This window comes from Gambusia affinis, linkage group LG14 (assembly GCF_019740435.1).
Source record: "Gambusia affinis linkage group LG14, SWU_Gaff_1.0, whole genome shotgun sequence".
In the NCBI taxonomy this organism is placed as follows: Eukaryota; Metazoa; Chordata; class Actinopteri; order Cyprinodontiformes; family Poeciliidae; genus Gambusia; species Gambusia affinis.
The window spans coordinates 24,968,852-25,095,880 of NC_057881.1; the positions used below are offsets into that span (position 1 = coordinate 24,968,852).

At 38.9% G+C, this 127,029-nt stretch overlaps 6 protein-coding genes and 1 long non-coding RNA gene across 12 annotated transcripts; 4 read left to right on the plus strand and 3 right to left on the minus strand.

Annotated features, from left to right (window-relative positions):
- The first annotated feature begins 10,648 nt into the window (after positions 1-10,648).
- On the plus strand, positions 10,649-21,850 carry LOC122843535. Its single transcript, XR_006372722.1, has 3 exons — positions 10,649-10,723; positions 20,918-21,012; positions 21,129-21,850. It is a non-coding gene; the product is annotated as an uncharacterized LOC122843535 (long non-coding RNA).
- sdhaf3 (succinate dehydrogenase complex assembly factor 3) lies at positions 17,932-34,136 on the minus strand. The gene is made up of 2 exons (XM_044138344.1): positions 33,830-34,136; positions 17,932-18,326 (listed from the first exon to the last, which is right to left on the minus strand). The coding sequence occupies exons 1-2, from the start codon at positions 34,004-34,006 to the stop codon at positions 18,132-18,134; spliced, it is 372 nt and encodes a 123-aa protein (XP_043994279.1). The 5' UTR covers positions 34,007-34,136; the 3' UTR covers positions 17,932-18,131.
- A 2,292-nt stretch (positions 34,137-36,428) lies between these two features.
- Positions 36,429-50,190, plus strand: si:dkey-202e17.1 (uncharacterized protein LOC555344 homolog). The gene is made up of 3 exons (XM_044138826.1): positions 36,429-36,746; positions 45,760-46,430; positions 48,177-50,190. Exons 1-3 carry the CDS (start codon positions 36,620-36,622, stop codon positions 48,333-48,335), a joined length of 957 nt encoding a protein of 318 aa, XP_043994761.1. The 5' UTR covers positions 36,429-36,619; the 3' UTR covers positions 48,336-50,190.
- Positions 50,191-50,306: 116 nt separating this feature from the next.
- col28a1a (collagen, type XXVIII, alpha 1a) lies at positions 50,307-90,983 on the minus strand. Its single transcript, XM_044139290.1, has 35 exons — positions 90,935-90,983; positions 81,828-81,962; positions 77,476-78,041; positions 77,266-77,286; positions 77,090-77,149; positions 75,027-75,080; positions 74,886-74,930; positions 74,005-74,031; positions 73,702-73,746; positions 73,562-73,606; positions 69,671-69,724; positions 69,507-69,575; positions 69,327-69,395; positions 67,439-67,507; positions 67,280-67,348; positions 67,121-67,189; positions 66,965-67,033; positions 66,133-66,201; positions 65,982-66,053; positions 64,551-64,619; positions 63,913-63,984; positions 62,321-62,389; positions 60,755-60,823; positions 59,490-59,558; positions 59,330-59,398; positions 59,125-59,193; positions 58,950-59,018; positions 58,677-58,745; positions 58,492-58,572; positions 58,238-58,273; positions 58,122-58,158; positions 57,333-57,887; positions 56,014-56,162; positions 54,575-54,824; positions 50,307-52,959 (listed from the first exon to the last, which is right to left on the minus strand). The coding sequence occupies exons 1-35, from the start codon at positions 90,981-90,983 to the stop codon at positions 52,787-52,789; spliced, it is 3,561 nt and encodes a 1,186-aa protein (XP_043995225.1). The 3' UTR covers positions 50,307-52,786.
- Positions 90,984-91,314: 331 nt separating this feature from the next.
- rpa3 (replication protein A3) lies at positions 91,315-92,998 on the minus strand. Its single transcript, XM_044139044.1, has 4 exons — positions 92,762-92,998; positions 92,577-92,651; positions 91,585-91,696; positions 91,315-91,498 (listed from the first exon to the last, which is right to left on the minus strand). Exons 1-4 carry the CDS (start codon positions 92,858-92,860, stop codon positions 91,416-91,418), a joined length of 369 nt encoding a protein of 122 aa, XP_043994979.1. The 5' UTR covers positions 92,861-92,998; the 3' UTR covers positions 91,315-91,415.
- Positions 92,999-93,034: 36 nt separating this feature from the next.
- Positions 93,035-99,029, plus strand: umad1 (UBAP1-MVB12-associated (UMA) domain containing 1). The gene is made up of 4 exons (XM_044139042.1): positions 93,035-93,376; positions 93,513-93,600; positions 95,198-95,283; positions 96,989-99,029. The coding sequence occupies exons 2-4, from the start codon at positions 93,519-93,521 to the stop codon at positions 97,262-97,264; spliced, it is 444 nt and encodes a 147-aa protein (XP_043994977.1). The 5' UTR covers positions 93,035-93,376; positions 93,513-93,518; the 3' UTR covers positions 97,265-99,029.
- A 1,031-nt stretch (positions 99,030-100,060) lies between these two features.
- glcci1a (glucocorticoid induced 1a) lies at positions 100,061-115,529 on the plus strand. Of its 6 annotated transcripts, none has more exons than XM_044139045.1 (7): positions 100,061-100,236; positions 104,446-104,585; positions 110,829-110,929; positions 111,126-111,278; positions 111,377-111,587; positions 112,410-112,530; positions 112,608-115,529. In XM_044139045.1, exons 4-7 carry the CDS (start codon positions 111,135-111,137, stop codon positions 112,894-112,896), a joined length of 765 nt encoding a protein of 254 aa, XP_043994980.1. In that variant the 5' UTR covers positions 100,061-100,236; positions 104,446-104,585; positions 110,829-110,929; positions 111,126-111,134; the 3' UTR covers positions 112,897-115,529. The 6 variants fall into 6 exon arrangements, with proteins under 6 accessions (XP_043994980.1, XP_043994981.1, XP_043994982.1 ...); XM_044139046.1 differs by having other exon boundaries at positions 111,129-111,278; XM_044139047.1 differs by having other exon boundaries at positions 110,832-110,929.
- Positions 115,530-127,029: the final 11,500 nt, after the last annotated feature.

Genomic DNA, 127,029 nt, shown 5'->3' on the forward strand with positions numbered 1-127,029 from the left:
CCTAACTTGTGCACTATGTGTTCAGTAGGTTCAACATTTGTATTAATTATATACTCACAAAAACAACAAGAAAACATTGTAAAGAAGAATATCTGGGGACTTGGCATTAAGTAACCCAACAATTCACATCAGAGGGAGTTAGAATGGCATATTTAAAACATGTTGGATAGCTGCTGCAGATGATAAAGAGTTTTAGCCTTTTGCTCTGCTGAGATCTCAATGAGTCTTGCATGAAGTTATTGCTTCCTGAGAGTGAGGAGAAGTTGCAGAGTTTTCCCTGATGAAGTTATGAGTCAACGGTGGCAGAGGCGATGTGATGGAAGAAAAGAGAAAAGACAGAGGTAGAATAAATGTGACCTGGAGCATCTCCAGGGAATCACACTCCACTGAAAACACAAAATGGTCTATATCAGTCAAGGCCTGGCTGGTTTTATCAACTTGTTGATCCCTCATCTAGGAAACCTAAAATCTTTCTTCTTCTTCAAGAAAGAGATAAAACTGATACATATTTGTGCTGCAAAAAGCCTCTGCTGTTAGCTGCTCTGTTTTTATCAGTCTTGGCCTGATGGCAGGAACATAAAGAAGATGAGCTCCATGACTTTGTGGAGACTGGCTCTTTTTGACCCCTTGGGGTTATGGAACATGGATAAGAGATGCTGCAGTCAGAACCTCTGTGACCCATCAGGATTCAGTACAGGATCCAACTCCACCAGGAGCTGTTATCAGGAGGCTGCTTTCCATCATCAATTTTTAAAGTTCCTACAAATTCTCCACTTTAAAGTTCCACACTTTTTAAAGACAGTTGAAAAGATTTACCAGTGCTTTATGAGGCTTTAGACATCTGAGTGTCATTTTCACCTAGATGGGTTTTATTATCTGGTCTTTTCCCCTCAAATTCATGAAGCCACACAGGACAGAAGCATCCTTCTGATTTGACAATGTCTGATTTCACAACCTTTTCTTTAGTGGTTTAGATAATGTATTCAATCCAGGTTAAATACTGTTTCTTCACTGTCAGCAACAGAACATGAACAGCTCACATTTTTACAAGTAATTCTAAGAGACAAGTTTCTAGTATTAATTAGTGTTGTTTAGGATACCCATGTTACAAGCGAATCTGGTGTAGGACTATTTAACTGCTCATTAATAAATTTGTCTCAATATGGATTTGAATGCAATTTGATGAAATTTTTGTTCCAGGGAATATGAACTGACTTCTAATAGTTTAATTTCAGTCATCTTTTCTCACTTTTACATAAACCTGAGCTCCATTGGAAAACACATCCCATCACAGGAGACCAGTTGGAAATTCAATCATTTAAATGCAGCTTCGATGAATAGGTGCACTGACAGACATTTGATCTGTTTTGTAAAGGACCAGAGCTGAAAATCTGTTTCAGGATGTTCAGGTGCAAGGTGAGAATTATTTTCCCATGAATGGTTCCAATTTCCCATGAAAATATGACAGCTTTTCAAAGCATCCTCTGACTTCTGGGCTCCTTTTCTAAGCTCTGTTTTGGGATGATTTGACTTTTAAAATACAAGATTTCATCTCCACTAAAATACCGCAAGGCTTCAGAGTACACCTCAACCCCAACCTAAAACCTACCAAAACAATCTGAAATAACAGCAAAATCTGCATTATAAAGGATGTTTCTGTTGTAGCTGTTCAGAAGATTGGGAATTAAATGTTCCAGAGTTCCTCTGAATGAGTTTTCTGTGGAGGCACAAATTCTCAAGGACACACGCTGTGAATAAGCCTGGTATTTCTCATCACAAGGTAATTAAGGTTCGCCTCAAAGAGAAGGAATTTCTTATATCACACCTAAATGTTTTTGTCACAGAAAGTGACATGTCTGAAATTGGTTTTCAACGTTTACTCTTAGAAATAAATGAAAAGTGACAAAAATATTTACAAATCTGATGGTAAGGACGAATCTTGATTCAGCTGCGTACGTCAGCGAAGGTTTACCCTTCGTGACAGTAAAACTCTGAGGTAACACATTCACTTTTTCTTTACAAGGACTTAAAATCTTCATTGGGTTTCTGAAAATACATTTAAATAATTAAATACAACCTTTTGTTTTTATGCAGGAGCAGATGCAAATGAAACACAAATGTAACAATATGTTTAATTTGGTGTAATAAATTATTAGAAGTAATCTTATGTAACTGTTTATATTTGTTGCTGCCATGATTAATGACTCATTGTATGAAGAATCTTATTCACATGTGATTTTTATTTCATTTTTTATTTAGTAAAAACACAACAATTACAAAGTTGAGTTTTTAAACCATTAGCAGAAAATAGACCAAGATTGGCGCACATTTGTAACGGAAACGCAGCTGTAGTAACATGAACAGGCACATGGATCAGTACATGGCAAAGACACAAAGGGAGCCAAGAACCAGCAGCTGGTGGACAGAGGAGCCACCAGACACTTCACAGCCAGAAACACTGTGAACTAACTGGGATGCTTCAGCTGGTCAACCATAACTATACATGAGGACCTTTCATATAAACAAAAAATGGCAGCTACAATTCTAAACCAAGGTGATGACTGGCTTCTTGGTGAGTTCATAAAAACTCATGTGTGGAATTCTAACTACTAGATCTGATGAACTATTAATTCAGCCACAAAGGGGCTCATTTTGTATCTTTTGTGCCGGTTGCAAGCCAAAATAAAAGCAGAGGGTTGCGTCAGGAAGGGAATTTTGGCTTAAAATATTTGCCAAATCTGACATACGAGTCAAGAATATGATCTCCAGTATACTGGAGGGGTCGAGGCCCGGGTTAACAACAACCGCCATTGGTGATGCTGAGGATGGACCTGCCAGGAAAAAGACCTAGAGGTCAAAGAGGAGATTTATGAATGGAGTGAAAGAGAACATGAAGGTAATTGGTGTGAGAGAAGAAGATGAGGAAGTTAGGGTTACATGGAGACAGATGAGTCGCTGTGGCGAAAAAAATCCAAAAAGAAAAGAAGGAGAAGGTCTGATGAACTATCCCTCTATGACCTGCAGGGGACACTGGCTGTCCTCTCACTGCCTGGCTCCTACCCCTTAACTCTAACCTCCTTTCTAAACCCCCACAGTGCACATGAAGCACATTTTAATAATAATTACACATGAGCACCCTTAACTGTGGCGTGTGCCCCTGGCCTCCTAAAATGCCAGTGGCAGTGTTTGGCCGTATGATCAGGGCAAACACTGCATGTGATGTGCTGTTCAATCTGGCACTGAGGCCTGGCATCCATCTCCCTTCAGATCTCTGTCTTTCTCAGAACGATGATGCCCATCAGTTTAATGGCTGGTGTGCTTTGCTTATTATCAGTTAGTTAATGATTCTTCTGCCCCTCCCTGGCAAACAGAGTTATGCCATCATGCATGGCTCATGGGGATGTCATGGTCTTCTCAGTGCTCACTGAACTCACTGCAGAAACGGCGGTTTTTCCTTTTGCTTGTCAGGTTCCTTCTGTGGCAGCCAAACAGGATGTTCACCATTTTCAACCTCACTCACCAACACAACTATTTGTGCCTCACTGAAATTGTCCCCCCCCCCTCTTTTCCGTTTGGTTCTCAATGTTAATCATAAAATGACAATGATTTAAATACACATTTACATTCAACAGTGTCAGGATCATGGGCTGTTGTTTTTTTCTGGGTTTGTAGTTTTGTACAATTTTTCTTTATTCCTTCATGTCTTATTTTTTTGATAAAATCAGCCTTGCTTTTGTTCAGTCTAGTCTTTGTTATTGTAGTTTATGTTATTTATTTCCTGTGTTTAGTTTGTTTTTGTCTGGTTAGACTTATTGTCCCAGTTCCTCTGTATTTACTCCGTGCTCCTCTCTCTCACACCTACAACCTGTTAGCTAATCAACCTGGTCTATTGTTCCTGTATTAACTCTGGTATTTACACAGCTCTCCTCTTCTCACCACCTGCTGGATTCTCCTGTTTTTTTTCCCCATGTTTACTTCATGGCTCCCTTGTGTTCCTGCTCTTTGTATCTCCCTTGCAATTTTTGTAAGTTAATTTTTCATTATCTTTTCTTTTTATTAAATCATTCACCATTTATTGCCTCAGTCCGCTCCCAGCCAAACAACACACTGTAACAATGAGGTGCTTTGACCATTTATGCCTGAATGTGAGTGTGTAGAAGGCAGAAGATGAGCTGACATGTGCATCGTGCATGCATAAGTTCTTAATTTTTTGTTTATATATATATATATATATATATATATATATATATATATATATATATACATATAACTAAAATAAAATTGCTCTTCATAACAAAAAAAGTAAAATAGAATTTAATGTGATGATGATGTCACGTTTTGAATTTTTGGGCACATGTACAGCGCTGAGAGATGTCTCATTGTTGTTTAAACAGTAAACGTGTAGGTAAGACGTTTCTTTTTAAAAGTTGAGAGAACTTATTAGCTTTCCAAACTAGGTTGAGTGAAATCTAACATCCCAAAACAACAGCTTAAATTAGCTTCTGACATTTTGATCCATGTCAGCCAGCCTGCTTCAACCCAGAGGAGTGGAGGTGGCTCTCTTAACTTTCCTGCATGTCTGAACTCCTCAAACTCTTCACAATTTAATGAAGAGTCCAAAAAGTCTCGTGAGGGTTTCGGCTAGAACAAACATCACTAAGCAGGTTAGCTGCAGGGTCAGTTGGTCAGCCATCTTTGATCAAAAACCTTGACTGAATTAATTTTGAAGAAATTGTTTCTATTTGAAAAGAAAAAATCATTTAAAGGGGTTGGTGGAGGGGCGACCTGGACAAGTTGCCAAACACTTAGCTAACAATGAACTGAAAAAACAGTTACCATAATGTGATATTTTATTTGTGCTTTATTTGTACAAGCCCACACCTGCACTGGGAGAATGTGGACATTTCTCAGAGAAAGGTCTGGCCTGTATTTGAACCCACAAATGTCTATCCTAGCTAAGGTAGCTTATAGTAATATCAAAATCATTAAAATTGGTGCAAAAATATTTCCTTTCTGTAACCTTTCCAGTTAAATACCTCTTTGAGTTTCTTCCTTTAAAAAGTAATACATAAAAAATTATTTTATGCATATCAAAAATATACAATAAGAACTAAAATCTCTTGTCAGCAAGATATGAAGTAATATCAGTCTCATCTGTTGATGGCCAGGCAGCAAATTGGAATTTTGGGATGGCAGAGTTGATGTTTTATAGAAAGGATGGATGAAAGTTATATTCAAAAGAGGCTGAGAAATGTTTTTTTTTTTTTTATTATTCCACCTGCTCCTGTTCTGAATGTCTTTTTGATTTTAACTCATGTTCATAACAAATAAATCATCTGAGCTTGGTAAGCTAAGGAACGGGAAATATCTTAACCATGCAAAAGTCTCCAAATAAAACCTAATGAGTCCTTTAAGGTGAGAATTTGATGTGAAACTCATGCTAACTGTTTTTCAGTGATGTGAGACAGAAACACGTGACAGCACAATCTCAGAGCCATCATTTTGCTCAGAGAAGAAAACAGCTAAACTAACATGTTATGTCACACTGGTGGGGCACCAAACCTGGAAAATGTGGAGATGTCCTGTGTGACTCAGCTCAGCGGTGGTGAGCATGTCGCTGGCAGGCGCTCTGCTGCAGCACGTCCCTGTGGTAAACTGGTGGAAATATGCCCAGATGAAATGTCATGCCTTCTCATGAACGTGTCACTCAGAGCACAGACTCTATTCTCTGCGCTGCCTCTTCTGATTAGGCTCCTGATTACTGTTACACAGGCTAAACCGTCCTGCTACGCTAGCCAATACCAACACATTCAAGCAACACAAAGCAGAACAATACGACACTTCCAGTAGTATCAGAATTATAAAAATAATAATTTTACATAAACTCTGATGCAGAGACTAAGTGAGTTTAATGTGCACTTGTTTGAAACAATCAACAGTTTTTTTCAGTCTCTGAGATTACTGTTGAGTTTTTTTTATTTTTAGAAATTCTATTCCCATTTATCTGCAGATTCCTCAGAGAATTTAGGATAAAAAAATATCAGAGCGCTAGAATTATCAAGAATATGAAAATGTTTCTAATTGCTGTGTATGACAACAAATACAATTAAATTGAATTATAGATTATTACCATACTTCCAACCTTTGTTTGTTCCTTAGACGTAAATTTAAGGAACAAAATAGAAAGTTTTCCATTTTGCGGTTGCTCCATCCATGTTCAGAGGTTTGTGTCTCTGCAATATGGAACTGCTGAAACTTTCATTCTTCAGTGTTTTTAGTCTTGCCACTCATGCATCTATGCCAGGTTTAAAGTATAATTAGTAGTGCATCATTTCTCACATGAGCTGTGGATTTCTGCAGCTCCCCCAGAGTTACTCTGCGTCTCCTTGCTGTTTTTCCTGTTAAAGCTGGTTCCATCCTCTGTTCTTGTTCAGAACCTAACCCTGCGTTAGATGTCCTGACCTGTCTGCTGGGGCTCTTGGTCTTCATGATGCTGGTTGTTCTCTAATGTTGTCTAACAAACTTCTGAGGCCAGAAACAGAACAGCTGAGATTAGCTTACCAACCAGTGGGTCTGAAGGGAATCTGTGTTACTGGGTTTCATTTAGGGGACTAGATACAAATTTATCACATATTTTCAGAATTCTATTATTGAGTTTGAAAAACCACTTAACATTTTCCATTTCTATCTTACCTGAAATAACACAGTCCTTACAGAAACTGTTTGTTTGTTTGCTCATATTTTGTCGGTACTTAAAGGTGGGATTGATCAGCCTGTCTTGGATCATCTGGCCAGTTCTCACTGGAACCTCAACCTAAACCTCCTCATCACTTCCTTCCTGCTGTCATCCTGTTCTGCTGCCTAAGTCTTTGGTTTTTGGACCAAACACCCTTCTAACATTATTTTGACACTCATCCATGTGCTGACTCACTGATTTTACTCATCCACACCTCCCATGATATTTTGTTTGTTCTGTTTTGTAATTGTGTAAATGAGTTAGTTGTGTTTGGACTCTGTGTAGCACTTCTATCAGAACTAGATGCATGCGGTACATTGCCAATAGTGATGGGTAATTATCCTTTTCACACACACAAACTTTAATTACAAGCCATCTTTATTACAAATGTTGTAAAATGTTAATATGGAGTCAGGGTGGGGGCAAGGCAGACACCATTAAAAGGTTTCTACTGTGTCCCACCAGAATAATGGTGAGTGAGAGTGATGCCAGGACACTTAAAAAGCTGACAGAGAATCTGCAAAAAATGTAGAGTTGTGCTATTAATTGTCAACAGTGAAACAACCAGATAACAATGTCCAAGAGCATCACATTGCCCAGGTCTGTAAAAAGATTTAATATTAAAAAACTGGCAGGAAAGAGGGAAGCAGGTCAGTTATGCTAGCTTGACTTTGTGCTGTGTAATTTGGTATGTTAGTTAACAAAAAAAATAAAAATCATTCAATATACACACCCACTCTGACAGTCAATCAGTAGAGCAGGTGTTTAAATGAGCTCATCAACCAGCCGTTCAGACTGACACTGGCTCCTGTTTGTTTTTTTCTCTGTCATCTCCTCGACACACGGGGCTTGAACTTTACAAGGTTTGTCAAATGATCATAGCATATTGCACTCATTTCACTATTATGTTTTCTAAATTTCAGTAGAAATATGATGAAGGTATTATAACGGCTGCTGGGAGAAGAAACAGCTAAAATCTGAGTTTGTTTTAGAACGAAGAACGAAGACAAATGTCCCAGCTGTAGTTGTAACATTTTGCCTGAGTTGCAAGGATTTAAGTTTTAGTTTCACAACTTTTTGACCATGGCTTAAAGAAATCCTTGGGTTTGAATAAGGACAGCTGGATTCTCTGTTGCACACAAGTAAAAAAGTATCTTATTCGGCCTTCCTTCAGTGACCGTTGTTCCTTCGAAGAACAAAGATGTGCTGGTGGCGACATGAGGAAACATTTTCAGATATGTCAGAATAATAAAACATGCCACTTTGAAAATATTCTAATTTTTGCCAAGGAACAGATGCCATCTGTGATAAAAATGGTCCCAGTCCTGGAGGCGTCAGATAGGAAAGCAGAGATAGGCGTTGGGAGAGTTCTACTAGCCCACTTGTCTTGCCAGATGCTCTCAGAAGCTTGTTGTAAACAGCAGGAATTACATTTAATCTAGATGAATAAGAAGGCTCTAAGTGCTGCTTAGTGTAGCATAGATCCATTTAGTATTTAAGTATGTCACTTTGATTTATGGGCAATGGGAAATCAAGGGCAACTTGTAAGACTAACAAAGACTACAAGTCTTAACATTAAGTCAAGAACTGATACTCAGTGCAGGATTGTGTCATAGACATCCAGATATTAAAGTCCGACATAAAACTCTCTGAAAAGATAAAACCAAGTGCATTGTAAAGAGAAAAACTGAACCGCACAGTAATTAACTTTAAAATATTTATTCTCTTCACTGTTTCTTATTCATTTTTATGAAGGCTGGGGGGAATTTTTAGGAGAAGCAAAGGGAAGGATTCTTTCATGTTATTTTTGACTGAAGAGGGAGAATGTTGAAGGATAATAATCATTCACACAATATCATTTATCTTTGTACAGGCAGACAGCAGTTCAGCAAAGGTAAAAGAGAAAAGATATCCAGCTTAAGTCACATTGACTGAAAGTAGTAAGTGATGCCATCCATTAGAGACTCTAATGTCAGTGATCCGCATGTGATGGAAAGAAATTACTTTCACTTAGTAAGCTGAAAAGGCAAAGGATTAGAAAGAAATACTTCCTCTGATCAAACCCAGCTTAATAACATGAGTTGCCTAAACAAAGGATAAGGACAGTCCAGATGTTAAATTGAGGCAGAGTGTCGGATTCGTGTGCAGAAGGTCTTGGAAAGCTCCTTTATGAAAGGGGTTGGATTCTTTTTGTGACAAAACTTTTTTCCTGCTAGTTGCTTGCAGGAGCCTTCCTAAACACAATGTGGAAAAACACACAATGAACAAATACACTGTGAAGAAATAATACATGATAAAATGTCCTCCAGGTCCTGTAAAGGAAACTGTGGGACAACCTGCTTCAGCGCCATATTTTACTTACCTAGAGCATTGATTTTCACTTTTACTTGCCAACAGCATTCAATTTGAGTTTTTAATAAATCCATCGCCTCTGGAAGTGGCAATTTTTTTGTTTTCTTTTTCCTCGTTCATATGGTTGGGTTTAGATTTAATTTTTCAGTTAAAAATAAGTTTAAGTTTAGTTTTTATTCAAAATCCCACTCTGGGTTCGCCTGACCAGCTCATCGTGCCACACTACGAGGATGAGATTGACCAACATCCTTTCCACCAAGAATGGATGTTGGTGACACACAGGCTGCGCGCCAGAGCGTTCAACCACTTCCTTCATCATTCATCAAACTTATCATTTGGTGTTTCTCTCGATTTTTATGACAGAAAGCAGCCAAGACCTCAGCAAACAGAGCTTATAGTGTCCATGCTGCCAAGGTAATATTCATAATGTCCTCTGTCACAGATTCCCAGGTATCCTCTGTATACTCTGACCTGGTCATTCCACTGGTCAGAAGCAGTTAACGGTTTCTTCTCTGGGTTATTTTGTTAATTGTTTTAATATAAAAACATCTTCTCTTGGGCAGAGTGGGCCGTTTTGGACGCTTCTGCAACATTTCATTAACTGCCTCATTCATTTCCTTTCTTTCTTCTCTTTCATTGATCTGTTCTTCCATACTTTCCATTTTGAGAGTAAATGATGTTACTGCACTGTTGCTGCAGCTCGATGCTACATGCTGCTGCCTTGCTGTTACTTGAGATAGCAGGCAGCTCTCTCTCACTTTACCTTGAGGTAAGCTCTTACTGTAACAATAAGCCTTAGTTTCATGATAAGAGCTGAATATGTATACACAGAATAAACACAGTATAAGCGCATTTAACTGCATTGTTGCTGAAAATATGCTATATAAATAAAATGATCTTATCTTACCAAAAACCATCGTTAACAACTGCACCTTAAAAATAATATTTACAACCAAAAATTATAGTTCTTGCATATAACTAAATAAATGTACCGTTTCATCACACAATATTTAAAATTTACTCATTAAAATCATACAGACAACTTGTTCCTGTATCAAGGGGTAAGAAGATAAATTTTATAAGCTCAGTTCCAACTTATTTTCTGTCTTGTTTTTGTCATTAAGCTGCTTCTGCTGTTTTCAAACTAGAAGTTGTCCCTTTAAAATAAAAACTTCCAACTTCAAACGGGAAGTTGAAATTAAATAAAGGTGTTAAATGCCAAAAAAGGATACAACCTATTAAAGCAATTAATTTATTTACACACATTATAAAGTGTGTCACCAGTCTTTAAGCCACACAGAAAAGTTATATCAATTAATATGCTAAATAATTCAGTTAGATTTTTAAGTTTGTAAAAATAAAACCTCTGACAAAGTAAAATATTTTATAACCCCAACAAAAGAGAAGTGATATTTAAACAGGAGCTCCTAACAGCACAGAGGGGGTTGCTGGGAGAAGGCGAACTGATTACAAACCACAAACAGCCCCATCATTAGGCAGTGTAAACAAAGCACACACTGCCAGCAGCACACTCAGGTGCTAATCAAGCCCTACATGAAGGGCTGAAAGCAAAGCCAATGCAGAAGTGCCAAAAGCTGCAGTTGATTTAATGGCCACTTGAGACCAACTCCAAAAGTAAGTCCATCCACACAAACCCTAATATAATACACAGCTTTGCAGGAAATGTATTCATGTTTACACCTCGGTACCAAAGAAAAAGGTTGTTGAGCTCTAATTTTAATCTTCTCTCAAATGGAAACTGTTAAACAAGTGATTTTGTTGCATATCCAACTTGATTACATTCAAATAAGGGCTTCCTCTAGTCAAGTCTTCAAGTTTTTCATTTTGTTGATCTCATGGTGCTGAAGGGCGAGAACAGCAAATAACCTATTAAACCATAGGATATCAGAAAGTACCAGGGCTTTATGAATTCAACATGAGGAACGTTCAACAGGTGAGGAAGTGTGCAGATCAAGGACCAGAGGGAAGATAAACCAAAACAGATCAAAACTTCAAAAAGCATTAAATGCATTAAAAAACAATCACAAGAAATAACTAAGAAACAAAAGATTGAACTGGTACTGAGAGACCCAACAATACTGAACTATAATATATACAAATATAGCCAAGTGTTTCTAACAAAAGTCAAAACAAGTTTATTTGCACAGCAAATTTCAGAAACAAGAAAGTTCAAAATGCATTAAAACCATAACACAATGAACAAATAAATCTAGGAAATGTTACAGTAACAAAATAGAGAAGTAATAAAAAGTTGCACTCCAGACTATAATTAATCAGCATTCCAGTTCTAATCAGGTGGGGTTTTAGATTTGACTTAAAGAAACTCAAAGTTTCAGCATTTTTGCAACTTTCTGGACTTTTGCTCCAGATTAGATGATCATAAAAACTGAATGCTGTTTCTTCTTGTTTGGTTCTAGGGATAAAGAATAGACTAAAACCAGACAACTTAAAAAGGTCAGCAGAGCTCCTGTAGCTGCAGCAGTGCAATAATGAGCCTCAGTCATCACAAGCTAAAGCTGTCGGGTTACGAAGCAGTTTCACAGACGCCATCAGTCCAGGGCCGGGGTCAGGGATCTGTCTGTCTACTGAGATGATGTTCCAAATCCCTTAACTCTTCATTCTGCTGCTGTACAAGTTAAAGTGAGAAATGGTTAATCAGCTAAAGGCTCAAAATGATTGGTGCAGCGTCTGCCGTTAAGCGGGCGCTGTACCGGTCCGTCGTGGTGAAGAGAGAGCTGAGCCAAAAAGCAAAGCTCTCGATTTACCGGTCGATCTACGTTCCCACCCTCATCTATGGTCATGAGCTTTGGGTCATGACCGAAAGAACGAGATCGTGGATACAAGCGGCCGAAATGGGTTTTCTCCGTAGGGTGGCTGGGCTCTCCCTTAGAGATAGGGTGAGAAGCTCAGTCATCCGGGAGGGACTCAGAGTAGAGCCGCTGCTCCTTCACGTCGAGAGGGGCCAGTTGAGGTGGCTCGGGCATCTGGCCAGGATGCCTCCTGGACGCCTCCCTGGTGAGGTGTTCCGGGCACGTCCCACCGGGAGGAGGCCCCGGGGAAGACCCAGGACACGCTGGAGGGACTATGTCTCTCGGCTGGCCTGGGAACGCCTTGGGATCCCTCCGGAGGAGCTGGTGGAAGTGGCTGGGGAGAGGGAAGTCTGGGCCTCCCTTCTGAAGCTGCTACCCCCGCGACCCGACCCCGGATAAGCGGAAGAAGATGGATGGATGGATGGATGGATGGATGGATGGATGGGCTCAAAATGAGAAGAAAGACAAATTATGAGGGGAACGTAGACATGCTGCTGAATACATGTGCATGGACCAGGTCAAAGTTTAAACCAGGGGTGCTCAACTCCAGAGCTACCATCCTGCAACTTTCAGATGCATGAAAATGAGACTGTATAGTAAGGGCAAATTTACAACATAAGATATCAATACTGGGGTGTGCTGTGGTGGCGGAGGAGGTAGCACAACCCACATTTGGAGGCCTTGAGTTCTCGACATGGTCGTCATGGATTTGATTCCCGGACCCGTCGGCATTTATCACATGTCTTCCCGCCTTTCCTTACTCCTTTCCTCTCAGTCTACTTTCAAATAAGAGACACTAGAGCCCACAAAAGACCCCCTGGAGGGGTAAAAAAAAAAAAACAGTACTGTACAAATAACATAATTAGAAGTTAAAATTTAGACTGCTGTCTTGTCAAATGTTTTACCAAACAAGGAGGTGACATTTTTATATTTCTCTAAATAAGGCCTAAATTCTCCTTTACTTATTGGTTTTTTCCTACTTAAGGAGATTAAAATATTGCTATACTAATCATATGCTTTGCTCTTAACAACACAGATCCCTGAGCATTTCAAAAAATGTTGTTGAGGTCTCAATCATTATGCAGGTGCATAACAGAGCCTGAAACTGGCATCCATATTTCCTCACATGAAGGCTGCAAACTATAAAACATAAACTTGACAGAATATGCAGTCCCTCAAGCAAACCAAAACTGTGAGTATACCATTTTTTTCAAGCACGACTCAGACTACATTTTGTGTACTCGTACTTGAGAATTGGAAAATAATTTGAATCCAGAGCAAACTTGGATGAAAATCGCCTGTAGTGATAAATTAATATTTTAAGCAGGACACCGTGTGAAATGTAGCTTTCTTTTTCTTAGACATTGTAAAAACACAGCTTCTGTCTCTTCATAAAGGCTTTTCCCCTCCAAGAAACTCAGACATTTGTTTTTTGTAGCAGTATCACGTGACCGAGAATCGTCTTGGCATGCATTGAGTGATCATAGCTGTATGTAACGAGGAGAATCCAGTTATTTTTCAAACTAATCTTCATTCAGACATAAAAAAGAAAAAAAAAACACATAAATCATAAGTTAATTATTATTTCTGCGTGGCACAGTATCGAGCAAAACAAGGACTGGTAATGACCGGTCTGTGACCCAGAAGATGAGATGCATTACATAAATCTATTTAAAAGAACCTTAAAGATGCACTTTAACGATCACTTCATACCAACTAACAGATACCTTGAGTGTCAGATTCACATTCTCCTATGTCATAAATATTTGCCCATTTAAATTTTAACAGGAATATAGCATTAAAAGTGTTCTTTTCAAGAGTTATTATAGGCCTGCTTAGATTTAGAACGACTGTGTTACTATTGTGACTATTTGTAGTGTTTACCTAGATCTCTACCTTAGCCTGATATGCTGTTCACTTCAATTCCTTTCTTTGTCTAAACATTTTTAAAGGTTTGAGCAGTCATGTAGGGATTTACATGTTTAAAAAAAACAAAAAACATTAAGTTGAAACTGTTTATAGTAGTTGCCTTTTACTAGCCTGTGGTGTGAAACATCACCAGTTGGACAGTGTTTCAAATACAGTAGCAGTGGGAATTGTGTTAAAGATGCAGAGTTTCAGTTTGAACAGAAAGTGAAGGCAAAAACTACCTACATTATTGCAGAATACAAACATGCTCTACACTTACATGGTAGATGACCATGTAAGTGCATCAACTCCATAGCACTTCACACTACTTCCAGTCATTCACATGCTGATGGTGGTTACCTGCTGGACAGTAGCCACAGTTGACACAATGATGGAGACAGTGATTGTGGGATGAATTATTGCTGCCATTGTAAAGTAGAGATATAGGGGACAAAACTCGAATCCTACAAGTCATATGAGCGACTTAGAGACGTGTTCCCTGCAGCGTTCCCACACTCTGATACTGCCCACTCGTTTGCATGTGGTTCAGACAACACGGTCTACATCAGCAACTTTGGATTAGCCCGTACATATCAGAGCAACTTGTTTTCTGTGAAGTTATAATTACGTGAAGTTTTCCATCAGTCTGGGATTTCACAGCCAGCTCTAAGTGCCATAATGGCTGCCATCCTGGACCAGGAGATGCATCCGATTTCCCTACACTGTGGGAGAACAGGCTGACACTAATAGAAATCTACATACCATTTTCTGTCTTTTTCTTCAGTAGTTAATTTGTATGTACAGGAAGAGGTTATTTATATGATTATTTTTATTAATAAATTCTCAGAGTTGATTGGAGACTTGTGTATGTGATCATTCCTTGTGAGTTTTCTGCTGTCGGGTAGCCTCTATTTCGTTCCTTGATGATAGTCGGCCATATTTGAATTCCCATTGCAACTCAAGAAACTAACTCTGATTTCATTAATAATACATTATTAATCATAATTGCCAATAATTACACAAGCCAAGTATTGTTGTGTTCTAACAACACTTAACCAGGCAGACATTCCTAAAATAATAACTGACAGAGACCGAGAGTTGTTGGTTATCAGATGGTGTCCTGACTTGGTCATTTTGATTAAAATGATCACCTTTAGCACCAATTAATAGTTATTCATAGCCAACTCAAACCTATTGTCGTCCAGCCTTAACTTTACTTAATAACTCAGAGCAGTAGTCAGTGGTAGTCTTCACCAGGCTCATTCTGAACCAGCTCCTCTCGGTTTTATGCTCATCTGCTGACAGAGAGAATCAGCTGAGGCTTCAAACAACACATGGACATCAATTAACTTGTCAATTTGAACAAAAGAACATAAAGCAAACATAAAATATTTCAATTTAATTAAAAAAAAGAAATTTACTGTTAGAGAAGCACAGGGACAACATCAGTGATTGCTGTTACTCATAATTCCCTCCTTTCCCATTATTCCTTCACATGATTGATGCTCCTCAGAAGTGTTTGTTCTCCAACACCCTAATTTCACACTAATACCATGCTGTGTTTGGCAATATTAACCAATTTATTTGGAGTTTCCAGGAGTGGATCTGGTCTTCACAAGATAACCCCTCCTTATTCCTGCAAAACAGAGTCTGTGCATGAAAGAGCTTTGGATTGTTTTTCCTTTTAAATGCTCATCTGCAAGACTAAACAATTAAAACATTTACACAATAAATAAATAAAAAAATCATAGCTGAACATGTGTGTACTCAAAAATACAAATGTTTCTGTAAATAGTTTTCATATATAGAACACCTAAATATGTGTTTTAAATGCAGATGTTTAGGTGTAAACATGCTATGAACTCAATGATGAAATGAAACAGTTACTGTAGAGTTATGGACGTTTTGTACTTCAGTTGTGTTGTGTCACTGACTTTAAGCAATCCATCATATTGAGAATGCATGAACCAACATTGGAGAAGAAAAGCTTCCCTTTAACAGGAAAAAACATCCAGCAGAAGCAGAATCAGGCTCAGTATAAGCAGCTATCACAAGAAGAAGCAGATGAAGTGATGTGATATTATTTTTGATGTTCATGAAGTAAAAGGAGAGGCAGAAAACTGGGTAAAATGTGAAGTTTTAACAGAGTCCACACCTCAGCAACCAATGGTTTCTCATTATCAGAGAGCCAAGACCTTCTGACTCACTCAGACGAGGAGTCAGTTTTTACCAGGCCAACCCCAACATGAACAGAAGATGTTCATCTTCCGTTCATCTTCCTCAACATGAACAGATGGGCCAGATCGTACAACTGGCTGATCTGTTCGTCCTGGAACTGTCCAAGAGTCTCTTCAGGCAGATCAGCCCCAAACGTTGCAGCGCCACGCTGCCTCCCTGCTGCCTCCCTGCTGACTCCAGAACCTGGGTCTGCAGGGAGTTCTTGCAGTTCTGCAAGGAACATTGAGCTCTGTGCTGAAAATGCAGAGTCCAGGCATAGGAAGCAAAACAAGTTTAATTAGATCTCCCTGTTGTGATAAGAACATCTTCTGCCACAATTATGCTCCAACCTTGTTGATGGTTACAGAAATCTTGCCAACCTTCTCCAGCTTCCTAACGACATTTATCCAACTGCAGTTTATCCAAAGACTGTTCACAATGTTTTGACTCGGTGGGTCAAATATTAATGGATGTCTCAATTTACATATTTTTATTTATAAAAGAAAAAAGGAAAACCATGTAAACTTTCCCTTTCATGTCACAATTGTTACTTTGTGTTGGTCTATCACATAATATCCACATGAATTCATGTGAAACGTGACATCACGTTTGTGATTGTAATGTGACAGAATGTAAAATAACTCAGTGGTTATGAATACTTTTGTATACACATTACCTGGTCACTATTACTGCTGACTTAACATTCTGTTACCATTTTTTGTAAAAAATATTTTATCCTCTACATGTTTTAAAAAAAAAAATCTTTTTAAAACAACATGTAGAGGATGGAGAGTTTAGTATGGGATCTCAAAGGGGAATTGACAGATATAATGGCCATAAATATGCAGATAATGTCAAGGAGAAGTCAGATTTTGTTCAGTTTTTCCTCATAAAAGGACGTAGCAAACAAAGAAAACTTTTAAATTCAATATGAATCTGGAAGTAAGTTTAGAATTCGTCCCACTCTGTTTTCAGAAACATGAAGATGTGTTGCAGAGCAGGACTGCATGCTGGGACACTTCACACATCTGATGCACATTTCACCCTAACCATCCAGATAATGTACCACGATGCACAGATGGTTTTATCTATCTAAATGGCACATGAAAAGTACAGGGAACAGCACTATTCCTATTTGCAAACAAGCCTGAAATGTACAATTTTAGTTTAACAGCAATCTGCTATTTTTCTCTTGCTACTGAAAATTTTGGAAGAATCACAGAAATTAATAGTTCTTACTACTATAGGCACCAGGCCACTCCCACCGCCTCTTGTTAACCATCAGAAAAACCCAGAATCTCTTAAAAAGTACTCAGCTGATTTGAGAGGCTGCAGTGAAAGCTCTGATGTTTGCTGATGTTTCTCTCCACTGCTGGCTCAAGATGAGTGCTGCATTGAAGATCTAATGGAATCTGCTGTCTTAGGGTAGAAAACTATGTAGGCATGTGATGAATTATGACGGGAACTTTTTCTAATTGTATTTGAATCCAACTGTAGTCCTGTTGGATTGAACTGTTTTGGAAAAAGTGCACTAAATGGAAATGTTGGGATCATGCTTGATGCCAGTTGGACCTGTAGAACTAAAACTCTCCTTCAGGTGACCTTTACTGCAGCAAGCTGAGATGTAACTGTTAATAAAGAAATGTCCTGATGGAGACTGAACAGAAACCTAAATCTGGTAATGACTTTATATCTTTTGGGGAGCTTTTTGTAATAAATACGTGTAGAACTCTTAAAAGTGCCAGGTTTCAAGAAATGATTGAAGTAGGCCCTCTTGGTGAAACTGCTGAAGTGGCACATTTAGTCGTCTTTTTACCACCAACCTCAACATATCAGAAGGAGAAAAGTTGACAAAAGAAACCAATGAATGAGATCTTAATGCACCGGTGGAGGAGCATGAGGGACCTTTTTATTTTGACAGTAAATGGGCTCAGCAAAGAAACAGAACCATTACACAACACTTGAGCACCATTAAGAGCCTCTCTTTGGGCCCAGAGTCCAGTCTGCATGTCAGAATTATTACACTAACACCATGAGTTAGTCAGATCGAGCATCTCCTGTTCATCCATTCTCTGTGCTCCTCTTCTTCACCGGCTGTCCTCATGAATGTCGAACTGTTTGTTGGGTTTGGTGGACTCCAGCATGAGTTCGTACAGCTGGCCGATCTGTTCTTCCTGGAACTGACCGAGAGTCTCTTCGGGCAGGTCAGCCCCAAACGTCACGGCGCCACGCTGCCTCCCTGCTGACTCCAGAACCTGGGCCTGCAGGGTGTTCTTGTAGTTCTGCAAGGAAGCACACAAAGATTACTTTTTACAACGCAAAGATTAGCTGAACACCTGCTCTTCTGCCTCATCGGCTCTGCAAGTCATTAAACACTGCATACGTCAGCCACCAAGAGTACAGGCGTTCTTAAAGAAAAAGCCTGAAAATGTTCTCCTGTCGGATATAAAATGTGTCCTAGCAGTATTTGTTTCTGTAAGGTTTAGAAATTCACCTCAGGGGGACAAAATAAGTCCAGGTCTAAAGAGCTCAAAGAAATCTACTGCCTCCTTAAAGATTTTCTCTTTGGCTTTTTTGTCACACTGAAATGTTTCAGATCATAAACGAATTTAATTATCTGACAAAGATAACCAGAGGAAACAGAAAAATGTAGTTTTCAACAATGATTTGATCTCATTAGAGAAAAAAAAAAGCTTTCGTAACCAACCAGGACTTTAGTGAAAAAAGTAACAGGTTCCCAAACCTAAAAACTGGTTGTGCCATCAAATATGTGCTATGCCTGACTATATGTGTCTTTTATTTCTGTGCAAGAATTTTGGCCCACTCCTCTCCTTAGAATTGTTTCTTTCAGAAACTTTGGAGGGTTTTGTAGCTATTACAACTTGTTAGAAACTCTTTATGAGTCTTGCAACTGGTTATACAGATAATTTTTTCTTGTTTTTTCATATTTATTTTTATGAGAACCCATTTTAATGAGAGTTTTAATTGTTTAAGAAGCATCCTTTTGAAGGAAACACCAGCAGGTTGGATTAAGACACTGACCTGCAACATTCACTCCTGGACCAAAATAGAGCAATAATTGACAGTCACTTGCATTGTGTTGCTGACTAAGCAGCAGTCCCTCATACTGGGCATGTATTTAGCAGAAAGGAAACCTCCCCATCAACAAGAAGAAATCTCTGGCAGAAACAGAACCAGGTTCTGTGTGAGTGGCCATCGACTTTGACCAGCTGGGGTTTTGAGAAGACAGACAAACAGACACACACAGAAGTGATCTAGGAGTACTTTCTAATCTATGTTGAAAAGTTAACAGCAGAAGTAGCTTCATCATAGGATATTAGCTCTGTGTCCATTCTAAAGTCTACAGGATGACTAGAAACACACAGGTATCATTTCTTAAAAAAACTCAAAACACACACACTCAACAAATAGTCACAGGTAGTAAATAACTTAGGAAAGGACATGCTGTAAATAAAGCTTTAGGTTAGGTTCCCTGTAGAATACCCATAGTCATACTAACTGTTCTTGTAGGATAAACAACCTTTCTAGTCACTTGATTACATACATGATGAGTCGAAGCTGAAAAGTGCCGCATATGACTCATCCAACGAGCAACGGTGGCCCACTCCTATGTGTTCCTTTTCCTGTTTTGAAAAGCCATCCATCATCCAGGTCTATGCCTGCCGTTTGCCCATTCACAAAGCATCTTGGGTTTGGAGTGCTCTCACTGTGAGCAATAACAAGCCATTTATCTGAAAGGCTTCTTCCTGCACATAATGTAATTATATTGAATACTTGCCAAAGGGGAGAGTGGGAGGGTCACAGCCTAAAGGAATACTCCAAGATTTTACCAAGACTTTTTAAAGTCACACTGCTTGAGTGCTGACGTAAACTCTCTGTCATGCCAGTTTTGGTCTGTTTGGTGTGCACTGTTTGATGAAAACCTGACAATCATCAAATAAGCCACATAGCTCAGGCCAGGCACACCAATCAGGTTTTACCACCAAGATACGATTTTTCTCTATAGTTGCTGACGGATGAAAAAGGTCCAGTCAGTGGAACTGCTGCTAAACAAGGTGGATATTTGTTAGTCATCTATTGTTAAAAACCTAAGTGCACTAGGATTAGAATATATATAGCATGCCAACATTAATGTGTCTTAACTGAGCAATTACAAGAAATGTTAAAGCACACATTGCTGCTCTCGGGGCTCCAGAGTGCAAACAATTTGGCCACAGATGCAACCAGATATATAAATAGTGAATATGGAGAAAATCTCAGGGCGCATTGCTTCACCAAGCCAATGGGGATTAATAAACAAAAACTGATTGTATGTCTCCCCGAGACACACATCAGTCCCTCCAGCCACATGTCCATGTAGGTGTCTACATGTGGGCACATCTGGACCCTACAGTGAGAGGGGAGCAGGCTAGGCTAGTCAGGTAAACAGAGCGGCAGCAAGAGTCAAGCTCTGAACCATCCAATGTTTGACACGAAGACGTCAACCAACAAAGCTAATAACAGAGAAGAGAACTTCAAATGACTGAACATTGTACAAATCAGCATGTTGCATCTGTAATTAGGCGTCAGTGTTTAGTTCATAAAGAACAACTTAGTATTTTCAAGAAAAAAAAGGTAAAATTGCTATTCATCTGATTTTAATTAACCTTACTTTAAGACCTGTTGAAGACTAGATGATTATTTAACACACTGCACCTCCCAGTTTAGAATATTTCTATCCTGTATAAAGCAAAGTGTTTTCCTGCATGTACTAATGGCCAACTATTCACTGTGTATTCCAACACAAATCCATCAGTGGCTAACATTGTCCTTTCTCCAGTCTTTCTCATATTTTTGTGTTTATTTCTTTCAGGAGAACCAGTTTGGACCCACTGGAGGTGATTTATCCGTCGCACTCCCATGGGTACCTCTGAAATAAATGGATTAACCACTGAACACTCAAGCCATGTAATCCTATTTTGGGTCTCGCTCTTCATCTGTTTCTACTCCTCTGTGCCTCACTGAGGAAGTGGAAGATAAAGTGGAAATGTTTCCTTATAGTTCTTTTGTTTCATTTTTCATAGGAGAAGAAAATGGAGTTTTGCAGGTTGCAGCCTGTTCTGGTTACCAGGGTTGACACTGATTGGCTGAACCACCGAGAGCAGTTTTCTAGCTTAGATTGTTTCCACTTAATGCATATTGAGGTATATTTGGTGTTTGAACTATTAGAATAGGCAGTTACGTGTATTTAGATGGGGTATCAAGTATTGGTAGATTTCAGCTATGTGTGGGTGGACGTGACCCTAACATCTTATCCCCTGGATAGATGGACTACTGGATGAGGCAGATAGGTGGGTTGCCATGTTGGAACCTACTGCTTTGTATAATAATGTGTATAAAAAACAAACTAACTCTTTTGCTGTTGAGTCGAGTGTGTTCTCCTCTGTTTTACATTATACTTTGTGACAAAAAGATAACTAATATTGTATTACAGAGTCATAACAGTTTGGTGAACTGACTTTTCTTTCTCCAATAGTTCCATGTTTTTATTTACAGCTTGTTAGGATATTATGCTGCAAATGTCAGACATTCACGGTGGATATTAATAATATACCTGACCAACTGGAAAGGGAATGACATCATGGAGAGTGATGGGATGTGATGTAATGATAAGGAAAGTGTCACTATGGGTTGACCATATTTCATATCATCATCTGGATTCTCAACAGAAGTATAGTAATTATTATTGGGGCCTGCCACAGCAGAGCATAGGAGAGCATTGAAATGCCTTTGTTACCTTTCTGCACAATTCTTGCTAAGTATATGTTAGCAATATTATTATTGTTTTATAAATAATAATATTATCTTATTAATTTGGTGTTAAGAGATTAGTGTTTTTTTCTGGTAATGAATTATCACAGTATAAATCAGATTTTTACATTTTTGTTGAATGTCTGTTTTATAATATATTCACCCAGAATGACAAAAAACCCCCCAAAGAACATTTTCACTTTTCTAAAAAATTCACCAACTGCAGAATTCTTGTTAAGTAGTAAGTAATGAAAGATAAATAGTATTCCAAAAGAGCAGGGGAAATCTTGCTTTTTCAACAATAATACTTGTTGTTAATGTGTTGCTAAGAGATGAGAGTTTTTTATCTAGTAACAAACTGTCACGAAGTGTAAATCAGATTTTTACTTTTGCATTGAATGTTTGTTTTGTGATATACCGTATTTACCACCAATGACACAAAAAACAAAAAACATTTTCACCATCATTTGAACAATAACAATACCTGTTGTTAATCTTTTGCTAAGAGATTAATGCATTTTCTGGTAACCAAGTGCCATAAAGTAAACATCTGATTTTTACTTTTGCAAAATTTACCAACTGTAAATTTCTTTACAGTTCTAAGCAGATAAGCAGTATTTCAAAAGAGCTCATATTTTATAAATAATAATATTGCTTCTTATTGATTTGGTATTAAGAAATTACTGTTTTTTTCTGGTAATGAATTGTCACAGTGTAAATCAGATTTTTACATTTGCATTGAATGTCTGTTTTATAATTCACCAAGAATGACAAAAAAAAAATTTCACTTTTCTGAAAAATTCACCAACTGCAAAATTTTAAGGAGTATAAGTAGTACTTCAAAAGAGGAGAGAAAATCTTGTTTTTTGAACAATCTGTTGCTAAGAGATGTTTTCTGTTAACCAAGTGCCATTAAATAAACATCTGATTTTTAGTTTTGCTAAAGTAAAAATCAGAAGGTAGTGCATTAACATTAGCACAAACATTAGCAGTAGCCTTTTCCCTAAAATAATAATTTGAGCTATTTTGTTTATTTATTGTGACTGCCCACATGCTATTGAGTATATTGTAGCTAACTTTAACATTATGCAGATTTTTAGCATCAGAACGCTGGGTTCCAACCGACAGGAACACTTTGCCAGGCCCGTTTAAATTTCTTCAGAAATTTTCTAGTTTTACTTGTACTATGCAGCTGTAGTTTAAACCGATCTGTTATTAAAAATGGGAAGTTTGTGCCTGGTGCCAATGATAATACCAGCAGCTGCTCTCAGCTACAGGCTGGCTGCTGATAGTTTCACTCATATTCTGGCATTGTGCTGCCATGCCAACAAACACACCTGCTTGGTTAACACGCAGGCCAGTGGCTGATATTTAAAATGCGGTAAATATTGGCATAATTTATCATGAGGATAATATGTTCAAATTAACCTTATTTACAAACACAAGCTTAACAGCACTGGTCTCCTTACAAGAGAAGCCCCAAAGGAAGAATAGAACAAGAACATAAAATCTTCAAAACCCACAAAAAAAATCTATGAAAACAGAACAGCAAATATGAAGTAAACATAAATAAAATGAAATAAAAATAAATTATTTAAATACCAAAATAATAAATGCAATTAAAAGAGAGAAAGAAATCAGGGATTAAATTGTACTTTTACATGTAGTGGAGATCTGTAAAGCAGGTTATGTTTTATGATTTTATTTTAAATCGTTATGCACAGTGGTGGAGGACATACATTCAGACCCAAGTTTCTTCTGGTCATTTTGCTTTTTATTCAACTTAAAGCTATTGTAAATGATTATTTTAAAAATCATGTCACTGAGTATAATTTGATAAAAAAAATAGCTACTTAATTACAAAAAAAAAACATATGAAAGAGAAAATACTAAGAAAAAAACAATTCAGTTCCTGTTTTCGATAATAAAACGTTTTAATCTCAAGTTTGAAGAACTACAAAAAAAAAAAAGTGCCAAAACAGATGAAGGAAAAAAAAACATTTCACATTAATAATAATAAAAAAAGCTAATTTAAATTGGTGGCCATCATAAACACTGATTTTTATGTTGCACCACACTTTCAGTCTCAAATTGGAAATATGAAAATACCTGTTATAAAATAGATATTCCTAATTTATCTTTTCTACATCATTACTGTTGTTGATCAGTAACATGTAAAGTCAGCCAAAATACTTGACAGAACAGAGAGAGGCTGCTCCCCGCCTCGCCTTCATCATCTGCCCCTCTGCTCGTCGGAGACGCTAGACCACAATCCTCGGTTCTGAAGGTACGTTTAGCTATGCAGAAGCTGGATTTTGATCAAACTCAATCCAATTTGAAATACAGCCAAAGCAGTGAGCAAATATGAGGAGAAGCTCGTCATCCACTGCCTGGAACCAGATCAAATGGACTCTGGGTTTGAAATCAATGCAAATAGTGTGGCGGGCGTGATGAAAGTGAACGCCTCTTCCCCAATGACTGTGACCTCTCAGGATTCCAGCTGCAATCATCATCTGCTTGATTAGATAAATTACCTGCAGATGGGTAATTTAGTCATTCCCAGTTGTCTGTGATTATCATGGAGAACAATAGCTGTCCCCAACAACATGGATGTGAGAGGAAGACCTAGAATATTCTCTGTTTAGTGTTTGTTTTGGGCAAGACTTTAATGATCGAGCTTAAACACTGAGGAAGGTATATAACAATTAATTAAAGCAACCAATTCCTAAAAACAACAAGCACTTCTCCACAAAATGGACATTCTCTCAGTCGCTTCATTGCAGGCAGTTAGTTAGCTCATTGTAAGAAGTCAGTAATTCCTAGTTCAACTTTAAAATTTTATTAATCAAATAAAAGTGCAAATAAGGCTCTGTTTCTTCCAGACATTAAGAGACACTGACATGGGCTTAAACAGAGGCTCTCCCACTGCATTTCCAATTCACATTAACATCTTTAAAACTCTCAGCCTGACTGTGTTTTCTTACAATATTTATCAGAGCTGTTATTATTAAGGAACTTTTCCATTTAGGTCTGATTGTTCATAGAAGGTTTCATGGGGTTGTGCTGCCATCATGTGGTCACAGACTAATAAAGCATGGCATCAGCTCTCTAAGACAACAGGGCTGACCTGATGATGAAACATAACGAATGTTGGAGGGGGCAGAAGTTACACCAACACACACACCCTGACTGTACTCCAGCAGGGACCAGTGACAAGGTGGCACCGTGAAGTCGTTTCCCCAGTGATCAACAACAGAAGGTGATCTAGTTTTACAGTGGGTACAGGAAGTATTCAAACCCCTTCACATTTTTCACCCTTTGTTTCATTGCAGTCATCTGCTAAAATTTAAAAAGTTCATATTATTTCTCATGAATGTACACTCTGCATCCCATCTTGGTAGAAAAAAACAGAAATGTAGAAATACTGAATACTTTCTGTTCACACTGTACATCACAATATATGAAATTGACTTAAAGGCAAAAATAAAACAACATATGGTTGGATGATGTGTTTAAGTGACTCTTTGATGACCTGTTTCTCCAGGATTTCTTGATTGTTTTTGTGATTTATTACTATGAAAATCATTGACTTGACAACAATGACAGTATATCCACCACTTATGTAGTTTGTCCCAAAATTTCTATTAATGGACTGATCACTTCAAGTTCATCCATCCATCCATCCATCCATCCATCTTCTTGGGTATATATATATTGATATAGATACAGTATATATAGATATAGATATTTTATATTTATAAAGATGTGTATTTATTGATTTATAAATATATCTACAAATTCATATAAATCTATATATATATTAATTTAGATATTAGATATATATATATATATATATATATATATATATATATATATATATATATATATCCAAAAATATATATATATATATATATCTATATATATACTCCCTGAGCAAAATCCGGTAACCATCACTGTGGCAGATGTCCAAGAAAGAGTCTCAGGTATGAAAAGCTGGACAGCACCAGGGCCAGACATGATCCATGCCTACTGGCTAAAGAAACTGACTGCCCTACATGAGCGACTGGCAGACCAAATGAACCAGCTGCTACAGAACGGGACCCACCCTGAATGGTTAACTGAAGGGCGCACAATCCTGATCCAGAAGGATCCAACAAAGGGCCCGGTCCCATCTAACTACCGACCAAAAACCTGTCTCTCCACAACCTGGAAGCTCATGTCAGGCATCATAGCGGCTAAGATAAGCAAACACATGGATCAATACATGAGCACGACACAGAAGGGCATCGGGGTAAATAGCAGAGGAGCCAAACACCAACTCCTTGTAGACCACACAGTTGCCAGAGACTGCAAAACCCGACACACCAACCTGTGCACGGCTTGGATTGATTACAAGAAAGCCTATGACTCAATGCCACACACTTGGATCATCGAATGCTTAGAGATGTACAACATCAACAGGACCTTGAGAGCCTTCATTGCAAACTCAATGGGGCTGTGGAAGACCACCCTTGAAGCCAACTGCAAGCCACTTGCACAAGTATCCATCAAATGTGGCATATACCAAGGACAGATGCGCCGTCCCCGCTACTGTTCTGCATAGGCCTGAACCCCCTCAGCCAAATCATCAACAAGACTGGCTACGGATACCGACTCAAGAATGGAGCCAACATCAGCCACCTCCTCTACATGGATGACATCAAGCTGTACGCCAAGAGCGAGCGAGACATAGACTCACTGATCCACACCACCAGGATATACAGCACGGACATTGGGATGTCATTCGGACTAGAGAAGTGTAGTCGGATGGTTACAAAGAGAGGGAAGGTCATCCGCACAGAAGGGATCTCACTCCCAGAAGGAACAATAGCAGACATAGAGGAAGGTTACAAATACCTGGGAATATCACAAGCAAATGGCAACCTTGATGAGATCACAAGAAAAAGAGCCACAACCAAATACCTCCAACGAATAAGACAAGTCCTGAGAAGCCAGCTCAATGGCAAGAACAAGATCCGTGCAATAAACAGCTATGCCCTACCAGTTATCAGATACCCTGCAGGAATAATTAGCTGGCCAAAGGAGGAGATACAGGCCACAGATGTTAAGACCCGGAAACTACTAACAATGCATGGAGGGTTCCACCCCAAATCCAGCACCCTGAGACTCTACACGAACCGCAAAGAAGGAGGCAGAGGACTAGTGAGTGTGAGAACCACTATCCAAGACGAGACATCCAAGATCCATAGATACATCAGGGACAAAGCCTCAACAGACAATGTGCTCAGTGAATGTCTCAAACAATGGGGAACAGAAGCTGAGGTGCCGGAGGAACCATCATGGGAGGACAAGCCCCTGCATGGGATGTACCACCGGCAAATAACCGAAGTGGCTGACATCAGAAAGTCCTACCAATGGCTGGAAAAAGCTGGACTGAAGGACAGCACAGAGGCCCTCATCATGGCCGCCCAGGAACAGGCCCTAAACACCAGAGCAATTGAGGCCCAGATCTACCACACCAGACAAGACCCAAGGTGTAGGTTGTGCAAGGAGGCCCCTGAGACAGTCCAACACATAACAGCAGGGTGCAAGGTACTGGCAGGGAAAGAATACATGGAACGACACAACCAAGTGGCAGGCATAGTGTACAGAAACATCTGTGCAGAATATGGACTGGAACCCCCAAGATCAAAGTGGGAAACACCCCCGAAGGTAGTGGAGAATGACCGAGCTAAGATCCTGTGGGACTTCCAGATCCAGACAGACAAAATGGTGAGGGCGAACCAACCAGACATAGTCGTGGTGGATAAACAACAGAGGAAAGCCGTTGTGGTGGATGTGGCAATACCAAGTGACTGCAACATCAGGAAAAAGGAGCATGAGAAACTAGAGAAATACCAGGGCCTAAGGGAGGAACTGGAGAGGGCCTGGAAGGTGAAGACCACAGTGGTGCCTGTGGTCATCGGGACCCTCGGGGCAGTCACCCCCAAACTGGAACAGTGGCTACAACAGATCCCAGGAACAACATCAGACATCTCAGTCCAGAAATGTGCAGTCCTAGGCACAGCCAAGATACTGCACAGAACCCTCAAGCTCCCAGGCCTCTGGTAGAGGACCCGAGCTAAGAGGAAGAAGAATCACCACCCGCGGTGGGTGAGAAGGGAAATTTATATATATATATAGAGGCGGGGTTCATCCTGGACAGGTCACCAGTCTGTCGCAGGGCAAAACAGAAAACATACAGGACACACAACCACTCACACACACCTAGGGAGAATTTAGAGACCAATTAACCTGACAGTCACGTTTTTGGACTGTGGGAGGAAACCAGAGAACCCACTATTCACAGGTAGAACATGCAAACTCCATGCAGAAAGACCCCGGGCCGGGAATCGAACCCAGGACCTTCTTGCTGGAAGGCAACAGCTCTACCAAATGCACCACTGTGCAGCCCCTGATAGATAGATATATATGAATATCTGAAGGAACCATATGAATTTATAATATCTAAATTCATATTATATTTATAAAGCTATAGATATGTATATCTATCTATATATATCTATATAAATATAATATATAAATTTATCTATATATAGATATAGATATTTTATATCTATATCTATAAATTCATACATATATATATATATTTATATATTGCCCAGAAAGATAACTAGTTTTCAATTTGTTTTCCAATTTGTATAAGTTTAGACTTCTAAAAGTCTCTTTTTCTTCCATGTTTTTTGCATTTTCTTTTTCCAAATCTCCCATTAATTATTAAAAGTGGTTTTCTTATTTTCTGTTTAGAATTAGAAATAAAACTCTTCCAATGGATGAACATGAGTACTGATGTTGTTGAACGTGGGGGAAGCCGGAGCACCCGGAGTGAACCCACATCTACACAGGGAGACGTTTCCCACCGTCTCCCTGGCTTTTTAATATTGAAATGTCCAATTAACAACAACTGTAGCTCTTTTTCCAAATCCCACCAATCACCCAACCCACACCTGGCCCCTCCAGTCTTTTAAATCTGATAATCTGGAGACATAAAGTGCTGTCTACGCTGGATGGCCTTTACTTCTGTCTTTAAACTGGCGCAGACAGGATGGAGTCAAAGCCTTTTTGAATCGCCTCCACAGTGAAATCTTTGTCTTGGGGCTCTCTTCTTCTTCAGAGACTTTGTTCTGTTCATCTGACTCTTCAGCTGGTTGAGTCTCTGATTGCTGAGGTCTCTGGATTCGATCTTCATTTACAGTAACCTTTGTCTGTGGAGGCGATGTTCTCAGTTTTTCTGTAAGACCTACAGGATCCTTACCTGTTACATCTTTTGAAACTATGACTGGTTTTATCTCTATTTGCTGTAAAGCTGTCTGTGGGATCTCTGGTGCTGTTTCTACATCAGGTTTTGGTGTCTCCGTGTTTTGGACCAAGTTTTGATCAGTCACTATTGGCTTTGAATTGTTTTCTATTTCAGCTTTCACTGCTGTCTTTCTCTTTTTCTTACATTTTGATTTGGTCAATGGTCTTTTCTCAACCTGCTGATCCCCAATTGGTTGTTTTTCAGGGACCATTTCATCTTCAGTCGCCTGCTGCAGTTTATCAATCACTGTTTTATTTTTATGAACCTCAATAATGATGGTGGCTCTCTGATCCTTGACTATTTCCAGCATTGAAACTTCTTCTTGTTCCTTGTTTTTTACAGAAACTTTCTCTTTGTTGACTGTTTCCAATTCACAGGCAGCTTTCATCGCTGCCTTTCTCTGGTTCTTGCATTTAGATTTTTTGGTTGCTTTTCTCTCGTCTCGTTGGTCCTCACCCTGCTGGGTTGTGCAAATCGTTTCTTCTTCTGTCGCCTGATGAAGTTTACCGATGATCGTTTCATTTGAGTATATCTCATTTTTAGCTCTCTGATCACCAACTGGTTCTGGTACTGGAATGCCTTGATGTTCTCTGTTCGCCTCTGAAACCGTTTCATTACTCAGAGTCTCCAATTCAGAGGCAGCTTTCTTTGCTGACTCTCTCCTCTTCTTACCTGCTGATCTCTTCAATAACTTGGTCTGCCCATCCTGATGCCCATCCCGTTGTGTTTCAGACGATTGTTCTTGGAGCAGTAAAGGGAGCTCAGTTTGTGTCGAGATTGTTTGATAAACTGGTTTTAACAGGCAACTGGATTCCAACACATCTACCTCAGTTTGAGTTGAAACCGTTCCACAGACTGGTTTCCAGTGACTTCTGGTTTCCAGCTCATCCATCTCTGTTTGAGTTGAAACGGTTTGAAGGACTGGTTTCAACTGGGAGCTGGTTTCTGGTTCCTCCATCTCCGTTTGCGTTGAAATCGTTTTAAAGACTGGTTTTAACTGGGAGCTGGTTTCTGGTTCCTCCATCTCTGTTTGAGTTGAAGCCGATTGATAACTGACTGGTTTCTGTTTTAGGTTTTCCTGTGAATCAGTCTGAGTTTGTACAGAAACTGTTGGTTTCCTGCTTTGTTGTCTCTCTGAGAGGACTTTCGTCAGCAGATCTTTCTGCTGTTTTAGTTTCGCACTCAGTTTTTTATTTGTATCAAACATTTCATCAAGCTGATTCATTAAATATTTCCTAAATTTGATGTATTCCAGTTCAGTCTCCATAAATTTAGCAGCACATGTACACTTTGGTTGAGTTGCTGTCAAGGAAGCTTTCTCATTACTTTTTTGTGCCACGATTGAAACATTTTCCGTTTCAATATTCTCAGCAATAAAAGTTATATCTACATGAGGTTCTGACTTGGGCAGCGTTTTCCAAAACATCTTATTTTCCCTGCTGGGCGAAGCTGCCTGAAGACTTTTGTTTTCCAGCAGAGGTCCATTATTAATGTCAGTGTTCTCAGTAAAAAATGATAGATCTATGGTGGCATCAGGCTCGGGAAAAGATTTCCACAACAGCGGCATCTTCTCGATGCACTTAGCCTTTGATTGTTTTTCCCCTTTCGGATCAAGCTTCCTCTGTGATTTGGAGATGTCGTCCTTTTCGGTCACCAGTTGTTTTACAGAAATCACAGGTTCCTCTGTGCAAATATCCCTCTTTAAAGAATCGTCCTGATCTCCTTCTTCAGGCAGAGAAGTCTCCAGCTTTTCAACATTTTCAGTGTCAGACTTAAGGGGCTGTTCCTTCTCTGTTGTCTCCTGAGGTACGGAGATCAATTCTTGTTTGGTATCCAGTGAAGTTTCTTCCGTTCCAGTAATCTCAGAGGAAATCCTTTGATCAACAGGGGCGTGTGTCTCCAACCAGGCACTGAATGGTATTTTCTTCTTCTTATTGCGCCTGGTCCTTGGTGGATGTTCCTCAGACATGGAGGGCTGTTCCTTCTTTACTATTTCTATTTTCTCCTGCCCTCCAACAGTGGACTCTTCTCCGCTGACCAGGGATTCGTTCTGCTTCTCAATGTTTCCAGCAGAAATCTCTTGGTCAGCTGGGGCGTGTTCCTCTGTCCAGGTTTTAGTCGGTACCAGGTTCTCCTCAATGGGCTCACTGTCATGTGTCGGTCTGTCCCCTTTTTGATCGACTACCTCCAGAGGTTGGGCGATCGATCCATTTTCTATCACAGATGAAACCTCCTGCTGTTCAATATTTTCAGCAGAAGTTTTCATCTCTTGCTGCTCCAACCAGACAGCAAAAGGCACCTTCTTCCTCTTGCGTTTGGGTCGGTTGGGTAGCTGCAATTCTCTTTCAATGATGTCGAATTCAGTCTCCTTGACCTTAGGCTGGTTGGTCTCCATCATAAGCTTTGCTTCTTTAAGGTTCTAAGTTAAAATCAAATCTCTAGAATCTCAGTTAAGATTTCACTGTAAGTTTGATGTAAATCACCAAAGGAAATTTGCACCAAACAAAGTTGTAAATCTGTAAACTGCTAAAGATATTCTGTATGTATCAACAAGGCTTCTAAAGGCTGTGATGAAAGTTGATGATGTGAGAAGTTTATAAAATGGCTGGTGATGTCAGAATTCTGCCTTTGGAGTCACGTTGTGACGTCAGTGTGACGTCACAGTGTCGTTTGATATTCAGTCTGATGGATTTTTTTTTATTAACGGGACGGACTTCAGAAAGAGTCAGTGGGCTTTTAAACTGTCACTGGTTGCCATAGTTACCAGTGATGTGCGGTCAGGGGACGCAAGTGAGCCAGTACTGTGGAGTAATTATTTTTATTTAGCTTAACCAATTATGATTAATTTTTTCTTCAAAACTGCAGAGGTTTCATTTTCCCATTCAAATGCTCGGAAGCGAAGTGAGGCAGCAGCAGCTGAGCCTCACCTGGGATTAATCAACCTCTCGCTACCTGCCATTCTATGAGAGCAAGGTCCTCCTGTCTGTACGTCGCCAATAAAATGGTTAAAAAACATTTCATATCTGAACTGATTTTCCATAATTTAGCTTAAGTATATAATGTACAGTGTTTTTTTTGTCGCCAGCTGTCTGTGTAACGTGTTTCTTGTGCTGAGAAGCGATCAGAAACGGCAGAGAACAGATTCGAGGTTAGGCAGGCAGTTCTCTTGCCTCATGGCAGGGGGCGCTCATCATCCCAGGTATTGTGACTCCACAACTGCAGAGTAAGAGACAGTAACAGCGAGCTAGCCATGGAGCTAGCCATACAGTAAAGTGCAGCGATATGTTTATAGTTTTCTCCTCTTACCACAGCAATAGCTTATTAATAATCGCAAAATAAACATTAAGCCTAAAAACATACCACTGTAACAAACTGAATGTTGTGTAACCCCCATATATGCGCGTAATATTATTGTTAGTAGTATTTTATATTTTATTTGTATTGGATTTTGTTTTGTAATTTAATACACCAGCAAATCAAATTTTAATTTAGGGTTTTCTTTTCCTACCAGAAACCGAAAGTAGGTGGCTTGTGAGCTTACAAGTATTTCAGAAAACTTGTAAATATAAATATAGAATAATAATAAAAATAAACACGAGAAAACAAATTGGACTCGCATTTTTCTTTTTTAAAGAACTTCAATTGCTCAAATTCTGTTATCAATCACAAACAATAACTTAACTTCAAGTAAGACTGAGGCAGAACTGTAGATGTAAGCAGTACTGCCACCTGCAGATGTGAGTTACGTAAACAGTGTTTGTGACCATTTTTGTGGAAAATATGCAATAATCTCAAAATTATGCATTAGGATGACAAAATGCTGAACTCTGTTATTTTTGTGTGAATATCTGTATTCAGAGTCCCTTAAGGCTCTGGTTGTTTGTAGGGTTGTGTTGCTTGACATGACTGGAATATTGTGTGGACATTGGGAACAATTCACCTGGACCAGCAGACCGGGATGGGGGACCGCAGAGTGTGCTCCATCTACAGACGGGTCACACTCTTAAGCCTCCCTGGTAAGGTCTGTTCAGGGGTTCGGGGGGGAGAATCAAAGAGCTGATCCTCAGATTCAGGAAAGTGGCCTAAAGGTCTGGGGAAAGTGAAGTCTGGGCTTCACTGCTTAGGTTGAGTTATGGTTATGGTATCTAAAATTTAGCTCCCAAAGTCCTGACCAGCACCAGGAAATGGATCAGATCCCATCTGTCCAGTAGTCTCTGCACTGGTTATGACAGTAATGCAAGTATTAGTTTTTCCTCTTCATTAAAACAGAAACACTGCAACACTTGCCAGAGGTTGTAGAGGGGGAAACCAGCTCAGCCGTTAACGGGCTTTCTGCTATAAATATAGCAAGGAGGATCCAGAGACAGCTAGGAGAATATTAATACTGTTATCTGGACACTATATGCAGGTTCTATGTCTTACAGTTCTGGAACAAAACTCCCGAATACCTGAGATGTTCAGAAACTATTTGTCTGAAAGCAGCATTTCCATAAGGGGCTCGTTCTCAACTGTTTTATTGCTCTGCATGTGTTTTTACTGTTTTTCTCTTTAATTATTTATTAGCAGCTTGAATCATGATCATTTCCCTCTCTGCTCTGTGGAGCCGTTACTTACCTCCCACTCCGTCATGAAGCTCTTCACCTCCTCTGGAGCTGCGCTCTTGTGTCTCCTGAACTCTTCCTTCACGTACTGGTCTCCCAGGGCCCTCAGGTGGATGGGCAGGAAACGGTGCAGGACCAGGATCCTCTTATACAGGGAGCGGATGGTAGAGACGTGAGCAGACGCCGCCATTGAACCGAACCGAACCGAACCGACCCCAGTGTTTCTAAGCGCTTGAAGCTGTCATACCAACCACACACAGATGCCTTTACAAGGACACTCACCCAAGTTATTGTTTATCCCGGAAGTTCTTCTTCTTCTTTGTGTTTAATAGTTGACTAAAATACTCTGAGAACATACTGCCACCTACTGTACAGGAGGAGGAAAGTCGGGATCAAATCTAATCTATCAGATATATTAATCTTAATTTTCTTATATAAACCACTGTATGAAAACTGTAATATCTGTTATAAATACTGTATGACGCAGTATGTCAATGTTATTCATTCTGCAACTCTGACCTGTCAAACATCTGTCCTCCTTCATCAAGGAATCACAGCCAAACAGAACACCAGACCAGACCAGGTAGTGTCTGTAGAGAAAAAAATAACTGGGAGAAAACAAGTTATTAATAATCTATGCAAATCAGCTGCTCCAGCAGTACCAACCAGTATGTCCACAGATATGAAGTATAAAGCAAAAAACAGGAAAAACAGGATTATTATTTATGGACTTGTACAATCTGCTCATAGGCTTCTTAAATCTGACTGGGAAATGTTTTGCTGAAGCTGGACTGTGTGTCACCAGTAAAAGAGGAATAAAGCAGTGGGTGGATTAGAAATAAATCCTATAGTTTTTATTGTTTAAGAATAGCATGGAATAACATTATTTGTTAACTTCATACTTTAATTTTAATGAATGCTTCCTTCATGTACCATAACTCAAGACATTTTTTGTTGTGATGCTGAGCCAGTCAAAACACACACACTACTCTTAGTTAACTCCAAACACCCGTAAAGTTTCCCGGATGCAAATGTCTCAAGTCACTCCTGAACCAGAGTCACCTGGGCTAAGGAGAAAAGAATCTGGACTGCTGCTCAGTCTTCCAGATTAAAATAAATTCTGAATTTCATTTGGAAATCAACCTTCCTGTGTTTGGAGGTAGAGTGTAGAAGCACAGATTTCACATTGATTCATGTCCATTGAAGTCTCCACTGTTAGTGCTGGTTCTGGTCCACTGGGGCTTTCTGAAGTTCACAGTCAATGCAGCATCTACTAGGAAGCTCTAGAGCTCTTCAAGCTTCCCTCTGTCAACAAGCTGGATGGACCTGCTGATCTGATTTTCCACACTGTCAAAGGTACCAACAGCTGTTTCAGTGACCATGGAGTTCCTGTTTCTGATTGGCCAGCAGACTCCCCTGACCTTTAACCCTTAGAAAATCTCTAGGCTGTTGCCAAGAAGAAGATGAGAGACATCAGACCCACCAAGGCAGATGACCTGAAGGCAGCTGTCAGAGGAATCTGAGCTTCCAGAACCTCATCAGAACCACAAGCTGCTGTCCTCCATGCCACGCTGCATCGATGCAGTAATACCAGAGGAGACCTGCCTAGTATTGAGTCTGTAGAGATGTACAAAGTTTTCAGAATTCTGACATTTTTGCTTAAAACATGTTTTTAATTTTTCTAATATAATTTTCCAATTTGCTGAGTCGCTGAATTTGTGGTTTCTTTACCTGTAAGATGTAATTATTAAAACTGCAACAAAAAAACTTGAAATATTTTACTCTATATGTAATTAATATCTATTAAATAACTGTTTCACTTTCTGACATCACTAGCAAGAAATATTGAACTTTCATGCAATGTTATAATTATTTTTAGATGTACTCGTAGATAAGCAGCTGCTTCTCTAACCAACAACACCATAAAAAATGAGTGTGACTAAACAATGTGAATGAGGGAGCTGGAAATATTCCAGCTGAATTCCTATCTGCCACTCCAGTCGGTGCTGCACTGCCATCTGCTGTTCACATGTCAGTACAGCAGTCTGTCAGTGCATAATAAAAGGCAGGATTAAAGAGAACATATCACTCAGACAAGTTAAACACGCAGTCATACATGTTGCATGACACATATTTATTGTTTTTGGTTGACATAAATGTTTTTTCATTGAGTATTTTTATACACAGAATGTATAGCAATAAACACATTTGTATGATTCTGAATGTTCATTATGTATTGGATGTGCCCTTGATATCTGAACTTTTAGTAAGTTATTTCACGATAATGTCAGCTTGAAAGAGAGAGAAAGGTAAGTAAGGAAAGTGATCATTTCTTGTGAGCCTGCTAACACTCTTCCCTGATATGAAGCCAAGTCTCACATTTAAGATTTATTTGATGAATGAGTGTTTATGCCACAGCAGCAGCTCAACCTTCTTCGTTCAGATCTCTGATGCAGCATAACCTGCTCAAGAGGGCTGACAAACTTCCAAACTCCCTCCTCTCTCTCTCTTTTTGTTCCCTCTGATTACATAAATGCAGTTACACAAGGTCAATGCTCCGCCTTTTTAACAAAAGTAGGTTCAGCACCTGCTGCTGCTCAGCCACTCTGAACACTGTCAGCTCATCACTGTTCGAACTAGATTTCATCCGTTCATTTATTTATTCATGTATTTATTTGTCTTCAGATGTAGTTATTATTGTTTTTTAGTTTGATTTATAGTCAGATAATTGAAAACTTAATATTTTAGGTGGCTCTTTTTCGCAGGTCTTTATTTATTTAATTTTTTTAAGTATTTTTGAAGAATGAGGCCTAAAGGTGTGACGTTCACCACTGGATTGATTTTTGGATATTTGTCTCTTCGCTTGCTGCTGACCTCCATGTTTTCAATAGAAACAGAAAATCGACTTCATTCTTACAATATACACACAGGTACGTTCTTATTAGGTAACTTTAGGTGATAAAATGTGTGCTTAAAGTGACAAGACTAATTATCAGAATGTATGCATTGGCTTTAATGGTTTGTGTTTTTACTGTGAAAGTAGAAACAAATAGTCTTTTAGGGATTTCATATGGTTGTCATATGGTTTATTCTTGGGACTTTGATTAGGGAACATTTAGATGGTAGAGTATATATTTATTCAAACAAACCAATGTAAATGTTCTCTCTAGTAGAGGTGCATTTCAACAATAAGGTTTTAAATCCATATCAGGATGTCCATATCAGTTCTTTGCTAGCAACATTCTCTATGTTACGTTAATCCACCCTCAGTGAGCTTCTCATGCAGAAATATTGAGAGGAGAGAATTATAATGTTTTGAATGTAATTTCTTCAAATGTATTTAATTTCATGTTTTTAATTTTTCTTCTTTGCAAATCCCTTAAAAATGTTCCAATCCATGTTACATTGGATAATTCAGTGTGGAGAACATAATGTAGAAGAGCTGAGCACTTCTATATGCAAATATATCATATTTCTTCAAAAATAATCCCAATAAAATGATAAAAACATCAAACGTGATCAAATAATGTATTAACGATTGATTATAAAATATCTCATTTTAATCTTTTAATCTCACATTGCACCTCTTACAGTTCTTGTTGACTTTCTACTTGTGCTTCCTGGTCCTGAACAAATTTGTCATTTTGTCATGCGAATCCTTAGGCATTTCTCACGAACTTGCTTCAGCAAGTGTGAACTAGATGAACATATTATTTATAAAACAGGTTACTGTTAAGTAATACACATTAAAAAAGTCTAAATCTACCTGTTCCTGGTCCCTGTGGCTGTTTGATGAGGGAAAACATATGAGCTTGTTCCCTCACACTGTGGTGAGCTGACATGTCGCAATTTTCAGTACAAATATAATTTTACCCAATGATACTGTGGTTAACACAGTGTCATTTTTGCATTCATCCAGTAACATGTATTCATATTAACATATTGAAAACAATATATTAATATGTTGTACAGTGTACAGGGATTCCTGAGGTTTTGCTGAAGCTCCTTCTGATTCATTTTCAGTATTCAGCCCTCTTAAGTTCACATCCAGCTTCACTTCTATTGACTCTGATGAATGTAAAATAAAGTTCAACTGTCCTAGTTTGATATTTTAGAGTTTTCCACTTTATCAACTTTTTGGTTCAGTCGCAGTTTGATGACAGGTTAAGAAGAATCAGACTGAGCTCATCATACAAAGAGGTACAAAAGATTCAGAAGAATTATGTATATACTGTACAATGAAGTGAAATAACAGTAATTTGACTCATGCTGGATATTTATTTTAGCTTATTGACTAGATGAGACTGAAACTGAGGAGGAAACATACATGCAGAGAGAAAACACTCCAGGATGTGTAATATTCAGTGTTGTCTCTGCTGTATTGTGTTGTTGGGGATTTATGTGGGTGTGTATGTGTAGGGGCTTTCCCTTTAAGAGGTGCAGCCTAGCTGCATGTCATGTGACTTGGGCCAGGAAGCCAAGCAGAGGTAGATTTCATGTCACCCATGTGTTTAGTCAATCCAGTTCAATCTGCATTCATCTTTGCCCGGACGAAGCATTGTGGTTTCACACTTCCCTGAAGTAAATAAACCTGTGGACAGAAGGTCAACTTTCCTCAGAGTCTTTGTGTCAGGGAAGAGTTTAGCTGTACTGTCTAGTTGCATTTCATATGGCGAAGGCAGTATAGTGAAACCACAGCTTCTCAACGTGCTAGACATCGCAGTTTAAGCTGGAAGACTCGAATACGCATCGACATACCCAGCCAGTGAATTATTATAACATTCACCTCTCTGAATCACAAGAAGAAAACAAGTAATTATGACAGAGGAAGCTGCAACGTGGGAGACACGATCTCAAGCTTCATGTTCTTCTGCACAGTCAAGAGCATCTACTACAGAGTCTGCTGCTGCTAAAGCAAGAGCAAAAGCAGAAGCAGCTAAAGCACGCCTCGCCTTTGCCGAAGAGGAGGCTAACTTAAAGCTACAAAAGGCTAAATTGGAAGCATCAATGGACATTCTGACCATAAAAAAGGAAACCGCTGCAGCTGTCGCTGAAGCTGAAGCACTTGAAGCAGCTGCCGATTTGAAAAAAAATCCATCCAATAATCAGCTTAACTGGGAAATATCTTCCTTAGAAGCCACCAAACGAACGAAAGAGTACGTTCTAATCCAACTGTTTATCAACAGTTGGATGTGGATAAACAGCTCACGCTCCCTTCGAAGCCACAGCCAGATGCTGATGTTTCACCTATGCATCTTATGCCAGACGTTAAGCCCATCATTCCAAAGAGAGATAATTCTAGAACCCAGTTATTTTGCCAGGCTCCACAGCAGCAGCTCACTCATGAGAAAAACACAGTTCGACACGAGGATGATCATTTTACTCCAATACGACCCTCCACGCCACAAGTGAACGTCGGTGATCATCCCCCACATTCGTCATTTTCAAATCCTAAATTTGACGATTTGAACGTGAATGACTTCGTTCGCTATCTGGCTCGACGGGAACTGGTGTCTACGGGTTTACTCAAGTTTAACGATAAACCTCAGAACTATAGGGCTTGGAAACGATCATTTCAGTCTGCCATCCGTGGTTTACATTTGACATCCAGTGAGGAGATGGATCTTCTGCTGAAGTGGCTAGGCAAAGATTCAGCTAAACATGTGGAGCAAATTAGAGCAATCCACATAAACCGCCCAGACGCAGGACTTACTATGATTTGGAACAGACTTGACCAAACATATGGTTCTGCAGAAATTATAGAAGATGCCCTCTTCAAACGAATTGAGACGTTTCCCAAAATAACGAACCAAGACTTTTCCAAGTTAATCAAGTTGAGTGATTTATTAAGTGAACTCTTGGCAGCTAAGGATGAAGGAGACTTACCTGGACTTACCTTCCTTGATACGGCAAGAGGCATCAATCCCATCCTGAGAAAGCTGCCTTTTAACCTACAGGAAAAATGGGCATCAGTAGGTTCATTGTACAAGCAAAGATATCAGTAGGTTCATTGTACAAGCAAAGATATCAGGTCCCATATCCACCATTTGGTTACTTCGTGGATTTCATCAGTCAAGAAGCAAGCGTTAGGAACGACCCAAGTTTCAATCTCAACACTCAAGAGGAGATTGCTCCAAAGGCTGAGCAGACAGCTTGGAAGTCGAACAGACACAGAGAAGTTTCTACGCACAAAACTGAAGTTAACTCAAACACAAACGGGCTTTTCTCAAAATCTGACGATTGCAACAAAATGTGTCCTCTGCATAAAAAGCCACATCCTCTGCGTAAAAGTCGAGCATTTAGGGAGAAGTCCATTGAAGATCGTAAGAACTTCTTGAAGGACAATCATATTTGTTTTAAAAGTTGCTCTTCCACACTGCATGTCGCAAAAAACTGCACAGCTAAAATCTTGTGCATAGAATGCAACAGCGAAAGGCATCCCACAGTACTTCACCCTGGGTCAGCACCTTGGGGAGAAGAAGTAGATCCTCCATCCAGGCACGGCGGGGAGGGTGAAGCCCCTGTTCAATCACAAGTCAGTGCTCAGTGTACTCAAGTTTGTGGTGGAGATCTTGCTGAGAAATCATGTTCTAAAATAAGCCTCGTAAAGGTTTATCCATCTGGGTCTAGGGACAAGGCTTCAGATATTGGACGTCCAACACTTTTCCAACCATGTCCAAATGTGTTTCATGTTAAGGAAACATACAATGGATTTCCAGTCAACAAACGCATTCCAGGATGTTCAGAGGAGTTATCTGTTTGTGAAGCTGACCACCTAGGATGCTCGGTGTTTCAGAGAACCAAAGATGACAATCAAGTAGCACCTTCGATTCAGGACAGGTACTTCATGAAGATAATGCAGGAAGGACTTTGCAAAGACTCAAACAATAGTTGGATAGCGCCATTGCCTTTTAAACATCCACGCCCAGGGCTTCCCAATAATAGGTCTCATGCGCTGAAGCGTCTCACATCTCTCAGATGCAACCTTGAGAAGAGGCCTGAAATGAAAAAGCACTTTTTGAGCTTCATGGACAAAATGTTCAAGAATAACCATGCTGAGTTGGCTCCTCCACTCTGTGAAAACGAAGAAAGGTGGTACTTGCCCATATTCGGCGTTTACCACCCAAGAAAGCCAAAACAAATTCGGGTTGTCTTCGATTCGAGTTCCCAGTTCAATGGTATATCCCTCAATGATGTGCTGTTAACTGGACCTGACTTGAACAATACACTCCTCGGAGTTCTGATTCGCTTCAGAGAAGAAGCAATTGCTTTCACAGCAGACATCGAGCAGATGTTCTACTGCTTTCTAGTTAAAGACGAGGACAGAAACTTTTTACGTTTCCTTTGGTTTGAAGATAATGACCTCTCCAAAAACATTGTCGAGTATTGTTTGAGAGTCCATGTCTTTGGCAATAGACCGTCTCCTGCAGTGGCTATCAATGGTCTGCACCAGTCTGTTCAAGGTGGTGAGTTCCATGTCCACAGTAATGTTTAGCATTTCGTTATGAATGACTTCTATGTGGATGACGGGCTGAAGTCTCTACCCACAACTGAGTCTACCATCAGCTTGCGAACAAGGGATGTTCTCTCCAAGTCAAACCTGAGACTGCACAAGATCGCTGCTAACAGTAAGGAAGTCATGGAGGCTTTTCCACCATCTGATCGGGCAAGTGATTTGAAAGAGCTAGACCTTGATGTCGATCATCTTCCAATGCAATGTAGTCTTGGACTTTGCTGGAACCTCCAGACAGACTGTTTTCACTTCAGTGTCTCAAAGGAGATAAAGCCATACACTCGACGTGGTGTCTTATCTACAATCAACAGTCTGTACGACCCTCTTGGTTTCGCAGCACCAGTCACTATCCAAGGCAAGGCAATCTTAAGAGAGCTCACAACAGGTAGTGGAGATTGGGACGCCCCTCTACCAAAGGAAGGAGAGGAAGCCTGGATTGCATGGAGAGCTACTTTGAATGAACTTTCTCAACTTCCAATTCCCAGATTGTACGCCAAAATGTCACCTTCAGCCGCTGACAAGAAAGAGTTGTGTGTATTCTGTGATGCGTCAACTAAAGCTATTGCTGCAGTGGCGTATTTGAAAGTTACAGATGGTGAAGGTAACAAATAGATTGGGTTTGTCATGGGAAAAGCCAAACTAGCCCCACGTCCAGAGCCTACAATTCCCAGATTAGAGCTCTGTGCAGCGGTGCTGGCTGTTGAGCTAGCTGACCTAGTGTCTACAGAACTAAACTTTCAGCTCAACGATGTATCTTACTATACAGATAGTAAGGTCGTTTTGGGCTATGTCCACAACGAAATCAGGCGGTTCTATGTATTTGTCAGTAATCGTATACTGCGGATCAGAAGATCATCTAACCCAAATCAATGGCACTTTGTGCCCACAGATCAGAACCCAGCAGATCATGCAACCCGGTTTGTTGTTGCTGGTCGACTCATACATACCAACTGGTTGGCTGGGCCTAAGTTTCTCTACTCACCTGAGGTAGAGGTCTCCAAGAGAAGCTACGATCTGGTTGAGCCAGATACAGATCCCGATGTCCGACCTTTGGCCTCTACTTTGAGCACAACAACATCCCCTGATCATCTGGGTTCTCAACGATTTGCTAGATTTTCTTCCTGGAAGTCACTCACTTGTGCAGTGGCCCGTCTTGTGCACATAGCACATCTTTTTCATGTCAAGGCAGCACGAAGCAACTCCTGCAGAGGCTGGCATTATTGCAAGTCACATGTCAGTGTTGAGGAGAGAAATCAAGCTTCAGCCATCATTATCAAAGCAGTACAAGAGGAGACATATTCCCAGGAGATTAAGTGCATTCAGGAGCAGAAATGGATGCCACAAGGCAGCCCTTTAAAGAACTTGGATCCTTTCATTGCCATGGACGGTCTGCTAAAGGTTGGTGGTCGCCTTCAACATTCCAACCTTGGTCAAAGTGAGAAAACCCCAGTGATCATACCAGCAAAGCATCATATTGCGACTTTGATCATTCCACACCACCATGAGCAGGTACATCACCAGGGCCGTCTCTTTACTGAAGGTGCTATTCGGTATGCCGGCTTCTGGATTATTGGTGGGAAGAGGAAGACAAGCAGCGTTATCCATCACTGTGTGGTCTGTCGACAACTTACAGCTCCAGTTAGTGTTCAGAAAATGGCTGACCTCCCAGCAGCTCGGCTGTCTACAGATCCTCCTTTTACACATATTGGGCTTGATGTCTTTGGTCCTTGGATTATCTGCTCACGCCGGACAAGAGGTGGTCTTTCACATAGTAAGCGCTGGGCTGTAATATTCACTTGTATGAGTGTGAGAGCCATTCACATTGAAGTCATTGAGTCCCTTGAATCATCTAGCTTTATCAATGCCTTCAGGCGATTCATTGCAGTTCATGGACCAGTCAAACACATCTACTTGGATCGTGGCACAAACTTCATAGGTGCTTGTAAAGAGATGAAAATACCTTCCAACATGGACGATACCACAGTGCGAACCTACCTGTCAGATCAAGGTTGTGTGTGGACATTCAATCCTCCACACGCCTCTCATTTTGGCGGGACTTGGGAGAAGATGATAGGACTTGCAAGAAGGATTCTTGACTCTATGTTCCTTCAGATGAAAGACAAACTTTCTCATGAAGTCCTGACAACTTTCATGGCAGAGGTCACAGCAATCATTAATGCTAGACCTCTAGTTCCTGTGACCACTGACCCTAATGATTCATTCATCCTAACGCCTGCTGCTTTACTCACTCAGAAAATAAACATTGTTTCAGCACCTGCAGGAGAGTTTGGAGCTTCAGACCTATACAAGCGGCAGTGGCGTCAGGTCCAACATTTGTCTAACACCTTCTGGGACCGATGGCGGAAACAGTTTCTCCCAATCTTACAGCCACGGAGAAAGTGGCTGGTAACTCAACCAAACATTACACCAGGAAGTGTCGTACTCCTCAAGACCATTCAGTTGGCAAGGAACGAATGGCCTCTTGGACTTGTGACACAGACTTTCCCAAGCAAAGATGGCAAAGTTAGGAAGGTGGAGGTCAAGGTCTGCAAAGCAGAAGGTTCTTCACTCTTCCTCAGGCCTGTCACAGAGATGGTGCTTCTCTTCTCTCCAAGCAACTAAGTACTGTTGTAGTCTACTGTGTGACATGGGAGCATGCCAGGCGGGGAGTGTGTTGTTGGGGATTTATGTGGGTGTGTATGTGTAGGGGCTTTCCCTTTAAGAGGTGCAGCCTAGCTGCATGTCATGTGACTTGGGCCAGGAAGCCAAGCAGAAGGAGATTTCATGTCACCCATGTGTTTAGTCAATCCAGTTCAATCTGCATTCATCTTTGCCCGGACGAAGCATTGTGGTTTCACACTTCCTTGAAGTAAATAAACCTGTGGACAGAAGGTCAACTTTCCTCAGAGTCTTTGTGTCAGGGAAGAGTTTAGCTGTACTGTCTAGTTGCATTTCATATGCCGAAGGCAGTATATGTATGCATTCCTCTCTCTGGAGGTGAGGCATGCTGGTGAATGGGAATGAACCGGTTTTTCAGAGAAACGTTTTTCTAGAATCAAGACTCCTCCCCAAACCAGATGAGTAGCTCAGGGGTGTTAACAAAGGCTGGTCATGTACTGTACTTTGCATTAAACCCACTCATCTGCACTGACTGCCAACAGACATGACACAGAAAATGTGCAGACAAAGGAGAGCTTATGACTGGTTTATCTGGTCAGTTTATATGTATTTTTAAAAGTTTTCAGATTTTGTTCCATCTTTCAATAAACCCATGAGCTTCTGTTTGGTGAAGCTCAAGTCTTTGAGTTGTCTGTGAACATGGAACTTTAGTGAAATTAAGCGATGCTGAAACACCCTGAGGGAGGCTGGTCTTGAAACGCCTTTGGATTCCCCAAAGCTGGTTTTACACTTTCATAAAGTGAAAATACCTTCTTATATTGTATTTATTTGCTAATTAAATAAATATAATTTTATCTATAATAAAAAATAATAATAGCTATGACGTGTGAGAAGAGCATTACAAGCAAGCAAAGTTGTAAAGAATGACTGACTGAAACTTTAGTCCATCATTCAGCGCAAACCCATCCATTAATGTCTCATCTCTATCCTGCAACATAAACCCGAATAAGTGGAAGATAGAAATAAGTACAATAAATTATGTTTTCTTTCACCTTGAAGAAAGCCCAACATGATTTGTTATTTTATTTTGGCTGCTGCAGCTACTAGATGCAGTTAGTCAGTGCAGGACCCACCACTGCTCAGGTCCTGTCAGTGCAGCCTCAGGCCGGTCAGATGTGGGCTGCGGTCACACTTTCAATTACACATTCAAGCCAGCTGACGTTAGCTTTTCTTAAAGATAGCGTCATACATGGTGCATTATGGTAGCAGAGCAGTAGGAGGGCCGTTCCAGGTGAAAAAACAGTGATAGTGTCAGGATCTCATGATGTTTTGTAGTTTGATTTGATTCTAGTTTCATTATTATTCTGTTAGTTTCTTATTTTTGAAAGATCAGTTTTGTTCCTATTTTTCTTTATTTCAGTCCCTTCGTAGTGATAGCAGTTTATATTAATTTCATGTGTCTAGTCATTTTCAGTTACTCTAGTTTAATTATGTTTAGTCTGTTATTTTCATTTGCTAACAGGCTAAACAACTTCAGCCACTACTTCATCAAATAAGATTGTTTTAATAAAACTTCCTCTTCAAGGTCCTCATGAAGACAAGTGGCTTTGATGTGAACCCTCAAGTTGAGCAAAAAAAGCTGTAAACATAATACAAAAGTTTGAACTTTTGACTGAAATCTCAGTTCATTTCTTTTGCTTAAATAAACCTTTGAAAAATGTGATGTTTGTTGATCAATGGCTTTATGGATGTGACTCAGCACTATTCCCCTTCATCTTATACAAAACATTTCTATTATTTTGAATTTTTAGAGGCAAGTCAGAAGAACAGCTCTGCAGAGAGTCCCCCTAACTCTACACAGATCTTGTGTTGGATTATGACAGGACCCAAGAACCTGGAATTACGGACCAAACATGTCAAGCAAACATGGGGCAAGCATTGCCACCACATTCTGTACATGAGTTCAGTGAAGACGGACTTCCCAACTGTGGAGCTGAACGTGAGTGAAGGAAGGGAAAACCTGTACTGGAAGACCATCAGAGCACTCCAGTACATCCACCAGCACTATCAGGACAAAGCCAACTGGTTCCTGAAAGCAGATGATGATACATTTGTGGTCATAGAGAACCTGCAGTACATCTTATCCAAGCTTGACCCAGACAAACCTTTGTACCTTGGTCGAAGGTTTAAGCGTTTCATCAGCCAAGGCTACATGAGTGGAGGAGCGGGTTATGTCCTGAGCAAAGAAGCACTGAGGAGATTCGTCAAAGGGTTTCAAACAGGACGGTGTACTCACTTCTCCACAATAGAAGACATGGCTCTGGGGAAATGTATGGAGACGATGAAGGTGGAGCCAGTGGACACCAGGGACTTGAAGGGCAGGCAAACATTCCACGCTTTTCCTCTAGACCATTACATCATACGACAACTACAAAGACCTCGGCCGTGGTATTTGATCTACGACTATTATGTTCCAAATGAGGTAAGCAATGCAAAACACTGGTTCATAGAAAAGTCTAGATGTTTTGTGACAGTATCATAGAAATCATAAACTGGTTTCAACAGGGGGAAGTAACACGCTAAATATATTTCTAATGGTAAATCTGACATAACAACCCAGGTAATCCACACATACAAACTAATCAACAAAAAATTGGTCCATATGTGAATATATGTGCAATAAAGTGCAATAGTACAGTGATAAGTATTGAACACAATTGCATTACAAAAAGTGATCAAATACTTTATAGAAAATCCCAGTTGGTTCCGTCTGCTGAGAAACCAACATGATGGTTTCATGGCTCAGCTGGGATTTCAGCAAATTCGTCACACAAACCAGCTTCTGAAGCAACTTCTATGCTTCCAGCTCCAAACCTGTTTCATTTCAGTCTCTGACCAGACATTTTCTTATCAAACTAAACCTGCAATGCAATATAAAAACAATGGCAAAGAAAACTAAATAGGTCTTCATTTGATGTGTTGATGAAGTCCTGTCTCAGAAATCATATGAGGAAGCCTGGCTGTGGCTGCTTTTTGATGAAATTATAAATATTTCCATATTATCCATCTAATGGCACTGACTGGAAGATTCAGATGTTTAGAAATGCATCTGTTACTGTTTCTGTTGGTGTGTTGTAAATCTGTAAGACTCTTTCCTTTTATCAACAGAACCAATCTGTGCAAAAGTTATTGCCTATCACTTTGTACCTGATCAGTTGATATTAAAGTAACAGATATTGGTCTCCAAGTAGCAGATGGAAAGATTTCTAAATTCTGACACATTTCAGTTGTTTTCCTGGTTTCCTCTATCTTTTTTGCACATCTATTTCTTTATGTTTTGGATACTTATTCTCTGTGTAACATAATTTACATTTGAACTCTTTGCGTAATTTCATGACTTGGGTTATTGCCATCATTTGGTGTAAAAATTCATGTCAATGAAAATATGAAAAAAAGAATATCAATATGTCCAATCCCCATTTTGCAAACTGAGGACTGATGAAACATGTTGCTTTGGCCTTTCAAATCCAGATCTCTGATTAAAGGAGGGATGTTTTACTTTTATGAATAAACATCAATGACATGACAGAGTGTATGTTGGAGGCTTTGGCCCTTTCTGCAACAACATTGTCTCATAATGAGATTCTTCTTCATACTGAGAAACACTTTAGTTAGGACTAAACCAGCTCACAAGATGCACTGAAGAAAGGACGATTGTTCCCAAAGACAAATGATTTCAGTTGTTATATTTACATTTAAAGCTTTTTGGGAGTGCCTTTTCTTCAAAATGTCAGTTCTTATGTCTGTGGTGTTTCCATGTATTACATAAAACTTCATTCATAGGCTCACCTCCTCTCTATGTGCAGATTACAAGGGTTGTTAAAAACGTGTGAACTTCGTGTTCATACTACGGCTGGATGAAATGAAAAGAAATTATATAAACAATATTAAGTCATTTCTCCCACTGGATGTAGAACTCTCTAAAGTAATGAACATATCGTATTAAAGTTTTCATAAGCTGAACCTTAACTAAATAAAAAAATAATAATCCAAAACAAGCTACCAGAGGTCATTCGTTCTCTGCATGATGTTTTCTGACTGCTTTCTAAACCCCAAACCTCTCACTGCATGTTTTGAGTCAAAACGACATAAAACATTATGAAACCCATGTTTTTCAGGAAGCTACTAAATGTTTTCTTTTTCTTTTTCTGTTTCCATATCTCTATAGGGTCCAAACTGCTGCTCAGATTTCATTGTATCTTTTCACTACATTCATGCTGTTCAGCAGTATGTGCTGGAGTATTTTACCTACCATCTGCGACCCTATGGATACTCATATAGATTCAAGCCTGATAAAATGATGGAAGCAAACCTCAAAACTCATTAAGGAGGATGAGAAGATGAGTGGAATGGGAAAGGATCAAGAAGAGAGGTGAAGTGTCTGAGTGGGGAGGACAGGGTTTGTGATGGGGGATGTGGATTATTATGAACGTTTTCATATACTGAACCAGAAGCCACGTTAATGAGTGTGAAGAGGGATGACTAGAAGCACTGGAATGACACAGAAGAAGAGTTGGGGAGGACAGAGAAGACAGTAAGGGAGAGATATGAAGAAAAACGGTGGGAACGAGAGCAGACATGTTTCTGTCATAGACAGGTGTGGCTACAGTCTAGACATTCTTCTGAGCCTGAGATAAAACCTTGATGTCATTTAGTCAAAGATTAATGGAGGAATAATTAGATTCCCAACCCACCCTTCTGTAAACTACAGCAAGGTTTCATAATTTCCAGGAAAGGTGGGGAAGCAGATTAAGTCAGCTCAGTTTTGAGCTGCTGTTGAGAAAAAATGATTATTTTTAGTGCTTAATACAGTTAATCGTACGGCATGTGTAAAAGGTATATTGAACATTCTTATTGGAATAAATTTTTTAATTTTGAACAGGGTTGTGGTAAGTATTCAAAATACAGGAACCAAATGCAGATCAAAGGGGATCTCTCAGTGAGGCTCCTGCTGTGTTATTAGGACACAAGAGGCCATAAAATCTCCTGGAAGGCAGTATCACTTGAGCCTGGAGGAGAGAAGCCTGTTTGGTTCACAGAAGATCAAAAGTTTTCCAGAACCAACATCTGGGATGGTGTAAAACTAAATACAACATAGAATGTTAAAACCACTAACATTTAATTTCTAAAACATTTTTCTAAGTACTAATAGCAGATTTTTAACTAAAAGGGTATTATCTAATTTTAGAATTACTAGTCTAGTAAATGATGAATGTATTTGAAAATTGTACTATCTGGGACAATATCTGAATCAAATGGAAATTGTTTGAATGAAACTGTATTGTTTAGTATTAGAAAATTGCTCAGGATTTAAGCTAAATGGGGTTTTGGAAAATGATTGTGTTAACAATGCTTAGGATTGAATGTTATGTTTCATAGGTTAGAAAAAAGGAATTATACCTCATTTTGTTCTGTTGATTTTATGTGTTATTTTTTGGTTTAAGGCAAAGATTTGAATCTTTTGAGATGTTGAGTGCAGATGAGCAAAACTGGGTTTGTGAAGGTAACCTTTCCTTGAACCAAATTACTCGATTTAGCTTTGTTCTGAGAATGTATGTAAGGAGAAGATAACGGGAGACACTCTGAATTTCACAGGTATCTGTGAAGTCTTGTTTTATGCTTTTATTTGCCCAAATGGCCCTAGAACCCAGAAAACCAGGATGCAGCTGCTTGCTCCATTGTTCTACCAAGGAGCAAATGGCCTTTGATCTTTGGCGTAAATTAGGGGGAGTTCTAAGTTTTTCTGAGTGTTTAGGGTAGCTTCTGGTTGGTCAACCAGAGGTACGCCTTAATTGAATATTAAAAAGGAAAGACACACCTTCACTATAAAAGTTTGTGCACAGGAATAATAAGGCAGACAGCTGTTCCTATTTTGCCTTTTTGCATCAGCTCTCTCCAAAGACGCGTCTTTGCCTTTTCTTTCTCTATCTTTTTGTCTTTTGGGTCTCTGTTGTTCTGCAGTTTAGTTGTTAATTCATACGTTGTTTTGTATTTGGATTAAACTCTGTAATTCTGTGACGTCAACACGCATTGTTGTTTTCCTTGTGACCACACGTCGCCCGCTGAGAGGACCTGGGATTCAGAGGAAGAGAGAGAGCCAAACTTTTTCCAAATTTAACTAATTTTAAAATATTCTTCCTTATCACTGCCTTCCAACTATTTTTAAAAATGTTTAAACTTTATAACGGGTCAATTTGTCCCACAATGTAACAGGAGGGTTAAGAGAGCATACTGTAGGTTTTTAAAACTAAAAGTTGCACTTGTTGGAATGAGAAAGTGCAAGGTCTAGAAAATATCATCAGTATATAAAAAAGGTTTATTGTATTCATGTGTAAGCTATTCCTTCAGACACATGCACAAGGATAAACAATAAAAAAACATTTTACAATGAAGAGTTTTTCATACATCATTCACCATAAACCTGCTGTCGACAGAAGACAAACTGAAGTACAAATACAAGAATGGATAAAACATGATGTAAACATTTTGTAAAAATACTAGTACTCATACATAATCACTTTTACAATAAACCAGCTACAGACCAAAAATATTTCCCACACTGTAATTCCCTAAATATAAAATATTTTATATGCATGAAAAAGTTGTATACATTGAAACTCATGTTCAAAGAGCAAGTAAAGAATCTCGATTCTATTTTGCAGTTTTTAATTAGTTTAATAAATGACATAAATTTGCCATAGATTTAGTAATTTTATTTTATGGAGATGAAGATCTCGTCATCTGTCTATTGCCTAGCAACTATAAAGAATTCAGTAACGATAGAGACTTGCAAAAATATTCACACCATTTGAAAGTTTTATTAAACTATAACCACAATTATTTTCCAGGGATTTCAGGTAAATGACTGACACATAGCAGTGCATAATTATAATTATGTGCATGGTGGAGGAAACTTCCACAACCAAATGTAATGTTTCAATTATTGATTTTTTATGCCTTGCTGCTCAAATTTGCTGTACAAATATAGTTTGATTAATTGCTTTGAACATCTACAGACTGAAAATATTACCCTCCTTTTTTTTAAAAAAAGAAGAAGCTTATTGTGAATCAGATTGGCTTGAGAGAATGAATAAATGTCAAATTTCTAGAGAAAATTAATCTAAGATTGCCAGAATCTCAGATTAAGATCTAGACTTTGACTAGGCCATTCTAAAATTTTTCTTCTTTGAAGCATCCCATTGTATCTGGTGAACCTCCAGCTTCTCTTTTGACAGGTAGTAACTGAAGTCACAGAGCACAATGGGAAATGGCAGGCTGAACGACTTGTTGCATATGCAACATATTGAATAGACATATCAGTCTTTAGTTAATATGCTTATTATTAGAGTTGATATTGAAAAGAAAAGAAAAGAGAGGAAAAGTAAAGAAAGGGAAAGAAGAGAAAAGGAAAAAAGAAAAGAGTAGCAGAAAGAAGTTCATCCAACGTCTTTCCCAGTAGCTGTCACACTTACCCAGACAAGCTCTGACTAGTCTTCATATTGGTAGTGAGTTGTCTTTGTTGCTGAATCAGTGAGCCTGTCACACTAACAATCAAAGACCAGAGATATAATCTGCAGCCAAGGAGGGGTTTTTTTGCCAGTATGATGATTGTTTTGGGCTAAGGCAGTCCATAATCACACAGTTTCCCACCACATGTAGCATTTTGGTCCCATAGAACAAATTTTGCTGCGTCGCCTTTACGACTTGTGGCAAACTGCAATCAAGACTTCTAAGTAACACGCTACTTTGTAATAGACCAATTTCTGTAATTGGTCTATTACATGAAATGCTGATCAAACACAACAAGGTTTGTGTCTGTAACTGACAGAATGTTAAAGACTTCAGCTTTCCGGGAAGCATGTTTGTGTCCAAGCTGCTATTGTCAGCATGGCCTTATTTAAAATCTTTTTGTCTCTTAGTTACACAAAAATGGCCATTGACTCATTTTATTTGTACTTTATGAAATTCCTTTAGATCGGATCTAATATGTTGGTTTTCTTTGTTCTACACATTTTTGCAAGCTGGAAAAAAACATTTTCTACTTGAACTAGACCAAAGACAGATAAAGATGAAAGTAATTCATTTTACACAAAGTAAAATGAATTACTTTGTGTTTAACTTGACAAGAATTCAACAGATTTTCTTTCTGTGTAATATTCCTGAGATGTCTAGTCCTGAATTTGTGCTTTATAAATATAATTGGAATTCAGTGAAATGTCTTGTAACTTACTGACCTGGCTTAACTCAGCACCATTAGTGGTAAACTAGAACCTGAACAAAGTTTTATGTTAGCCTGAATAGCAGGTAGAAGTTGAGAGCAAAACAGGATGAATCTACAGGGTGTATGAAGGCCAGTCCCATGACTGATGAAAACAAATACAAACTTGTGCTTAAACACAAGTGTTATGAGAGTTAAGGTTCACTTAAATCTCATAATTAACAGATAAGTCATAAGTATGAGATAGCTACTTGTATCTTATAATTATATAATTATGAAATACATTTTTTTTCCTATTACAGTTGTGAAAATGGGCTTCCATTGGGGCGTGTTACGAGTCTGTAGAAGAACCAGATTTTCAAATCAAGAGTCAGTATACAGCCATGACAGAAAGAAACAAAGAAAGTTCAGTGTAAACAAATTTCAGATAGTAGCAACATGTTGCCCTCAGCAGACAGATCATGACTGGTATTGCTTCAGCCACTGCTCTTTCATGTTGCTGTTATTGAAACTGATGGAATCTGCTTGGCATTAAGCCCAACCTTCCACCACACAGTCTGTTACAGGTAGACGCAGGTATTCCTACAGTTAGTTTCATTCTCAAAGTTGTTTGTGTTGCCCTGACAACCGCCATACCAGAACTGTGCACAGGCGTTGGCTTCCGGGTCGTAGTACCACCTGATCTTGTACTGCCGACACGGACCGGGTTCAAGAGGCTGGCTGCACCCCCCACCTGGAGGATGAAGAAGATGATAACTGTTTTGGTGGATCATCACATCACAATGTGGCAGGTTAATACGCACATAAGCTAGTTTGCAAATTAACTGGTAATATCTACATTGGTCTAAATAAACCTATAATCAACTTCATCGCTGCTCATAAAACTTATTGTTAATTTCCCATTTCAAGCAACGTACGTGTTTACACACCTAAAACTGTGTGTGACTGGTTGGAGTAAATTATCGGCTCAGTTGGCAGCAGATGCTAATAGTGCTGGACAATAAATCAATAAATATGTATATCATGACAGACACATGAGCAATATCAATCCATAATGCATCTGATAGTATAGTCCAGATTCAAAGTATAGAGCTTTCACTGAACTCTAATCCAGAACCACACAGCATTCTGGGAGATGTAGGCAGAGGAAAGACTTTAAAGGAAAATTCATCCATTATGATTTCAGGGAGGACTTTGAGTATGACAAAAATAATATACTTGCAACATTTTTGTCAAAAGTATTACACTGTGACAAAAAAAAATCATTTTTCATGATTCATGATTTTTAAAAATAAAAATCACAAAGCTAAATAATGAAAATATGATTTCTAAACCTGAAAAAAAAAAAAAAAACTAAAAATGAATCATTAACGCAGACAGTTCAATTCTCTATTGCAGTTCCTTTGAGCAAACCACAAGCACTAGTCCAGGCAAGTTTATTTGTATGGAACATTTCAGCAACATGGCAGTTAAAGTGCAATCAATTATGAAGAAAGCAATAAAGATTAGATTTTGTCAAATGCCATCATCAGATCCACAGGTTCTGGTTCTGGGGATGCAAAGTAGATCTGAGAGGTCTGGAAGAAAAAAGTGATTTTGGTCTAAATGGTGCCGTTGCATCTCCATCACAAATCTCATTCAGCATATTATTCTCCAGGATTATGTCAGTAACAACACATCTATAATGTATTTTGGTGCTAAGAGTGTCAGTGGTGACCAGCTGTACCAGCCAGCCAACGAGGGAGGAGCGCAGTGTTTACTCAGATCCAAAGCTGGCTGCTGGTATCAAACACGGCCCCACATCTGGAGACTGCAGAGGACGTGTCCCAGACTCTGTTTTCAGTTAAGTTTTATTGACGTTTATTAAACTGGGTCCAAGGGTTGAAGTGAATTATCACTCATGGAAACCCAATGTAGCATCTGTTCTTTGGGCTTCAGAGTTTATTTATTTTTAATTTAATTTTATTTTTTTCCCCCACCAGGGGGTCTTTTTGTGGGCTCCAGTGTCCCTTATTCAACAGTAGGCTGACAGGAAGGGGGTAAGGAGAAGGGGGAAGACATGCGGCAAATGTCGTCGGGTCCGGGAATCGAACCCGCGACGGCCGCGTCGAGGACTGAGGGCCTCCAAACGTGGGGCGCGCTACCCTCTACGCCACTGGAGCACGCCTCGGCTTCAGAGTTGTTTGCTCCTCTTTGTATAAAGAATATAAAGCTTTGTGGCCATATGTATGTCAAAGCTCAATCTGTTCAAACGTACATAAAATCTCTTCAGCTTTTCTGCTTCTTTTCAGGCATACAAATTTAACCAGGGGTTTGACATGCTAGTGTGTTGTGATTCTGCTATTCACCTGATACAGGTGTCTCAGTCGGAGTTGGTGGTGGAGGGCCAAAGGTTGTATGAAAGCTCTCCACCTCACCTGGCCACTCAGTCGGACTCTGCCACTGCACCACAGAGTTCTGCCCTGGGCCCAGCTCTCCCTTCTCACCATGAGGGATAAATGGTAGATCTGGCTGCTTGTTGGGCGGCTCCACCGTCACCTCAGTGTCAAACTGGTTCTCATGAGGCCACAGTGACTCAGTGGGCTGTGGAGCAGGTGGCTAGAGGAAAACGGATGAGCAAAAGAAAAAAACAGTCAGGTTCTGATTCACCATGTCAATCAGAGCCTGTGTGTGTGGTTTAACTGTCAGACCACACACACCATGTTCCAGTGCTATCATCACAGCATCCATGTAATTCATCCATGCATAAAATAGCAACAGTCACAAACAGGCCCTTCAGGTTCACTGACTGCGCCCTATTATTCTTGTTTTTGCTTGCCATCTGCTCTCTATCTGTGCCACACAGGTAGGACAAGAACAGAGAAAAGTTTCTTGGTAAAACTTTACTTTGATAAACCTGATGGATGATTTAATCTAACAAATTTCCATATTTGTGGTGCTCCGTTTACAGTTTGTTAGGCAGTTTTCCTGGTGTAACTTGATCTGTTGACCGCACCCACCATCTAACAAAAGCGCCATTGCAGGATGTATTTTTTGTGGTCACCTAATCCCAGTTCAGTATTTGCAGAATTCCTTATTTGTGGATTTTTCAGTGGAATTGAACTCCAAAGTAAGCTCAGGAAATTTGGTTATTTGCAGATTTTTGTATGCATGAAAAATATTGTAAAGGAAATGCAGCTTGGGAAGCTGAAATATCTAAGCACAATGTTACTTGCAGAGCAACCAATCAAAGAGCCACAGTCCTTTTGCTTGGCTGTACCCCTAGTAGAGGAGATAAGGACGTTAGATTCTGTGGTGGTGCAGAGATCATTTCCACTGGGCGTATTAATCTACATCAGAAGATATTTGATGTCTAATTATTAAAATACTGGATGCATAAAACTCACGAACAGCTGAGGGTCCAAACCCTCTGAATAAAGCAAAGTGTTGTGACTGGTTTTCTGTTCAGTATGAGGGAAGGTTTGTCAGCTAGATAGCAAATAATGATTTCTATTAAATCAGGGGTCTCAAACTCCAGTCCTCGAGTGCCGCAGTGCTGCAACATTTAGATGTGCCTCTGCTGCACCACACCTGAATAGAATAATTAAGGCTCTGGAGAACTGATCTGCACAAGATGGAGGTATTTAAGTCATTTCATTCCAGTGTTTTGTACCTGTGGCACATCTAAAAACTGCAGGACTGCGGCCCTCGAAGCCTGGAGTTTGACACCCCTGTATTAAATTATAGTTTAATCATACAACACATGATCATAAATGGTGATAATACATAATATGACTAGTAATGTTACCCATGTGTTTTTTGCTTCCGGGATCTTTTTAGACTCGCTGTCTTCTGGTCTGTTCGGATGGGTTTCCACAGATGAAAACAATGATTTTGGTCTAAATGGTGCCGTTGCATCTCGATCACAAATCTGCTTCAGAATATTATTCTCCAGAACTATGCCAGAAATGAAAAAGAAAATAGTTGTGCCAAAAGAAAACACATTTTGTTTCTCATGACAATAGTTAAGGTGAAAAGATGTACAATTCTGCTGTGAAAAATAATAGACCACAACGTGATGTTTTAAATAATGCCAAAATTCCTTCTAAAAACAAAGCAATAATTTATAATGTAAGGCCAGAAGGCAGCAGCCCCCAACATGAACAGGAACCAGTCCTCCTCATTCTGACTGAATTCACTAAGGACATTTACTGTTAAAACAAAACTTTGAAGCAATACGCGTTGTTAGTTATTTCTCAATTATGGTCTTTAATTCACAAGACTTGTGCATTCCATATAATAACAGACAAAATCATTAGTTTAATGACATTTAGGACAGCTACATCAAGAAAATCCTTGGTTTACAAAGTGTTACTATAATAAAACTTCCAGAGAAGAATCCTAGAATGTTTTAGATCAAGAACAGGAATGGGTTAAAGGAAGGCTTTTGAATGAGAAAGATGTTCAAAGTTTTGGTAGTATAAATTTATCACTATGCATACTACTGCATAATGATATATGCATGAAAAATAAGGTAAAGTTGTGTCCATCTTATTCAATGTAAAAGATCAGGTTCTTAATAATAACTACATTGAATGCTGGGATGAATAAAGTACTTCTATTCTATTCTCAAAATACGGAATCCACAAATAAACCCCTGATAGGTTTTGTTGGTCTTCTGCCTGTAGTTTTCTTAGCTGCGCCCAAAGTAAGAACTGATTTGCTTGAGAAGTTTTTAACAACTGGTCCATATTCTCTGGTGAACATCTTGCAAAACAACTGATGCTTACTGTTTACATGCATTGTTGTGCTGACTGAATTGGACTTTTGTTTGAAATCTGAGCCATTCCACCTCTTACAATGACAATAAAAATGAAAACGACTGAAGTCATGTCTGTCCTATCAGACATCCTCTGCCTGATGCATCACAGAAACAACTTTCCAAGGAGCTCATTGATTTTCACTACCTTCAAAATAAATCTGGTGCATGTATGTGATATTTACATTAGATTGTGTTGTTTGTATGACCCTTCTAACTAATCTCATATATGAACTTCAGAAATTGTGTCTTCTTAATAGTAAACACACTTTAGAACAATAACAAGGAACTGTTGTGTATTCACTCACCAGGCAGCAATAGGAAGTCATCAATAATGTAGACATGTTCTTCTCTAGGATCAGAGGCGACGGTCTTCATCTCACTCAGGAACTCTTCATAAACAGGATCAGTCTTGTTCACCACACCTATGATCAACACCTCAATCCCCTCTGCATGGCCTTCTGAGGCTGTCTCTTTAAACTGCACCAGATCACGCTGATCTGACTGAACATCCGTTAAAACAACAGCCACTTTCCTCACATGGGGTCGAGAGTCTCTGAACACCTTCCTGGCTTGGAGCATGGCGCTGCCGGTGAAGGTGCCCTCGCCCAGGTAGGGCATGGCTCTGACTGCAGCCTTGATCTCCTCCCTGCTGCGCTGCTGCTGCAGGCCGACCACCACCGTGTTCAGATGGCTGTAGAGCACCACCCCAACGCGGCTGGCCTCCTGGCTCACAGTGAACTGGTCAATAATCGCGTTCACAAAGTCCTTAACCACCTCAAAGTTTTCTGGCCCCACGCTCTCAGAGCTGTCAATCACAAATACCAGTTCTAGTGGAATCTCTCTGCACATGACGCCACATCCTAGAACACAGAAAGGGAAAAGTTAAAGGTTTAAAACCTTTATGTACACAGAGAAGATTAGATATCAGGAGTTTGTATCGCTATGCTCTGACTTATACAAAAAACATCAAGTCATAATTTGATATCTTTTGGACTTCACTATACAGTTTGTATTATAGATCAGTTTTATGTACTTGAATATTTCCTGCTAACACAACAATAGTTATTTAAAAATACACCCCTTCAGAGTTTTACCAAATATTTCCTTTATGATCTGGATGACTTCGTCTCTCTGTGGATGGGAAACAAAAAAAATTTAAAAAATTAAATTAAGTCCATCATTAAGCCGTTTGTCCCAGTCTGGTACTAACCGAAAGTCCTGGCTCTCCTTTTTCTCCAGGTCTCCCCTAGAGGATTAGAATAGGGTTATGAACAATATCATGACTGGAATATAGGCAATAAGAAATAAAACAAAGTTATAAATACTGTGGAAAAACACTCATACATACCAAGCAGAAATATTAGGTTGGTATAAAATTAATAAGTGCAGAAAACAACCTGATATCATAGATTGAATAGTGATTAATTAACTGGCCCTTTAAACAAACTGAACCTGTCATGTTACCGGTTTTCCAGGAGAGCCAGGTGGTCCAAGATCCCCCGTGTCTCCCTTTTTCCCAATATGTCCAGGAGATCCTTGACTACCCTGTAGTATAAAAGCCTTCCTTAGCATTTTGTAGCACTGGTAAGTGAATCCAGTAGAAGTCAGGTATGAAATTATTCCCACCTGCAGCCTCAGAGTTACTGTACCTTCTGTCCTGAGAGATCCGCTCCTGGAAGCCCTCTTCGTCCCACTGGACCTTGAAATCCAGGCTCTCCCTGGAGATAAAGATGGATGGATTGGTCAGACTGTCCAACGCATCAGATCACATGGAAGACTGAAGATCAATGGGCCAAACTGAAAAATGATTTTCTCAAAATGTCAGAATTCACCACCCTGATTGGGCCCGAAGGTCTGACCTTTTCTCATAACAACATGAGACACAGAGGCTCATTCAGACCCCATTACTGTTTCCTTCATACCTTTGGTCCAGGTAGTCCTTCTCCTGGAGGCCCATGCATGCCAGGTGGGCCAGCCTGTCCTGTAGAACCCTGTAAACCAAAGATATTCAGGAAACCATTAAATGGATTTCTAGAATTTTAAAAATCAAATGAAACACTTCAAAGGGACACACATTTTTGTAATTCCCACTCTGACCTTTGGCCCAGGAAGTCCAGTTCCAGGAGGTCCTGATGGTCCTGGTACACCAGGTAAGCCTCTGTCACCCTGTCAAAAAAAGTCAACAAAACAACAAAATTTTACCACATCCACCTCATAGGCAGCTCAACTCTCCAGTATAGTGGTTTGTAAAAATACTTTCCAAACTTTATTGAAGTTTATGAATTTATAAAACACAGCTTACCGTTGCTCCCGGTAACCCTTTTCCTTCAGGTCCCATTTCTCCTCGTAGTCCAGTCAAACCTGGCAAACCCTGGAGATGGAGTCAAATATGTTTAGACACTAATCTCTGACAGGTACTAAGCAAAACATGACTTTAGTACACCCCACTGGCCTTCTATTACCTGAGGTCCAGGCACAGAGTCTTCCTTTGGCCCCGGCGGCCCAACGGGTCCAACACTACCTTTGCTTCCCTGGCAATGGAGTAGGAAGCAGTCAGAATGTCAACATGAATCAACAGATCTACTGCAGATGAAAGATAAGAATGCAAATGGCTTGAACTTGTATGGCACTTCTTCAAGTCCAGAGGACTCCAAAGAGCTTCACACACATTCACACACTGATGGTCATCAGGGCCTTGCCTGCTGGTGATGGTCAAAGGACCCACCACCAGCAGGCAAGCCAGGTGAAGTGTTTTACCCAAAGACGTCTGAGACGGATGGAGTGTAAATCAAACCTCCGACTGCAGGAATAACTCTGCAAGTCAGCTGAGCTCATCATACCAACACTGCTCAGTCCAACTCTCATAAGAACGGTTGTAAAAGGCAGAATGGGAAGATGTTGTTGTGATAATGTGCTGATGGGAGAGTACTGGAAAGAGCAGGAGCTTCTTAAAGAGACAGAGGCCAATTTCAAGGCATCAAACTGTGAAGTTTAATTTCTTTCAAGTTAGATTTAATATATGCAGTATTTTACCCTGGTGTTAACATATACACAATAATATATACAATATTTCCCCCGTTAATGAAAAAAAACTAAAAGCAAACTTAGACAAAACACAAAAGAAACCAGGAAGAACCCAGAGTGAGAGCGACAGTGGAGTTCAGTAGAATGAAACTCAGACACCTAAATAAGTGTTATTAGTAGAGTTTGCTTACCATTAGTTGGATTTGCTTAAAATCACAGTAAAGGCAATTAATTCTGCTCCTTAATCTACAAATGTATTTTCCTTTCAAATTAGGCTCTGATTAACAGAATAAACGTCTGCTGTGAGAGAAACATGTAGAGGTACTTGAGTTAAACTGAAGAAATTCCAAGAAAATATTATTGTTTGGGACATGCCTAATTCTAGTATAAATATGCAGGCTTTAGGCAGCTCTGTAAGTACGGGATGGTTATCTGTTTATTTTACCTGTTAACCAGTCAGTCAGTGGAAACCAAACTGTTTGACAGGCAGAACCAGAGCAGGAGAGGCAAAAGGCCCCCGGTGAACAGGCACCTCGTTGTTTGCCACAGAACTGCATTTTGAAAGTTTTGGACCTCCTTTATACTGAATAAACTACAAACGCACAATGGATAAATTGAGTTACATTTGCCTTTAGTTTCATCACTCTTAAATTTTTTTGGTTTTTCATGGGTAAATAATCTGTAGAATCTGTGAAGATATTACTTTGGGTCCAATTATTCCCACTCCAGGCTCTCCAACAGGTCCCGATGGTCCCACAGGGCCTGGCTCTCCCTGTCAGGAACAACAAAACTAAAAGGATTAATGACAGGAAAGACATGTACAAAATCCACCTACATAAAGGTTGGTAATTCTATATAAATGCAGAAATTATCATATCAGTGTTATTTATGACTGGGAAGGTCGTTGTTCTTGACAAATCTTTAAAATATATCTATTTATGTTTTTTAAAAATCTACAATTTGGTCAGGGTGTTAGACAATTGAAGTAAATGAGACTGTCACTGGTTCTGTGTTATGATTCTATGGCCTTTCACCTCTAAAGATTTATACTCATGTCCTTTGGAACCAAATTAAATAAGGCAACACTGAAAAAAAAAATCCTAACAGCCCTTATTAAGTCAGTGATGGTTGAGATAAGTTCACCTTCCTGCTTTGCATAACATTCAATTTACATCAGAGGGAACAAAGTTAATAGTTTCTTTTGACAATCATTGCAAGTGTAAAACAATAAATAATATGAACCTTATTTTGAATTCAAAAAACATGTCTATGCTTTTACTACTGTCATTGTTTGGTGAAATGGGAAATATGCTACACATTTGTTTGAAATCATGTAGAAAAACAAGTAAGGTTTTTAATTATGACATTTTTCTGATGCTCAGAAAGTTTCCTTGAACCCATCAGTAGAGCGGGGATCTCTGCTTCAACACACTTGCGTCAAATAATCAGGTCATTAACAGAACTGTGGTGGGCCTGACTGCACTGAGGAGGTAATGCAACCATTTAAGGTGTGTTGAACCAGGGACTCATCTAAAAGCTGCAGGGTACCAGCTCTGGAGACCTGCATGTGAGGATCCCTGCTTTAGAGCAGGGTTTCCCAACCCTGGTCCTGAAGCCACACTACCCTGCATCTATTAGGTGTTTGCTTGCTTCAGTTCAGGTGATTTCAATTGGCAGGTGTTTGCTGAAACATCTAAAACATGCAGGGCAGTGAGCCTGAAGGACCAGGGTTGGGAAACACTGCTTTAGAGCATTCTGACATGTGATCAAACATGTGATCAACGCATTTGAGTGCAAAATGCTGTTAATGGATGTTGGAGCTAGAGAGGATTTTTTGCTTACCATCACAGTAAATCCAATTCATTTTGCTCCTTAATCTACAAATGCATTTTCCTTTCAAATGTGGCATCAATACAGGGGAAATAAACAGGCTTTCACGTATAAATGAATTGACTGCCAAAGATGTATCGTTATAAACAAAAATATTAATAAACTGAATATAAACATAGTTTTCCTCTATCTTTGTGCTGAGTTTTGATCTTGAATTAACATTAAAGGCCAGAACTCATCTACACCATTGCAATTAAGTTTGTAAAATGTTTGTATTTTTCATTAGTAATCTTTGCAGTATCACATTTAGAGCTATCAGCTGACAGAAAAACAGGCAGACAGCCAATGGTGGAATTCATCCACTTTTGCTCCTATTTACTCCTTAAATAATTCCTTCAATTCCATTACATACATCTGTATGTGTCTGGTTTTCTTCTACCTTTGTTCCTGGGTAGCTCCGTCCAGGAGGTCCAGATGGGCCCGTCATTCCTGAGCTGCCAGGCTCTCCCTGCACCAGGAAAACATCAAACAGACAGGCTTTTGTTACAAGCACTCAAGCACAGCCATTTAGACCATGTGGAAAAAGAAAAGATGTGATCATCTGTATAAATAAATGAATCAATATGAATTAAAAACCACTGCTATTCATAAACATCGAACGTTAGAGCTTGTGTTGAAGGAAATCTCAAGTGGCCTCCTGTGGAGAAGCTCTTGGCTCTTCAGAAAACATCTAGCTCTTCTGCTGCACTGGCTCTTTCTGCACTTCCCTCATCGCTTTGTTTCTTGTTACCACTGACTCCTCTTCTAACCAGTTTAATATTAGCTTTGACATTAACTGCATCGCTGCATCTGCATTTGTTAGCTGTGTAGGATAAAAGGTCAGCTGCATAAACATAAACACAAGTGTGCATAAACTTTAGGTGAATGGCACAGTCCATGGTTCCTGCTAATTTGGCAAATCTTCCAAGTCTTGACAAGAAGCAGGTTCAGACCTTCACACTACCACCATTATGTCCTTTTTCCTAATTCATTTTAGTTTTTGTGCAGATGTAACTGGTTGCACACCATCATTAAACAATCCGCTTTGGTCTCACCAGTCCAAACAGCAATTAATGAACAAGCAGATGGTTGGTTGTTAAAAGGCTGAAGTTGTGGGGAAACGTAATAAGATTAAGTTAAACTAAGGAAATCTAGACAAGGTGAGGAAGAACAGAAACACAAAGAAGAGCAGAAATCAGAGAACTAAATAGTCCTTACACAGAAAATAACAAAAGACTCCCAGTGATAGAAAATAACAATTCACAAGGTGAGAAAGTTAGTGAAGAAACAGGAGGAGCTGGAAAACGAGAAATAAATAGAAGCAAGTGAATAAATGGAACACAGATAACCGAACTGGGAACTATATGAAGAAAGAAAACTAATACACAATACACAGAACACAGCACACCTGGAAGGTACAAACAAGAGAAACTAATGTTACAAAAACAACTAAAAACAAACGTAAATGAACAAATTATAACTAAGCCTGTAAGAATCAAGCTGCTAAATTAAAACCTGAGATAAAAAAGAGAACTTTGGAGTCCAAATGATGATGACAGGATGAGAACCAAGCCCAGATTAATTTAATCTGGTTTTCTGACTAACTGCAGGTTCCCTACTACACTTATGAACCAGTGTCAACTGTAGAGAATTAGGAGTGGAGAATTATTGTCAGAAACTTTCTTTCAGCCAGCAGACCAACAGGGCAGTGCAATATGCGGGGGAGGGGCAGCACCACAGCTTCATGCTTCAACCAGCTACAGGAAGCATTTTTTATTCTGTCATTTCTATATCATCTCAACAGATAAATTCACAGACATTATAAATGTAAATAATTTTTGTAGTTTTGAAACCAAAACATTTACAAACATTGAAACACCTTAAAAGACCGATATCTACTGAACACTTTGGTAATAATATCACTGATATTGTGGAGCTGAATATGATTGGTTCTGTAATAATAATAATAATAATTGGACCTGTTCTCCGTACCTTAGCTCCAGCAGGTCCAACGGGGCCAGGAGAGCCTGACAGACCCCTGGATCCTCGGTCACCTCTATCACCCTGAGACATTAAACATCTTATCACAGATCATACACACCACATTGATGTGTGTGTGTGTGTGTGTGTTTGTGTGTAATACCTTGTAGAGACCATTTTCCTGACACTACATTGTGGGGACCCACTGCTACTTGTGGGGGCCAAAGACTGGTCCCCACAAAGGGAAACACTGTTTTTGGGTCAGGGGTCAGATTTAGTACTAAGGTGTGAGTTGAGTTTTGGTTAAGGTTAGGTATGTAATGTTTAGGGTTAGGATAAGCATAAGGTTTAGGTTGTAGAAATGAATGGAAGTCAATGGAAAGTCCCCACAAAAGTAGCCACGCAAACATGTTTGTGTAGGTGTGAGTGGGCGTGTGTGCATGTGGGGTGTGTGTGTGTGTGTCTTGGACGAAACATCAATGAACTGGAAACATTAGCTTATTGGAAAGAAACAAAGACAAGAAGAGAATATGAAAGAAAACTGTCTTTCCATGCACCAGAGTATCTGACAAACTTTACTTCCTGAGCCTTCACTGCTGCCTTACTTAAAGCTTGAGCTGCAGCTCAACAGCTGATGGTCAGAATGTTACCTTTTCTCCAGATGTGCCACTTCCTGGTGCCCCCTGTGGCCCTTGGGGTCCTTGTAAACCCTTTTCTCCCTGGTGTCATCAATAAACAAATAATACATAAAGCTATACAATCCCATGAAAAAAGTAAAGCATTCGGCTTTTGCTGTTTTATTTACTGTGTTTTTTAAATAAATAAAGAATATATTCTAGATATCCAGATGTGACACAAATCAAGTTAGGCTGAGAGCTGACCAGTCTGGAAATGACTAAAACACTAAAACTGTTGTGTTAAAACCAGGTGAACAACAGCTGAGTTATATTTCTATTTTGCTATTATTTGTTTTATCCTGACAGTTATTAATGATTGTGATGTGAATTTCATGCCAAACTTCATTTCAGCTCTGACAGTAACAGATTAATGTCATTCAGCAAGATTAAGATTCATTTTGGGGTTTGGACTGCGTTTTAACTGTGTGTTTTTCAAGAGAAATGCACTTTCTCGCAAAACTCTTCAAGCTCCTTGAATGGTCTAAATTTGGTCACATGATGAAGTTTTGCTTCAAAACTTCAGAGTAGCAAACAACATTGAAGAAGGAGGTTAAAAATAAAGCACTCATATATTTACTGACTGTGTTGTGTTCACAATCTGAACACAATCTGAAATCTGGGGGGAAAAAAAGGGGAAATTAATGAAAAAATGGCACTACCGCAGAATAAGTCAGTATTAGTCTATAATAATAATAATAATAATAATAATAATAATAATAATAATAATAATAATAATAATAATAATAATAATAATAATAATAATCTAGATTTCCCATGGGTGCTCTTTTGAAGAATTCTAATCAGGGGCTTGACTAATATTTGAAATTGAGTCTAGAATCTAGATAAACATTGTAATATTACTGTTACTGAAGTATTTTAGGTATTGTTGTGTAATTTCTTCATCTCAAACAGAGTAAATATGAGCAAACATTGCAGTGGGTGTTGAATCACTACAAATGAAACAAAATATTTCTTATGTTTCATTTAATTTTGTCTCATGTTAATTTAGCACCACTATGATTATATATCAAATTACACACAACCAGTGTTTCATCTTCTTGCTCCTTTTTGTTTCAAAACACTCGATGGCACCAGCTGACCTTTACTCAGCTGGCATTATGAATTGAATTGGACTACACTGTGTTACAATAACTAGATTTAAAATTTATGAAATTGACATATAATCTTTATATGATTATTTTATATTGGACTGATCTGAATGATTATTGCTGCATATGAATCTGATCTGTCTGTCTAGTTTAGTGTTTTGAGAAGATACATTTCCATGTTCTTCATCATGACACATTCATAATAATCACTAAAAGGGAAATTTGCCTATACAAATAAATATTGGAAAATGAGCATCCTCCAGTCTGAATGTCAACTTAAAAAACACAGAATTACCTTAGGCCCCTCGATTCCATCTTCACCAGGAATGCCGGGTATCCCAGGGGCCCCATCAGGTCCCGTCTGGCCCTGAAGATCATTAGTCCATCTGTAGAGTCTGTTCCCATCAACTTCATGCTGGTATTTAAACAAGCTCCGGCTCTTTTACCTTGGGCCCTGGTTCACCTGTGCCTCTTTCTCCTTGATGACCTGGCTCTCCAGGAAAACCTTGGTCACCCTGGAAAAGAAAAAAAAATGGAATACCAGCAATTGACTGATATGATGAGCATATATTAATTATTTATATTCTGGTTTTAAAACATGAAAGAAGCAACAAAGAAGAATGTAGCATTTTTGTTGCTTGTTGGCAGTTTCATCTTTCAGTTGCAGTATAGAATGGTTGCAAGGAGGCACAATGTTGAAATAAAGAAATAAATGAGTTTGTAAAATACTTTAAATGCAAAAAGACCAGTTACTCTGGTAAAATTGCTTAAGGTTTGTTTGAGACAATTGAAATAAACTGAACTGAATCACTGTGTGATTTTGAAGTCCTCAGGAAGCTTATGGTGTCCACAAAGCAACAGCCTGGCTGCTCTTTGGAAGCTTATTGTCAACAAGGTGTGTTCTACATGCATTTAAGGTGTCTAGCAAATGTGCACAGATAAAATACAGTGGTAACCAGAATCTCTTTTTGTTAGTTCAAAAGACTAAAAAAAGTCTTTTGTTAGTCTTTTGGAATAACAAAGTTTTTTGTTAGTCCAAAAGACTAACAAAAATTAACCAAACAGACTGTGTCAGTCTGTTTGGTTAATTTAACTCAACGTTAGTTGTTTTTGCTCGTTGCTTTAACTTGTTTGTTTTGCACTCTGTGAAGCTTTGTCATTTTAGAGGTGCTGCATGAACAAAGTTGACTTACCTACTTACGTAGACAGCCAGAAAGGTGTAAAGACAGACGTTATGCTGACTACTTTAAAATCTTTAGATTAAATTCTGACACTGACCTTTAACCCAGCTGTTGCCAGCCCTGGAGGTCCTCTAGGACCAGAGGGTCCAATGGGTCCTTGTTCCCCCTAAATACCAGGGAAAAATATTTACATTTAAAATGTTAAAATCCAAATGTACAGAGGTGTAGAATGTACAGTTTTTGTTGGCCTCGCCTTTTCTCCTTGGACCCCTGCACCCGGCGCCCCGGTCAAACCCGGAACCCCAGGTGCGCCTGGGTCTCCCTGTCAGTCAGAATGGCATGTGATGGTAAACTGTGACGCTTTTCAGTTTTATACAATATGAGCTGCGAGTTCAGCCACAGCTAATTATACCTTATCACCTTTGTGCCCATGTCCAGGGGGTCCCAGGCTGCCTTTGGGGCCTTCAAACCCTCTGCCACCCTGTAACATACAGAAAAACTGTGAGTTGTATCAGACACTTGTGTTAATTGTTAAAGTTCAGATTGACTCAACAAATTCCAGAGAACTTGCCTTTGGTCCTGCTCGACTGTCCCCAGGGAAACCACGAGGCCCTTGTATTCCCATAGGCCCAGTCGGACCCTGAACATTAGAACCAGTACAAAACAAAACCAAACATTATTCTCCTGTGGAGGTTTATTGTTACACACAGTCTGTAATCGGTCACCAAGCCTAGTTAAAATGAATGTTTCATCAGAGTAGTAAAACTCCAAGAAATAGCAACCTCAGCAGAAGAAACGTAAGAACATGTAATGATATGTGTTCAGTCACTTACGAGGGAAAACTAATAATAATAATAATAATAATAATAATAATAATAATAATAATAATAATAATAATAATAATAATAATAATAATAATAATAATAATAATAATAATAATAATGTCCTTAAAGTTCTTTAGTTCTCAAAAGACTACAAGCAAGTAGCAAAGCAAGTAGTTAATTTAAAGGGACAATATTCAACCCTCAGTTTCAGTTGTATTATTATAGTTTCTTATATGATGTGATTTTCAACCATTTACATGCCTATTAGGATTTTAAATGTTTTAAGTGCTTTCCTTAATGTTGTACTGCTTTTGTAATTTGTAATTGTGCTTTGTCAATGTTATTGTGGTTTGCACTTCAGGGCCACCGTACCAATACCTAATTTCTGACAAGATCAAAATGGTCCCAAACTATGAAAACTTTCGTTTGCCTTGAGGCTCCATAGTTAACGCTGTACCGTAAAAGATCAAGAATTATTTTGGCAAATGCTTCCCGCTGTCAGATTCGCTTCCTTATAAACGCAGTTTTGCCGCGCCAGTGTCATTTTGAAATAATTCCTGTATCGGTCACGTGACTTCCTGAAAGCAATACGTGCACAGACACAGATTTTTGGTCTATGGGCTTGACGCAGGTGTTGCTGAAACATCTAAAACATGCAGGGCAGTGAGCCTGAAGGACCAGGGTTGTTGCAGGACCCATCACTACTGAATATCCCAAAAAATTCCACACAGGCCTTATCAACATCCACATCGGAGGCCAAGAAACCCTCAGACATGTCTGAATTAAAGCAGTTCTACAAAGAATAATGGAGCAGAGCTCCTTCACATGGTGCAGCAGAGACTCAGTGGCAGCTACCACTAACACTGGAGGGAAGTGATACCTCCATGAGGCTCACACAGTTATACGGTTTGAGGGACAAAGTCATTTTCACAAACACTCAAGTTGCTTTTTTCTTTTAGGAAACAGAATCAGAATTTGAAAACAGAATTTGATTTTTCTCAATTTATATTTGCCTCATGTTAAAGACGGTTTCAAAATTTTAAGCATTATACAATAAGTGTGACAACAAAGGAAACTGGCTGTCATCCATCCATCCATCCATTTTCTGTCTCTAATGGGGTCGGGAGGGTTGCTGGTTCCTCTCCAGCTACATTCCGGGCGAGAGGCGGGGTCACCCTGGACAGGTCGCCAGTCTGTCGCAGGGCAACACAGAGACATACAGGACACACACACACTCACACCCAGGGAGAATTTAGAAAGACCAATTAACCTGAGAGTCATGTTTTTGGACTGTGGGAGGAAGCCGGGGAACCTGGAGAGAACCCACGCATGCACAGAGAGAACATGCAAACTCCATGCAGAAAGACACAGGCCAGGAATCGAACCCAGGACCTTCTTGCTGCAAGGCAACAGCTCTACCAACTGCGCCACTGTGCAGCCCGGAAACTGGCTGTACCGAATAACTTTTCACAGAACAGTTATGTGTTAACAGTATAACGCTGAGAACAATAGAAACTTTGGAGAGAAGTAATATTCTTCTCTCCAAAGAGAATAATAATATTCTTCTCTTCTTCTTCTCTTTGGTTAACCAAGTTAACCAAATTTGGGTAATTTGGTAAATTTTTGCCAACTGACCTGACTTCCTGGCTCACCAGAACCCATCGGACCAAGTGGACCTGGTCTTCCTTGGCTTCCCTTGTCACCCTGAAAGAGTCATTAATTATAGGTGCGAGATATTTCAATGCATGCCTCGTCTTCCCAGCCCTCAGAAATAAGTGCTTTCTGAATCAAATATTGAAAGAATCTATAAAATACCTTGGGACCCGGGGAGCCAACACCGTTTTCTCCTGGGGGTCCAGGTGCCCCCCTTGTTCCTGGATCACCCTTTTCAAACACCAAACAGGAAGATCTGAATCGCATCTTAGCTTGTGAGCAAAATAAATTCAGAGTATCCAAGACTTTTTCAATAATTTTCCTACTTTAGGCCCCAATGGTCCCTCCGGCCCCGGGTCTCCTGGTGGCCCTCTGTCTCCCTGGAAAACAGAACATAGCAAAGATTTAAAAACAAGAGTTGCTGCATGCTGAAATGGTTTCTTTGCAAGTTGTAGCAAATGAAGTCACCTTTTTTATCTTAATGTAATTAATTTATTCATGTAATACTTCAGTCGCAAACAAAAATGACCATCATAATTACAGATAACAATCAATCGATAAATGTGACCTTAAAGTGCAGAAACGTACTATGACTGTTGTTTTCCTTCTTGCGCCTTTGATCAGGTTCAGTCAGGTTTGGGTGTTTTTTTGTCTAGAATTTGTTTTTCACATCTTTAAAATGGTTTCTATCCGTATCCTGACACCCATTTAGTAGCTTCTCATAGTAAACCTGCAACACCCTCACACTGCGACAGCTTTATTTCTATAGCACCATGAGACATTCTACACTGTGTTATTATTTAAGTCCCTTTGGGATTAATAAAGTATTTTTGAATTTGAGGAATGCTTTGAGGGTGCCTTTTGAACAAGCTGTCCCTATAAACTTTCACTAGAGCAATAAAATGTTCTCACTCTACCATGATCTTGATTTTATTGGCCTTGGCTGCTTTCCTGTGTAACAGATGAAGCTATAAAGTGAGCCATTACTGCCACCTGGAGGATTTAGAAGGATATAACTCCAGACGAGAGCTGCACAATTTCTGCCCTCCAGGACCTGTCAGTCATGAAAATATTAAATCACGAATTATTTATTTTGTGTTTTATATTATAGCTAAACTGATTTTATGAATGGTGCTATTTTTTATCTTACTGCATGTAAACATTTGTTGGCGTCAGTGACATAATCGTCAGTCAAATCCGGACAAACCCATGTCCGCAAAACTGCATTTTGCGGACATGAGTTTGTCCGGGATTGACTCACTTTTAAATTAGGGTAGTTTGGAAGCTCTAGTCAAGCAGCAGACGAATCAGACATACAAAATGAAAACTCCACCGAACGACCAAAGCCAGGATTAGAAAGAAAATCATAGAGCAAAGTCCCATTAATAAGTGGAATAATATTTCCTTCATGATAAATGATGATCACCAATATCTAGCTTTAAAAGTCCATTAGCAGAAACAAAGTTTTTGATAGCTGTTCCTCACTGACTGTATTAAGTAAAGTATGACTGGGAAGAGCTTTTTTTTGAACAATTGGTGATCTTTATATCTTTTAATTTCTTACTTAATGTATTTTTTAAATAATTTCAATCCCTAAAAGTATTAATGCATTTAGGAGGGGATTTTGGATCCACACTTTTTCACATCTTTTTGTGAAAACAGAGGTCTTGTGGTTATTGGTCGTCTGCTCTGCTCTCCCTCTGTCTCTCTGTTAGAGCAGACCAGCAGAAACAAAGTTTCATTCTGGTTTTCACTGAGACAAATCAAACTCTCATAACTCCATCATTGATGTCTAACAGACTTGATACTTCATGAACATCAAACCAAAAAACCTAAATAAAGCTTTGGCGGCAGATGTAAGTAACAGTCCTGGGAACTAGAGGCAGACTATATTAACACTGAACATTGTGGAACTGTGATGATGAATCCTGTTGTTTCAGTGACCTTGAAAGGGGTAACAACCATTTAAAAAGACAGGGAATAGATAATATGCTCAAATCCTCATCCTCTGGAACAAAGTCTGCTCAAAGACCCCAACTAAACATTGGAAGCTTGGATTCCCTGCTTTAGAAAGGCTACATTGGGAACAGGATAAGATCTAATCCACATCTCACATTCCACAAGTGCAGAGCAGGAGATGAACTAAGAGTCTGCAGCACACATGGCAGACAGGAATCTTTCAATTACTCCACACAACCAAATGAGTCTGTTTCCTGCTGGAAGGGAAACCTCAGTTGCCGCTCGTTGTGGGACAAACATGATTTTTGGAGAAAGTCTTCACTTTAGCACCTTGTCTACATAAAGACAAGGAAAAATGACATAGCAACATCCTTACTCAATCTGGTTGGGAACATTTTTGCTGACCTAGTTTCATTTGACCTTGGAATATTTTTAGTACAAAGATCAATTCATGGTTGCTTCAATGACTGCCAGGAGTCCAGGAAGTCATGTCTTATACTCTAACCTTTAACATGCTGAGTTTTAATAACAATAATAATATATTTTATTTGTGCTGCATGTTACATGGCTAAAATCTCAAAATGTTTACAGACAGGTCAAAAAAACTTTTTAAAAGATTGACATGTTTTACTATAGAAATGTCTTTAGTCCCTTTTCTAAAGCACTCTTTGGGTTCTGGTGCTTTCAACGTATCAAGAATGTCATTCCACAGACAAGAACCAGTGGGATGGAAAGCTCTGTCCCCATGGGGCCCAATCAAGTTTGGATGCAAGCAGTAGTGTGTTTTGTAGGGGGAGAAGTTCCATTTCCATACATACATGATGATGAGTTTTGAGGGAGATGCAAAGCAAGTGAAATGAGTGAAGGACAGTGAAGGACAGGAGTAACATGTTCACATGTTCACACACTAACTGCAGAGTTTTGGACATATTGGAGACTCTATAGACTCTTGGAACACATGGTAAGGAGCTGTGCATTACAACAGTCCAGTCTAATAGACTCAAAGGCATGCTACAGTTTGATCTGGTAGGATGAGTGGAGTCCTAGTTTGGCAACATTATGAACTTATTGAAGAAGATTTAGCAGAGCTGGTTAACATGAGATTCAAAGGTGAGATGGGAGTTCATTGGAACTGGAGAATATAGAGACCAGAGAAGATGATGCTAGTTAGAGATAGAAGAATGCCACTCAGACAACTGGTAGAGGTAAGAAAACTCAGCTTTTTTAATACTTCCAGTGGGATCTCGAACAAACCCAGGCTCAACAACATGTAGCTCTGGTGACTCAAATGACAGTCAGCATCGACAAGGAATACGCAACTCAGGATAAGGAAATAAAAGACTAAATACCTACGGAACATGATCAGAGAATTCTTAAAACATTTATATGAATCATAAGGCTTTAAAAGTAACTTACATAAATACATTTTGGTAACACAAAATCCAAATCCCCACAGACTGGATATGGTGGGTGGAGGGTGAGGTGGAGGGCACCAGACTCATGGGGACGTTAAGACTCCACACAAAGCAGGTATCGGCATTTAAGCTAATAAATAAGTTGGTCTTTAGTTGTACAAAAAAACACTACAAAATTAAAAAGATCAAATGATGAAATGTGTTGTTCTTAATACAGCTGACAAAGGTGAATAATTTAGCTGCTTCATTCTGATCCCAGTGCTGCTGTCTTCATCTTAATTATTTATATGAATCATAATGATTTAAATTTGACATAAAGACATTTTGGTTGTATTGTCCAGCCATGATTGTGCAGTGCCTTCCACAATCCTGTGGAAGGCACTGCACAGGATTGAGGGGGTCTATTTCAGAACTGCTGCAAGAACAAAGACTTTAATCTGAGTTCATGTCACAAAACTGTGACAAAAACAAAAAAATACAGTTTTTAACTGTATATACATGTCACTATTGCTTTAGATATGATCATAAGTCTGTTTTTTTACTGTGCTCAGCTGAAACTTGCGTGCTGACAAAAGATTATGCAAAACATGTGAGCAAATCATAGAACAGTGATCTTGGGCTTTGTTTAGATAACAATGATACAACTCAATTCTAAAGAAAGTATAAGTTGATTTTTATTAAGTCCATTTAAATCCAAAGGTTGTTAATTATCACGTATATCAACAAACCCTGCTTAAATTCAACATCCAGGAGTCACAACTCTGGAATGTATTGGATTGTCTATTAATAATTTGCAACCACATATGAAGATTGTTAATCAAAGTAATATTATTTAGACATCACCTCCTCTCCTTTATGGCCTGCTAATCCAGCAGGTCCAGCCACACCCTGTGGAGAAACAAAACAATATCTAAGCTTTTCCTTGCCCTTCAGTGAGCCTTTATCACAACAGTTTATTGATATAACACAACAATAATGCCTACTTTTCTTCCTTTTGCACCAAAAGCTCCAAATTCGCCTCGTTCTCCCTGGAATATGAGCACAAATAGAGGAAGAGAGAGAACATCTTTTGAACCCAGACACTGAGTCAAGTCAAACTGACTGAAACCAAAGCTGCTGCTTTTTGGTTACAACTGGCTACATCTGGATCTTATGATGGGAAGCCATTGACCAAAACATGACATATCTACAAACAATTGAACCAAAAATATGCTGCTTGTGTTCGTAATGAAGAAATTTGCATCACGTACAAATTTTCCATAAATATGTTATTTAGAAATGCATACCTTTTCACCTTTCCTGCCAAGTCTCCCCTGTCAAAAGAACCAGCTTACATTATTATTTTTCCATCATATTATACAATCCACATTATCATTAAACATTGCATTAGTTCAGATTTCCTGAAGTAATGTCCTTTAATGTTATTGCCAGTTTCTTGAACTGTAGTGGACACATATCACTGAGCTTGCTTGAAAGTAAGCGAGTTGTCAGGCTTGTGGAATGCTAACAGTGGCTCAGAACATTTTAACAAGTTTTACACATTCTAAATTCAACCTGAAATTGTTTAAATGTTTATAGTGGTGGAATATTTGTGTACATTATAATCTAATCTTTAAAAAGAAACCACATAAATACTGAGTTATTGCTGTTCTCTTAGCCAGGTTTGTCTAAGACTTGGATTGTACTAAGGGGACTGAAGTGTTGACTGGATTTAAACTTCATATCGTGTTAATGCAGTTACAATTCCTCCAAAAGAGAAGCCGTGGTTCTTTCCACCCACCACCTCGAAGAGAGATGAATGAAGCTATGAATATGTTATGCTTGCCTTGTAAGAAGAACTTTGCTTTTCCTGACACTGCTTCAACAGAAAATTGTCTCTTTTACATTTAGTATAGTTCAGTTGTACATGTCAGAGTAGGAGGTGGACCTTCATGGTCAACTGTGGCTTAGTTGTAGAGCGGTAGACTTGCAGTCTGAAGTTGATTTTGCTTTAAGGTACAGTCAGTGTGCTCCTGGTCAAAGCACTTAACATTAAGTTAATCTGTGGATTGGTGTCTAAGTGTGTGTTTTTGTTAGTGTGACGTTATGACCAGTGAACATTACATCTCCTAGCTAGTAATGCCATCATAGGAAAGTAGCAGGAGAAGATTGAAATATTTTGAAATACCTCAAGGCCCGCCATTCCTGGACGTCCATTAGTACCAGGTTCACCCTGAATTTAACGAATTCAAACAAAACAACACGTCAAAAAACTATTTATAAATTGATCCAACTAATAAACAACAGAAAATGATGACAAATCTCTTACCTGAGATCCCTTTGGACCAGGAGCACCATCCAACCCTGTCTTACCTGGTTTCCCCTGAATCAAAGAGAAAAGATAAGAATCAGATGTGCAGCCAAGAACTCCAGACTGCAAAACATATTGATCATTTGTCCTGGTATTATTGCAGCATAAGAGCATTGAAAATGAACAGGCAAAGGAAAACAGCACTCTGGGATCTCTGTAGTCTATAATATTAGAACCATCAAACAGGGAATGTCTTTGGAATGAAGAAGGTTTCTCATGGTTTTTGAAAATTTGATGAGATCCCTAATGTAGAATGGTGCCTTGCCATTTAGGCATTGGTATGTGAGGAGAGAGTTTGTGTTGAGTCCTCATGTGTAACAGGAGCCAGTGGACGGAGTGGAGGACGGTGGTGGTTTGGTCATCTGTGTTCCCTGGTTAGCATCCTGCTTGTTCTGCTCTGGATATGCTGGACCCTCTGAATGCTCCTGCTACCAAGGAGAGCATCGCAGTAGTCCAGCCTGGAGGAGAGGACTGCAACATGCCTTGAATACATAACACCACAATAAGCTGAGTACACCTGCCCTTGGGAACCAAATCTCTGGGAACCACACTGTGGAGCAGTAGACAGCAGTGGACAGTAGTCAGCTGCCTCTGTTGTGGGCTGCTATTATTTAATGTATATATATTTTTAAATAAATCAGACACTGCCAATGTATTTAAGCTGATTTCTGCACCAAGAGGACAGATACTTAACATTCCTGCTATCCTGTGAACCGTAGAGCTTAAATAAGACCTAACAAACCATGCTTGCTAAGCAAACACCATCTCAGTTCTGTTAGCAAATCCATAAATACATAAGTGAATAAGATGACATTAAGTATGCCTCCAATGCGACACTCGAGTAAAGGAATGTTTCAATGCTTTTAGAAGTAATGTCAACTTTTGTTCAGCTTCAGTTCACACTCTAAAACATGTGGGCTGGTCAAACCTGGACTGAATTATTCTACATGACTATTTGGTTCCATACATTACAAAGTACAGTAATAAAAATAAACATTCAATCCCTGCAGGTCTAATATACATATGGCAAAAAGTACATTTAAATCAGTGACCTGTCTGTGATCTATCTCCAACACAAGCTGGAGCTTTACTCATGGTTTATCCTCCATCACTGAACTTTCTTTCCAAACATTTCCCTTCAGCACTGCCTCTGATAAATTCAACCCACTAACAATCTGCTACACTTGCGGTCTGGAAATAATGTCCCATTATTTAACATCATTCACTTGAATTGTATTAATCAACTGCACCTGCAATTAAGCCACCAGCTGTTGAGGATGAGAGAATATCTGACTATACCTTTTTCTAAAGAACATGAAGAACACCTGCAGACTGGGCCATAAAGCTGCTACAGAACTAGTTGCATTTAAAAGCATCAGCCAATCTCTGGAATCCTAACAGAACCTAACAGGATTTTGGAGCTCATGACACATTGATCGTCATTTATTCATGTTGCAGTTCAATTTGAGGCTCAATCAACCAAATGACATTTCTCAATCTGTTATTGTCCAGTTTTTGGTGAGCGTGTAGGAACGCACAATAACACAGAGACTAATTAACCAATAAATGGAAAAACATGACATAAGAGGACTGAATTTATCGATCAATCTACACTAGGAAACCATAATCCTCACACAAAGTGTAGACATTCTCACAATAAGAGGGCAATAGTTCCAGAGTTCTGGAGCAACAACACAACAACACAGTCTGGTCACAAGATGAGTCCTGTCCAGAAGTCACTGGTGTGTCTTCTTCTGGAAACATGCTTGTTTATAAGTTCTATTAAATAAAAAAAATGCCTGATCGTTTATACATTTAAAGATCAAAATGAAAAATCTTCAAATCCAATGTACAGGCAGCCAGTGCAAAGCAGACAATCTCAGGGTAATGTGGTTTAGTATGGAATACCAAACCATAACGAGGCAGTGGTTCTCTATGTGTGAATTTACGAAGGCCTTAAGATGATGCAGAAATGCCCCTAACCTACTTGGTGTGATACATGTCAACGACAGCATACTTACTAGGCTGCCAGGGCGACCCCTCTCCCCCTTCTCACACCTACAGTTCTTTGGCTGTGGGCACTGAAAAAAAGATACAGAAAACACATCTTAACCGACACACTGTAAATACATAGGAAATATAAAGAAATCAAAGATGCAAAGAGTCTACTTATAATCTGAGAGCTAATGTCACTTACCCCTGTCGTAACAACTGTATTCTGCAAAAAGGAAAAAAAAACAGTCAAAATTTCTGTATAATATAAAAAATAAATATAATCTATAAAAAATGGAAACATTAATAAAATCATAGTACTTGTGATGGAACAAATTTGCTGTGCTTCAGCACAGTGCTCTAGTCTGTCTAGAAACTGAGATCTAGAACTCAATGGAAAAGTAAATTTACTCACTATTTCACTGAAGAGTTTTTCATCAAGCTGGCTGTCGGAGAGACTGAGCATATGCTGCTGTGGGGGGGCACTGGCAATGGATCGTAGCTGTGTTCCCATGGCATCTGGGTTGGGCAGCGCAGACAGCCTGATGGTGAACACCCTGATGTTGTGCTGTTTGGCCTCTGCAGCCGCTGTGATGGCACTGGGGCTGCGTGGGTGGTCTCTTCCGTCCGTCATGAGCAGCGCCACCCTGACACCACTGGAGGACGTCTCCTGCCTGAATACCTTGGTGGCATTGGTGATGGCGTAGGCAGAGTATGACCCATGGCCAATAAAGGTCATTGAGGCCACCCGACTCTGGAAGACATCTAGGTCCTGCCAGTCCCTGAAGTTATGCTCTACTGATACTTTGCTGCTGTACTGCAGGGCAGCGAGGCGCAGACGCAGACGCCAGCCTGGAGGGTGAAGCTGCATGAGCTTGGTGCTGAAGCGCAGGATGAATGTCTTCTGCTGCTCAAACAGCACAGGTTGGGCATTCTCTGTACTGTCCACCATGAACATGAGTTCCACTGGGCAGACCAAGGCTATCCATAGAGAAAACAGTCTTATTACATTTGAATAGTACTGAAATAATAACATTTAACTGCGGCTCCACCGGTCAAATATGATTGAATTCCTTTGAGTCACTTTCTGCTATCACTGAGAGTATTGTTGAGTGAAACAGTGCCAACAGATTCGCTTCAACAGTAAGCAGCCTCTTAAAGCAGATGACCACTCCTGTTAGAGCTAAATGGTTTCATTAGTTTAAAAAAAGGTCTACAATCAAAAATAACTTCACTTTATATGTCTACCACCATAAACTACTATTGCTGGCCATAAATCTGAAATGGCCACATCTAAACAATTTCAAGTTCATGACAATTATTCACAAATGGAAAACATTTAAAACAGCTGCTGATCATCTAAGGAGTGGACATTCCAGTAAGTTTCACTCAAGGTCACATTGTGAAATACTCTGAGATTAAAGAGCTTCATCCCGGATATTATAAGCCTCAGTTAGGAGTTTAAATATTAAGGTGTGTGGCTGTAAAAGCACAAAAACTACCACTGAAGCAGTTTGATGTGAGTGGAAGGGTTGCCAGGAAAAATATGTTTTGGTTCAAAAAAGAAAATGGCAACATCACTTACAACATTATAACCCATTCATCTTCAACCTCTGGAACAATCCCCTTCAGCAGATGAAACCAGGATTTGGAAAAGATCCAAAAATCTTACACCAAACATTGTGGAACCTACTGGTAACATGTGAAGCACATAACCACAGTAGATACACAGAATTCTATATCTTTGGAAATGTTTACAAAACCCTTTTTTTTTTTTGCTCTCAGTTCAAACACTGATTGAGACTGTGTGAAACATAACCACCCAAATGAGATGGTGAGGGAAAAGAAATGCTGTCCCACACAAACTCCAATAACATTTCTGATAACTGCCAGCTTCACAACATCCTTCCCTTTATGGGCCAAACATTATAATTTGAACCAGTAAGTAAAGCTTTTCTTTCTCTGCAACAAAACCCTTCTGTCTGTCTCTTGCTCCATTGCAGGGTTTCAAAGTGGATGTAATGTTCAAGTGGAGATCATTGTGTCCCCACAGTTAGTGTTAGTGGGACCTAATGAAGTATCATTAGGTCCCACAGTAGAAGAATTTTGTACTTTGTCATTATTAATCAAAGAAAACAGATATGTTTGGGTTTCTTCAAGTCTGTGTTTTTGAGCAATGTTTGTTCAATGTCTGTCCTCCATTTAGCTCAGAATATTACAGCGTCTTCCATGTGAACACTTGGACAAAGTTGCTGGTGGCCCTCTGTTAATGACTGAAAAACCTACAATAATCACTGAAATAGCTTTAAACTGAATAAATAAATAAATAAATAAATAAAATTATACTGAAAATTAACCAATGGAAATCAGACATTCCATTTAAATTGTGGTTCAACAAAATATTTCATAAAACTAGTACTAGTAAACTAGGCCTGGACAAAAGTGATGGCACCTCTTGAAAAGATAGAAATCAATTTCACCATAGGAACATGTTAAACTAAGGTGTGTCTACTATTAGTATTTAATGTGTCATTAAACCTGTAATGTAAGTCTACCCATTAAAATCCTGACACATAGTCATTGTGCTGCTTGGTGACAGGGAATGTACTTAAGTGAAAATCAACCACATGAAGGGAAGGAGATTGGAAAGATAATGATAGAGCACCATGTTAAAGGTAAAGACTAGAAGACTCTTTCCAAGCAGCTTGGTGCTCATCTGACTACAGTTGTACATATTATTCAGAAGTTTAAGGTCTATAGGATTGTAGAATCTCCCTAACCTTGGCCACAAGAGAAAAACTGAAGAGAAGAGAAGAATAACAGGAAGACATCAAAGATGAATTTAAAGATGTAGTACATCAGTGCTGAAGTCTCTGTCACAGAAATCCTCTGACTGCAGTGACTTCCTCAAAGGGTCGCAGAACAAAATATTAAGCTACCGGTAACATCATCTTTTTATGAGGTTTTTTTTTTTTTTATTGATCTATCGAACAATAAATACTGTTGCTAAATCTGCTGCTAACATCATAAATATATTTCTATATGAAAAGTTTTCCTCACAGAAAAACTGGTGCACATTTATAATTATTATGTTAACAGTCTGTAAAAAATGAATCAGTACCTCAGTAATTTAATCTTATCTCAATTTTAGCTTCCTGACTGTACAAGGATAAATGTTAAAATGTTGTTCATGGTCCATAAAGTACTTGGTCAATATTCTCTATAAGTTTCTTGCCAGGTATGAAACATGTAGAACTTTTAGGTCATCAAAGATCTTTTCCTTCTCTGTTACCAAGACTAGAACTAAACAAGGTGACAAACTCTACAAACCTAAAATTTGGAAAAACCTCCTTTAAATTAGGAGTGAAATCACAACTTTTTACTGGAGCTTCCAAACAAAGAATAAACACCATTTTTCACTTTATTTTTCCATCTGTCCATCAGGGTATAGCTACCAGGGTTATAATCAGACCTCCCACTTCCAATCAATGCGTTCCAGCAATCACAACGTGCTCAGAAGGTGTTCAGTCTGTCTCTGTTTTCTGGTTCTGCCCAGGGAACTCTCCTAGTAGGAAACGATCATTAAATCTGTCCAGGATGTAGCCTGATCAGTTGCCCAAACCGCATTAACGGAATTCTTTTAATGCAGATGAACAACACTGTCCAGGATGTAGCCTGATCAGTTGCCCAAACCGCATTAACGGAATTCTTTTAATGCAGATGAACAACACATTTTCAGGCTCCTCTGGGTGACTCGTCTTATCTATAAGGCTGAATCCAACTACTCTGCAGAGGAAGGCCATTTCAATGCTGGCATGTGGGATCTCAGTATTGTAGTCATAGTTCATATGTTACGGTCACTTATAACGAGACACTAAGATACCTGACCTCTCCTGTTTGAGGTGAAGGCTTAACCGTGATCTACATAAAGCAATTCAACTCCTTTCATTTTTGAATACAGAGTTAGACTCAGGACATCTGGCTACTTCACACTTGGATGTAGACGGAACCAGTGCACACAGAAGGTCCTCATCTCAATTCACCAAAAGAACTACATGATGTGCAAAAACAAAGATGAGACTGAGGCTTCCAAACCCAGGAACAACATAAGCAGTAACAGCCGTAAATTTGTGATGTCTCTTTAAGATAGCCTAAGCTATAGCTGGTGATGTTATTTGTATGTGCCACTACTCCGCTGTCAAAAGCATGGGAGAAACGTGCTGCAGATGGATTCAGGGTCTGAGACTGACCTTTACATTTTATCTCCCTAACTCTGAGTGATGTTACAGATTGTTTGGCTTATTTCATGTCTGACAATACAGTAGCCATTCAACCAGCTTTTTAAGGTTGCTGAAGAGCATGTTTATTAAAGGACAAATACTGTGGAATTCCTATTACCAGTGTGGTTGTGAGTTTTTGACTCTCCTGATGATTGTCTGCTACCTCTTCATCACCACTGAACATAACCCAAGAGTTGCAGTAACCTGAGGGGATCCTCAGGAGAATCCAGTGAGAACAAGCTCCACTTGAATGTCAACTCAACTCTTGCTTTGGGATCAAATCAAGGACCGGGTAGTGCTTTAAAGCCACCTAGTACTCCATACTCCCTCAACACTCCACATGGAATACTTCCAGGGACATGATCACAAACATTTTCTAGATACATAAAACACCAGACTATCCAACCTCCTAGACTTAAACATTCAAATAAACTTGCACTGCATTCACAAAGAGATACTCTTACGAGATCAGTTGCACAACACTCACGTTTGGCCTTGTAAGTGACGACCTGGTTGTCTCTCTGAGCTTTCCTCCTTCTGTTTTGGCATTTGATTGGACATGACAGCACCAGAATAAGGGCAAAAATCTTCACAAGCTCCAGGACATTCATTGTAGAGTGAGCTGCAGAGAGAGAAAAATGCAGAGATGTATTTAGTGAGAATTGTATTTAGTGAGAATCAGTGGCAGGTCGCAAAGCTGCAGTAATTTGGTGTGAACACATGAGGGAGACATGAGTATTCAAACTTCATACAGATTTATAGCTGGATATAATTTCACTCCCTGGTAGTTATCCTACACTGCATCTGTCTATGAAAAGATAGACTTTATGCTCACTTTTTCCATAGTATGTGCTGCACTAGAACAGAGAATTCAAAGCTACATTCCAGTGCATTCACATTTACAGAATTTGCTTCTGGTCTTGATTTTATGAAACAGCTAAATTGCTCTGATGGGATTTTATGATGCATAACTCTATGTAGTCTTCTTGCCCTCCATCCCAAGCAGAATTCCCAGTAACACTGTTATTGGGAATTCTGTATCTCTCCTATTATTATTATTTGATTATTATATGAATTATTGTGACTGCTTTGTGAAAAATAGTTCCTCTCCATGGGCAACTGTGCTTTCTAGTCATTTCTGTCTTGTTCTCTGTGTTAGCCTTGCTTAAATGTTTATATAAAAGTAAAAATAAAATCAAAAATCAAAAGAGTCTTGTTTTTACAAGAAATAAAAATGTTTTAGTGCAAACATAGAGCATGAAATGGTATTAACAAAAGTGATAGAAAATAAATCCACTTTTACCTGTTTGTTCATAAAAAGAAGCACCAGGTTAATCCATGAGTGAGATGAAGCAGTAGTTCTGCCTGGAGGGACAAGGAGCAGTGACTGGGTAAGACTTGGATTCAGAATCTAACCAGAGGGAAGACTCACAGCCACTTCCTGTTGTTGCCTTCACAATAAAGCTCTGGTGGTTTCATTTACTTGTGTTAATTTTGAATTTATTTTACAGCAGGTTCTTTATTTCAATGTTAAACTGCATTTCTTTTTATTATATATATATGATTGAATGCCCAGACTTACACAGACGTTTTTCTTTCTTAAAAGAAGAAGAAAAAAAAGATGTGTAGCTTACAATGTTGATCTTATAAAGAGCTAACCACTGGTCAGCTACGCTCACTGTGTGAACACATCACACACTGTGTGAGGGGAAAAGGAAACTCCTGTCACATTGTATGACTGAATATGTTAGACTGCACTGACTGGGTGGGAGAGGTCCAGCAAACATCAATCCAATAATGAGTGGATAGCAAGTTAATGGCTCCTTTTTAGATTCAGATACTGAAAACAAGGAGAGAAGGATAGGAGATGAGACTGTACAGAAAGAATGCATGGGAAGACAAGAATCATGTCTGTCCCAGTAGCTGTCAAACTGCACAAGGTTTTCAGAAAATTAAGAACACAGATTGATTATTTTTTAGATTTGTACTAAAACACACAAATAAAAACATTCAAGAATGGCTCAGAGCAAAAAGTATCTGGCTTCTCTTGTGGTTTTAGCAAGCAGGTTACCTGAGGTCAACATCTATCTCCTCCATGTCTTTAGTCCTCTACTTCACTGCTGCTTGGAAATGGTGTGTGTTCGAGGGCTTTCTATGGATTTATGCTTCATTGAATAGGATAAAAAAAAATCAATGCTCGGAAATAAACCAAACACAAACACATATATTAGTAGTCTCTCTAACCGGGTTCACTTCTAAATTATGTTAAAGGAAATTAACTTTTTGGACATATGAGGTCTTGAAAATAAATTCCCCCCTTTCAGATTTTTTGCTCAAACTCAGATTTATTAGTTTAGCCTAAAACCCATCTGATAACCCGAGATGGGCTAAAAGATCTCAGAAAGCAACATGTGCACCAATGGAAAGACATTCACAACATATAATCAACAACATCAGCTGCACTGACCTGCATATCCTAGTCAGATTTAAATCTATGTAAACTTTTAATTTTACCAAAATGTTTGTTCTACCCGCAAGTGACATTGACGTTTTTTTAATGTCAAAGTCAATGTCTGTCAAAGTCCTAACTTGAATCTGATAGAGAATGTATTGTATGAGCTAAATATAAGAGGGAAGAAATGGAAGCTTTAAACCTTGAAGACTTGGAGACAGTATTCAATATACCATTGGAATGATTTCTCCAGTCAACCAGGCTTTTCCATCGATTATTGAGTACAGTTTAAGTGTTTACTGTAGCCTGCATCATTTTCAACCAGGAACAAACTATTTAGTCCAAAGACAACGCATTAAGCTGAATGCACTATGATGAGTAACTTTAGGTTTAACTCTAATAGTTGGGAAAAGCTTATACAGTTATTCCCATGGCTTCAATCTTCCACCAAATAAGTGACAGCCATTATCAACAAAACGATAAAACATGGAACAATGAAGAACATTTCCAGAAGTGGCTGGCACACCAAAATTACTCTAAGAGCTCACTGCTGACTCATTCAGGATTCATCCTGTTCTAGAACAGCAGTCTGGTTCAACTGTGTGACTGTTGGCCATCTTGGACAACCAGTTATTCTGTATCCTTTGATATACAGAATGAACATTAAAACCAAGTTTTATATTCATCTTAAGACTTTTAAGACTTGGTTCATAATGTGAAAAGATTTACCGTGTGGCAGAAAAAAAGAAGAAATCTTGGACCAGTTTTCCTCCCATCTGTCTGAGAGAACATTCTGAATCATGACAGATTCTCCTCTGACTCTGTTCCTCTATCTTTTAATATCATTCATCTTGCTAGAATGATTAAGTATTTTCTGATATTTCCTATCATATATATGCTGATAACAACCAACTGTATTCATCTTCAAAACAGCATCAGGTGGACAGGCTGTTCTTTGTCCTGTTTATCTCAGATCAGTGACTGTCTCTGGCAGCTGCTGCTGTACATTCTACACTGGCTCTAAGTGGATGTTAAAATTACGGTTTTTGTTCTCACCTACTGGACTATGAATGGCCAGATTTTAAACAAACATTCTGCTGATCATGGCTTTCCATCCCAAACCCAGACTCTTCTCATTGTTTCATGTACTAAGTGGGCAGGCTCACTTTCTGATCTTGTTTTCAAGTTAAGACATTTTTGTAACTTTAGTTTCTGTGAAAAGTGCTTTAGAAATAAACCTTAATTATTTACTTTAAAAATGAAGCACTTCTCTTGAACACTTGAACAAATGTTTTGATTTACTGAATAGTAGAAACTGAATGTTGACCAGCGTTCTTGGGTATAGTGAAACAGCTTGATTCCTGGCTGGGAGGAAGAACAGGTCGACTTTAGATTTTTCGAGTCTAATCTTTATGGAGTCGTGTTCGGAGAGACAACTGGAGAATGTTGAGCTGTTGTAAAAAGCTGTACCTGAGGGATGCTGGTATGCACAGTTTCTATTAGCTGTTTCCATATTTCAAACAGACAGGCTCAGTTAGGACTCATGCCCAACTTCTGACATAAATCAATGCTCTCTCTGTGAACTGCCTCAGGAGCTCCTAAGGAAAAGATATCAAATTTAATAAGGTTATTGGGGAAGAAACCTTATTTCTTCTAACAACAGGATTCAACACTGTTGTTAGTTTTGAATCCTGCTCACCTTTCATTTTAAAAGAACTTGTCAATATGCTCTGGTTGAGGAAAAAACTTTTAAAATTTTTAAAATTCAGGATTTCATTCAAGGATTTGCAGGCAAACATTTGTTTAATACTTAAGATCAGGCAGATTTGCCAGTTGAACTGGCCTCACTTGAACCAATCAGATCACACCTTACAGTTCCTCACACTTGTAACCCATTTCTAATCAGCTATCTGTTCCTTATTCAGTAATTAAACTCTCCAGCTTATATACTCCCCATGCTCAGCCTTGCTGGTTCCTCTTGTGTTTCTCCTGGAGTTATGGTTTTGCTCTGGTTTGGCTCCCTGCCTTCACTGTGGTTTTTGTAAGTTTTTCTGTTCATTTTTCACTAAGCTTAAAGAATCTACACTACATCTCCTCCTGCTGCATTTGGATCCATTTTGATTATTTTAAGTTGACCATTTGGGTATTTTAAATTCTGAGAGCTCTGGTAGAAGAGACAGACAGCTTCCTGTTTTACATCAAGCACTGTATTCATCAGGGCACAGCTGGATGACTCTGAACATTTCCATTTTAGAAACATTGCTCCCAAAAAGTGAGTTTTCTGAACATCTGCAATGCTTAATTCAGCCAGACTGTTGAAAAGGCCTTCAACATTACATCACACACACATCAGTAGATTGTTCCCACATGTCGGTTTGCCTTCTTTTTGAAACTGCTGTTAGTTTTTTATTTCATGTCAAAGTCCCTGTGAATCAATAAAATATTATTGAAATGTTAATTTATTTCAGAAACTCCATCACTGAGTAAAACACATTATATAGATTAATTACACAGACTGGTGTTTTTAAGGCTTTATTACTGTTAATTATGGTGATTTTCCACTTCCTGTGATTGAAAACATGACATTTAGGATCAGAATATTTCAAGACATGTATTTCAGGTTCATTTCAGAAAGTTCTGAGAAAACGTTCTGGCATGGCATCCAGGAATTGAGTTTCAGAAAAAAGCAACAACAACAAAAGAAACCTCATTTGGGATGGAATGAGGACCTAGCACTTTGCTAGTTAACAGAGTTTATGTGGAGAGCAGCAAGTCTTCCAGACCCCCTAGAAGTTCAGCTCTCCCCTAATTTGTTTACACTACTGCCATGACAAAAAGTGCATACTGGATATCTGTCACAGCTGTATTTTTCCACGCTAAGTGTCTATTGAAGTCATAAATATACTTAAAGATGGAGGATGCAGAATGAAAAGTCAAAAGAGGAAGGCTGGTACTGAAAAGGTAAGCAAAAGAAAAAAAGGGAAAAATCTCCATGCAGATGAAAGATTACCAAAGTACAGAGAGCAAAAAGGCTGGGTGATAACAATAATACACCAAAGCATGCATATAAACAACACAAAAACTTAAAACAGACATTAAATTAATTATATCACATACAAACAATGCTTTATTTTTAACATTAAGATAAATATAATCAGAGTGAAATCCCTTTCTGTTACTTAGCATAGTAATTTAGCTAACTTTAAATTTATGTACCGTAGTTACTAACACCAAGGCATACAACAGACTACATACATTTTTTTAGAACTAAAACAAATAGTGCATTTTTCATATATTTGACAGGGAGTTTTCCTATATGTATATATAAAGATGTATAATTTATGTTTTAGTTTGAGCAAATTACATTATGTCCATTTCATAAAGATTGACACACCTCTTACATAAAATCTAAAAGTTAGCACAGATATGGAGTCTTTATGAACTCACTGAAATCATGAGCTGCCACTCCATAAGGCCCTTCAGCCTGATACCATGATCACAACTTCATGTCCATCCAACAGCCTCACTAATAAGTTCCCATGTGTTAGACATGTAGTTGACGTTGGACTGGGGAGTTCATGTCCTTTTAGGATAACCAAAAAAATCAGTGTGCAGAATGGTATGCTGATCATGAACTAATAACTTGTGAAGGAATAGTAATAAACTAAAGACAGACAGATTTACAGGAGCCCCTGTAAATCCTGTACAGGGGATCCGGTACAGTTATTGAGGTCATAATGAAGGTTTATGAGAAGTGAACTGAAGCACCATCCAGTGCATCATAGAGAAGGAACTTCATAATGACTGATGATGAATTCGACCCCCTGACAAGTGGAACCGATAAACTCAGAGATGTGGTGATGGATTGGAAAGATAATTGCTTTTAAATCCTAAACAGCATTTTGTCCAGTACGATAGAGGTCATCAATGCATCAAGATAATTCTTTTTTGACAGTTTCAGGAGTGCCAGTTCCTAAAATCTGCTATAAAACATGCCTCAGTCTGCCCTAAAGAATTTCACTTTACAGATTTTAAATCAACAACCGTGGTAAAAAAAATAAAATAAAAAATTAAAATAAGCTCAACAAAAACTCCAGGCATAAATTTCTCCAGTCCTAAAACCCCAAATTCATTTTTAAAATAAATAAAAGGATTTTAGTTCAGAAATTTGGACCTAATGAACAGTGTGTCCATATCTACACCCACTACTTGGTGGCATGTCCTTCCAGACTTTGGTTCTGCTGACGTGTCATGGTGATCTCCATCTCATCTGTTGTTGGGTCTGAGGTCTTTCATTTTCCTCTGACAGATGATGTCATGGTCTTTAAAACTGCTCCTTTTGCCAGTGTGACCGGGTACCAAATTCTGATGGAAATTCATCATGGCCTTGAAGACTGGCAGCAGAGGGAACCATGAAGGACTTTAAAATGTCCTAGCAGATAGATGGCTGATCTCACTTTGGATTTGATAAGGTACAGAGGAGCAACATGAATCCTGAAAGCATCACAAACTGTAGAGGCATCTCACTGGCCCACGTTGGATAATATGCCTCTCCACTCGCCCGTCGTACTCTGGTACCACTGAGTAAGTCCTCAGTCTCTTTTCTCATTGGCCCCAGTAAGTCACTTCTGATGTTGATTCTGGCCAAATGTTGCTGCTACTTTATCCAGATGAACTGAGAGCTGCTCAGAAAGCCGAGATGTTTCCATGACACACCATGGTAGATGGAGGTGATAGCATCTGTGAATGGAGGCAGATGGAGCAGATGCAGCAGCATAAACAGCAATGTCTCAACGTGCAGAGACACAGCAGCTGCCTTCCTCCAGGCTACGGCTCTCCCACCCAGCCCACCACACTCAGCAGGGACAGACTCAAGGCTTTGACAGCAGTTGACATTCTCACCCTGACTTTTCAAAAAACACATCCACACTGCCTACATTAGGGAACGCTAAAGCTTTATGTCATTCCCAGTTTGATTTGTGTCAGCATTGTAAATTTAACTGTCAAGATAAAACTGAATAACATTTAGAAAATTGCAGCAATATTCATTTCATGCATTTCCTGTGCCTTGCAGAAGTATTCATACCTTCAACATGTTTTCATTCTTTTGGTTACAAACTTTTGAGTGTATTTTAGGACAATAATATCATAGACCAACACAAAATGAATGAATGAGTGAATCAATCAATCAATAAAAATGATACTCTTTCTTCTTTGAATATTAGACCAGTATCAGTCAGGTTTATCAGACAGGTCTTGCCTGTTGGAGCCAGTTTTCAAGTATTGCCAGGGGCTTTCAATTGAATTTAAGTCTGAACTTTGACTGGGCCATTCTGACAGATGAATATACTTTGAGTTAAACCGTTCCATTGCCGCTCTGACTGTATGTTTGAGGCCGTCGTCCTCCTGTAAGGAGAACCTCTTCCCCAGGGCCTCCTGGCTGCTTCTGTGATTTATGCTCCTCCATTTATCTGCTTCCTTCCACTTCAGTTGTGTGCTGCTTTGTATTGGTAAATTATTCATAAAACCCATAATAAAAGACAAAGAATTTTGTGGTTGAAATGTGTAAATGTTCAAGAGAAAGAATTTCATTCGCAAGTGATGGTGACTAAGCTGTGACAGAGTAGGACTGTGTAAGCTGTGGAGCGGGTTACTTGTTAATGCTGTAACTTTGTAGCAACAGATTCAAAAACCAGCAACTTTCTTTCTGCATGAGTCTGGATGTTATTCCAATGCTTTCTCCAGGTACTCCTGCTACCTCCTAATGCTAAAAAACTATAGACGACTGTATGGATGATTGTTTATCCACCTCTACCCTGTGATAGAGGTGCAAGATATACCACCTTCTACATGTTGGTCAGTGAGAATATGTACCAGCCCTAATATTTGCCCAGGGACTTGCCAAAGGTAAGAGGGATGCTTTATGACTTCGATAATAAATTAGGGACTTGTGGTCATATACTTCTACGGTTCCACTTTCCCTGACCAAAGATAATCATTTCTAAGCAATCAGACTTGTGTAAAATACACAAAGTCAGTGTGTAATATAAACATCTAAAGCAAACACCCTGTACAAATCAAACACGTGACATTAACTGTTTCATGGGTGATTATGTGGGAAGTATTTGGAGAACATACTTGTGTGTTGTTGTTCTGTCAGTGCATCATTTTAAAAGCATACATAGAGCATTTTGATTTTAGGTGGGGATGAATGCAGCATAATGCAGATTTGCAGAGGGTCTTGTCCATACCTGCTGTACACTGGACCAGATAAAGCAAACAGTGACCCCAGCTGGCTAAACTTAAAGCTCAATCTTCAGGCTTGATCTTCACATTTCTGTGTTCCAAATAATGAAGACGTTCTTCTGTTAAGTTATTCCCTCCATTTCCTTGGTTCATTTTCAAATATAATCACCATCACGTCAGGAAGCTGTGATGATGTGTTCTGTTCTTTTGGTGATGGTGGTAGAAGTTTGTCCTGCAATTGGTGGGTTGCCAGTTTGATCCCTACTTCATCCTTGGGGCAAGACATTTCACCTTCTGAAGATTGCTGTTTTATCGAAGGGCAATTTTGTTTACAGAAACTTTATTGCCTATTTTATTTGTTTCATTTATTTTGGATGTTTAAAATGTCTTTCAGTTCCAGTGTTAATGTTGATTAAAAATTACAATTATTGGCGTGCTGTGGTGGCGCAGGGTCAAAGCCCAACCCGCCTTACTCCTCGTGGCGCTAGTTGCAGGTTCAATTCCCCGCCTGGCGACATTTGCCGCAGGTCTTCCCCCTCTCTCATTACCCTCTTTCCTGTCAGACTACTTTCAAATAACAGCCACTAGAACTAACAAAACCTTAAAAAATTAATTAAAACTTATTGATCTTTGAGAGGGTGTACTTGCATTTTTATACCACCATATTCCTTGAAAATGGTCTCAAAACAGCATTATTGTTTATCCAGCAAAATTTGATATTGTGACAGGCCTAATGATGCAATAACACAAAGTAATATTCAGTAAGGACAGTGCTCTGTCCTTACGGAGTATATGATGTAGACATATTTAAAACCGACTTTACAGTTTATGTTAAAATTAGTGTAAATTTGTTGTGATACACTGGCATCCGGCACACAATGGGCCCATTTTCTCACCGGTAGCTCTGTGCTGCTGAGAACAGTTGTAGGTCTGCAGGAGGTCCATGCTGTCTTTACATACAGATAATGAACTAATCAGAACTCTGAGATGTTGTTCTAGAACACCTTTAAACTTCTCCACCACTTCACCTTAAGGCTGGGTTTCCATGATACAGTGTGTTGTCTAATAAACCTCATAGCAAGAGGCCTTAAATACGAAATCATACAACTTTTCAGACTATTTTGGATAAAATTAATGCTATGTTTCATTTTCATACTTACGCAGCTGCACCATCGCATCAAACACATCGTTTGACAGAGCAAAATGTGAAAAAGCTCCAGTGGTGTGCACACTCTACATAGGTTAGGTACTTCACAAATAATCCAAACTGTTATCATTTGTTGCATTTATATACATTTTACTGCAGAAGATTTTGTACAATCAACATCTCCCAACACAAAGACAAAACAGAAAAACTAATTTTTCATACACTCTTCTTCATCCGCTTGCAGCCACCTGGAAAGGGTAGTGCTGGGGGAAGTCATGAATGACCTTCAGTGCTTCGTTGTACAGCTCTAAATCTGTCAGACAGAAACATCGGGTCATTAGTAAGCATTACTCAGACACACTGCAGTACAGCTGTGCTCTTCATTCAGATGGGCCGTACCAAAGGGAACCCCCTTGTCCTCTCTCAGCAGGCTGTATGTGCTGGCCATTATTTCTCCTTTGTTCGACACCATTCCTATAACCTCCACAATTCCACTCAGCTCCTCTTGAAGCTGAAAAAGAAATGAATATCAAGACTAATTCTCATTAGTCTCGTTCTGGACTCATTCTTCGACCTTTCGTTTTGTACCTTGTTGTAAAACAAACCATTTCATATCCACATACATAACCATTAGGTATTGGATGAGTATTTAGGCTTTTATAATGAGCTTCAGTGATAAGTAATTAAAAATATTTCCATCTATTCTGGTATTGATTCTTGATTGGAATCAATACCGACTCTTAAAAGGGTGAGAGATTGCAACCCCTGATCTACCCAGCATAACCCTGTGCGGCCGCCTGCTGGTAGATGTTAGACAGTTTTTTATCAGAGTCATAGTCAAATTATTTCCATACATAGAATATCATTTTAAATCATCAATTGTCAGGAGTGGTAACCATCTGAAATGCAGAAGTAAAGCACATCAAAGAAAAAAACATTCTTCTCTCCTGGCATTGAGAAACACTAGTTTTATCCAATTAAGGTGATGCAATAATAGAATTTACTGCTTTTCTTCCAGAACACCAGCTACGTGTTCAGACTTCTCTCTAAGAATCTGAAAGGTCTTTCTCAAACATACGTTTTTGATGTCTGGTTGTATATATCAGATTTCCTCTAGATTCGGGGGAAAACAAGATATCACTCTTATCTCACATTCGAGACAGGCCACAACAGTAATGAAGAGACAAAGAACATGAGTAAAATAAACCACCATAAACAACAACTGCTACGTTGTTCATTCTATATATTTTATTACAAGGTTAAACTAAAAAATGATTAATAAGCAGTGAAATGACTATACTTATCAACTTAAAATGTATTTAAAATATTTTACTTCAGTTTACATTACAGCCCCTGCATTTAAACAGCACGAGTGTTTGAGATGTACTTACAGGTTCGTTCAGTTCCACTGTTGCAGTCTTTCCTTCTCCATCCATCACAGTGAACATTTTCCCAGTAGGGTGAACCTAAAGCAGAACGCAGCTTCGGTGTTAGACATTAAAATGAATGCATGTTATCTACACCTCTAACTGTGTGAAACCCCACTTTCACTCATTGTCTTGCCCACCACTCTGACCTTTTCAACACGCCCGACGAAGCAGACGGCTCGGTTGATGAACTGCGAAAGCATGGAGCAGTTTATTCTCGGTTTTGGAACGTCCAGTATGCCTGCCATTTTCGCGGGTTGCTGCTGCGACGTTTCTGAGGAGATGAGACAAGAAGTCGCGGGAACCTTTGTGTTGCTTTAATTTTTCGCTACGTTAGCCCGCGCGGGCGGTGCTTCTACATTTAGCATTGAGTGCCCTGAAGAGGCTCGTAGTAAAGGTTTACATATTGAAAAAAACGAGCGCCTCCAAACATTTTACGACACATCCGTTGTGTTCCAGGATCTGAATCCCTAGAAACAATAAACAGTTCCGTTGAATGTCTCGAGCAGATTCATTTGTAACAGAACTACAGGTGTTATTATTAGTTTCCTTCGACAAACGGAGCAGGTAGAAGTTAGCCATAGAACCAAAATAACACATCACGGAGGTTATTGCAGAAAGTGCTGACGGAAGGTAGTTTGATCTGTAGAGTCGGCAGCTTCACGTCAAGGAGGAATAATTTTAGAGCTCTTTAAGAAGTTAACGTTCAGAGGAGCTATGATGACTTGACTGTCAGCCTTCTATCGACTTCAGGAGGCTCAACAGTAAGGGCGACATTACGAAAACATTAAAACGACAGGGAGAAGTTAAGCCATTACATTAGTAGCATTAACTGTGTAAAGCTGTCTTCAGTCGTTGTAGCGTTTAAATCTAAATTCTTTAAATTTTTGTCGATGAAAGGAAACCATGCTTCAATTTTTGGGACTACGGAAGGACGCCAAGAAGTCAACATCTGACAAGGAAGCGGATGGAGGCTTCGTCATTGTTGGTAAGAAGAATGTTTAGTTTGTGGTAAAGGCAGACTGCAGCTACTAGGAGAGAATCCAGACAGGGGGTTTTGGGTCAGTCACAGTCGGTGTTGTATTTATTATAGAAGTTCTGTTCTGCTTATTTATGTAGCATAAAATTACAACAATAGTTCAGATCCGATTACTTTACAGTCCGTGTGTCAAAACATATTTCATAGGACAGATAAAAATATAACTTTAGAAAGGGACCAAGACGGGAGGATTTTGTAATCTCAAATTTTAGGATGAGTTTTTTCCCTCGAGTTCACATTAAAGTCTGTTAAAAGTTGACTCTTACCAAAAATTTTATATTTTTTTTAAACATTGACTGAAAGCGTCCAGCAACAGCCCCTGACGAATGTCCTGTCCTGCAGTGATTATATTATGAATTCCATTAGACCATATAATATCTCTTTTACTTCATCTAAAGGTCATGTTTGTTGCTGCACAATATATTTTCATCATTAAAAGCAACTAGAGAATTTATTGTTACTTAAAGCAAAAATACATGAGAGAGGAGCCCAACCATAGAGAAGTACATATACTTTTCAAAAGCCTGACATTTGTGTTTAAAACATCTGTTTTTGATTGGCCTACTGTGATATTCTATTGTTCTGAGATATTGAATTTGGAAATATTTTACTCTGTATAACAAATCTTTATAAAATGACTATTTCTCTTTCTCAGATGACTGTCAAGAAATACTGTACTTTTTAGCAACATATTTTTTTTTAAAGTACTGGTATATATAAAGATCAGGGCTAATAGGAAAATGAAATGTTAACCAACCAGGTCACTGGTATGTCCAGCTGGTCTCAGGTGTTTTCTAAGTAGGCAGTTAAAAATAAAAACTCCACAAATTTTCCTTTGTGGGTGTTAGTCATGTATGAGTACTTCTGAACTGTTAATGATCCATTTTAGCTCTTAGACTGTTGTTGATGTAACACCTTCATGTTCTTGAGGAAGGCTCTGTTCTGGCTCACCATGTCACACTGTACCTGGAACAGAAAGGTCCAGCACTCTGCTCAACCTAAGAATAGACAGAGCACAGTTAAAAATACATCGTATTGCAGACGAGTTTTATTACTGAAGCTCATGAATTCACTGCCTGGCCAAGAAAAGAGTCGCCACCTAAAAACATCACATTCTAATAAATTTGATCATGACACATATTTGAATGTAAGTACTGAAGAGAATCAGCTGCAATATTCTTCTCTGATCTGGTGCTACACAGCAGCTTAAAAGTTAGTTGCTCACTGAATTCACAATGTTCTTGGTATCATAATGAAAGGCCAAAGGTCAATTGGGTTGGGCCAAAACTGAAGTTCATCAATTAAAAGATTTTCAGTTAGTTTCACTGGGAAACAGTGGGAGCATGTAATGGTTGTACGTCAGAGCAGTGTTTTATCAAACTGTCAAAATGTTTCATGTTTTCTTTTGCTTTGATTTTTATTTCTTTGACGTTATTCTCCCTAAAAGAAGAGATCAATCAGGAAAACGTATGTGACCTTACATGACAGAAATACATTTATTCCAGTGGATTATTTTATTTTTCTGCATCTTTTCTTTGGTCTGCAGGAGAGACGACTGACGAACGAAGACAGAGAGTTAAGACTGTAAACACTGGACAGCCCTCAACAAATGTCATAGTCCAGCCATCAAAGGTGAGCTTGTGGAGGTTTGGGCTTCTGTACAGTTGTTCCTCTGAGACTCGGGGTCGGGTTTGCACCTCAGTTTTACAGTCAAAGTAAAGTAATTTTGGTCAGTTTGTCACTGTTATGGTAACTTTGTGATTTTGACGGCAGTTATTTGAGTGACCATGCCGTCTTCATTTACGATGGAGGCAATTCCTTTGATCAGCTGATCACGTTCTGTGGTTCTGCCACCTGTTTCTCTCAGGCTCTGTGTATGCTGTCAGGTTGATGCAGTCAGTTGTGTGGTGGGAGCAGTAACTGGGTTTTTCTAGGTTAACGGAATAATTAAATTACTTTTCTTTTTTTTTTTTTTTTTTTTTTTTTTTCATCCTGCTTTTCATACAGGCCTTTACATAAAGACCCGGACTAAAAATTCTCTTTTTTGTATCCTGCATAGCGATGCTCGTCCATTTTAGAAAAACCGGCTCATAAAATTACTTTTCTGAGCCGGTCTGCTGATGCTCTGGGTCTTTGAGCAGATGTGAAGAAAACCCACTGTAGTTCTACCTTCAATCTGCTTTGAGTCTGAGAATGACCAGAGGCAGGGACAGACATCAGTTCCAACAATCATGCAGTAGAAATGTAGCTCCAATCAGAATGAAATCATTTTAATCATGATTCATTTAGAAAAATGTTACAAATCAAAATAAATCTTTTAGTCCATGTGTTCGATCCCATGGGGCGAAACTGGGGAGCTCTTATTGCGCCACTTCATATCCAGGATGAAAAATCATGACCATTTTCAAATTATGCACCAAATAATACAACAAATATCCATGGGATAGTTTTAGTTTTGCTCACTTTAGACTAACAGTCTACAGCTCATATGTTCTGGTAAATCTAACTCATGCAATTTATGCCATTCACATATTTTAGGTAATCCCTCATATAAAGTAATATTTTAAGTCTGGAAACCGATTTATGTTCTGATGTACAATTTTTTAGGTTCTGCTTGTGCTCGGTGTATTAAGGGATTTCAGTCCAAATCCCATTTTTATGCCTGGAAAATTCTAAGGTGGTCTGGAAGCCAAAAGAGTTTAAAAGAATCTCATTGTTTGTGTTTTTATGCATAAGAATGACATTTCTCAAACTGTTTTAAAGAACTGATCCCCTCCAGGTTTATTAACATATTGATTGTCAGAATATTCTATAACTTTACACACCAAATTCAGTCATTATTGACCAATTGTTCTCAAAAATGCGAAATAGCTATTTATTCTGGTAAAATATGTTGATTTGGTTGATTTCAAAGCAGATGACAATGCTATTGTTGTTAGCAGCTAGCTGTTAGTCTGACACTGTGCGTAGCGATATCGAAGCCTCCAAGCCTTGATAAAATCTACCAAGCTAAAACCTTTAAGGCAAATATCCACAGAGTATGTTTGGCAAAATGGTAAATCATCAAACCCACAGAAAGAGGCTGCAGGCTGCATCATGATACAAATACTCTGTAGTTATCATGATGTAGATAGCATTGAGATCTATGGCAACCCTTTGTAAAGGAGTGTTATCAAATGTTAAATTTATCTTCATCTAATGAGCAGAGTATTATTTTTGTTGTGTTAAGCTGCCAAACTGGGGTGCAAATACAGTTTTTGGATCATTTAATATCTGGCTGACTTTTCTGTACATTGGATGTGAATAGAAAAGTTAACATGCCCATTTTGCCTCACAGTTACCCCATCCAGCTCCATCTCAAACAGCTGATGCAAATCCACCTCTGGCTTTACTTGATGTGGGACCAGCAGGCGGCCTTCAGTCTGTGGAAGTCACTTCAGCGCTGCCGGATCTTCTCGGAGACGTCCCCTTCACATTAGCTCCTCATGTCCTGGCCATGCAGGCCGGGTCCAGCATGGTCCCAGATGTCCTGCTGTCCAGAGACGTAAACTACAACCTGGCTAGTTTTCAGTATGACTTCACCTTAGAAAATTCTGTGCTCCACAACAGTTAGTCTGTTTGGGTTTTGACGTCATTAGGAGCTCCCACTCTAGAGTAGTGGGCCCATTGGCTGATTTTGATAGTTCACAATTAAACTAAGCAAAAAGTAAAAGGAAACTGATTAAACAGCTTCAGAGAACAGTATAGCTTTACCATTCTCTAGTTGGCTCCTTTTTTTTCTTCTTTTTTAATCTGAAATGGGAAATAATTGATTCAGGGTTCACACCATGTTACTGGAGAGAAGCCCAATTTCCTTCAAAAGTTAAGTTACCTGGTAGCTCAGTGAAGAATAATTTATCATTTGGTCTTATTATTAAGACACATCACCACCACTTTGTACAGCATATATCAGCAGCTGTCGGTCATTTGTTCCAGGTAAAGTCCCATTTAATCCTCCTTTTGCTCAAGGTCCTTGTCTGATAAAAGATTTGACCCCGACTCATATTTAGGAGTATGACAGTCTGATTATTGGTCCTGTTGTTACCAACATTCTTGTCAGAACAAGTTACAGGAAATGTTACAAAAAATTAGTTCAAGGTTGTGTTTCTATGTAGGTTAATTTTTAAGAATCGGATGAATAATATTGATGTGAAAGCTTTTCTAATCTTCTGATGCCTTCTACATCTGTGACTTTGAAATGCTGTAAACAGACAAACGGCTCAGAATCAGCCTTTTGTCCACATCTTTGAACTGTGGTAGGAAGATCAGCAAAACTATATCAGAGCTTAGCTGCAGTGAGATTCGCTTCAAAATAATCCCTATTATTGATGTTCCAAAATTCATTTTTAAATAGATTCATTTACCTAGGTAACAGAGATAACAAACTGATAAAAAAAAAAGTATAACTGGTTATATGTTGAAAAAAATGAGTAAAAATCCTGTCAAACAAATCACTGGTGACAAATGTAGCAAAATGAAGGTTTGTTTTCCACCAGTTACTGTTTTCACCCCTTTTTATTGCTCACAATCAACATTTTTTTCTTCTATTCCATAATTTAGACCCACTTGCAAGATTGTTTGTGCATCTTTCTACTTTATCTTTATGTCCTGCCTATTTTTAATAGAGTCGAGTCAAATACACATGCCGTTAGTTCAGATTTTATTTAGGAGGCATGTGTTTTATCCCTGCAAAAGCTGCGATTCTTGGCAGGATGGAATGGAGGCCAACAGTAAACAGTGGAACAATATCATGATTTGATCCCACCTCACATCTCAGTGCTTTTAACTTCAAGATTCTTCTGCTTTAACTGTCTTTTGAGATCCTTTTAATTGCTAGGCAATCTCATTTAAAGCAGAGATGCACTAAAACTCTTTTGGTCTTCCTCTTTGTAATGTTATTCGCAAATAGAAAACAATAGGGGAAGCAAATGTGCAATACATAAAAATGAGGTGAATCTTTTTACTGGCTTTAATAGCAGTTGTGGCTAATTTACCATAAGGAGTAAATGACATGGCTAATAACCTGCTTAAATGTGTGGTTTTTCCAATGCGTTGTGAGCACCAAATGGATCTGTTTGTGTCTGTTTCTACCTGAGTATTCACACTTGTTTGAATCAATCATGAATTTCAAGGTAAAACACCAATGTTGTGTTCCTCAGTTGGAAACAATGTAGATGCAATGATAATGTAATTTCTTTCCTTTGCCTTTGTTGTGTTCAATGCTGTTTTCTAGTTAATGTTCTACATTTAGCCATCGTTACTAAGTTTTTTTTAATTACTCCTCTACCACCTGTGCCTTTATCAGACAGACTACCCAATAAAGTCTTTTTCATGTATCAGTTTATGTTGTAGGTTTTTAAAATAATGTAATAATGTAATAATAAGAAACTACGGCTAATAAATTCGATTCCACTTTATATATACATACATATAAAGTACTTAAGTAATTTGATGCTGGTGCTTTATATATATATAATATATATATTATATATAACCTTATACCCTCTACTCCAGTGTATCTGTGCTCAGCTGTCTGACTGTACAGCCAGAGATTTAAAGAAAAGTATCAAAAGCAAATAAGGTGGATTAGGGGAGCTGCCAACAACTGCTGGTTTCATCCAGGACATGTTACTGTGGAATATTGTCTCTGTTCCTAGATATTGAGCTGTTCGCATGTCTTGACTGTCATGAGACGCTGTCTTCAATCAGAGGTTTCTTCAGATTTGTTGCAGAACTGACTGGAAGTGGAGATCCTTTCTGTCCACAGCGTCACCATCCATGACGACTCTTCCACAGATATCAGTTACAAGAACATTTAATTTCCCTTTGGGATGAAAGTAAAGAATTTTTATTTGAATTTAAACACAATGTGATTGAAGTGCAACTTTTTTTTCCCACATTTAACAAAAATGGTGAGGATATATGTAGTATTATGTAGGATGTAACATTTTGACACTCTGAAATACTGAATGAAACACCGTGTGTCAAACCTGTGGCCAGGTGATCATTTAAATTGTATGTAGGTTGGGATCATGTTCCAGCACCAGCATGAAAAAGAATTGCCCAAATTCATCCATTAAAATATCTAATCTTAACCTGAAATATCCTATTTAATTTAGGTTTAAATTGTTGATAGTAGCTGTAGGGTAACCCAAAGATTAAACTGTTCGTTTGTGCGTCCTTGAACAGGGCCCTGTAATTGTATCTTTATTTTACACTCAAATTCATCTGCAACAACTGAAGGTGGATGGACCTCTCAGCATCCACAAGCTCATCCCAGCAGGTGGTAAACACGGTGGAACCCTTCCAGTCTCCTACTATTGCTTTAGTAACGACACCTCCACAGTGCTACGGTGTCGTATCAGCTTGTGCTTGGAAATCATCACAGCCCAACCTGCCGTGCTCCCTCCTCCTTCCTTAAGCCTTGGACCGACTACATCCCGTTGCTCGAGTCCCGCCAACCAAAGTGCAAGTGGTTCGGACGGGAGCCTGGAGCTTGCTGCTGGATGACACGAGTTCCTTACACCTGTCCACGTCCCCGCACAGGTAGCTTGGTCCATTGCAATTCAAACATGTTATCTTATAACCATATATTTAACGTTTAGGTACTTCGGTGGTATGCTAAGTACGGTTCTGTTTTCCACAGCGACTCCTACGCCAGTCTAGCTTAAAAACACAGTAATTGAAGGCTTTTGCCTGCAAATAAGTCAATATTGAGTTTAGGAAGCAAAACACAACCAATTTAATATTAAGTAAACCGTAAGCTAATATTCGTCGTGTGTATCTCCTGTTGTTAGATCTTATTTAACCAAGAAAGTAAAACTTTTTATTCTTTTTTCACCATTCTTTACTAAACGCCACGTTGTGTTTTGGTGCGTCGCGCTAATGGAGCTGAACTGCGAAGCAGCTAAAAATTCTACATTTTCATGCATGTGTCTGTGGTTATACGGATAACATTGAGGCCGAATTGTAAGGTTGGCTATTTCTAATTATATACAGATAGTATCATCATTTGAAATATCAATTAGCTATTCCTAATAAGACTGACAATTCAAAATTGTGTACATTTTTAAGCTAGATTTGGCCGGCCAAAGTCCTCTGCCTGTAGCTGCTGTAGGGCTTCACGCGCGCTAGGCTAGTTGGCTAGCTGTCTAATTAGGTCAGAAAACATCAGGATTTGATGCTTGATGCCAAAAACATCGAGGCCGAGCCTCCGCCTCGTATTTATTCCTAACCGCCATACTCTTGTTTATTCATTTGGATTTTTATGTTTGTTTTCGCGCAGCTTATTTGAGATGATGTTTTCCATCTGTTCGGCTTACGGAATGGATCTGAACGAATTAAAGTGATGTTATCTATTACTACAATAGTATAACAATAAGCTGCTACTGATGAGGTAGATATTGTTGGTTATGGTTGAGTCTTGCGTGATGATGCAGCTTCTGTCGTTCATAAACAAGCCGTACAGATTTACATAGCTAATACGACAGATTTTCACAGCAAACAATGAAAACTGATCCAATGTCATAACTGCGTGCTATTAAGTTTATTTCACGTTGAGAAACACATCAGAAGACCCAAATATTCATGATAGCAGGTAGTCAGCTGACAGGTTTGTGGCTCCTGTGGTCACATTCTGGCCTAGCAGTTCCTGAGACATAAACAGAGCCTTCTGCGCAATCAGGCCAGGCTTTGAAAATAAGTATGTACACACACCATAGTACTATCTAGAACAGAAAAATCATCAGTTACAGTATATATACATGACAATGACGGTTACAGTGGCCCATATTGTTGATGTTTTTGAAAGCAATCCAGCATGTGTCCTGACTGACACGTTTTCACCAGGGCTGTAAACATCACTGAGCCCCCCTCCTGATCAGGAGGTGAATGTTGCTATATGCAATGGACTTTGCATCTGTACTCTTTTGGTTTTATTGTTGGCTGCTTAGACAGAACCGGGTTATTTTAATGCTAACATGCATCAAACCTCAGTTGCTCCTATACCTTTGAAGTGTGTCTAAGAATGACATCACATCTGACTTAACCATATGCTTGTTGCAACTTGGAAAATCAATGGGATTTGCTAACTTTTGCTACATGAGTAGACTAAATACTGTTAGCAGCCAAAAAGTCTGTGTGGGATATTTCTTTGCATTTTATCCAGTCATGCACTAAAGCAGCACACACTCTCTAAAATGTGCCCTTCGTTTAGATCAGTGTTTCTTAATTCCGGTCCTCACGCCCTCTGCCCTACATGTTTTAGGTGTTTCCCTTCTGCCAACCACCTGGAATGAATCTTTGGGTGATTAACAGGTTCCTGCAGTACGTGATGGCTGCGGAAGATGTCATGCAAATATTTTGAATCAGCTGTTCTGGTGTAGAGGCACATCTAAAACATGCAGAGCAGGGGGGGCCTGAGGACTGGAATTGAGAAGCACTGGTTTAGATACCAACTGTTAGCAGTAGCAGTAAACAGTAGCAACTATCACTACATGGTACGCACACATCAACTTTATTAGATGTTGAGGTCAGAGGTTATGAAATACCAAAAATTTTCCAAGTCGGAAATCTGATTTTGTTTTCCTAATTTCAACTTTCCTAATTTCACAGTGATTCTTTACTGCAAAACGGGCCTGCATGCTACCTCTTTGGCCACATCTATTGTCTATTCCCCTTTTATTGTTATTGACATTTTGTGATTCTCCATAAATTATTGTAATTATTTTATTGCTCCTTTCTAAGACAAACAGAGTTAAGGAACTGAGTCAGCTATAATGTTCCATAGTCTCCACCCCTAGTTCTTGACAAAGGTGTTTCTTTTCTCTGGTACAACAGAAAACTGAAGCTGGGACAACTTTGGTTTTGAGGTCTTGGGTCTGGGTTTGTCTTGGTTCCAACACAAAGAACTGCTGCACCAACATGCACTGGAACCTGTTCTGTGGATAAGGCCCCTATGTTAAATCAGCTTCAGAATTCCTGTGCTGAGCTTTGAACTAGTTGTCAAAAGTACAAAAGTCAAAAGCACAAAACAGTTAAGAATTTTGGCTTTGATTGCCCAAGGGAGTTACTTGAAATGTCATCTAGACAAACCTAGTTCTGCAGAAATGCCTTTTCAACTAAAACCACATAACTTGAAGCTGAGGTCCTGTGTTCTGCTCCAGCTGCTCCTCAGTGTTTCCAGGGAGGAGCAAATAAACAGAAATGGAAAAGACACGATCATCATGGGATACAAGTCCTTACTACCTTGTTGATTATATTAGCAGAAGATCACAACCCAACTCTAATTGAGTCTTCAGAGTTCACCTGTTATCCCATGGATTTGTAGCAACTGTAGCACTGTCTGTGCAGTGATTAATAGGAGCGGAGATGGAAGTGGACAGGTCACTAGAAGACCTTCGACCCTTTGTGGAGTGAACTTTGAGCATAATTCATTAGATCAGGTGTTATGATTGTTACCTAACAGCAAAATCATTCCCAGAAAGAAGCCTCCACCAGTTAGGTTGAAGTTCTACCTGTGGCTCCATGGCTTTTCATACACTGACTCTTAAAACATATACTTCTGAAAAATCAGTACTTTAACTTTGACTTTATATCGCCGTACCCCAGCTTGCAATGGACATGCAGAGTATAACAAAACTTTGAAACACTTCAGTCTGTTTTCATTCTACAGCCCCATCAGGGGAACCAGAAGAATCAAACTGATCCAAAGGACTTCCTGTTTACCAGAGTTCCAGTAGTGTTCTGGTCAGTGGCCATTAGGTGGCATAACAACATCTTGTATCAGTGTGTTTTCACACCTGGTAGTTGATTGGGGACCAAAGTTGCAACGTTTGTCACATTTTCAGCTCCACACTGCATTGTGTTAAAAGAAACAAAGCCTTTGAAAAACCTCTACACCCCATCACTTTAAAAAAATGAAAAACATCACAGTAGGGCCAAGGAGAATATAGCGACCACTTTAGTTCCAGATTACAATGGTGCTATTTCCAAATGTGGTACGGATCTGATGCTGAGCTCACCCCCCGTTGATTTGTGGTTTCTGCAGCCAGGTGTACTTTTCTTGAGCTTGTATGGCTGGTGCCTATCTGCAGCGATCAGCGGTGGGCCTCAAACTGGACATGTTGAGACTCCACCACAGGGAGAAACAGAGACACACAGGACAACACACACTCAAAGAGAAATGAACCTAACATTCATGTTTTCTGCTGTGGGAAGAAGCTGGATTACCTGGTGAGAACCAATGCATTCTGGGAGAATGTGGAAACTCCAGCCAGAAAGATCCCAAGCTGGGATTACAACCCAGAACCTTCTTGCTACTATGCAACAGTCCTGATTTTTAGGATAGAATTATTTCATACATTTGGAAGCCAGTAAGATAAATATGAGTAAGAGTCTCTGGAAAGAACTGCTAACCTCTTTTTGGGAGAAGTTTAATGTTATTGGTTTTCTTCACGGTAGTTTTGTCTTACTGTTTTGTGTCTACATTTTCTTGTTTACATATGTGTTGAAGTGAACTTGTGCATATTTTGCTTCAATCAATAAAAAAAGGTTTCATTGTTTTTTCATTGATTGAAGAGACAGAGTGAATGAGTGTGCCTCTCTCTTTAAGAAAAAAACTGGGGTTCATGCAATTGGCTATGAATAGGCTCACTGATTGGTCCTGGTCTCTTAGTCTTACCAAACAGCAGAGAATAAAATTTCAGGTGGAGGATGTCAGACTAATTCTGCTCTGCTGCTTTGTTATTGTTGCAGTGAAAGGAAGAACGTAGCAGCTGGTGTGGAGCTGGTGGTCTTCTTCTCAGATCAGTGTTGATGGGGCTCTCCTCCCAGGCTGCCGGCTTCATCACACCAATGTGCATCACTCCTGTTGTTTGAAAGAGACACTTACACAGGTGAGCAGAGCCCACATTCACCCTTCTCTTCTCCTGGGTGTTGCAGTGACAATACAAATGTAGACAATTTCTAAAAGTAGAGATGACATATTTATTTTTTTGTGTTGATGTTCCCAAAAGGAGTGTGGGGGATACTTTGAACTTAAGAAATGCCTTTGCTGATTAATTTTCCATTAACCACCCAGTTCCCTTCCCAAGTGAATAAATAGACTAAAAAAAACATGACATCTATATCTGCATTTATGAATCGAATAAAAGAATAGTTTTTATTGTGACAGTGCTGGGTGGAGTACAGTGACATTGGAGCCACCAAACAAAAAAATAAAACAGACATCGCCTAAGTTCAGAGAGAAAATGTACTTTAATTCTTCCCCAGTTCAAACTTAAGCAACTTTCAAAGACAAAAATGTTATTTTTTCCCCAGTGAAAAATATCCATCATTATGGGAGTCTCATAATTTTGTGCTGCATGAAGTGAGCATGTTCTCCCGATGTGTGTGTTTGGGTTCTTTCTGGACATCCCGGGATATTCCAGAACTACAACCCACTCGGCAAACCCAGTAGTACAGGCTGTAGGGTAAGACACATTGTGAATTGCAAATCAATGTTTTTAGTTGCTTTTAAGATGCAGAGGGAGCAGGTAGAGATATGACCAACTACTTAAATAGCATCTGAAATACAGCAGTGGGCATATTGTTCCTCATTGACAAACCGCGAAATGAAAGAGCTTCCTTATAGAAATAATACTGTTGTAATTGTTTCTTTGTAGAAAGATTGAACTTGGGTTGGCATATGGCTCTGCACTCAGCCCAATCCTACAAGTCTCGCTCGGCTACAGAACCCTGATGCCTAGTAGCAACACGGAGGTGACAGATAACACTATCTCACTCCTGAGCATCCACTTCCCCTCCTTTCAGTGGCCTGAGCAGCTGCAATTTATGGCAAGCTGTGCCCGAGCTGGCTCTTCCTTGCCTCCTGCAGCAAAGGAAACAATGTGGCTGTGCCAGATGACAGCTCAGTCCATGTGTGGACATGCATGTTATGGCGTTACAGAGCTGCAGGGAAGAGCAGAGCTGCCACAATGGTTTACTGATGTGGAGCAGGAGATACAGGGCAGAAAAGGTCAGATAACAGAAAGTTAGCAGTGTTATTAGCTGAGCCTTTGCTACCATAGCAGGTGGTTTACTTGGTAAGCATGACTAATAAAAGAGAAATACGTAGGCTACATTCACACAGCTGGTCTTGGTGCTTAATTCAGTTTTTTTTTTACTGGAATTAGATATTTGTTCCATGATCATTCAAACGCCTGAACCATCCGACCACAATGAGACATTTGTGTGAACGGTTTTCATCCCAAAAGCAAAGTGCATGCACAAAAGAATAACGTTGACATCACATAGCAGTGCTCTGTTAATAGATGGATTTTAAAGTTATTCTGTAAGGAGAGTCAACTGTATAGTCACAAGATAGTCACAACTAATAGCAGCGGCCTTTAGTGGACTTGATTGCAACGTCTGTAGAGGAACCTATTGAGATGTTTCGTCAAAGCCAGGAGTGAAGGGACTACGATCCCACACACAGACTAATTCCATCATGTCACACTTATAATTTACTTCTGGATTTTCCCCTGCCTGGCTCCGACGACATAAAAGTCAGATAAAATGCGACATGACCGTTTAGACTGCAAACACTTTGAAATTTGAAAACAATTGTATGGATATGTGTCTGATGCAGCTCAGGGCATGAAAAGAACAAAGATTGGATATTTTGAGGTAAAAATTGGAATCGGGTCGTTCAGACTAGATTTGGGTTGCAATTGCCTGCTGTGTGAATGTAGCTATAGCTGTGTTGCTAACATTTTCCATTCAAGAAGATACAAGTTGTAATCCTAACACATTACAAAATGTAAGTTGTTAGCTATATCAGCCATCAGGCTTTACATGCCACCTCACCAGGGTAAGCGCTGTTTGTGTATATCAGTTTGTGTATGTTGCTGGAGGGCAACATTTTAACCATACTTGAACTACTATAGGAGTTCCGAACACTAATTGTATAGTCCCGGCCATACTTTGGAGACCACAGCTGTGATGGAGTCATTTGCAGACTAATCAGAAACAACTATTTCTCTGTTGCAAAAGCTATTTTTAATCAGAAATTCAACTGATGAAAAACATGGCAGCTAGTCAGACCGGTGGCAAACAATAAACTCTACACATTTCTGTCAGATATTTCTAACATAAAATCTAGAACCAGTTTGAAAATTTTGCCAAACCCTTTTCCATCTTTTGTGTGACATAGAGAGAAATGAAATAAAAACTATAAAAATCTCTACAACTTAAAACTCATAGTTTGTTAAAGCAACTATTCCCCAGTTTTCTTGGCTTCACCTGGGTCACTAATTCCAGTCAATCTTCACATCCTGGTGATATGGTTTATAAATAAAATCTCCAATTTCTTTCCTATCAAGTCCAATTTAAAATTTTTACATTACTTTGCTGTCTTTTCTAAAAAAAGAAATCACAAATGAGAAAAAAATATCTTTAAAAACTTTTTTTATTTCATTCATCCCTTCCATGAATGGACTTGAATTCAGCGATTTAGAAGACATTAATAAAATGTCTAACAGATTCTTTCTCTCATTATTGTGGCCTTTATCAAATATAAATAATTTAGGTAATTCTAACTGACCTAAAACAAGAAACATTTTCTCTGATTTAACTCTGTGAGAAAAAAGGCAGATGCCTTTTTATTCCCTGTATGTAAACTTCTGGTTTCAGCTGTTCCTATATTGTATTGATTGTGTTTCTAGCAATATATCTGAACAAATTCCAAACCTTTTGTTGTTTTCACAAAAAAACGTTGACTTGAGTTGATGTTTTCCTCTAAAATTATAGGTAATGTTGTGGCCTCTTTCAAATGAAGGGCTTAAAAAATTACATCTTGTGCAGAGTGGTGCATCGTTTGTGAACATTTTGTGGAATATTTGGGGCCGAAGTTGGAATCTCTCTGTCAAACCTCTGGGAAAGCTGTGAAACTTATCTGGTTGAAGTGTCGGGTTGACTTCTGGTTTGTCTTCCTGCTCAATCAGTAGGCTTTAGTCTCAGTAGTTATTACACCAGACAATGTCAGCACTCGTTCTATTAAGCTGTTATTTCCCCCATTTGTTGCTGTCCATCAAAATGTGTTCCTGGGTTGAAACGTCAAGGATCTGACAGAAAGTGAAGGGAGAGATCTTCTATCTGAGCCAGTGATCTGAAACGTGAGCAGCATTGAGTTCAGTGCATCCAGTGGAACTGGTTCTGTGGCCCACGTCCTCAGATCATCTTACAACTGTTACACACTGCCTTTATTGATAAATCCTGCATGTGTTCCGTTTCTGGAGAGAAGAGGGTCAGTGTCAGGGTTGACAGAGGAGGGCAGGTCTGAACACGTTGCCTGGTACAGATGTGCTCTGGGAGTTCCTGTAGTCCTAGAAACACACAGTCACAGCTGGGATGAAAACTGGCCTCTAGAGGAACCTTCACACTCTGAGCCTTCCAACGATGTCAAAGAAGCAAAGATTGAAGTCTTCTTTAAATCTATTTGTGTTGTTTATCTGCAATGGAACAGTGACACCTGGTGGACATTTGGTGACCCAGCCTTTGACTCTTAAACCGAATAGGCAGAAGAGGAAAGTGGAACACTACACTTAAACTAGATATTTACACTCATTTCCTCAGTCTTACATGAAATGTGACTAAATGTTTCCTGTTTTTATTCAGTTCAGGTTCACACCAATACTTTCCTTTTTCTAAAGGCCAGAGATTGTTTTAGAGAATTGTTTTAACCCCTACCTGCTGACAGAACCGGTGCAACTGGATCAGGTTTATTAACTGCCTTGCTCACACACACATGCCCACGCATCCGCACATACACACGTACATGCACTGCAGAGTTTCCTCTGGTGTATTATAAGTCTGACGAGCCATCAGGCTTTACATGCCACCTCACCAGGCTAAGCGCTGTTTGTGTATTTTAAATAGAGTTTTTTATACTCCAGTTGAGAATATTGACTTTGATATATTTAAACCACTTTGGACTCACTGGGTGGTTCTGAGGGACATTTTCCACTCAGGACTCCCATTTGTGTTCAAACTTCAACATCACTCAGACATATTCTCAGATCACAGAACATGTCTTAAAAACAGTGTTAATACTTACTGCACAGTTTTCAGAGTTTTAGTCTGGGGGCTTTTGACGACAATTTTTGGGACTTTAGTTTTAGTCATATTTCTGTCAAATGTCAACTAGACTAAAACCAAAATTTATTTTAGTCTAGTTTTACTCACAGAGAGGAATAAAGAATATTCATTCTGAGCTGGAGCTACATTTTGTAATGCATGCACAGATAAACTTTTAAACATTATTTGGATTTTCCTTTGACTACAGTTTCAAAAACTAAAACTCAGAAGTAAAGATCGATTTAAAAAACTAATTTGATCTGTTTTTTTTTATGTATGCATGCATCTGCCATGTTCTATCTGAACAATAAATGGGTTTATTTAAGTCCCAGGTAATGCCTGTCACAAGTACTGTGAAAGTCATTTTAAACTTTAAATGGGTTTCTGGAGGATAACTATGGGCCTGTCACTGTAGTAATTTTTACTGGATAATAAATTATCTCAGACGTTATCGTAATAAACAGTAACATTGTTGTTTGAGACCATTTTCAAGTAACATAATGGCATTATTATGCAAGAACACTTTTTCATAGATCAATAATCTTTAAATTCTCAGGAACATTTAACACTGAAACTGGAAAACATTTTACATATGCAAAATATTTAAAATGTTGTTTCTGTGAACAACAGAAACAACAAATAAAATGGATGCTGAAGTCTGCAAACGAAATTGTACATTGACAAAAGTGGCTAGTTGAAACCAAAGCCAGGGCAACAGACCAGGCCCTGTTGCCGTGGGAACTGGACCATCAATTCAATACAATTTAATTAAAAAATACTTTATTGATCCCAAAGGAAAATTCAATAAAAAAATAAATGAATTAATTAAACTTGGGTTCATTTTGGCATCAGTCCCCTGTACATTCCAAATCTGATCTCAGAACAGTCGGCTGGCCTGGTGTGTATTTTTAACCGGTTTCCGTTGGTTACAGCTGCTCCATGCATGTTGTGGAATGCTCCTATGTGTCCTCTCCTGTGTTTATGGTGTTGATCTGGTTTGGTATCATGTGATAGATAGAATGTGTGGGGAGAAGAGGCTCTGTGAAAAGTTGTTGTTTCTCCTGCGCCGGACCAGCAGTGGGCCTGCTGCTGATCAGCCATGGATATATGGTATACACAACAGATAGATGGATTCTCTAATAATTTCATCATGTTTTTTGTTTTTTTCAAAAATATTTACCATCCCCTTTTCATTTAATTAATGTTTACTTAGATTTGGTGATGTTTCCATTACTTTAAAAAACACTTACAAAATATTTTTGTCTTAGTTTTATAGTGAACACTGGTCCAAAAGGTTTGGTTTTTGTCCCTCAGGGTACCTGAGTAACAGTGAAGTGTCTATAAGAAGGAACAGAGCAGACTGGACTTCTTAAGGAAGATAAAATCCTTCACGAATTGCAGCAAGATGCTGCAGATCTTCTATCAGTCTGTTGAGAGTTTCTCTTTTCTGCCATCATCTGTTGGGGCAACATCATCAAAACCAGGGACCTAAAAAGGCTCAACAGCCTGATAAAGAAGGCTGGTTCTGTTCTGGTTCTGTTAAAAGGACGACTTTGGAACCTCTAATATAAAATAATTCTTCATAAAATCAAGAACATCATGGACAACCCTTGACCATCCTCTTCATGAGACTGTCTTGGGGAAAGCAGTCTTCAGTCAGCTTGTTCAAATTCACTGTAATACAGACTGCTACAGGAGATCTACCAACAGCAATCACTACCTACATTAACTCTTTGAAGGATTTGAATTGATCCAAATTAAAACTACATTTATTTCTCTTTGAGATCAATAAAGTAGAAAAGGTTTTGTCTGATTCAATGTCAGAGAAAAAAGGTTCTACATGTTTTAAGTGTTTGTTAATTCCCACTGCATATGCTAAAAGTTCCAAACCAAACATTCTATAATGCATCATACAAATCATTCAGTGTAGTAGTCCATAAACAGGTGGGCCTGTCAAGTGAGTGCTGCTAGACCATCAATTTGTCCAAACATCTGATTTTCATTTGTTCTGCTCACGGAATCAGCAGCTGGAACCCAGGAGACAGGAAGGTGATCCAGTGGAAGAACAGCTTCCTTCCTGTCCAGCTGTAACAGCCACACCTGCACAGCAGCCAGCTACATTCAGGTACCTACACCAACACCTGGAGCTTCACTGTATTCATTGTGTTTGTTGTGCCGCATGGGACTGAAATCATTAATCAGATATCATAATTTATGATTTATGGTCAATATAGATATAAAAACTGCATTTACTCAACAACACCAGAAGCCTTACTTAAAATATTAAAGGAACGATTCTTATGCGTGTGTGTTTGCTGCAGCAGTTTTCCATGTCGAAGTCGGCCCAGATGCCGCTGTCCAACATCACGGTGCCAAAGCCCTCCATCTCCAGGGTGCCCAGCAGCATGGAGGGCATCAACCATGAGCTGGAGAAAGTCTTCATCAAAGACAACGGAGAGAAGGACGAGCTCAAGGTTTGTCCCTGTTGAGTTGCTTCTGTCCTGTGTGTCTGCCAGATCGCTGTGTCTCAGACCTCATTCACATTCTGTTTCTATCCCCGGCTGCTGTGCAGTCTCTGGAGGTTCCGGATGGGCGTCGGGCACCCTTCCCTCCCCAGCAGCGGAGCAGCAGTTCTCGCAGTGTGGACACCCAGACTCCTTCAGCCCCTGGGCGGTCCAGCAGCTGCTCCAGCCTCTCTCCTTGTCCCTCACCAGCCTGTCCTCCAGGGTCACATGATGGCAGTCCTTACTCCACAGAGGATCTGCTGTATGACCGGGATAAAGGTCAGGAATAGCAGCATTAAAACATGAATGTCTCAGTCAAAACCCAGGCCTGGCCTGAAGCATTGAGGTATCACTAAATTAGAACCAAACAGGGTCAGATTTTATTCTCACTTCTATGCATTTTTATATTTTCCAGTACCTGTTGAACAATTGCAGTTAGACTATGGAGTCTGATTTCAGACTTTAGTGATCAAAAATGCAAGCTGGTAAAAATCAGGTCCACACAGCAACAGTCCACGCCGCTGAGAGCAGCCCTGTGGGTTGTGGTGTCTCTGTAGTTTACCTCGGTCCTGCCTTTAACTCAAACTGGACCATAACAGCAAATTAACTATAACAATTCTAGAGCTAGATATTTTTGTATTTGCTTTTTTAAGACTCCGTGTGTGTGTGCTTACTTATTGTCAACAATATCATCCTAGAAAACATAATTACCTAGTCATACAACTTTTAACATGTTTTAACACAGAAAGCTGTTTGATTCCCAGCCATCCATTACATTCCTTCTTAGTTCCTTACAGTTTTTGTTCAATATTTTATATGGAATTAATATATGTATATATTTTATAAATACATATCTAAAGTGAACACATATTTATAAACATATATAAAAGGAATAGAATTTGAATTTAAATTGTATTAACTGTACACGTGTCTAAGTTCATAGTTAATCTTGGAATCTGGATGTGAAACCTTTGAAATCTTCTCTGAACCTTCCTACCCTTGACAACTAAAGTGTTGAAGCAGGTAGAGCTGCCAGTGTGTTGGTGTGGGATTATGAAGGCCTCTTCTTGTGTGCGTGGGTGTGTGTGTGTGTGGGTTCAGACAGTGGCAGCAGCTCTCCGCTCCCAAAGTTCGCCTCCTCACCCAAACCAAACAACAGCTACATGTTCAAGCGCGAGCCTCCGGAAGGCTGTGAGAAGATCAAAGCATTCGAGGAGATGAGGTGCAGACCGATTCACGCCCGTATTCATCCGCCTCATGAATGCTCCTCCCTCAGTCACTGTGCTTGTTCCCCTGCAGCTCCCGGCAGGCGGCGGCGGCAGCAGCCCCCCTCTTCTCCTGCCCCGACAAAAACAAGGTCAACTTCATCCCAACGGGCTCGGCGTTCTGCCCCGTCAAGCTGCCCGGCTCCCTGCAGCTGGCCCCCGCCTCGGGCCCCGAGGAGGACGACAGCAATGCCGGGGCTGGCCAGGGTGCCGCCTCGCTCTACGGGACCCCCACTCAGGTTTCCACCAGCACCAGCACAGACGACCCCCCGGAGGAGCCAGGGTCCCCGTCAGAGACTGCTGACTCCCAGACAGACAGCTAGAGCTGGGCGGGGCCGCCATCACCACCACTGACTGTCCCACCGGGAGGGCCTCGTCTCTCTGTGCTGACCCCCTCCACCCCCATCCTATCACTGCATGACGTACAATGTCCCTTCATTTCCACCCAGACAGACGCTCGGAGCCGTGTGCAGGGAGCCGCCGGGGGAGGGGCCCTGTCCAGGGGTCCCCAGGAACACTCCAGCACCATGGAGGGGGGGGAGGGGCATGCATTTTAAACTGGTAGTAGATTTCTGATTAAATTATGTGTTGTGTTCTGTTTCAACATTCACAGTATGAATAAGCTGTAAACGTATCCACAGATATATCCAGACACACATAGCTCTATGAAAGACAGGAACAGCTCGGTGAAACCTCTGGACTGGTTTACTGTGACGGAACGAACCGGAACAATCCGCTGCACTTCAGGATTCTGTTTACACTATCAGCTCACAGGAAGCCCTGACTCCAACAGAACACAATTAGAGCCTAGACCACAGAAAACTGTTACCATGGCCACAGCCACTGCACAGTGTGTGCATCTGGTCGTGGTTTCAGGTGTTTCACAATCAGATTCTATACTCAGGTAAATTGGAATGTGTGTCCATACAAAGTATCTGCAGCTCCACAAAGCAGATCGATTCCCTGTCATGTCATTCCTAGTTTCTCTCCATTCCCAGACGGATCGCTCCGTGGGCCTCAGGGCCCGCTTAGGGGCCAGACTGGTTCCCAGCCCGCAGCTGGAGCACTGTAGGGACCACACACACTGTGTGCAGAGGTGTATGTGAGGATGAAAGCGTTTCCACCAGGATTTGGAAAATGCAGCAGGGGTTGATTCTGTGTCTCAGAGCAGAGCGGATCCCCCTGCTGACGGTGGGCCGTCACATCAAACCCAGACAGTTGGTCCTGCAGGAATGCAGACTGGATGTGTAAATATTCAAACATTTATTCTGAAACATAGCTTTGTATTAGCTTCATAACCTTTTGAGGTTGATGAGAATATGTTAAAGTTGGATAAATGAGGAATTCCCACTTGTATGTATGGAAAGACTTTTTGTCCATCTAATCCAAGATAAAGTTTATTTAGATTCCACAAAATGGCCTCTGTGTCTTAAGCAGTCAAGCAGCCATGGGCGTGACAGAGATCAGAATCAGAGAAGTTTCAGTTACTCAGCAGGTCAGAGAGAAAAATCTGATTTAAAAAAACCTCCTGCTAAAAAGACCTCCTGCTATTTTCAATCTACATTCCAGACCTTTGATGATCATTTTAAAGTTAGAAACAGATAAAGTTCAGGGAGCTGAGCTGTGAGTTATCAGAGAGAAGCTTGTATTTCCTCTGGATTTTTAAATAAGAAAACTGCAACACGTTTTTTTTTCTCTTTCCTTAAGATAAAAAAATATTAAGAATTGTCCAGAAAGAGTCTGACTAGTGCATTTCTCTTACTATAAATAAAGGCATTAAATAAAAATTTACACAGAACTTTAATTCCATGCAAAATTTCCTCTAAAGAAAAAAACCCCCAAAGCGGATCATGTTTGTGCTACACAGTGAGAAAATGGTTGATTTTCCTGGCAGAAATTATTCCCTTTTATCTATCCGTCATTGTTTCAGACAACACAAACAATGAAGATGTTTGTTTATAGCATGTTATGGAAGTCCAACATATCACAGCAGTTACAGACTGCCTGCTCATTTCTTTCTTTCTGTTTTCAGACTGTCGGACTAAAAGGTCAGTCAGACAGGATCTGTGTTAAAATCCTTTTTAAGCAAATAGTTCAGTTAAGATCTGAGTGACTGCTGGCCTTAGGGAACTGATCCCAAACCATTTTTTTTACCGCTAAGATAAACTGTAGGCATAATAAATAAATGTTTGTACTGAGCATACCTCCAGTCTTCATTCTATTTCCAGAACAAACCTGATCCATGAGTGAAATTCCTGAGATTTGACCATCCCAAACACAGATGATTCATTCCTGAAGTTCCATCGCTGTGAGAGCGGTAACATGGAGATGTGAGATGATTGGCTGCAGATGCAACAGCGCCTTCATCAGATTAAAGGAACCCGCTGGCCTGCCTCCCTCTCACCGTCCATCTGTTACCGCAGTGACGCTGCTGCCAAGCAACCAAACCCTGTCAGCATCTTATTTATTCTGTACAAGAGTGAATCATAACCTGCATTTATTTTACTATCTGGTATGCTTGTTGACTTCCTGCATTGACGTTCCATTCCTATTTTGTATATATGTGGCTTTCGAAGAGGCTCAATGCAATGTTGTGGTTTCTAAGGACATTTCAGCACCTTACCAAGAGCTTTAGCTTTCCCAGTATCTCACATATGCTTGACATGGGTAAACAAGTGTGTGCAATAATTTGAGAAAAAAACAAACAGAGGTGTTGTCATCCAGGATGTTGCCCGTTCTTTGACATGTTACATTGCTTTGGTGTTGAGTTCGGAGGCTGGATCAGCAAGTAGCTTGTTGCTAAAGCCATCTCCTCCAAGACCAGCACTGCGAGTGACCAGAGCACATCACCGGCAGGCAGGGGTGTTCCTCAACTCACTACATGATACTTCCTTGTGTAACCTGCAGTGTCAAAGTTCATGCACAATGGCAATAAAATCTTGGTTGTTTTGCCCAACTGTGTTGCGTGTGTGTGTGTGTGTGTGTGTGTGTGTTGAGGGCTTTGATTCTCTGGCAAATAAAACAGCAAAGTGACACGAATGCAGCAAAAGTCAATAAAAACAATGAAAACCACAGTGTTCCTTCCTCCAGATTCAGTTTACAGTAATATACACACATCAGACAAATTAATATTTAGTATGAGTTTTAACAACACTGATAATTCAACATCAATTTCAAGAGGAAGTACCAGCATGTCCTGATGTGATTGAAGGCCTGCTGTCTGTCACCTTGAGTTTAAGTTGCTCTCAGACGTTTCCCCTGCATGGCTTTCAGCTTCCTGTCATCATCTCCTCACAGGTCATTTCAAATCTGGTTCCCTCTGAACGTACATGCAGCCCTGCATTCACAGACAGTAAACAGTATTTTGACCTGCCTTCCCAGGAGGAGGTCTTTGATCAGCCATTTCACTGAACAGCAAATGGGGTAAAAGTGAATGAAATTGAAAACGACTGCCCGCATGGCCTGCAGGTCTGAACAACCAAGCAAGTTCACCATGTTCGAAATTTTGAGTTTTAAGCTTTTTTACTGTTAGTGACCAAAAACGAGAGAAGCCAAAAATGGACAGTTTGTGAAATTTCAGCACCACAATCAAATTTCAGCATAATTTGCTTTAGTATAACTTGGAAATGCTGAGAAACAGTAAATCTGGTTGTTTGAAGCTGGAACCAGTTCAAAATTTTGAGTTTTAAGCTTTTTTACTGTTAGTGACCAAAAACGCTTTATCTCAGCGAGAGAAGCCAAAAATGGACAGTTTGTGAAATTTCAGCACCACAATCAAATTTCAGCATAATTTGCTTTAGTATAACTTGGAAATGCTGAGAAACAGTAAATCTGGTTGTTTGAAGCTGGAACCAGTTCAAAATTTTGAGTTTTAAGCTTTTTTTACTGTTAGTGACCAAAAACGCTTTATCTCAGCGAGAGAAGCCAAACATGGACAGTTTGTGAAATTTCAGCACCACAATCAAATTTCAGCATAATTTGCTTTAGTATAACTTGGAAATGCTGAGAAACAGTAAATCTGGTTGTTTGAAGCTGGAACCAGTTCAAAATTTTTAGTTTTAAGCTTTTTTACTGTTAGTGACCAAATACGCTTTATCTCAGCGAGAGAAGCCAAAAATGGACAGTTTGTGAAATTTCAGCACCACAATCAAATTTCAGCATAATTTGCTTAATATAACTTGGAAATGCTGAGAAACAGTAAATCTGGTTGTTTGAAGCTGGAAGCAGTTCAAAATTTTGAGTTTTAAGCTTTTTTTTAATTTCAGAAATTTCAGCACCACAATCAATGGACAGTTTTTGAAATTTCAGCACCACAATCAAATTTCAGCATAATTTGCTTAATATAACTTGGAAATGCTGAGAAACAGTAAATCTGGTTGTTTGAAGCTGGAAGCAGTTCAAAATTTTGAGTTTTAAGCGTTTTTACTGTTAGTGGCCAAAACGCTTTATCTCAGCGAGAGAAGCCAAAAATGGACAGTTTGTGAAATTTCAGCACCACAATCAAATTTCAGCATAATTTGCTTAATATAACTTGGAAATGCTGAGAAACAGTAAATCTGGTTGTTTGAAGCTGGAAGCAGTTCAAAATTTTGAGTTTTAAGCTTTTTTACTGTTAGTGGCCAAAAACGCTTTATCTCAGCGAGAGAAGCCAAAAATGGACAGTTTGTGAAATTTCAGCACCACAATCAAATTTCAGCATAATTTGCTTAATATAACTTGGAAATGCTGAGAAACAGTAAATCTGGTTGTTTGAAGCTGGAAGCAGTTCAAAATTTTGAGTTTTAAGCTTTTTTTTAATTTCAGAAATTTCAGCACCACAATCAATGGACATTTTTTGAAATTTCAGCACCACAATCAAATTTCAGCATAATTTGCTTAATATAACTTGGAAATGCTGAGAAACAGTAAATCTGGTTGTTTGAAGCTGGAAGCAGTTCAAAATTTTGAGTTTTAAGCTTTTTTACTGTTAGGGGCCAAAAACGCTTTATCTCAGCGAGAGAAGCCAAAAATGGACAGTTTGTGAAATTTCAGCACCACAATCAAATTTCAGCATAATTTGCTTAATATAACTTGGAAATGCTGAGAAACAGTAAATCTGGTTGTTTGAAGCTGGAAGCAGTTCAAAATTTTGAGTTTTAAGCTTTTTTACTGTTAGTGGCCAAAACGCTTTATCTCAGCGAGAGAAGCCAAAAATGGACAGTTTGTGAAATTTCAGCACCACAATCAAATTTCAGCATAATTTGCTTAATATAACTTGGAAATGCTGAGAAACAGTAAATCTGGTTGTTTGAAGCTGGAAGCAGTTCAAAATTTTGAGTTTTAAGCTTTTTTTAATTTCAGAAATTTCAGCACCACAATCAATGGACAGTTTTTGAAATTTCAGCACCACAATCAAATTTCAGCATAATTTGCTTAATATAACTTGGAAATGCTGAGAAACAGTAAATCTGGTTGTTTGAAGCTGGAAGCAGTTCAAAATTTTGAGTTTTAAGCGTTTTTACTGTTAGTGGCCAAAAACGCTTTATCTCAGCGAGAGAAGCCAAAAATGGACAGTTTGTGAAATTTCAGCACCACAATCAAATTTCAGCATAATTTGCTTAATATAACTTGGAAATGCTGAGAAACAGTAAATCTGGTTGTTTGAAGCTGGAAGCAGTTCAAATTTTTGAGTTTTAAGCTTTTTTACTGTTAGTGGCCAAAAACGCTTTATCTCAGCGAGAGAAGCCAAAAATGGACAGTTTGTGAAATTTCAGCACCACAATCAAATTTCAGCATAATTTGCTTAATATAACTTGGAAATGCTGAGAAACAGTAAATCTGGTTGTTTAAAGCTGGAAGCAGTTCAAAATTTTGAGTTTTAAGCTTTTTTTAATTTCAGAAATTTCAGCACCACAATCAATGGACAGTTTTTGAAATTTCAGCACCACAATCAAATTTCAGCATAATTTGCTTAATATAACTTGGAAATGCTGAGAAACAGTAAATCTGGTTGTTTGAAGCTGGAAGCAGTTCAAAATTTTGAGTTTTAAGCTTTTTACTGTTAGTGGCCAAAAACGCTTTATCTCAGCGAGAGAAGCCAAAAATGGACAGTTTGTGAAATTTCAGCACCACAATCAAATTTCAGCATAATTTGCTTAATATAACTTGGAAATGCTGAGAAACAGTAAATCTGGTTGTTTGAAGATGGAAGCAGTTCAAAATTTTGAGTTTTAAGCTTTTTTAATTTCAGAAATTTCAGCACCACAATCAATGGACATTTTTTGAATTTTCAGCACCACAATCAAATTTCAGCATAATTTGCTTAATATAACTTGGAAATGCTGAGAAACAGTAAATCTGGTTGTTTGAAGCTGGAAGCAGTTCAAAATTTTGAGTTTTAAGCTTTTTTACTGTTAGGGGCCAAAACGCTTTATCTCAGCGAGAGAAGCCAAAAATGGACAGTTTGTGAAATTTCAGCACCACAATCAAATTTCAGCATAATTTGCTTAATATAACTTGGAAATGCTGAGAAACAGTAAATCTGGTTGTTTGAAGCTGGAAGCAGTTCAAATTTTTGAGTTTTAAGCTTTTTTACTGTTAGTGGCCAAAAACGCTTTATCTCAGCGAGAGAAGCCAAAAATGGACAGTTTGTGAAATTTCAGCACCACAATCAAATTTCAGCATAATTTGCTTAATATAACTTGGAAATGCTGAGAAACAGTAAATCTGGTTGTTTAAAGCTGGAAGCAGTTCAAAATTTTGAGTTTTAAGCTTTTTTTTAATTTCAGAAATTTCAGCACCACAATCAATGGACAGTTTTTGAAATTTCAGCACCACAATCAAATTTCAGCATAATTTGCTTAATATAACTTGGAAATGCTGAGAAACAGTAAATCTGGTTGTTTGAAGCTGGAAGCAGTTCAAAATTTTGAGTTTTAAGCTTTTTTACTGTTAGTGGCCAAAAACGCTTTATCTCAGCGAGAGAAGCCAAAAATGGACAGTTTGTGAAATTTCAGCACCACAATCAAATTTCAGCATAATTTGCTTAATATAACTTGGAAATGCTGAGAAACAGTAAATCTGGTTGTTTGAAGCTGGAAGCAGTTCAAAATTTTGAGTTTTAAGCTTTTTTAATTTCAGAAATTTCAGCACCACAATCAATGGACAGTTTTTGAAATTTCAGCACCACAATCAAATTTCAGCATAATTTGCTTAATATAACTTGGAAATGCTGAGAAACAGTAAATCTGGTTGTTTGAAGCTGGAAGCAGTTCAAAATTTTGAGTTTTAAGCTTTTTTACTGTTAGGGGCCAAAAACGCTTTATCTCAGCGAGAGAAGCAAAAAATGGACAGTTTGTGAAATTTCAGCACCACAATCAAATTTCAGCATAATTTGCTTAATATAACTTGGAAATGCTGAGAAACAGTAAATCTGGTTGTTTGAAGCTGGAAGCAGTTCAAAATTTTGAGTTTTAAGCTTTTTTACTGTTAGGGGCCAAAAACGCTTTATCTCAGCGAGAGAAGCCAAAAATGGACAGTTTGTGAAATTTCAGCACCACAATCAAATTTCAGCATAATTTGCTTAATATAACTTGGAAATGCTGAGAAACAGTAAATCTGGTTGTTTGAAGCTGGAAGCAGTTCAAAATTTTGAGTTTTAAGCTTTTTTTAATTTCAGAAATTTCAGCACCACAATCAATGGACAGTTTTTGAAATTTCAGCACCACAATCAAATTTCAGCATAATTTGCTTAATATAACTTGGAAATGCTGAGAAACAGTAAATCTGGTTGTTTGAAGCTGGAAGCAGTTCAAAATTTTGAGTTTTAAGCTTTTTTACTGTTAGTGGCCAAAAACGCTTTATCTCAGCGAGAGAAGCCAAAAATGGACAGTTTGTGAAATTTCAGCACCACAATCAAATTTCAGCATAATTTGCTTAATATAACTTGGAAATGCTGAGAAACAGTAAATCTGGTTGTTTGAAGCTGGAAGCAGTTCAAAATTTTGAGTTTTAAGCGTTTTTACTGTTAGTGGCCAAAAACGCTTTATCTCAGCGAGAGAAGCCAAAAATGGACAGTTTGTGAAATTTCAGCACCACAATCAAATTTCAGCATAATTTGCTTAATATAACTTGGAAATGCTGAGAAACAGTAAATCTGGTTGTTTGAAGCTGGAAGCAGTTCAAAATTTTGAGTTTTAAGCTTTTTTACTGTTAGTGGCCAAAAACGCTTTTATCTCAGCGAGAGAAGCCAAAAATGGACAGTTTGTGAAATTTCAGCACCACAATCAAATTTCAGCATAATTTGCTTAATATAACTTGGAAATGCTGAGAAACAGTAAATCTGGTTGTTTGAAGCTGGAAGCAGTTCAAAATTTTGAGTTTTAAGCTTTTTTTAATTTCAGAAATTTCAGCACCACAATCAATGGACAGTTTTTGAAATTTCAGCACCACAATCAAATTTCAGCATAATTTGCTTAATATAACTTGGAAATGCTGAGAAACAGTAAATCTGGTTGTTTGAAGCTGGAAGCAGTTCAAAATTTTGAGTTTTAAGCTTTTTTACTGTTAGTGGCCAAAAACGCTTTATCTCAGCGAGAGAAGCCAAAAATGGACAGTTTGTGAAATTTCAGCACCACAATCAAATTTCAGCATAATTTGCTTAATATAACTTGGAAATGCTGAGAAACAGTAAATCTGGTTGTTTGAAGCTGGAAGCAGTTCAAAATTTTGAGTTTTAAGCTTTTTTAATTTCAGAAATTTCAGCACCACAATCAATGGACAGTTTTTGAAATTTCAGCACCACAATCAAATTTCAGCATAATTTGCTTAATATAACTTGGAAATGCTGAGAAACAGTAAATCTGGTTGTTTGAAGCTGGAAGCAGTTCAAAATTTTGAGTTTTAAGCGTTTTTACTGTTAGTGGCCAAAAACGCTTTATCTCAGCGAGAGAAGCCAAAAATGGACAGTTTGTGAAATTTCAGCACCACAATCAAATTTCAGCATAATTTGCTTAATATAACTTGGAAATGCTGAGAAACAGTAAATCTGGTTGTTTGAAGCTGGAAGCAGTTCAAAATTTTGAGTTTTAAGCTTTTTTACTGTTAGTGGCCAAAACGCTTTATCTCAGCGAGAGAAGCCAAAAATGGACAGTTTGTGAAATTTCAGCACCACAATCAAATTTCAGCATAATTTGCTTAATATAACTTGGAAATGCTGAGAAACAGTAAATCTGGTTGTTTGAAGCTGGAAGCAGTTCAAAATTTTGAGTTTTAAGCTTTTTTACTGTTTGTGGCCTAAAACGCTTTATCTCAGCGAGAGAAGCCAAAAATGGACAGTTTGTGAAATTTCAGCACCACAATCAAATTTCAGCATAATTTGCTTAATATAACTTGGAAATGCTGAAAAACAGTAAATCTGGTTGTTTGAAGCTGGAAGCAGTTCAAAATTTTGAGTTTTAAGCTTTTTTTTAATTTCAGAAATTTCAGCACCACAATCAATGGACAGTTTTGAAATTTCAGCACCACAATCAAATTTCAGCATAATTTGCTTAATATAACTTGGAAATGCTGAGAAACAGTAAATCTGGTTGTTTGAAGCTGGAAGCAGTTCAAAATTTTGAGTTTTAAGCTTTTTTACTGTTAGGGGCCAAAAACGCTTTATCTCAGCGAGAGAAGCCAAAAATTGACAGTTTGTGAAATTTCAGCACCACAATCAAATTTCAGCATAATTTGCTTAATATAACTTGGAAATGCTGAGAAACAGTAAATCTGGTTGTTTGAAGCTGGAAGCAGTTCAAAATTTTGAGTTTTAAGCTTTTTTACTGTTAGTGGCCAAAAACGCTTTATCTCAGCGAGAGAAGCCAAAAATGGACAGTTTGTGAAATTTCAGCACCACAATCAAATTTCAGCATAATTTGCTTAATATAACTTGGAAATGCTGAGAAACAGTAAATCTGGTTGTTTGAAGCTGGAAGCAGTTCAAAATTTTGAGTTTTAAGCTTTTTTACTGTTTGGGGCCAAAACGCTTTATCTCAGCGAGAGAAGCCAAAAATGGACAGTTTGTGAAATTTCAGCACCACAATCAAATTTCAGCATAATTTGCTTAATATAACTTGGAAATGCTGAGAAACAGTAAATCTGGTTGTTTGAAGCTGGAAGCAGTTCAAAATTTTGAGTTTTAAGCTTTTTTACTGTTAGGGGCCAAAACGCTTTATCTCAGCGAGAGAAGCCAAAAATGGACAGTTTGTGAAATTTCAGCACCACAATCAAATTTCAGCATAATTTGCTTAATATAACTTGGAAATGCTGAGAAACAGTAAATCTGGTTGTTTGAAGCTGAAAGCAGTTCAAAATTTTGAGTTTTAAGCTTTTTTACTGTTAGTGGCCAAAAAACGCTTTATCTCAGCGAGAGAAGCCAAAAATGGACAGTTTGTGAAATTTCAGCACCACAATCAAATTTCAGCATAATTTGCTTAATATAACTTGGAAATGCTGAGAAACAGTAAATCTGGTTTTTGAAGCTGGAAGCAGTTCAAAATTTTGAGTTTTAAGCATTTTTACTGTTAGTGGCCAAAAACGCTTTATCTCAGCGAGAGAAGCCAAAAATGGACAGTTTGTGAAATTTCAGCACCACAATCAAATTTCAGCATAATTTGCTTAATATAACTTGGAAATGCTGAGAAACAGTAAATCTGGTTGTTTGAAGCTGAAAGCAGTTCACAATTTTGAGTTGTAAGCATGTTTACTGTTAGTGGCCAAAAACGCTTTATCTCAGCGAGAGAAGCCAACAATGGACAGTTTGTGAAATTTCAGCACCACAATCAAATTTCAGCATAATTTGCTTAATATAACTTGGAAATGCTGAGAAACAGTAAATCTGGTTGTTTGAAGCTGGAAGCAGTTCAAAATTTTGAGTTTTAAGCTTTTTTACTGTTAGTGGCAAAAAAGGTTTTATCTCAGCTTAGAGAAGCCACAAATGGACAGTTTGTGAAATTTCAGCACCACAATCAAATTTCAGCATAATTTGCTTAATATAACTTGGAAATGCTGAGAAACAGTAAATCTGGTTGTTTGAAGCTGGAAGCAGTTCAAATTTTGAGTTTTAAGCTTTTTTTAATTTCAGAAATTTCAGCACCACAATCAATGGACAGTTTGTGAAATTTCAGCACCACAATCAAATTTCAGCATAATTTGCTTAATATAACTTAGAAATGCTGAGAAACAGTAAATCTGGTTGTTTGAAGCTGGAAGCAGTTCAAAATTTTGAGTTTTAAGCTTTTTTACTGTTAGTGACCAAAAACGCTTTCTCTCAGCTTAGAGAAGCCAAAAATGGACAGTTTGTAGAATTTCAGCATCACAATCAAATTTCAGCATAATTTGCTTAATATAACTTGGAAATGCTGAGAAACAGTAAATCTGGTTGTTTGAAGCTGGAAGCAGTTCAAAATTTTGAGTTTTAAGCTTATTTACTGTTAGTGGCCAAAAACGCTTTATCTCAGCTTAGAGAAGCCAAAATGGACAGTTTGTGAAATTTCAGCACCACAATAAAATTTCAGCATAATTTGCTTAATATAACTTGGAAATGCTGAGAAACAGTAAATCTGGTTGTTTGAAGCTCGAAGCAGTTCAAAAATTTTGAGTTTTAAGCTTTTTACTGTTAGTGGCCAAAAGCAGCTTTATCTCAGCGAGAGAAGCCAAAAATGGACAGTTTGTGAAATTTCAGCACCACAATCAAATTTCAGCATAATTTGTTTAATATAACTTGAAATGCTGAGAAACAGTAAAATCTGGTTGTTTGAATCTGGAAGAAGTTCAAATTTTTGAGTTTTAAGCTTTTTACTGTTAGTGGCCAAAAAGCGCTTTATCTCAGCGAGAAGCCAAAAATGGACAGTTTGTGAAATTTCAGCACCACAATCAAATTTCAGCATAATTTGCTTAATATAACTTGGAAATGCTGAGAAACAGTAAATCTGGTTGTTTGAAGCTGGAAGCAGTTCAAAATTTTGAGTTTTAAGCTTTTTACTGTTGGTGGCCAAAAAGCGCTTTATCTCAGCGAGAGAAGCCAAAAATGGACAGTTTGTGAAATTTCAGCACCACAATCAAATTTCAGCATAATTTGTAATATAACTTGGAAATGCTGAGAAACAGTAAATCTGGTTGTTTGAAGCTGGAAGCAGTTCAAAATTTTGAGTTTTAAGCTTTTTTACTGTTAGTGGCCATCATCGCTTTTTCTCAGCGAGAGAAGCCAAATATGGACAGTTTGTGAAATTTCAGCACCACAATCAAATTTCAGCATAATTTGCTTAATATAACTTGGAAATGCTGAGAAACAGTAAATCTGGTTGTTTGAAGCTGGAAGCAGTTCAAAATTTTGCGTTTTAAGCTTTTTACTGTTAGTATTAGCCGGCTTTATCTCAGCGAGAGAAGCCAAAAATGGACAGTTTATGAAATTTCAGCACCACAATCAAATTTCAGCATAATTTGCTTAATATAACTTGGAAATGCTGAGAAACAGTAAATCTGGTTGTTTGAAGCTGGAAGCAGTTCAAAATTTTGAGTTTAAGCTTTTTTACTGTTAGTGGCCAAAAACGCTTTATCTCAGCGAGAGAAGCCAAAAAATGGACAGTTTGTGAAATTTCAGCACCACAATCAAATTTCAGCATAATTTGCTTAATATAACTTGGAAATGCTGAGAAACAGTAAATCTGGTTGTTTGAAGCTGGAAGCAGTTCAAAATTTTGAGTTTTAAGCTTTTTTACTGTTAGTGGCCAGCAGCTTTATCTCAGCGAGAGAAGCCAAAAAATGGACAGTTTGTGAAATTTCAGCTAATAAAATTTCAGCATAATTTGCTTAATATAACTTGGAAATGCTGAGAAACAATGAAATCTGGTTGTTTGAAGCTGGAAGCAGTTCAAAATTTTGAGTTTAAGCTTTTTTGTTAGTGGCAGCAGCTTATCTCAGCGAAAGAAGCCAAAAATGGACAGTTTGTGAAATTTCAGCACCACAATCAAATTTCAGCATAATTTGCTTAATATAACTTGGAAATGCTGAGAAACAGTAAATCTGGTTGTTTGAAGCTGGAAGCAGTTCAAATTTTGAGTTTAAGCTTTTACTGTTAGTGTCCAACGCTTTATCTCAGCGAGAGAAGCCAAAAATGGACAGTTTGTGAAATTTCAGCACCACAATCAAATTTCAGCATAATTTGCTTAATATAACTTGGAAATGCTGAGAAACAGTAAATCTGGTTGTTTGAAGCTGGAAGCAGTTCAAAATTTTGAGTTTTAAGCTTTTTTTACTGTTAGTGGCAAAAAAAGCTTTATCTCAGCGAGAGAAGCCAAAAATGGACAGTTTGTGAAATTTCAGCACCACAATCAAATTTCAACAGCATAATTTGCTTAAATATAACTTGGAAATGCTGAGAAACAGTAAATCTGGTTGTTTGAAGCTGGAAGCAGTTCAAAATTTTGAGTTTTAAGCTTTTTACTGTTAGTGGCCAAAAAACGCTTTTATCTCAGCGGAAGAAGCCAAAAAATGGACAGTTTGTGAAATTTCAGCACAACAATCAAATTTCAGCATAATTTGCTTAATATAACTTGGAAATGCTGAGAAACAGTAAATCTGGTTGTTTGAAGCTGGAAGCAGTTCAAAATTTTGGAGTTTTAAGCTTTTTACTGTTAGTGGCCAGCACGCTTTATCTCAGCGAGAGAAGCCAAAAATGGACAGTTTGTGAAATTTCAGCACCACAATCAAATTTCAGCATAATTTGCTTAATATAACTTGGAAATGCTGAGAAACAGTAAATCTGGTTGTTTGAAGCTGGAAGCAGTTCAAAATTTTGAGTTTTAAGCTTTTTACTTTTTATGATTGGTGGCCAAAAAGCGGCTTTTATCTCCAGCGAGAGAAGCCAAAATGGACAGTTTGTGAAATTTCAGCACCACAATCAAATTTCAGCATAATTTGCTTAATATAACTTGGAAATGCTGAAAGCAATAAATCTGGTTGTTTGAAGCTGGAAGCAGTTCAGAATTTTGAGTTTTAAGCTTTTTACTGTTAGTATTGCGGCTTTATCTCAGCGAGAGAAGCCAAATATGGACAGTTGTGAAATTTCAGCACCACAATCAAATTTCAGCATAATTTGTATATAACTTGGAAATGCTGAGAAACAGTAAATCTGGTTGTTTGAAGCTGGGCAGTTCAAAATTTTGAGTTTTAAGCTTTTTTTTACTGTTAGTGGCCAAAAAGCGGCTTTATCTCAGCGAAGCCAAAAATGGACAGTTTGTGAAATTTCAGCACCACAATCAAATTTCAGCATAATTTGTATATAACCAAATGCTGAAACAGTAAAATCTGGTTGTTTGAAGCTGGAAGCAGTTCAAAATTTTGAGTTTAAACTTTTTTACTGTTAGTGGCCAAGCAGCTTTCTCAGCGAGAGAAGCCAAAAATGGACAGTTTGTGAAATTTCAGCACAAAATCAAATT

Coding starts and splice junctions, on each gene's coding strand:
- sdhaf3 (XM_044138344.1), bottom strand. CDS start 34,006: ATGGCGGCGTCTGCTCACGTCTCTACCATCCGCTCCCTGTATAAGAGG. Junction 18,327..33,829: donor GCTTCATGACGGAGTGGGAG/GTAAGTAACGGC, acceptor GCTTCCTTGCAG/AACTACAAGAACACCCTGCA.
- si:dkey-202e17.1 (XM_044138826.1), top strand. CDS start 36,620: ATGAGGCCTAAAGGTGTGACGTTCACCACTGGATTGATTTTTGGATAT. Junction 36,747..45,759: donor TTCTTACAATATACACACAG/GTACGTTCTTAT, acceptor TTGAATTTTTAG/AGGCAAGTCAGAAGAACAGC. Junction 46,431..48,176: donor ACTATTATGTTCCAAATGAG/GTAAGCAATGCA, acceptor ATATCTCTATAG/GGTCCAAACTGCTGCTCAGA.
- col28a1a (XM_044139290.1), bottom strand. CDS start 90,983: ATGGACCTCCTGCAGACCTACAACTGTTCTCAGCAGCACAGAGCTACC. Junction 67,190..67,279: donor ATGGGCACAAAGGTGATAAG/GTATAATTAGCT, acceptor TCTGACTGACAG/GGAGACCCAGGCGCACCTGG. Junction 60,824..62,320: donor GGAGCTACCCAGGAACAAAG/GTAGAAGAAAAC, acceptor TGTTCCTGACAG/GGAGAGCCAGGCCCTGTGGG.
- rpa3 (XM_044139044.1), bottom strand. CDS start 92,860: ATGGCAGGCATACTGGACGTTCCAAAACCGAGAATAAACTGCTCCATG. Junction 92,652..92,761: donor TCGTCGGGCGTGTTGAAAAG/GTCAGAGTGGTG, acceptor GTTCTGCTTTAG/GTTCACCCTACTGGGAAAAT. Junction 91,499..91,584: donor GGACAAGGGGGTTCCCTTTG/GTACGGCCCATC, acceptor TCTGTCTGACAG/ATTTAGAGCTGTACAACGAA.
- umad1 (XM_044139042.1), top strand. CDS start 93,519: ATGCTTCAATTTTTGGGACTACGGAAGGACGCCAAGAAGTCAACATCT. Junction 93,601..95,197: donor TGGAGGCTTCGTCATTGTTG/GTAAGAAGAATG, acceptor TTTGGTCTGCAG/GAGAGACGACTGACGAACGA. Junction 95,284..96,988: donor TCATAGTCCAGCCATCAAAG/GTGAGCTTGTGG, acceptor TTTGCCTCACAG/TTACCCCATCCAGCTCCATC.
- glcci1a (XM_044139045.1), top strand. CDS start 111,135: ATGTCGAAGTCGGCCCAGATGCCGCTGTCCAACATCACGGTGCCAAAG. Junction 111,279..111,376: donor GAGAGAAGGACGAGCTCAAG/GTTTGTCCCTGT, acceptor GCTGCTGTGCAG/TCTCTGGAGGTTCCGGATGG. Junction 112,531..112,607: donor AAAGCATTCGAGGAGATGAG/GTGCAGACCGAT, acceptor GTTCCCCTGCAG/CTCCCGGCAGGCGGCGGCGG.